This window comes from Coenobita brevimanus, chromosome 27 (genome assembly GCF_032717465.1).
Source record: "Coenobita brevimanus isolate Jiangsu-jjx chromosome 27, ASM3271746v2, whole genome shotgun sequence".
Classification (NCBI taxonomy): Eukaryota; Metazoa; Arthropoda; class Malacostraca; order Decapoda; family Coenobitidae; genus Coenobita; species Coenobita brevimanus.
Genome location: NC_136980.1, coordinates 24,122,399 through 24,266,577, shown reverse-complemented (window position 1 = coordinate 24,266,577; position 144,179 = coordinate 24,122,399). Strand labels below are relative to the sequence as shown.

The 144,179-nt window shown below is 40.8% G+C and overlaps 1 protein-coding gene across 1 annotated transcript; it reads left to right on the top strand.

Annotated features, from left to right (window-relative positions):
- The first annotated feature begins 29,723 nt into the window (after positions 1 to 29,723).
- On the top strand, positions 29,724 to 106,918 carry LOC145394509 ((3R)-3-hydroxyacyl-CoA dehydrogenase-like). Its single transcript, XM_080268353.1, has 7 exons — positions 29,724 to 29,775; positions 35,107 to 35,181; positions 44,749 to 44,865; positions 67,261 to 67,454; positions 67,598 to 67,782; positions 68,043 to 68,170; positions 106,755 to 106,918. The coding sequence occupies exons 1-7, from the start codon at positions 29,724 to 29,726 to the stop codon at positions 106,844 to 106,846; spliced, it is 843 nt and encodes a 280-aa protein (XP_080124479.1). The 3' UTR covers positions 106,847 to 106,918.
- Positions 106,919 to 144,179: the final 37,261 nt, after the last annotated feature.

The following is a 144,179-nucleotide window of genomic DNA, read 5'->3' as shown; positions in this document are numbered from 1 at the left end:
TCTTAACGTCTCTTGCCAGGTGGTTTCTGATGTCTCTTGGTTCATTTACTTCTAGTCATATTGGAGTTGTCGGAGAGTGATTCACATTGCTCTGAAGCAACACCTGTCTACAATACTTGTCAGTGACCAGCATATTCCTATTCATAAAAACTTATTTTCCCCTTACATGTTGCATTGCCGAATTTATTAATAATTTAAGCGTATCATACATGATTCCATAATTCATACAATTCACAAAGGTTTCGAAGCTGTCCCACAGCGACATCCATGAGATAGATTTAACAACGAAGATTTCATCTGTAAAGGTGTAATGAGGGCGGCTTATATATATATATATATATATATATATATATATATATATATATATATATATATATATATATATATATATATATATATATATATATATATATAATTTTTGTCTGCATTTATATTCCTATTGATATTCTGTATGAACTACTCGTAATGAATGTTATTTCTGGTGATGTTTTAATCACTCCCCTATCTACATAATACTGCCAGGCATTATGACGTCTGGCATGGATATCCACCACTCACATCCGTCGTTACAGTACGAATGACCGTTCATTCATAGATATTTACACTTCAACTGCAACAGTGCCACATTTTGACAGGAGGTAACACAGGTGGTATGGGAACTCCTTGAGGCAACTGCACATGCACATCTACCACAATATATCATGGCTGTGTGTTCTTTCTGAATGGTTATGTTAATATTAGTATTACATACTCTATTCAATGGTTCCAAGAGGACTTGCATAGCGTTGTACTAATACCCACATTAGCGTGTGGGTGTGAACCATGCAAATACAGTAAGTAACCCCCCCAAACACACACACAAATGGATATGGTAGTAAAAGACATTAAGTTTTAAGGTTAAGAAGTCTGTAGAGGAAAAGGCTACGATCGACTGAGCTTCCAATAAATGTTATGGTCACATAAAGAAAAGGGCTATATATAAAGGGATGAAAAGGATATGACTAAGTGAGTCTGAGAAGAGGAGGGGGCGAGAAAGACCAAGAATTTCGTCAGGCTATTGGGGAGCATCAATCCATCTATTATGGAAGTTCTCTATTATCCTAACCAGGAGAGTACTAGCCCCAGGATAGGCTATTCGGTTCATAAATTTAAGGTCAACGTGCCCAGTCATCCTTTCCCTGAGGGGCATTATTTGAGTAATAAAACCCAAAATATTCTTTAGAAAATAACTTTGACAAGCAACATGCAACCGGGGTTCTTCACCCCCGCTATACAAATAATAAAAATAAGATGATGAATTATGTCTGCAAACAAGATAGGTTTTGATCCCTTTCGAACCTGACAGGTGAAAGAATCGTCTGTCCTACATGCACAGTGACCCAAAAGTTTGTATGGCTCTTTTGTCCAGGGGAGTGGAGCATTGGATTTTGTAGCCTCCCACGAAACTTTATAAACGACGGTATTCTCTGGCTGTCCGATTTGTTGTATTGTAATTTTTTAATCTTATTTGTAATTCCTTTCTACCCTAACTGTTAGTGGAAAAAATGGCTATTGGTGATTGACGAAAGGGATGGTGAGTTCTATGTGTTTTTCTGAGTAAGGGTGCATTTCACTTGTGTGTGTGTGTGTGTGTGTGTGTGTGTGTGTGTGTGTGTGTGTGTGTGTGTGTGTGTGTGTGTGTGTGTGTGTGTGTGTGTGTGTGTGTGTGGAGAGAGAGAGAGAGAGTACGTGTATCTCTCGATGCGTGTCGGTGTGCTTTCGCGTGTATGGTAATCCTATATTACTGCCAATCATGCCTCCTTCCGTTTCTGCCTCTCCATTTGCACACGCCACCTCTTATCACGTACCGAATGCATTCCTCTCACGCCAGTATATCTCATGAAGCTCACGTTTTTTTCCGCTTTATCCTAACCTACTCAAATCTAGTCTAACTGAACATGATATCTTTACATATTCTTACTTAATTTACCTAATTCTAATTTCGTTACCTCATTTGTACTAGCATACTCATCTCACGTAACCAAATCTAAAACAGCTAACCTCACCTAACCTGTGCAAACTAAACGATCTCATGGCTTAAACTAATCTGACAGAACAAAAACTCTCCTGACTTATCCACACCTTTACTGCCATATTAACCAAATTTGACCTAGCCTAACCAAAACTACCTCAGGTAACCTGAACTGATCTCACTAAACCCAGCCTAACCAAACCAAGAACTACCTGACTTTGTTCAGTCTAACTGAACCTTATCCAAACTGAAGTAGCATAACCTAACTCAATCTAACCCAGCTCAACTTACACCAGAGTAGGCGAATCTAACCAAATGCTACATAACATATTCTCACCAAAACCTAACAAACGTAATTTAGTATCACTTAATCTAGTCCAAACGAAGTCATCCAGATAACCACACTTAACCTATCTCAGATTTACCTAACCTGGTATACGCTAATTTGATTTATCATAAATTAACCCAACCCCATTTAACCTAGAATAGCCTAAGTTAAGCTAACTTAAATTCATCTAAGTTACATATCTAACCAACTCAACCTAACCTAATATAAACTTATTTATTCAACTCAAATGTGTTATAATCAAGCCTAACTCAACCTAACCCGACCCAACCCAGCCCAACTAAACCTAACTTAATCAAACCCACCTTACCTTACGCTCCCACTCACCTGCAATTCCCCATTCTTCACCAGCACCTCAGTTCCCAGACAAACCCTCAATTGACAGCGGTAACTCGACAGGAATCAGAGACATAGGGAGGGAAAGCGAGAAAGATGATGAATGTGGAATCGAAGGAGTGAAGTAGAAGAAATGCAAAAAAAAAAAAAAAGGGTGGTGGGGGTGATGGAAATTGCCGTTTAGGAATGAACGAGAGGATTGAGAAAGGATGGGTTAAAAGTAGACGGGAGAGAGAGAGAGAGAGAGAGAGAGAGAGAGAGAGAGAGAGAGAGAGAGAGAGAGAAATTAAATTTACGAAATTAGTACAATTATGAAAAATAAGGAAGTGAAAAGGGTTAAGTACAGCTGACGTCAATGTGTAGGAAGGAAGAAACAAAAGGAATAAGCTGAAGAAAGAAGGAATCCAAGAAATCCTGCAGACGAAAGAACGATGAAGCAAAGGGATGGAACGAAGTGTAAAGAAGGAAGAGAATAGTGAGAATGGATTGGAAATGAGGAAATAAAAGTAATAGTGAAGATAAGAAAAGAATGGTGGAGGAGGAAGGAGAGACTCGGGAAAATGGGTGAACTGACGAAAGGGAGAAGACATGGAATGGTGACCGAGAGGAGTCTGTGAGAAGCGAAGAGAGAAACCAGGGACGATTTTCTCGTTGGTTTAGGAGGGTTATTGGCAATTTTGATTCGACTCATTTTGCATCTACGGCGGTAATAATGTCTAGCGTATACGAGTGAGGTGGAGGGGGAGGGGGAGGACAAAACCGAAGATGAGATGGAGGGATGGGGCGTAAGAGGCACAGTATATGAGTGAAGATGGTATGAGATGGAAAGAGGAAGGCCTGATGACGGATGACAGGGTGACAAGGACGCGACTCGACTGTGGCCACTTCGCCCGGGAGAGAGGCATCTGGCTATAGATAGGCAGATAAATAGACAGCCAGGTAGGTAGATACATAGACAGTCTAGATAGGTAGACAGATAGATAGATAGATCAGTATACAGAGTATTTATTTACAAATTTCTTATGTAGATATTATTTGTATAATATCTTCAGTTATTATTTGGTCCGCCACTTGATTCCACATCGTCTCTCAGGAAAGAGTCACAGCCAACACTGTAGGAATAGTGATTCATGTAAGAATCAAAGCATTGTACTGAATATGCTTGTATATTTTGGATTTGTATAAGTCACTGGTAGAATCGAGAAGACGCGAATATATACAAGCATATGAATTAATACACGACCATCACCCATTTCAAGTGTCTGGCACGACTGAGGTGCAATAGGGTGGATAAGGTGGTGTAAATGAAGTGCTGTGGGTAAGGTGTACGGTATGAGTGAGGTGTGAGTGAGGTGTGAGTGATTTGCACGGGGGTGATTTAATTCAGGTTGTTTTCGAACAGACGAATTAGTGAAGTGTTCTAAATCTGTCACATACTGAAGGAATTACCGAATGATGAAAATACACATCCACCTTGAAAAGTCTCTCACAACTTAGACAAAAGCGTCTAAATGTAGGATAAATACCTGGCAATGAAGACGATATCATTGCAGTGACGGGGTGAGGATGAGATGGTGTGAGTGATGTCGTGTGAATGATGTGGTGTGGGTGATATGGTATAAGTAAGGTGGTGTGAATGGTGTGGTATGGGTGAGATAGTGTAGGTGAGGTGGTGTGAGTGATGTGGTGTGGTTGAGATAGTGTAGGTGAGGTGGTGTGAATGGTGTGGTGTGTGAGTAATGTGGTGTGGGTGAGATAATGTAGGTGAGGTGGTGTGAGTGATGTGGTGTGGGTGACATGGTGCTGGTGAGGTGGTGTCAATTAGGTGGTGTGAGATGGCATAAGTGAGGTGGTATAACTGAGTGAGTGAGTGAGGTATTGTGAATAACGTGGTGTGAGTAATTTGGCATCGGTGAGGTGGTGTAAGAGAGTGAGTTGGTGTTTGTGAGCTGGTATTAGATGGTGTCAATGAGACAGTGTGCGTGAGTGAGTCTATTACTAACAGAAGAGGTGTTAACGAGTTGGTGTGTGTGTATGTGTGTGTGTGTGTGTGTGTGTGTGTGTGTGTGTGTGTGTGTGTGTGTGTGTGTGTGTGTGTGTGTGTTAGTGAGGTGGTATCAGTGAGATGGAGTTAGTGAGGTGGTGTGGGTGAGTTAGGAGTTGTAACTGAGGTGGTGAGTGGCTGGGGTGGTGTTAATGAGGTGATGTTGATAAGGTGGTGTAGATGAGTGTGGTGGTGCTAGTGAGGTGGTGTTAATGAGGCGATGTGTGTTAGTCAGGTGGTGTTAGTGACTGAGATGGTATTAGTAAGGTGGTGCTAATGAAGTGGTGTGGAAGAGTACGGTGTATTAATGAGGTGGTGAGTGAATGAGCTGGTGTTAATAAGATGTGGGTAAGTGCGGTGGTGCGAGTGAGATGGTGTTAATAAGATGGAGTGACTGAGGGAGGTGGTATTAGTGACACCCATGGAACAAGTAGGGTTCAGCAGTCATGTATTATTATATAAGGTTTTGGCATATCATTTTAATAGTTGGACCACCACGAACAATATCCCGGTGCACAACCTTGGAAACCAACTGCTGTACTGTAGGCTGGGAATCCAAGATGGCATGCAAGATGGCTGCCATATGCATAAGTGTTTATAAGCGGGCCATAATTTGCAGTCATTTCAAGCGTAGTACAGGTTTTCCAGGGTTATGAGGAACACACTGAGGTGGTTTGGTCATGTGGAGAGGATGGAGGGTGAAAGACTGACGAAGAGAGTGTATGTGAGTGAGGTGGAGGGAAGAGGGAGGGGAAGGCCGAGGATGAGATGGAGGGATGGGGTGGAAAGGTATATGAGAGAGAGGGGTGTGAGTTGAGAGCAGGGCAGTGAAATGGCGGGGGGACAGGACGACGTGGAGGCGATTTGTTTGTGGTCACCTCAAACGGGATTGAGGCGTCTGGCAATAGATAGATAGATAGAATAGAATTCATTTTTGATAATGTCAAAGTAATTTGATATACCTTTACCTGTAAAATGAACTACTCTAAGTTTGAAGTCCAAGATGACGTCCAAGACGGCTGCCATAATTATAAATATTCATAAGCTGGTCATACTTTACACTAATTTCAATAGACCGGTAATAAGAGTTTTCTTGGTTTATTAGGGACAAGGAATTCATTTATGATAAATTCTAAGTAATTCGACATACCTTTAACTGTATATACCCTCTATCCTTATTCAACGAGGATGGCACAATGGCAGCATGTCGAGCAAAATCAAGTCTTGTGAAAGCAATAAAGGAGGATACAGGCATAAGCAGCTGTGAAAAGTTGCCACCGTTCAACAAAGCATGTGTATTAGTGATCGATGTCATGCACTGGGTTCATCGTTTGTCAACTGTAAGATGAAATGTTCTCTGCCATTGCACTTAGATACAAACAAGTAATTCTCAGTGAAGTCCCAGCTAATGCAGTGGTTGTTTACCTATGTTTTGATCGCTACTGAAGTCTAAGTATGAACGAAACAAGACGACAGATGAAGACTGGTAAGCCAAAAAGAGTAAAAATATTTGATGGGCAGACCAGCACAAAGCACCAGATCCTTCACAAAGCTTTGCTTGTTACACAAAGCACAGATACTTTCTTGTGTGATAAATGGTGTCAACTCCAGTCTTCATGATCTGGTAGCACCAAACATTTATCTGAGTGGTGGTTTCAGTGAAGAAACAAAGTCATTAATGTTGCAAAGTGGAAATATAACTGCAGTCCCTGCCCTTGAACCAACACATGAAGAGGCAGGCGCTCGTATAACAAGTAGAGGTGGAGGAATGCATGCAGACAGTTCAGAGGAGCAGTGACCATTGAAGTAGCGATAGAAAAGAGATAAAGATGCAACAGTGTGGCGAAGAGACAGAGGATGAAGGGAGCCTGTAAGAGAAGAAAAGTTGATGAGACAAAAGGCCTTTGACTCCACCCTACTGACAAAAGCCGTATGTGGGGAGCTCTCCCACACATGAGAGTTGTACTGTAAAGAGGGGTAGACAAAACCCCTGTATAGGGTCAACAATTGTGAAGTGGTAAAGCAGGAACGGAGTCGGCTTAGCACACCTAATCTCTAGGAAGCAGATTTTACAAGAGATGTAATATGATCTTTCCAAGAAAAGTCACGAGTGAATGAAACCCCAGGCCTGTTGAAGGATGAAGCAGGATTGAGCTGGATATTATTAACCATTAGCGATACTCCTGTGGATGATTGTGTCGGGTTGATAGGTGTAAAAACCGAATTTTCAATGCACTTACAAACAAGAAGATTATTTTTACCCCAGTCAGAGATACGAGCCAAGTCAGACATTAGGTTTGCCATAGCTTCATCCCTTGTCTGTTGAAGCAACTGCTGAGATATACGTTGCGGGAACCGAATGGGAACGTGAAGGGTGGAATCATCAGTGTACGAGTGGATTGGGTTAGATGTACAGCTTAGGTCATTGATGAATAAAACGAAGTGAGTTGGTGATATGACAGACCCCTGAGGAACATCAACGGTGATAGATCTAGGAGAAGAACAATGGCCGTCTACAACAGTGGCAATAGAACGACCAGAAAGGAAGCTATAGATGAAGGCGTGGATAGAAGGATAGAAGCCATAAGAGGGCAGGTTGGAAATTAAAGATTTATGCCAAACTCGATCGAAAGCCTTTGAGATGTCAAGTGCGTTGGCGAAGCTTTCACCAAAGTCTCGAAAGGAGGATCACCAGGAATCTGAAAGGTAGGTGAGAAGATCACCAGTGGAGCGTCCCTGACGGAACCCATACTGACGGTCAGAAAGAAGGTTGTGATAGGAAAGATGCTTTAAAATTATTCTGTTAAGAATAGACTCGAAAACTTTTGAGATACAGGATGTTAAAGCAATTGGATGATAGTTAGAGAGTTGGGAATGGTCAACCTTCTTTGGGACTGGCTAAAAGAAAGCAATCTTTCAGCAAAAAGAAAAGGTACAAGTTGACAGACAAAGGCAAGAGAGTTTACCTAGGCAGGGTGTATGCACGGAAGCACAGTTCTTGAGGACAACAGGACGGACTCCATCAGGCCCATATGCCTTGTTAGTATTAAGGCCAGTGATGGCAGAAAATACATCAGCTTAAGACATTTTAATGTCAGCCGTGAGGAAATCAGAGGGGGAAAGTGATGGAGGAACAGCACCGGAATCGTCTAAGGTGGAATTGAAGGAGGAACTCTGAGGGAAGAGATCTGCTTTATCAGTAGAAGAAACAGCTACGGAGCCATCAGAGTAGAAAAAAGGAGAGAAGGATGATGAGGTAAAGTTGTTAGAAAGGTTTTTGGCAAGGTGCCAGAAGGAGTGGGAAGAATTCGAGTTGGAGAGTTGAGAGCAATTAGTACGGCTGAAATTATTTTTAGCATAGCGAAGAACAGACTTAGCACGATTCCGGGCAGAAACGTGTAAAAGATGTGATTAAGGGATGGGTTGGTTCCGGTACCTTTTCTAGGCCCTCTCCTTGTTGCTGACAGCATGAGAACAAGCGTGATTAAACCAACGCTTTCTTGAATTAGTCAAAGGATATGAGAAAGGAATGTATGCTGCCATGCCGGAGAGAATAACCTCCATAATGCGCAAGGCACACTCAGATGGCTCCCGGCCATAGAAGCAATAATCGTTCCAGGGAAAATCAATGAAGTACTGCCTGAGGGCCACCCAATCTGCAGCTCCAAAGTGCCATGGACGACGTTTCTTTGGAGGGTCCACAGGCTGTACTGGAGTGATAGGACAGGTTAAGGTGATAAGGTTGTGACAGGAGGAGCCCAGTGGAGAGAAAAGATTAACAGTGTAAGCAGAAGGATTAGTAGTATGGAAGAGGTCAAGTATGTTGGGGCTCTCTCCAAAGCGGTCAGGCATACGGGTAGGGTGCTGTACAAGCTGCTCTAGATCATTAAGGATAGAAAAGGTGTGGGCTAGTTCACCAGGTCGATCAGTGAAAGGAGAGGAGAGGCAAAGGTGGTGGTGAACATTGAAATCTCCTAGAATGGAGATTTCAGAGAAAGGAGAAATGGATAGCATGTGTTCCATCGTAGAGGTAAGATAGTCAAAGAATTTTTGATAGTCAGTAGAATTAGGAGATACGTAAACAGCGCAGATATTTTTAGTCAGAGAATGACAGGAAAGCCGAAGCCAGAGTGTAAAGAGTTCAGAAGAATCAAGTTCAGAACACGAGAACAAGATAGGTCGTTGCGTACATATACGCATCATCCACCTTCGGCTTTGAAATGAGTATAGAGAAAGTAGGAGGATACAGAAAAGGGTTTGCTGTCAGTTGCCTCAGACAGCTGAGTCTCAGTTAGAAAAAGAAGGTGTGGTTTAGAGAAGGAGAGGTGGTGCTCAACAGAGCGAAAGTTAGAGGAAAGGCCGCGAATGTTGCAGAAATGAAGAAGAGAGTCAGACAGTGGGTCCAGGCAGCTCTAGTCGTCACCGGGAGAGGGGCGGAAGGTGGGGGCATTGATCCCTCCCCCCCCCGAGGACTCCGAGGCCACGTGTAGGGCTGCCATGATTTTTTAAATTTTGGGAAAGGAAATGAAGTGTGTACTGTGCATGTAGTTTGGTGTAGATAGTTAGAGAAACTTGTATTGGAGAGCATGCTGGCCTACACTCAGTGTTACTGAGACAGTGAAAATGTTCAGCAAAGGGGTATGGTCGGGACCTAGTCCCTAGGGGAGCTCCAGCTCTCCCTGTCATCAGCTTTCCACCCACCTTGGGAGTATTGCCCTGCTCGACTGGTGCTACAGTTTACTCATCTCACACACACACACACACACACACACACACACACACATATATATATATATATATATATATATATATATATATATTGTGCATTGTTCCATTCATTACCACGGGACTCTCCTAAGTTGAAGAAATCATCTGGAACAGAATGAATTGAAAATAACCTCCTCGACATGAAATGGTCGATGTATTACTGTAGTCATCATGGCAGGGTTCTCAGTACCATTTGGTCCAGTAAGATGCCATGGCTTGGGGGAAAACAATGGGGTTCGGCCATCATTGTACTCTAACTATCATTGTACTTTATTGCCCAATACTTCACAATAGTGCACAGAGTTAATGTCGTAGTTTATGTATAGTATTGTCAACCATATTACCACGGAAAGCAACGTTTTAGTCCCTTCTGTGTGTGTGTGTGTGTGTGTGTGTGTGTGTGTGTGTGTGTGTGTGTGTGTGTGTGTGTGTGTGTGTGTGTGAGTGTGTGTGTGTGAGTGTGTGTGTGTGTGTGTGTGTGTGTGTGTGTGTGTGTGTGTGTGTGTGTGTGTGTGTGTGTGTGTGTTTGTACCTTTCTATCTATATGACACCAGTCCTCCACATCTGACTTCCTCTCCATTAGTTGACATCATTCAACCACATCGTTAAATGAATTGGAGCAACATTTTCTATCCACGACTAACACAATCCTCATTCCAGTACTGACAGCTTTTCTTGAAAATCATTTTTTTTTCCTCCATATCCTGACATCTATCAAAACTCTGATGTAGTTCTCCGTTTTCTGACATCATTTATAAATCTTACTTCAATCCCCCTCATCCTAATATCATACCCAGCATCATTTTCCTTTCGCTCATAACATCACCTATAAACCACATCATTTCTGTAACAGTTACGTGTGTTCCATAAATGGCTGTCAATAATGAAAGGCTTGCCTACACCTTTGCACACATAGTTTTAATGATATGGGTCTTATAACTATCGCACCTAGGTGCACCCTTCTCCCTGAACTGTGGCGTTCCACAGGGAAGCGAATTCTCCCCTACTCTCTTCCTTACATACACAAGTGATCTCCCTCCAACACGACAAGGACTAAATATGACTCACGCTGATGACATTACTCAGGTCATAGGATACGCACGAAATCAAAACACATGATTAAACTAAGAAGTGAAAGAAAAATAAAGAACATAAATGACTATGAAGAAAATTGGAAAATTAAAACCAACATTACTAAATTCACCTCCCTGGCATTAGGTAGCCGCAGAAATCCACCACTCAGTATTAACGACAATGAAACTGAATTCCAGTCACAAGGAAAGTCCCTCGGACTAGTAATCACCCCTCATGGCTGCTGCAAACACGTCCAGGAGAGAAAAAACCAAGGAGAGCAAACTTTATGAAAACTATACAGATTCAGACACTTGCCCATCCACATGAAAATACACTTAGTCAAAGTCATGTCACTTCCCACGCTCGACTACCCACCCATTCCCACTCACACACTCAGGTACACAGGAATAAAAAACTACAAAACACACAAAACAAAGCTCTAGGATGGGCTACATAACAGATTCCCTTACACATACACAGCAAGACAGATACACGAGCTCACTAACACAGAATCACAAAACATACGACTACACAAACAAGAAGTTAAAATATGGGAAACACTACACCGACAACAAAACGAAACATACAGGTCACTTAGAAAACATCACAAGATACCATACAAATTTCCCAAATAGTCTAGAAAAAAAATCGAAAACCCCTGACTCTCTTTACGCATGAAAAAAATAGCTAGCTAGCTAAAAAGACATTACATAATGCTACATCAATAAAAAGACAACACACAATACTATATCAACGACAAAACTGCACACCCAACCCAGAAATATGGAACAAACAATAAAACTCAGATACACTCCTCATCATGGTGGTTGGACCACCAGCTTTCCCTCTCCTACTTACTTCCTTTTCCTCCTTCTTTCTCCTTCTCCACACCCCTTCTTCTTACTTTATATATATATATATATATATATATATATATATATATATATATATATATATATATATATATATATATATATATATATATATATATTGCTGTTACAGACAGACAGACAGACAGACAGACAGACAGACAGACACACACACACACACACACACACCGCCTCTTCACAGTATCACTAATAACACACACACACACGCACACACACACACACACACACACACACACACACACACCGCCTCTTCACAGTATCACTAATAACACACACACACACACACACACACACACACACACACACACACACACACACACACACACACACACACACACCGCCTATTCACATTATCACTAATAACACACACACACACACACACACACACACACACACACACACACACACACACATACACAGATTAGCCTTACGCCAGTGTGATACTGCCAGTGCAGTAGCGTGTCAACAGCCGCAATGGCAACGTCAGCAGACACAACCACCACCACCACATCGTCATGCACACTCACAGGCAGAATCGCTCTTGTCACAGGTAACACTGTATGCATTTTATCATATACAGCAGCTTGACTTCCTCTACTGAATGAAGGATTTGTTAATATGTTTTTGCAATTTATCCAAGGTACAGGAGATGATGCCTTCAAGTGCTACTCTTACAATAACTATGTGAGCTTCTTGTCGTATGTATTGTAGATCAGTTATACATATATTAGACTCGTGGACGAGCGGTTGTTATACGTGAGTAGTTTTGTAAGTAGATAATCTTGGTTCCCACACTGGTAGCTGTGGTGAGTGAATAAGTAGCGATCAGTACCTTGAGTGAAGATGAGTAAGATGAGTTGTGAATATGGGCTTGGTATTTGCTTCGTCGTCTTGACCTTCTCGCACTCCTGCGTCAACGGTGGAGGTTGGGTGGAGGTAGGAGAGAGAGAGGAGGGTGAGGTCAGATGGTTGTGAGTTGTGAGTCGTGTCTCACTCTCCGTTTGTTTGTTTTGTTTTTCTTTCTCGATGTATTCTCGGTCCCTTTTTCTTGTGATTTACTCGTTGTGGGATGAAGACTGCCGCTACTTGTAGGTGCGTGTAGAAGATTATACAAACGACTCGTAGAGTTGTTACTTGTAGTTGATCATAAATGGTTGTAGTTCGTTGGTTCGTCGTAGAAATTGCAAGATTGTTTGTATCAATATTTTGTTAAACTACATCAATGTGATGATCGGGTAAACGGAGAGGGGGTTGGAGAGAATACTGTCAGGAGCTGGTTGTAAGTTGTTGGTTGTAAGAGGTATTTTTTGTTTTCAATCTTGATAATGCAGAATCAACTGTACACTCGTAGACTCGTAGGCTATTAGGCTTGTAGGCTTGTAGACTCGTAGACTCGTAGGCTTGTAGGCTCGTAGGCTTGTAGACTCGTAGGCTTGTAGCTTGTATTTTGTAGGAATTCACTGTAGAACTGAAGCTAATCTTGGTTAGAGTCTCACCTGCTTTTGTAGAAACTCACTGTAGATTCGTAGACGAGGTTCGTACGTTCGCTGCCACCATATCTTACAATAACTTTGTAGAAACTTGTAGTGAAGTTTTGTAGATCAGTTATACATATATTAGACTCGTGGACGAGCGGTTGTTATACGTGAGTAGTTTTGTAAGTAGATAATCGTCGTTTCCTTTTGTCATGCAATGACAGAAGAGGTAAAGATTAGTATGGGACTATTTTTATTTCCCTTGGAAATATTAACAAAGTCTCTCACACACGAGTGAAGTATAGAGTCCCGCGAGCTACCTCCTGTCTTGCTCTCTCTCTCTCTCTCTTCCACCCTCTCACCCACGTTGCTAGCCTCCTTCTTCCTACTACCTGTCGGTTCTATGGCTAACCTCCTTCTGAGCTCTGCTTCCTAAATTCTGGTGTAGCAGGGGTCGTGTCACGTGTGTTACACTGTTGTTGAAATGTTCTAGAAGCCTGTGTGTGAGTATGTGTGTATGTGTGTGTATGGTCACGAGGCATTGTTCGTGTGCCTATCAAGCATTTCTTGAGTTAGAGTGTGTAAGCATGTTTACCATTGCTCGATTCTCGCTGACACACTACCTATCTCATCCCTGACTTGCTGCTTCTATCTGTCTATCTATCTATCTATCTATCTATTTATCATGTTATCTATTATGATTTGTAATTATAATATGGAGTCCTGACATTGCCCGGTCACATAGCTGGAGGTCCTCCGACAGCAATCATTATTGACATATGCTAATCTGTTAGTACATAATATTGATAATAATATTGTAGACATATAATATTCATGTTAATATGGTAATGGTTCAGTAATATTATGTGTTAAACAAGTTGTATACATAGTTGAACAAATACAGTATGATTAAATTGGTTATTGTATGACATTTTGTAAGATGTATATGTATAAGAGACATACACATATAATTGTACAATGATAATACTGATAGGTCATTACATTACATATGGAGTTGTCCCTTTAGTAATGTCTAATATTTCACCTAACTTGTATGATGATTCTGGAAATACAGAATTGTGGTAAAATTATATGACTTGTTACATAATATTGTAATAACATTGTAGTAATAATTATAACATTGTATGAAGTGTTTCATAATATTGGAGTAATGCATAATTGTCTTTGCCTTACAACTGTAGTTACATTTTGTTAATGCAACTGTTACATATTTGTGTTGGCCTTATAATTGTAGTTACATTTTGTTAATGCAACTGTTACATAATTGTGTTGGCCTTATAATTGTAGTTAAAGTTACATAAAAGTTACATCTTGTTAATGCAACTGTTACATAATTGTTACATATTGTTTGTAGTTACATATTTGTAGCAAGTGTAACATAATGCAATCGTTTGTCACAACATAATTGTTACATATTGTTTGTAGTTACATAATTGTAACAATTGCAATCCTGACATCGAATCCGATCATGCTGCGGTCGATGATAGTGATGATGTGCCATGCCACTAACTTGTGGAGACAACAATTTGCTTTTTTGTTTGTAGTTTATGTGGTATTTTGTCATTTGTAGTAACACTTACACCTACTTTCATTTGTTTCTTATGTGATCATACTCTTTTTTTTTTTTTTTTGTATGTATTGATTTTCTATAGTTTGTTTTTCTTCGTTTGTCTACGCTTTTTCGGTGTTGTCCGAGGTTGCATAATTGCTGGCTAATTCCCTTGGGACCCTTTTTTAAGGTTTAGTTTATATTGCACAGATATTACTGAAAATAATATTATATAGCCCCATATTTTGTTATTATATATATATATATATATATATATATATATATATATATATACACTGACTTGTTGTTCACTTGTACCTATCGTGGGCAATATATGTCAGCACTGTGTGGAAATCTTTGTCTTCACGATTGTGTTGAAGATGTTCATTCTTGCTAACGTCATTTGTGCTGCTCATTTTTTTTCTGGTTTTCCTTGTAACTTAATTTATCTGTTTCCACTAGGTAGCTTTAATTAATAAATGTTTAATACAGTTATTTAATCGCTCACTGAGTAACTGTGATGGTATAATTTCTTTATTACTTTGTAGATGTAATAATGTATAGTTGTATGTATGAAACACGTATTTTATGTAGGTATAAATGGTAACACTCGTTGGTAGTAAATAAATGCTATAGTAAATGAATGAATATATACAGTGTAGAATATTTATTGTTGGTGCAAGTATATTATGATTGAATTATGAAGATAATTGAGGTAGGTATATGTATTTAAATTGTAATTATATAGCACGTTTTATATGTTTGTGCAGTAGTTTTTTTGTCTATCACTGTGTATTGTATAAATGAAGTAACTATGTAACTCACTAATTTTTTACCGTGGTGGGAATGGTGTTAGTGATGTTGCACGTGGTGATAGCGTTGTCCTTCATGGGTTGATTGACGTGTTGTCGTCTCAGCAAACATGTATGGTGACGTCGACTTCCCACACTGGTAGCTGTAGTGAGTGAATGAGTAGCGATCAGTACCTTGAGTGAGGATGAGTAAGATGAGTTGTGAAAATGGGCTTGGTATTTGCTTCGTCGTCTTGACCTTCTCGCACTCCTGCGTCAACGGTGGAGGTTGGGTGGAGGTAGGAGAGAGAGGAGGGTGAGGTCAGATGGTTGTGAGTTGTGAGTCGTGTCTCACTCTCCGTTTGTTTGTTTTGTTTTTCTTTCTCGATGTATTCTCGGTCCTTTTTTCTTGTGATTTACTCGTTGTGGGATGAAGACTGCCGCTACTTGTAGGTGCGTGTAGAAGATTATACAGATGCCTCGTAGAGTTGTTACTTGTAGTTGATCATAAATGGTTGTAGTTCGTTGGTTCGTCGTAGAAATTGCAAGATTGTTTGTATCAATATTTTGTTAAACTACATCAACGTGATGATCGGATAGACGGAGAGGGGGTTGGAGAGAATATTGTCAGGAGCTGGTTGTAAGTTGTTTGTTGTAAGAGATATTGTTTGTTTTCAATCTTGATAATGCAGAATCAACTGTACACTCATAGACTCGTAGGCTCTTAGGCTTGTAGGCTTGTAGACTCGTAGACTCGTAGGCTTGTAGGCTCGTAGGCTTGTAGACTCGTAGGCTTGTAGCTTGTATTTTGTAGGAATTCACTGTAGAACTGAAGCTAATCTTGGTTAGTCTCACCTGCTTTTGTAGAAACTCACTGTAGATTCGTAGACGAGGTTCGTACGTTCGCTGCCGCCATAGCTTACAATAACTTTGTAGAAACTTGTAGTGAAGTTTTGTAGATCAGTTATACATATATTAGACTCGTGGACAAGCGGTTCTTATACGTGAGTAGTAATGTAAGTAGATAATCTTCGTTCCCTTTTGTCATGCAATGACAGAAGAGGTATAGATTAGTATGGGACTATTTTTACTTCTCTTGGAAATATTAACAAAGTCTCTCACACACGAGTGAAGTATAGAGTCCCGCGAGCTACCTCCTGTCTTGCTCTCTCTCTCTATCTCTCTTCCACCCTCTCACCCATGTTGCTAGCCTCCTTGTTCCTACTACCTGTCGGTTCTATGGCCTGTCTCCTTCTGAGCTCTGCTTCCTAAATTCTGGTGTAGCAGGGGTCGTGTCACGTGTGTTACACTGTTGTTGAAATGTTCTAGAAGCCTGTGTGTGAGTATGTGTGTATGTGTGTGTATGGTCACGAGGCATTGTTCGTGTGCCTATCAAGCATTTCTTGAGTTAGAGTGTGTAAGCATGTTTACCATTGCTCGATTCTCGCTGACACACTACCTATCTCATCCCCTGACTTGCTGCTTTTATCTGTCTATCTATCTATCTATCTATCTATTTATCATGTTATCTATTATGATTTGTAATTATAATACGGAGTCCTGACACTGCCACAAGATGATTATTGTTAATGTTGGGAGAGACTCCCTGTAGTGATAGATAGTGGATGTGATATCTGACTCCACCATCTCGAAAAGTCTGCTAAACTACATAGGAAGGTCTGTAAGTAGTGAGAATATAAGGGAAAAACACGTTATTGGTGTGGACGGAGTAATCCTTCTGGATCAAACTAAATAGATTAAGTAAGATTTTTTTAAGTTAATAAATACCTTTCGCTGTAAATGGAGTGAAAGCTTACGGTAAGCTCTTCATTGCGAGAAATCTTCCCTTAAGTGAATATAATCGTCCGTCAGCTGCAAGAAGTTACAGAAGATCTAATAACGATAGGGTTAATGGCAGTGACTAAAAATTTGTTCATTTACAGTTACTTCTGCAAGCAGTGACAATATTTAAAAGGCACAGAAAACATACATCTTAATATTAATCCCTTCACTATGATGACGTACTATATTTACTCTTGCTAACTCTGGTGAATTTAATGCACTTAGGAAAGACCTTTTGACATTAACAGATTAGTGAAGGTTTATTTCATCCATATGGTTCGAAAGACCTCGCCTAAGAATTTCATTTACCAAGAACAATAATATACTGAAAATTTTGTATAAAGTATGATAAGGTGTAACAGGAAAAATAAATTAGTAAGGACGATGGGGTAGAGAGCGGTGATGTCAAATCCAAAGCTACAAATGCTGCTAAACTTGCTCTAGCATAGAGCTACAATGACACCATATAATAAACAAGAAGCGGTGCCAAGGCACAGTAAACTCGTCCCCGAAAGTCATTTAGATCTAATGTATAACCACAACAGCATATCTAGTCAAAGATGTTACATATCAGATTTGGAGTGAATCGGGTTAAAACTGACGATTTTATGTAAGCTACATTTGAAATTTTAGGGCCGACCCACCTAACATTAACTCCCCTACAGCTAACTAGGGGGTCACCCCCATGATGTAATGAATCATGTTACAGGATGCAGATCTGAGAGATGGACCTTGACGAAAATTAATGTAGTTACGGTGAAAAGCCGATTTTTTTTTTATATTATATTTCTTGGGCCTAGAGGATGGGCCTTGGCCCAATTTGGTCCAAAATTGAATGAGATGGTCAGAAGGTCATATCCCATTATCCCTGTAATTTTAGTCAAATTCGCACCAGTAATTTTCGGGTAGAGTTGTTAACTAACAGACAGTCGGACTGACCGACAAAGAAAAAACAACCAAACAGACCGAGATCAAACAATTTCCAAATCTAGAAAATAGTTTGACAGGACCCTAAAATCATTGGAATATTGCTAACATTTTGTAGAAGTGTTTGATGATATAGCTGGATTTCGTTAATATCTGTACAGTAGATCTAGAATAAATTCACTAAATTAGCATAAGTATTAGACATTGCTCGCAGCTTACGATAATACAAGCACTTAACTCTAACCAACTTGCCAGTCACAATGATGATTTATTACCGCCGCTTGGCAACTGACTTATCTGAGTGGCATACCCTACGGCAAAACTCAGGTCCCGTATTCTCGTCGGCTGAGGAGGCTTCCCAGTGCCCTCTCCTAATCGATTTATTTTGTTTATTACACCTTACTGTCCTTTTCTGTATCATACAAATCCTTCTAATATCGCAATACTATTCATAAATAACGTACAAATAGATATTAACCATCCATATTCAAAACTAAATCGCTAAGGGACGTGTCAGGAAGCTGCCTTAACCGATGAGAATAAGAGCCAAGGTCAGTAGACTTACAGATGATAACACACGACTCTTATCCCCCACTGCATGACATGTTGTTTGCTGTATATTCTTGCTGTTGCCTTACAATTTCATTCCCCCTGGCAGAGCGCCCTAACATTGAAGGAGTTAATGAATGATATAGCACACTCTCCGAATCGACAACTCCCTAATTAGCTGAGTACAGTTTTGAGATAGCCACAGTGTAACAAATTCCTTGCTCGGATTGAAGGGCCTAATGATGATGTTCGTTTGATATTTTATTCCAGCTACCGCCAGACGATTTAATATAGCGTAGGATGATTGATGGTGATGAATATTCAAGCAATGTGCTGATGCTCTTCTAAGTTTTCTTGTAGATGTTATTTTTTATAGTAATTATTTCAGATAATTTTAATAAGAAACTACCAGCACAAGAAGTAAATAAAGTAGCTTAGTAATCAACGTTTTCAAATATTGGACATTTAAGATCTTAAGCCCTTAGGATGACTCGTAAATCCTTATAAGTGTCCCTAAACGCAGAAGAAATCTCAAGAGTTACAGTATTTATAAAAACATGTTAGCGCTGTGACTTCCCACATCTCGGGGCCCAGTTAGGAATGGTGGGCAGCTGATACAAGGACTTAAAAGCTTCTCAAAAGCGATAAGGCAGGCAAGATGGCCGATCAACAACAAATGCGAATTCGTCGCCAACAACATTATCGCCCTTGCAGACAATTGTGATGTATAGAATGATGGTACACACACACACACACACACACACACACACACACACACACACACACACACACACACTAAATTTCCAGGTGGTCTACTGTCTTGAGGCAAAGGTGTTAAATTCCTTGTGAATATCTTGTTTATAGTTTTAAGCACTCCTCATTCAAAGGCAGCAGCTAGTTGACATCCACACAGCCAATGAAGTCAGCAAAGGTATTGGTGCGTATACCTTACCTATTCGTTTGATCTCGGGTAAACCACAGTGTTGCCTGAAGAACACAAATATATCTGAACAACCCAGGTTTATCAGCCATAATTGTCTAGGTACTGTATGGCACCTACGATTGGTATATATTTCTTTAGAATCTGCAAACCATTTTTATTACTAGTTAGATATTCTGATGGAAATTTTGATGATGCCAGTGTAATGCAATGATGGTTACAGGACACTGAATTAATACTTGAGATAAAACAGTTAGTCACAGTGATGACAACAAAAGCCGTCTAGTTCAAGGTTACACGTTCACTTGGTGATAACACTTCACAGATAACTATGATTACCCGGCTCCGACACAGCAGTCATCGATACATGTATTGTTGCAGGTGCTGAAGTAATAACTTCAGGACGCAATTATTGGGCTAAGTATGAGGAAAAATGATTTAGCAGCACGAGCCCACCTTCAGCTGTTATGGAGCTACAATTACTGTGTGCCTTATGTGTGAAAAGTTCCTATCATAATATATCCACAGACTTATAAATAACTGTATCTCCGATACGGTTTAGAATTGGACTCATGATAAAGTAACATATCATTTTCCTCAAAATCATCCCAGCAATTTTTTGAAGTCGTTACCAAAGTTCTGAGGCACTATAAGTATATGCTTTTGTTAAAACATTCGTAAACATAGAATCATTGATACGTATCTACCTGCCCATGTATTCATCTCTCTCTCTCTCTGTATGTGTTACAGGGAAATCGTGTAGCCACTGATCTCATGAAATCCCTAGGGAATTCGTTAAATGAGATTAAATTACCATGGTTTGATTAAGGTTAGGTTAATTTACAGAGAGAGAGAGAGAGAGAGAGAGAGAGAGAGAGACAGACAGACAGACAGACAGACAGACAGGCAGACAGACAGAGACAGAGACAGAGAGACAGAGACAGAGACAGACAGACAGACAGACAGACAGAAACATTTTATATTATATACATACTGATTATTTTAATGGTCACTTAGGCTTCATCATGTTTTCGGAGCCCAACCCTCAGATTTACATGTGACGACTCATCATTTCGTTTTCTTAGGCTTCGACCAACTGTCGAATTTCCACTGCAGATACATTTGTAGCATTCAAAAATCATATTACTGCACAGAAGCATTCTTTGTACCACCGCTCCAGCATGGTGACTATTATTTCTTGGCCGCCATCTCCATGTGGGTATTGTACAGTGCTGCCAACTAACAGACTTGCCAACTGTAAGTAGCAGTACTTCTTTAAATCAAATCTGATCAGTCTAGTCTCAGTTTTATCAATGCTTTGTGTCTTGAATACTTACTCTTGGACTGCACCACAAACACACATAAATACATACCTAATGGTGATGTTCCTGTCTCTCTTCCCTTCACCACCACTGATATTCTAAACTACCTGCTTGACGGATGTATTCTTGTAAGACAGGCTTTGTAGCACATCTCTTACCAGTATGTTGTGGGCAAAACACAATATTTTTTAGTTATTGAGAATGTCTTTTATGGAGTCTCGTAAATAATTCCATCTGAAGTCATTAGGGATTCTACCTCACATAATGTCACTGAGGGATCCGTAAGGCTAGTCACACTTGCAGTAAATGTCATGATTGTAGCCCAGCTCCAAGTTCCCATTTATATGGAGCAAAATGGGATTGGTCAATGGCTGGATAGAAAAACAAGATATTTCTGCCGCGGATAATACTAGTAGAGATAAAATACAAGTGAACATCTACCTGGCATGTCGAAAAAACAACAAGGAAGGGGACGCTTTAACCCGTTCCATGCTGGGCAAAAGTAAAGATTGATACCTCTCTATGCCGGTCGATTTTGGATTTTTTTTTTCTGGGTAAATGGGTTTCATACATCAATATAAGATCCCTGGCACTAATAAAAGTAGACACTAAAGCCAGATACTTGGTTGAATCGAGTCAGGTTGGTGCCACTCTACTTCTGAAATCTTCGAGGTTACTGAGAGAGCAGTGCGGCTGTGGGCTTGTGAATCATTTTTGGACTATTTTTTTGTTTGTTGGTAAATGGCCTTAATACATCAATATAAGATCCCTGGCACTAATAAATGTAATCACCAAAGCCAGAAAGTAGGTTGAATTGACTCAAGTTGGTGAAATTCGACCTCTGAAATTTTCAAGGTTATGGACAAAGCAGAGCGTCTGTGAGCCTGTGGAGACTCACTCGTCTTTTTTGCACCTAAATCAGTGTCACACGTGTAGCGGAGAAATGTCTGAAGTTAGCGAGATACGATATAACCTTATATTTTTCCTTGGTTGCTTGCAGTGACTTCTCAGTGCTGCAGGACGTAGATCTAAATCACCGTCATTTTTTAAGGAGACACAGATCTACATCACTAGCATGGTACAGATTAAAAAATATATTGAAGAGACTTCTCCAGGAAGACTGTTGATGACCTTCCTTTTCCCGGCAACTGAGTAACCCCTACAAAATTCTCAAAATGATGTGACCTTTCAGTGTAATAGGAACTAAAATAATGAATGTTTTGGCAAGAGAGATGACGGATATGATAACATTAGAGTAACTGTTGACGTAGCCATTAGTGACCAGATGGAACTCTCAGTTCAGAGTAAAATAGAATATACAAGAACATTCATGTGAGGGCAGTCACTGCCTTTAACCCCTTAACCGCGGGGCATCACTTTCGTGACGCTCGGCCACAATGGATCATACCGCGGGGCGTTACTTTTGTGATTCTGTGTTATTTTGAATTATCCCGGGCTCTCAAGTGGTGGCTTGTATCATCTATCAGTACTGCCAATGTCCAACACTAGTCAGCACTCCAAATCTCATCTGTACTCCCATCCATTGTTGACAATTTAGCGATTTTACCCCCTTTGTGACTCCCCTCCCTACCTGCCCTCCATTACCCTGTCCTCTCACCTCCCACGCCGCGCTGCGCTATGCAAATTTCCCCCGGATTTTTCCACAGATTTCACCCATTGAAATAAGCCCTATGCCCTATACTTATACAAAATAATATATATTCCAAAAAAAAACAGGTAAGTGATAGTGTTATACACCAGAAATTGGCTAATTATCACCTGACAAAACCTCACGTGCATTCATTCGCTACATTACCACGGTAATTTCCCCTTTGATTTATGCCTTGTAATCGATGTCTGTAATAAAAATATATATCAGAAAGGAAGGGAGAATCCTAATTGACATTTACATTCACCTGGAACTACCTATTTCTTTATGTATTGCCGAGATTTTCTACCTATAAAAAATTAGCCTGTAAGTTAGCAGCAGTCAGCCTAAAGTGTCATTGTCAACCCTTCCTTTCTCAGATAAGCCGCGGCATTTAGTTCCTTTTCCTCCGCTGTAGAGAAACGATGTCGCACTCGTGCCCCGCCATTCCTGCCGCTTCTGCGCCCATTGCAAAGGGCCCCGTGACCTCTACTCCTAAGAAAAGTAGTGAGGCAAGCAGGAAAGGCCTTAGTGACTCTGCAGTGGCACGTGAACTGGCAGAATTGTCCATGATTATGATGGACAGTGACTATGACGATTTGGGTGAATCTTGTGATGAGCCGGGTGAGGTTATCGTGCCAGAAACAGCAACAACGAGTGCTACAGTGTGTGAATCAGTGTCTAGCTCCAAGGGAAAGGAGCCTTTAGTGCAGCAAGGACAGGAATTTGGGAAGGGAGTGAAAAGGCGGCGTGTTAGCCCCAGAACAATGCCCCCACGTGACCCAGCCCGCCATGAGTCACGAGTGCATTCACCTCCCCGTTCCCCAAGCCCCACTTCACTCATTTCTTCATTATCGTTGGCTGAGTTATCTCTGGAGTCTTCGTCGTCAGAGTCACCACCAGCATCAACAGTGAAGGCAGGCCGTAGAGATAGAGGTAAATCAAGGAGAGTGAAAAGTAGTGTAGCTAGTAGGGTAAGGGCTGCTAGTGCTGTACGGCAACCTAGGGTCAGTGCGAGTGACCTTGACCGAGATAAACCTCCCTCACATCCAACCTCCACCACCACCACCACCACCCGCCCTACACCGCCACGACAGGGAATCCTGGACGCCTTCGCGTGGACGGAAGGGTCAGATTTTGTGCCAGAAAATCTAGTTTTTGATGAGAGCTCCTCAGGAGTTCAGCCTGCCTTCACTATGGACGAAAATGCTGAGTGTGTCGACTACCTTTTGGCCTTCCTAGATGACGAAGTCATGCAGCACATATGTGATGAGACCAACAGGTATGAATCACAACGTGCTGCAAGTGGCACAGGTGCAGCCAAGATGCAACAGTGGTCCATGCTGGGAGTGCAGGAGCTGTATGTGTTCTTTGCCCTCATGCTTCTCATGCCACACTCCAAGAAGCATGGGTTGGAAGAATACTGGTCCATGGACCCCTTACTACCCTCACCCACCTTCAATAAGTACATGGCCAGAGATCGCTTCCGGAACATCATGGGAAACCTGCACTTTGCCGACAATGATGTACCTTCCCAAACCGACCCACTCTGGAAGATCCGGGAGTTTCTGAGCAGAATGAAGGATAAGTTTATGTCATTCTTCCACCCCTTTCAGAAGGTTGTCATTGACGAATCCTTGGTTTTGTTCAGAGGACGTCTTCGGTTTGTTCAGTACATTCCAAGCAAACGCCATCGCTTTGGAATTAAGTTCTTTGTACTGTGCGACTGTAAGACAGGGTACATCCTTGACTTCGTCATATATCCAGCCAGCACTGTCGATCTGGATAAAACACATCCCCTTGGCTTCTCAGGCTGTGTAGTGGAAGTGCTCCTAGAAAAGTATTTCGGTGGGAATCATGTGCTGTATACAGACTACTACTATACAGCACCGAAACTTGCCAAATACCTTTCTGAGCACGGCATTGGCTCCTGCGGCACTGTGAAAAGTAATCGTGCCCACTTCCCCAAATTCCCAGAGGCGGAAACCTCGCAGCGAGGAGACGTGCACCTACGCAAGTGTGAGAAGATGCTGGCAATAAGGTGGCATGACAAGAGGGTCGTGCACATGCTCACCACCGTACATAAGGGGGAGATGAGAGACAGTGGGAAGGTCGACAGTAGGACAGGCGAACCTGTGATGAAACCTGATGCTGTGTTGGACTATAATATCAACATGCGGCTGGTGGACAAGTCCGACATGATGATTGGTGAGATCGACTGCCTCAGGAAGAATACTAGGTGGTACAGGAAAGTTTTTCTGCATCTGATAGATATGACGATGCTGAACGCCTTCATCCTGTACAAGATGAAGGTCAAGCCACCCAAGTCCTTCTCCCTGAGCTTGTTCGCCAGGACTTGTGTCCAGCAGCTGCTGGAACGATATGGTAGGGTGACAGCAGCAACTCCAAGGCGTCATCCAGTAACACTTCCCGACCGACTTGAGCAGAGGCCGTATATGGATCGGCACAGACTTGAGCTTATGCCTGCCACAGGGAAAAGGAAGGCTGCGATTTGCAGGTGTCAGGTATGTGCGCATACCACCTGCCGCACACCTGAGCATAAACGCACCTCTTGGCAGTGCACTGAGTGCCAGGTTCCCCTCTGTGTTACCTGCTTCTTCGATTACCACAGCCAGAAGCAGTTCTAAGAGTGCAAGTGTGGAAGCAGAATTATTTGGAAATAATGTGTAAATAATGTGTAAATAGCAGGTGAAAGCAATGGATGTTCAGTTCATATGATTGAACAGTGTATTATAGTTTTATCTTACTGAAAGTGACAGTGAATAACATAGTGTAAGTAAAATAGAAGGGTAAATATTGAAAATAGAATAGAAAATGTAAATAGTAATGTAAGTAATTAGTAATATAAGAATATGAGTACAAATAATTTATGTTATAACAGTGAAAGTGAATCCGTGGCTCTCTACATATTTTACTGAATGAAAAATTGAATGACTTCAGTGACAATAAACTAATACGACTGAAGGAAACTTATGGAGAAAGACTCCAGATATATATAAGTGTGATACAGTAATAGAAATATAAAGTGTGAGGGGTTTTATGAATAATAAATGACAGAGTACCTAGAGCGAACTAGCGCAAGTGCGACGATCAGACGCGCTCGTAATTTCCATTGCTTTCACAGTGTTTTTTTTTTGGAGTATGGATCCCAAACTACTTGAAAATTATAGAATAGTGTTTATAGTGTTTGTATCTGGCTGTGGTAATCATATTACGGGTTGTCGGGAAGTGTAAAGTGGAGACTTCGTTACCCTACTTCAGAGGTCTCCACAAGTCCTACGGTAACCGACGAAGGCTCAACAAACATTCCAGGAGAAAGCTGATGGTATGTGCCATAAGCATATGTAATTTTATTATTCTAGGACTAATAACTGATTTTTGGCAAATATTTTTTGAGAGTCTGTCGGAGCCCGAATAACCCCGCAGGACACGCAAAACATTGGTAAACAAGCCCGCGGTGTAGGGGTTAAGAGTGGTTGCACCACAATCTCAGTGTGAGAACCGCATCTGCATCACAACCGCACAATCTTAGCTGCCTTGGACCCACACTTGCATCGCACCAGCAAGACATTGTCTGCTCCTGTACCAAACCCACAGCACATGGAACCACATCCACACCACACCCACAACACATGAAACCACACCCACACCACACCCGCAAAACATGGAACCACACCCGCACCACACCCAGAACATGTGGAACCACACCAGCAACACATGGAACCACACCCGCAACACATGGAACCATACCCACACCACACCTGCAAAAATGGAACCACACCCACACCGGCCCCACAACACCTGGAACCACATCTGCACCGCACCCACAAAACATTGAACCATACCCGCACCACACCAGCAACACATGGAACCACACCCACACCACACCCGCAATACATGGAGCCACATCCGCACCACACCCTCATAACATGGAACCACAGCCACAGAGCACCCGCAACACATGGAACCAAACCCGCACCACACCAGCAGAATAGAATAGCACAAGTTGCTTTTCAGTCATATATCCACATACTAGACCGCTGGACTTAAGTAAACAAGATCATGCATTTACAGTCAACACCATTTTACATGCTTCTAAATTAGACTATGATGTAGAGTGGACAAACTTACACATAAAACGATTCCAGTGAGTTTATTGCAATACGGTTGTAATATTTTTTAGGCTTTCATTTAGCAATTTTGACACGATTGTGGAAGTTTGCAACCCATGTTCATATAGCTTTTCTTACTTGCATTCCTAATTTTCTTTATTCTTAGCTTTTAAGCTTGAATTCATGAAAAAAATATCATCGACACAGGATGGTTTGAGGCACGTCATCCTACCTGACACTACGTGTCCAGTGAGACTTAAATTTCTTTCACTAGGTGCACTGGTGGCCAGCAAACACAAAACATTACGTGCAGTCCCAGAAAGTGCCGAGAGTTGGATCTCCCTTTCTGCAGAATGGGAATGGAACACGTCTGAGTATAAAACTTCTGATACGCTTCTAATTCACTGACGTGTACTCAGAATCACCTGGGAAGTCATCGTATTCATAAGCAGACATGAAGATGCGTTTAGCAGGGGGTGAGAAATTTGGTGCATAATGTTGCTCAATGTTCAGGGGGGCTCAGTCTGTTGGGAAAGGTGATGGATTTGGCATCTTACATAGACTGTTGATGAGAGGACTCTCATATCTCTCTGTCTGAGGAAACATTGCGGACTCACAGACCTTATGCGATATTCTCCTTGCAATACTGTGGTTCCCTAATTTCCCATACACTTAGAGTGGTAAGATACAGTGACTAATATCTATTCCACCATTTCTAAATGCGATAAATATCAAGACCATCACTTACCTTGGCGTACCACGAACGCAGCTCTACTGATTCTTACACGTAGGACAACATAAACACTCAGTACTGGAACTGTAGTCTTAGTATTAATGATAAGTTACAACAAGCGGTATGGTACGAGGGTATGGACGACTGTGAGAGGAGTGGGTGCCAGTGAACATGTGTGAAACTCACTGTGAAATGTTATGTGCTTATAAAGGGCTTAACTGCCCAGAGGTATGTCCAGTCACCAGAGTTAGCTGGTGAGTTTAAGACGGCCTAATCATTTTCTTAGTAAGGCTTTAATGTACGGCTAATCCCTCCTTGCTGGCGAGTTTAATCTGGCTTAACCATCCTTGGTAGGAATCTAATGGACAGTTAACCCTGCCTGCTTCTGGGGAAGAAATCCCAGGAGCACTGACAGGTGTGGCAAGGTTGCATGGTGACTGCCACTGAGTAGAGGAATAGATAAAGACTGATTGAATACATATAATGGTATGCAACACCAGCACACATTAGTTTACAGTTTTCTGTGGCATGACTAAACACCCTTTTTCATTCATACTAACTCTACAAATTCCGCGCATGTACCACAGTGGAGAAAATACAACTGCACCCGCAGCACGCTCGCAGAGAATGGAACTGCATCGGCAAGGATTTCCCTGCTATACTGCACAATCGCACCCCGGTGCGGGATACTGTGACACCTTGCAGTGCCATGGTTCCTGTACAGAGCTCTGGTGCCTTTAGCAACTGTTAAGCAAGGAAGTACCGGTATGGGCATTTACACTCAAAGGGTAACATTTGTCAAACAAGTTACCGTGCTTTAGCTAATATACCTACCAGTATATATTATCTAATCTATACTAGATGCCATCTCACGTGTGTGTGTGTGTGTGTGTGTGTGTGTGTGTGTGTGTGTGTGTGTGTGTGTGAACTTACATGTCGTCCTGCTGGTGAACCTTGATTAAGTGAATGAGTTGGTTGGTGGATAGATGAGTGGTGTGGAATTGTGGACGGATAGATGAGTGGGTGTTGTGGGCATGGTGGGAGAGTGGGTGTTGTGGGCATGGTGGGAGGGGTTGGTGGGTGGGTGAGCAATTGGCAGGGCCGATGGTGGATTTTGTGAGTGGATGGAAGGATGGGTGGCAGGAGATCGGTTATGTTGCTGATCACCATAACAATACAGAGGACTCACACAAAATCACACCACCTCCACCCTGCTCTTGTTACCAACCCTTTCCAGCATTATCTCCCCTCACCTCTCCCTTCCACACTTTCCCAGCCCGGTTGTTGTTGTTGCCGTGTCTCTGCCCAAACAGACCCATCAACCAGGGGGAAGCAACTGCCTCGCTACAGCAAGGCGCGGGGATGAATGTAAAGTTTTGGTTCCTGGATGGACTGTGCATATGCGTTTCTCCACCCAGTTAACAGGGATGCCACAATAGGCTCTACAGCACTGTAAATGGTTTCCTGGTTTGCAAGAAACCATTAGGCTTGTCATTCAACATAGAGCCAGCCGAAGTGAAATGATGAATAATAATATATAAGAGGAAGACTTGAAAAAATAGGAAAAAGAGAAGGCAGATACAGAAATAGAATGATAATGGTCAAGGAAGAAGTAGACAACACTTCAGCAAATGAATGAATGACTATCGTCACCACCTACTTCACTGGTATATAAAGCTCACATTCGAAGAGGCTGGGGAGAATTCATAAGGTGCTTTCCTTAGCAATTCATTTTGCACATTTTATCTCCGTATTCTGTTGTTTGTTACTTATATGGGTTGATATTAAAACTTTGTAATTAACACACAAGGGAAAGTAAATGGTTATTATAAAAAATAAATCGCCGTTGAATAAATGCTACAAAACCTGCCACGTCACTTAGAATATGGAGTTAAATCTCAGGATCGATGAACAGTTTGCCTGAACTACACCGCCTTTGTTGACTGTATGGCAGCCTAAGTCTATGGTGACCGAGTAAAATTTCCTAAGACCACATCGTCATACTGTTAGTCTCCCTGGCAGTATCTCTCCTGTTGCAGGACTGTTGCTAATGAGTTTGGTACCCATACGCGGTGAAGAAAGCATCAGCCTTTTCCACCATTTAGCTGGCATCCTTTACATGACAAATCTTTATCTTAGATATATGCTCAGCAGGCCATGACTTTTTTAACTACATACGCAGCATAAAGTCAATTATCCCCTCTCGAGTGCGAGGGATCTCGTCTGTCTCTATAACTTGTCTAAGTAAGTGGCGTGACGGTCAAGGAACTGGACAGCAGTCTCCTTTTCTTGGAGACGCGCCCTCGTGAACTGACTCCTGGCATCATGAACAGTGAGACTGCACGCTTTGATGAGTGTGGCCTTCATCACTTCATAGGTGAGATCGTCTCCACAAATTCTGTGGAAGATATCGAGGGCAGGGCCCTCAAACAAGCTAAGAAATTGGGGCCGCTTGGCTGCATTGTCCAGCTGGTACAGCTGTGCCATGTCCTTGAAACGAGCTATGAATGCCTCGGTTCACTCGAATTCCTTGTACGAAGGAAGCCTGAGGGGCGGGGTTGCCAAAACAAATGCTGGGAGAGCTCTCGTGGAGATCGGATCAACCACGCCAAATGTGCCCTAAACCAAGGAGTCTTGCTTGAGCTTCAACACCTCAAGCCCATGTTTCTCAAGTGCCTTGCACTCAGAACACTCGTGTTCACGTTCTCTCTCACCTTTCTCGCGCTGAGTTTTACGCTCTTCACGGTATCACTCTCGAGTGCTATTCATAAGTGTACCACGAGAGCATATAGTCTTTAATTTTCTGTGGATTTGTAAGCCCTATATTCTTGGCTTCCTGTAAGTATGAACTAGTTGCTATGGTGCTAACTCAACATGAGACTGAAAGAACTAAAAACTGATATACTGATTGCTGTTTCGCAGTCGAATGCTAATAATCGAGAATCAAGAATAAAGGCATAGGCTGATGGAGACCAGTTTTATCAATGTAAATTGATAAGGAAAGAGAAATAAAAAAAATACAACTGGCTAGGAAAAGACTTTTACATAAAATTAATACAGCACAATCAATAAGCTCCAGTAAGCTAGTGCCTATAAACTGTAATGATTATAAATAATAACTAGCCATGAGTGAGTGATTTTATTATTTCTTTAATAACTTTAATGCTAGGAGTTCATATCCTGGAATGAGGTCGCCAGATGTCAAGGGGGGATGTGAAATATGAATTAAATTACAAATACATCGTCAGTTGTCACGGAGGAATCGACTATGGAAGCAAGTAGTAAGTTCTTACTTTATGTTGGCTTACTTTGTTCATTCTCTAAAGACGAGAGTTTCATAAACTTTCTCGACAGTATATACCGGAAACTAATCACTCACGAATGCTGAACTGTTAACACTGTTGGCCTCTGAGAAATGTTCCTAACCCTGACAATGGATAATTAATACAAATAAAGACAAATTCTTGATGGTGCTAACTCCTGGCTGGGACTACAGATTTATGAATTAATATGAAAGCACTGGTAGTAAGCACAATAAGTAAGAATAAGGAGAAATGAAACGCGATTATTATATTTAATCGAGCTCAAGGAAGAGAACTGTAAATTTAGTAGTTACAACAAAATAAATTCATGTTACGAGGGAACTTAAGCAAGTAGATTCAGTCTCAAGCAAAGTAACTTCACTCACTCACGCACTCAGACAAGTTGCTAACAATCTTAAGCCTAAAAAACACAGAAAGAAAATATTGGTCAGTGGAGCAAATGGAGTTGTGGCTGTGAAGAGACTGGGCGGCTCAGCTACTCAAGGCACTGCAATTTGCACTGTTGACGTCCATTATTGCCGATCACCAACTCGGTGGGGAGATGTGGGGGTCATGGAACTGCTAAAGACTGTAGCCGCTAAGACGGGGTCTTGCTTCTCTTCACTGTTCGTGACGTCCTCTTCCCGTGGCAGCACTACACCAACTGACTAACTAATGTTCTCACGCCAGCCACAAAGTAAAATACATGATCACCGGAAGTAGGCGTGGCCTGCTGGATGGCCTGGGTAAAACTGCAGTACCTGGAACTGAGTTCAGACTTTTAGATGAGCCAGGCCCAGCAGGGAGCTGTGCTGGGGGACAGGAAAGAGCCACCGCACTCAGTGAAAGTGGTAATGATTGTTTTCTAGCGTGACCCAAGCCTCGCCACAGAAATACATTCGGTGATTTGCTTCCATGTGCGTGTTGTCAGCTATACAGTGTACTTTAATTTGGACTAAAACTGCCATCATTAAATCGTCAATGGTCAGCTGCAGCAAGAGATTAACATTTTGAACCTATGCTGTGACAAGAGCTTAGCACAAGTAAAACTGTTGTCTCTTCACTGTGAATGCTCAGCTGTAACAAGAGATAAACACTACTTAACAGCTACCCCGCCATCTGGAACCTTAACGATAGCGGTGGATTAGTATGACTAAAACTGCTATCTCCCCATCCTGAACCTTTACTGTAGGAAGAGGTTAGCATCACTAAAAAATGTGATCCCTCCATCCTAGACGCTCAGCTGTGGCAAGAGACTAGCGCGACTAAAACTGCCGTCTCCTCATTCTGAACCTAACCCATAGCAAGATATTAGGACGACTAAATGGCTATCTCTCCATCCTGAACGATCAGCTGTAGCAAAGAATATGGAAAGGATATGGAGAGAGTCACAAGTGTGATGGAATGAATCGGGAGCCGAAGTATTCCCTTTTCGTGTCAACAGGGTAAGGAATTTAAGCTGAAAAAAGGCAAGGAAAATCTCCGTAAAGTTGCACAGTCAGTATTACTCACGAAATTTTGCCAAACATTCCTACAGCCAAAAATTTGGTGCTTAAGTTTTGCAGCATACTTCCCATTAAGAATACACAACTAATGCATGATGTACGTGTAAATCACCAGCAAATGAATGCGAGTTTCACCACAGTTATATTAATCAGAGCTTGAAGTATAAAGGATAGAAATTAAGAACATTTCTTTGGGAAGGGAATAAAGTATGGACCGCGAATGAGCATGACGATATAACCATTGAAATACCAATGAAAGACTGGCATAAACAGTGGATATATTAGAATATGTCAAATTACGATTTAATAATATCGAAACTATGACTACCAATGAGGAATGAAATGTTCAGAAACTACTAATATAGGTAAACATATGTTCACTTTGTTATCTAAATATGGGAAGCTATTCAACAAAATCATGCATCGCCAAAGTATGGAAAAGGCGTCTGTAAAAATTATTACGTGTTAATGATAATAAGCCTGATCTCCCTCTCTGGAAAGAATCTGAATTGACACAGGGAGTTTAGTGTGATAGTCGAAATACAATAGAAAGCATTAAGTGGGCGGTACTACCGAGGTGGATGGCAAGCTGGTGGCAGGGAGAGATGGAGCTCCCATTTTCCCAGCCTTCAGGACATGTTCCTGACCGTCTCCTTTGCCGGACTTTTTCACTGTTTTCATTAACACAGAGTGTAAGCCAGCATACTCTCATAAACCTCTGCCTCCAAGTCTCAACACCACACTACATGCAAATAAATATACCACGTTCTTTTCCATTCTCCCTTATTTTGATGAATAGAGGACATCTGTAATCTGGGGTATGGATTATTTTTATATTTTTATTTCCATCCTCTTTTCATCTTGTTGATGCCAAATAATGTGGGCCACGGCCTATGGAAAGTCTTTAGCCCATTTCGTTTGCCACAGAACACCAAGAATTGGGATCAGGATGCCAACATGAGTTTATTCGACGTTTTCTGGGAGTATGTTTGGCTGGTTTGCTTATCAGTTAATCTTGTGTCTACATAGGCTATGATATTATTCTATGGGTAAAAAACTGCCCGGCCTTGGAGGGTTACATTCCGTTACTTATTTCTTCTGAAATCCGCATCCTTGGCGCTTTCTCTCGTCTGTACCCTCTCTCCCTGCATGCTTTACTTTTAAGGTGCTTTCCTTGTCAGTTATACTGAGGGCAGGAAGATGTTTGGGGTGAGAACTATTTAGCCGTTGACTTGGACAGGTAACGGAGTAACCTTACTTTAAGCAAAATATTTATAATATACATAGGAAAATTTACGCAAAGGAAAAAAGGGTAGTATTGGTTGCAGAGTATACTTTGTACTTTTTATAGCTTACAGGCTGCATACAAAATTATCCGAACTGCTGAAGGCAAATATAAAATATAAAATAATAACAGGTTATATATCAACACATGACATTAAAGGCATTATGATAGTAGCTGCAATAAACCAGATGCTTTATAGGGAATTTACTGTACGACTCAGATCATAACAATCATCGTAGTAACTAAAGGCTGGATGTGAAGAAGACCAGGGGCTGGCTGATCCAGCATTAAGTAAAATGAGAGCAGGGATAAACAAAGAAATAAAAGGCAAACTTGCGGTTTTTTTACAGCTTCGCAGTGTTGTTGATTGTCTGAGTTGTCTGTGTTTTTTTTTTTTTTTAGCCTGAATAATAATTGAGGAAGTTAAAAACTGCCGACTCATCTGCTTCCACCACTGAAGACTTACGTATCGAGTCTAGATGGGATTCTTTATAAAGGCACTGTAAGTGAAGCTATGACCAAAGACCAGAAGGTTAAGTAAAACCTCACTTTCGTCAATACAAAAATCCATGTCACACTGGAACCTCTGACAACGTTAACACATTCAGTACGATAACGCCTTCTTCATAATTCTGTTCTTACTACCACGAGACGACTTTATTTGTTTAAAGGATTTTCGAAATGTTGTGGATTTATGTAAACAGTTAAATCGGTTGATACATATACATAAAAACAGATATATATATTGTGCAATGTTCCATTCCTTACCACGGGATCATCTGGAAGCAGAATGAATTGAAAACAACCTCCTCGACATGAAATGGTCGATGCATTAGTCATCATGGCAGGGTTGTCAGTATCATTTGGTTCAGTAAGATGCCATGCCTTGGGGGAAAATAGCGGGGTTCGGCCATCATTGTACTTTACTGCCCAATACTTGACATTAGTGCAGTGTTAACGTCGTAGTTTATGTATAGCCTTGGCAACCATATTACCACAGAAGGCAACGTTTTTGTCCCTTGTGTGTGTGTGTGTGTGTGTGTGTGTGTGTGTGTGTGTGTGTGTGTGTGTGTGTGTGTATACCTTTCTATCTATATGACACCAGTCCTCCACATCTGACTTCCTCTCCATTAGTTGGCATCATTCAACCACATCTTGAAATGAACTGAAGCAACATTTTCTATCCACGCCTAACACAATCTTCCTTCCAGTCCTGACAGCTTTCCTTCAAAATCCTTTTTTTTTTTTCCTCCATATCCTGACATCTGTCAAAACTCTGATTAAGCTGTCCAACTTTCGACATCATCTAAAAATCTTACCTCATTCCGATGCATCCTAACATCACACCCAACACCACTTTCCCTCCGCGCCGGACATCATCTACAAACCACATCTTCACCTCTGTAATAATTACATGTGTTCCATAAATGGCTGTCAGAAATGATAGGCTTGCTCACATCTTTGCACACACAGTTTTAATGATACGGGTCTGATAACTATCGCAGTTACACACACACACACACACACACACACACACACACACACACACAGATTGACCTTATGCTATTGCAAGGCTGTCAGTGCGGTAGCGTGAGTGGGACCAGTCGTACTGGCAGCGTCAGCAGACACCACCACCACCACCACCACCACACCGTCATGTACACTCACAGGCAGAATCGCTTTCGTCACAGGTAACACTGAATGCACTTTATCATGTACAGGAGCTTGACTTCCTCTGCTGAATGAAGGATTTGTTAATAAGTTTTTGTAATTTTTTTGAGGTACTGGAGAGTGATGCCTCCATGTGGTGGCACTGATATAACCTGTCTGCTAAACTGCCTGGTTACACAAACGTCCCTCAGGTATTTCCCTATCCCCCGAGAGTAGGATGGTGGACTGTGTGAGAAGGACAACTTCAGCCTTCAGTCCACCAGGTTCACGTTATAGATGAACCTGGGGCTACAAGAACTACTACTGGTACTGTTGCTACCACAAGATGATTATTGTTAATGTGGGAGAGCGTTCCTGTAGTGATGGAGAGTGAAGGTGTTTTCTAACTCACCATCTCGAAAAGTCTCCTAAACTACACAGGAAGGTCTGTAAGTAGAGAGACTATATGGGAAAAATAGGTTATCGGTGTGGACGGAGTAATTCTTCTGGCTCAAATTAAATAGATTTAAGTAAGATTTTTAAGTTATTAAGTTCCTTACGCTGGAAATGAAGCGAAATCTTCCCTTAAGTGAATAAAATCGTACGTCAGCTGGAAGGAGTGTACAGAAAACATCAGATAACGAACGAGTTAATGACAGCGACTAAAATTTTGTTCATTTACACAGTTATATCTGCATGCAATGTCAATATTTAAAAGGCACAGATAACATACAACATAATATTAATCCCTTCACTATGATGACGTATCAGCACATTTACTCTCGCAATCTCTGGATAATTGAATGTATTTAGGAAAAACCTATTGGCATGAAGGGATTAATGCAGGTTTATTTCATCCATATGGTTCGAGAGACCTCACCTAAGAATTCGTTTAGAAAGAACAATAACGTATGGAAAAAATAGTAAAAAGTATGTTAAGGTTTAACACGTAAAATACTTTAGTAAGGAAGATGGCGCAGAGAGTGATGTCAAATCCAAAGCTACAAATGCTGTTAAACTTGCTCTCACATACAGGTAGAATGACACCAAATATTGAACAAGAAGCGGTGCAAAGACACAGCAAACCCGTCCCCGGCAGTCATTTTAGAGCTGACGTATAAACAAACAAGATATCTAGTCAAAGATGTCACATATCAAATTTGGAGTGAATCGGGTTAAAACTGACGATTTCATGTACATTTGAATTTTCAGGCCTGACCCACCTGACCCTGACCCCCTACTGCTATCTGGGGGGTGACCAGCCTGATGTAATGAAGCATGTTAGAGGATACAGATCTGAATGATGTACCTTTAGGTTTTGGTTTCATGTCGATATGACGAATTTGAAAGAAGTTATGGTGAAAAAAACGGTTTTTTTTTTACTTCTATGTTATTACATTTTTGGGACCTAGAGGCTAGGCCTTGATCCAGTTTCGTCCAAAATTTAACGAGATGATCAGAAGATCATAGCCCATCATCCCTGTAATTTTAGTCAAAATCGCACCAGTAGTTTTCGCGTAAAGTTGTTGACTAACAGACAGACTGGCCGATAAACAAAACAGACAGACACACCGAGTTAAAACACTACCCGAATCTAGAAAATCGTTTGACAGGGCCCTACAACCATGGGAATATTGCTAACATTTTGTAGAAGTGTTTTATGATATAACTGGATTTCATTACTATCTCTCGATCTAGAATAAAAACACTAAATTGGCATTAGGATTAGCGATTCTCCGCAGCTGACGATAATGCAAGCACTTATCTCTAACCAACTTGCCAGTCACCATGATGGCTTATTACCGCCTCTTGGCGACTAAACCGACTGAGTGGCGTACCCTATGGCAGAACTTTAGGTGGATATTTATTAAAGCCCTTAAGTCCTTAGGATGACTCGTAAATCCTTATGAGTGCCCCTAAACACAGATCTCAAGAGCTACAGTATTTATAAAAACTCTTTCCACATCTCAGGGACCTGTTAGGAATGGTAGGCAGCTGTCAAAAGGACTTAAAAGTTTCTCACAAGTGATAGAGGAGGCAAGATGGCCGACCAACAACAAATCCGAATTCGTCGCCCACGCAGACAATTGTGATGTGTAGAATGATGCGCGCACACACACACACACACACACACACACACACACACACACACACACACCAGTCTCTTCAGAGGCATGGGTTCGAATCCCACCTTTGCAACCAAATATAATATATCGTAATTGTAGATGTGTCATAGTCGTCGCCGAGTTATTGTAACAGTGTGTTGATTTGTAGGGATTTTACGAAAGAAGAGAATGTTCATTGTACTTGTCATAGACGGCAGGAGGAAGACAAAGATGAGTCTGGGGTTTGATTGCATTTTTTTTTTCTTCAAAGGGAATATCTCAAGAGTAATAATGAGTATGTCTCCCAGGAGCGTATTCAGGTGAGAGCTGTTACTGGCTAACCCGCGCGCTCCTTCCTAGTCTCCGCGCCATCTCTCTTCTCTTCTAAAACCCCTTCTGTTGTGTCTCTAGCATTTCCTCTGTCTATGACTGGTTGTGTCACGTGTAAGACACGGTTGTGTGGACCTTCCCTAGCCTGGGGACTTTCTTATCAGGCGTCACACCTTGCGGTGTGTGACATTCCTAACTGAGAATGTGCAAACGCCACTTCCTCTAGCCTAAGCATGACTTTCATCTAACCTCTATATTTCATATATATGTTACTAGCTATTATGTAGTGTGTTATGATATTTTAAGAATCCTGACACAGACGCCTTCTTTGTACCATTGCTCCAGCATGGTGACCATTATTTCTTGGTGGCCATTTCCATGTGGGTACTGTACAGTGCTGCCAACTGATGATGTTGCTAACTCTTAGTAGCAATATTTCTTTTAATCAAATCCAGTCATGCTAGTCTCAGTTTTGGCAATGCTTTGTGCCTTGAATGCTTACTTATGGATTGTGCCACATACTGTACATATATAAACACATACATACATAATGATGTTCCTGTCTCTCTTCCTTTCACCACCACTGATGTTCCAAACTACCTGCTTAATGGATGTATTCTCGAATAACAAAGGCTTCGTAGCACATCTCTTACCAGTTTGTTGTGGACAAAACACAATAGTTTTTGCTTGTTAAGAATTTCTTTTATGGTGTCTCTAAGTGTTTCTATCTGAAGAGTCATTAGGAATTCGTCCTCACATAATGCCACTAAGGGATCCGTGAGGCTAGTCACACTTGCAGTAAATGTCCAGACTGTGTAGCCTAGCTCCAAGTTCCCCTTTGTATGGAGCAAAATGGGATTGGTCAATGGCTGAATAGAAAAAAAAAAGTTTTTGCAGCGGCTGTGACTAGCATAGATAAAATACAAATGAAGATCTACCTGACATGTCGACAAACAAGGGGAAGCTTTAAAAAAAGTTAAGACTTCTCTCGGAAGATTGTTGATGACTTTTCTTTTCCCGACAGCTGAGTAACCAATACAAAATTCTCAAAATGATGCGACCTTTCCGTGTAATTGGAACTAGAGCAATGAATGTTTCGGCAAGAGAGATGACGGATATGATAACATCAGAGTAATCGTTGTAATGACGCAGCCAATAGTGACCGAAGGGAACTCTCAGTTCAGAGTAAAATAGAATATAATATAAGAACATTCATGTGAGGGCAATCACTGCCTTTCAGAGAGGCTGCACTACAATCGGAGTGTTAGAATCACATGTGCACCACAACAGCACAATTTTTGCTATCTTGGACCCGCACTTACACCACACCAGCAAGTCATTGTCTGCTGCCGTACCACACCCACAACACATGAAACCACACCCGCACCACACCCACTACACATGGAACCACACTGGCACTGCACCAGCAACACAGGGAACCACACCCGCACCACACCCACAACATATGGAACCACATCCACAGCACACCCGCAACGCATGGAACCACACTCGCACCGCACTGGCAGAATAGAATAGCACAATTTGCTTTTCAGTCTTATATTCACATACTAGACTGCTGGTCTTTAAGTAATCAAGATCATGCATTTACAGTACACTTAACACCATTTTACATGCTTCTAAATAAGAGTATGATATACAAAGGACAAACTTAAACAGAAAACGATTGAAATGAGTTTATTACAGTATGGTTATGTAATATGTTTTAGGGTTTCATTTATCAATTTTGACATGATTGTGGAAGTATGCAACCCATGCTGATATAGCTTTTCTTGCTTGCATTGCTACTTCTCTTTTCCCTTAGCATTTAAGCTTGAATTCATGAATAAAATATCAGCGACACAGGATGGCTTGAGGCTTGTCATCCTAACTGACACTACGTGTCCAGTTATAGTAAAATTTCTTTCACTAAGTGCGCTGGTGGCCATCATTCTAAGAACATCACATACGGTCCCAGAAAGTACCGAGAGTTGGATCTCGTGTTCTGGAGAACGGGAATGGAACACGTCTGAATATAAAATTTCTGATTCACTGATGTGTACTCAGCATCATCAGGGAAGTCATCAAATTCATAAGTAGTCATGCAGATGCTTTTACACGGAGCGATAAATTTGGTGCATAATGTTGCTCAATCTTCAAGGGGGCTCAAACTGTTGGGAAAGGTGATGGATTTGGCAACTCACATAGTCAAGGACTAGCTGCCTGCCTGTTGATGTGAGGACTGTCATATAATTCTCTTTTGGGGGACACTGCAGACCCACAGACTTTATTCGATATTCTCCTTGTCATCCTGTGGTTCCCAAAAATTCTCATACACTGAGAATGGTAAGGTACAAACTCTATGCCACCATTTCTAAATGCGAAAATTATGTAGACCATCACCCACCTTGGCATAATACGAAAGCAGCTCTACTGATTCTGAAAATAGGACGACATAAACACTCAGTACTGGAACTGTAGTTTCAGCATTAACGATGAGTTACAACAAGCAGAATGGTACGAGGGTAAGCGCCACTGAGAAAGGGGCGGGTACCAGTGAACATGTGTGTGGCTGACTGGAAGTGAAGTTGCATTGCTTATATTGGGCTTATCTGCCCAGAGGTATGTCCGGTCACCAGAGTCAGCAGGTGAGTTTAACCCGCGGCGTCCCAGGGACGTACTTCCATGTCCTCACGTTTTGTCACAGCTAATCCCGGGGACGTACTTTAACGTCCTGCAATTGCAAGGTTCATAATTTCCACAATTTTCAATTTTCGCGAGTCATTTTTGGTACGTATACACGTGACACCTTCCTCAACAAGATGCCAGGCAGTGACAGTGCCTTACCCAGCATGACCTCCTCCCCCCCCCCTGCATGCCATTGTCTCAGCAATTCACCTGTTATCAGTGACCTGGCCAGTATAGCCATGTCATGCCATGGTACGAAATTCAGGGCCAGAGTGATTCCCCAATCAATGACAATGTGGAGGACAAACTTTACATAGCATTAGAGGAAGAAACAGTTAGAAATGATGATCAGGTAATGTGGCAAAAAAAGGTCAGGTATTAGTGAGTGAAACAATGCTTATAATGCCTATATTACTGCTTGAAAACCAATATACTCTTGTACTACATATAAATTCGTAACAGTAAATAAATAAATACTGTTTATGAGTGGTGTGAAATAGTTATCCTCCCATAGAACTCATTTTCTTTGGTGCCAGCCTGATAGAAAACCCAGTAAGGTAAGGAGGCTCTCCTACCTGTAATGAGTATTTAAAACCTCAGGTGAGCGATTTCTCTATGAATTTTCGATGTTTCTCACCAAAAGCGAAAGTTTTAGCAAAAAAAAAAAAGGGTCGAAAAATGGTCGGGATTGGGGGGTACCAGTGGTCAAAAAGTGGTCGGGACGGGGCGGGTTAAGCCGACCTAATCATTTTCCTAGTAAGGATTTAAAGGCCCTCTCCCACTTCGGCGAAAGTGGGGAAGATAAAGTCACTATGTGTCAAAACTCCCTAATCGTGGGTATTCGTGATCAAAATCTTGTCCATACGTGGCATGTCGCTGATACGTCGCACGAGGTAGAAATTTGTCGTGGGGGGCCACGACGTTTTCATGCTGCATGAAAACGTCATGGCCCTCCACGATTTTGTAAAATTTCGCAGATTAGTCGTCGACAACAAGGCGACGCCTCAGCGACGTCGGCGATTACCCAGCGTATAAACTGCGTATGATCGCCGACATCGGCGAGGCGTCGGCGGTGAAAAAAAACGTTGAGATGTCATGCGGTCATACGGCGAAGCGTCGGCAATGTATCACCAATGCATCAGTGAGGTTAATACGACATAGCCTACATAAACTGTACGATACGTACCGGGTTGTGCGACAGTAATATTTCTTCTTATGAATGTCTGTGATATATCGCCGACATTTCGTGGATGAACTGTCAATTAATCTCCTTAAATACGCCGATGACGGCGAGGCACCTGAGATGGCCTCGGCGTTTTGTCTGTGAGGTGCATGCGATGCATTCGCCTACTCATCGACGATACATCGTCGACAGCACGCCGCCGTTGTACCTTTATCGCCGTTGAATCGCCATTAAAAAAAATTTAAAATTTGAATTTAAAATAACGCTTGCGCATTGCGCCGACATATCGGCGATATGTCAGCTACTAGTTGCCGGTTATATCGTATACTCCGCCGAGGTGTCGGGGTTTTGTTGTACTGGTGTCGCCTGTATTACGCCAACACCACGATTCTTGGTCAGAGTCGTCAACACATCACCGACTTCGGCCACGCTTTTCATCGTGGCTTCATCATGCCTATTTACGCCGAAGTGGGAGAGGGCCTTAATGTACGGCTAACCCCTCCTACCTGGCGAGTTTAATCCGGTTTAACCATTCGCAGTAGGAATCTAAGGGACAATTAACCCTGCCTGCTTCTGGGGAAAAAATTCCAGGAGCACTGACAGGTGTGGCGAGGCTGCATGGTGACTGCCACTGAATAAAGGAATAAGTAAAGATTGAGTGAATACACATAATCGTACACAACACCGGCTCACATTCGTTTACCGTTTTCTGTGGTGTGCCTAAACACTCTTTTTCTTCCATACTATCGCGACAAATTCCACAATGTACTTCAGTTAAGAATATACAACTGCACCCGCAGTGTACTGGCAGAGAATGGATCTACGTCCCCTAGGATTTCTCTGCTGTATCCCACAACTGCTCCATGGTGTGGGATACTGCAACACCTTGCGGTGCCATGGTTCCGCCACAGAGCCCTGCTGCCTTTAGCAACTGTTTAGCATGGAAGTATGAGCATTTAAAGTGTAACATTCTTCAAACAAGTTACCGTGCTTTAACTAATAGGCCTACCAGTATATATTACCTCTTCTATACATAATGACATCTGTAACTTGCAATACTTTGGTGATAGAAACTCCGTGTACAGACAGCTATCTAAGGAGTTTATTACGAGCTCACAACAAAATAGTCTGCCCGTCTTAGCTGTCTGCTATGAACTGACGCAATAACGCCTTCGCCCAGGCTTGGGCTCTGGGAAAGCGTGCTAGGTCAGCAAGTTTAGTGGGGGGGCATGTATGCATTGGGGGGGACATATATACATCGGGGGTAGACATATGATGGAGGGGGTACACATCTGACTTGTGTGTGTGTGTGTGTGTGTGTGTGTGTGTGTGTGTGTGTGTGAACTTACATATCGTCCTGCTGGTGAACCTTGAATAAGCAAATGGGTTGGTTGGTGGACAGATGTGTGGTGTGGATTTGTCGATGGATAGGTGATGGATGTTGTGGGCATGGTGGGAGGGGTTGGTGAATGGATGGGATGGGTTGATGGGTGGGTGGACAATAGGCAGAGGAGATGGTGGATTTTGTGGGTGGATGAGAGGATGGGTGGCAGGAGACCGGTCATGTTGCTGGTCATCATTATAATACAGAGGACTTACATGGAGGCGTTTTGTCTGTGGCCACCCTTTGCGGGATTAGGGCGTCGGGCTATAGATAGATAGATAGATAGACTTACACCAAATCACAGCACCTCCAGCTTGGTGTTGTTACCAATCCTTTCCATCATTACCTCCCCAGCCTCTCCCTCCCACACTCTGCCAGTCCGGTTGTTGTTGTTGCAGTGTAGCACCAGTCTCTCTGCCCGAATAGACCCATGAAGCACAAGAAAGCAACTCCCCCTTCACAGCAAGGCGCGCAGGGAAAATGTAAAGTTTTGGTTCCTGGATGGACTGCGCATATGCGTCTCTCCATCTAGTTAACAGGGACACCATAATAGGCTCCACAGCACTGTAAATGGTTTCCTAGGTTACAAGAAACCATTAATTAGGCTTATTCAACGCAGAGGCAGCTGAAGTGAAATGAAGAATAATAAGATGTAAGAGGAGGGATGGGAAGAATAGGAGAAGGGGAAGGCAGATACAGAAATAAAATGACAAAGGTCAAGGAAGAAGTAGACAGCACTACAGCAAAAGAATGAATGACGGTCGCCACCACCTTCTTGACTGGCATATAAAGGCCATATTCAAATTAGCTGAGGAGAATTCTTAACACGTCTTCCTTAGTAATTCACTCTGCACATTATATCCCGGTATCCTGTTGCTTGTTATTGATATATGTCGATATTGAAACGGTACAATTAACACACAAGAGAAAGTAAATGGTCATATCGCTATGGAGGATGTGCTACAAAACCTACCACGTCATTAGAATATGGCATTAAATCTTAGGGTACATGAACAATCTGCCGAGACGACACCACCTTTGTTGACTGTACGGCAGCCTAAGTCTTTGGTAACCGAGCAGTGTGTCGTAGTGTACAATTATGCTGGTCAGTAAGATTCCTCAAGAACACACTGTCATACTGTTAGTCTCCCTGTTGTCATTAGATTGCCGGAGTGCTCACCAGTTTTATATTATCACTAATCCCTTCAGTCCGATGAAGTGTTGATAATCTTATATTTGCTACCTCCAGGAGATATCATTCAGCATAGATGAATTGGTGAGGTTAGATACGGCACTGATTAATCCATTGATACAAAAGGTCTCCCCTAATTTGACCAAATTCGTTTGAAGGTAGAAAGAAATAGAAAGACTAGTCAGACTGCATGGATTAAATTGTGTTCTAGTGCCCGATCCTGCAGTATCAGGTGGTCTCGTGGAATTTGTATTCAGAGCAGTGATACATTGATGCTTGTACAACTGCAGAAATAAATATCAATTCAAGTTATTATGATTAATACTGGGACTGTGAGCAATGACTCTCAGAACTCAGTGATGCGGTGGCTGGAACTCAACAGTCTTTTTAGAATACTGTGTGAGAGTTTGATAACTGTTCAGTTAAAAAAAAAAAAAGCAGTGATAAGACTGTCCGACATAATAACTGTAGTATGAAAACTATATATACAACTCAAGAAGGAGCACTGAGTACTGACTGGCAGCACTGTGCAGCAAGGGGAGGTAGAGAGAGAGAGAGAGAGAGAGAGAGAGAGAGAGAGAGAGAGAGAGACAGACAGACAGACAGACAGACAGAGCCTGGTATTGCTGAGAAAATAGTTCAGTAAGATAGCAGTGCACTCACTACAGGTAATGCTATATATTTAAAGACTAAAGTTTACTGTGAACTTATTACTGCCTGTCGCTTCAGGCGGCGGGAGCGGCATTGGGCGTGCATGCTGTCAGGTGCTGGCCAGGGAGGGCGCCCGACTGGTGGTCACTGATATCAACCTTCAGGCGGCCAAACACACCCTCGCCCTTCTGCCTGGTGAGTCACTCTCCTGCCTGGTGAGGTACCCTCCTGCCTGGTGAGTCACTCTCCTGCCTGGTAAGTCACCCTCCTGCCTGGTGAGTCGCTTTCCCGCCTGGTGAGTCACTCGCGTGCCTAGTAAGTCACTTTTATGCCTGGTGAGTCACCCTCAGGCCTGATGAGCCATCTCCTGTCCTTTGCGTTACAGATTAGCCAGAGGCAAAGTTATGTTTGCATGATGTGCCGTTGTGTTAAGTGCAGTAAGTTGGAAAAAAAATGGTCAACGTAAGGAACGTCTGCTGACAGTTCTCTCTCTCTTCCTCCATCCCCCCCACTCTCTCTCTCTCTCTCTCTCTCTCTCTCTCTCTCTCTCTCTCTCTTTCTCTCCATCAAAACAGCCTGATTTAAGCAAACCTAATAAACCTTAATAAAAACAAGGTTCTCACATCACAATGCCATATCACTTTCTTTAACTAAGGGCACTTTGAAAATAACATGATTGTAAATAATAATTTACTTACTGCCTGTTGAAGTGGCATAAGATGGCAGTTCAACACCAGTAAAGTAGTCTGTTATTTTCATGGGCCATCTTTACATGTCCTCTATGGCTCATTTACCTTAACTCTGCCCAGATTTTCGACACTTTGCGACCTATTTTATACAACCCAGTGGCAGAAAATGACAATGTACATCTCCATGTCCTTTCCATAGCGATACTTGGTGACTAGCAACATACTCCGGTGTTAATCATCCTACAGTATTTCTACAGCTCAGCATTCAAGAGGGGCAGTGATTATATTTGACCAAGTTTGAGTAAAATGAGTATAGTTTCCCCCGCAGTATCTCTCTGCCTAAATCATGGCTAGATATGTCAACTGCTGATTTAAACACGAACAATCCGAGATTACGAACATCCGCCAAGAGTGAAGTGCAAGCATTGTAGGAATTATTTATCGAGTTAGCAGCAAAAATATAGAAATTGCCACTTTCCCACACTGGTAAAGAATACCTTTAAAAATTCCTGGATCCGGATGATGATCCGGATCACTACTAAAATCTAATGAATTGTTCCTTGGGCCATACCCTACCCCTCCAAAAACTTTCAGCAAAATCTGTTCATAACTTTGAGTACTCCTGCTAACAGAGAGAAAAACAAACAAACCAACGCGATCAAAAATGTAACCTCCTTGGCAGAGGAAATGAAAGTTCATTAAATACTCACATTCATAGACATATTATGTATGTTGTTGTTTTTGTTTTCATAAGTTTGATAAATAAAGCTGTTACATACTATCTTAAACAATGTTAGCCCCACATCCCATATCAAGAAATGCTTCAGGAATATTCCATGGTGCCGCTTGCCAGATCATCAAGTTCTTATAATTATGCATTCCAACACCACACACTAAATCTATCTCTCTATCTATCTATCTATCTGACTATCTGTAAATAATATAAATTAGTCCTTCATAATCGTATGAAATATTTTACAAAATATTTACAGTCTTAAAACCAACAGTACAGTGTCAGGTGCAGTATCATTAAAGTTCATGAGTTCATTAGACAGTCATTTGTCACAAATAAACACTTGTTTCTCAGGTTTTACAATGTGCACGAGATGTTAACCTTTGATCTGAGACACGTCCCTGCACTTACAACAGTGACAATATGTATACTCGACTCAGCACAAAAAAAAAAAAAAAAAAAAAAAAGTACAGTAAACACCGGCCGTCTGTTCGTCGCATCACACATTGTATGCAGTACGTATAGATGATGCACAATACAAATTGCATTGCATTTTAATTTATATTGTATGTTTGTACTTAATATTCCCACCCACGACTTTTAGGACAGCTATTTAGTTATTTTGCATGGTATCAGATAGATTTTTTTCCCTTTTCCCCATAATAGGCAAAGTGTGCATTGGTGGTGTTCTTGATTAAGGACTGTTTGTTGGCTTACAGTGGTATTTTTCTTGCAATTCTACAGTTTTTGAGTCACTGACAGACGAAGCTTATTACATCAATCTTTTCTTTCATCTACAGTAGAGTCCAGAAAACCCCCAGTATGACAAATTACAAATTCTTAGCCTGTTTGATATGCAACAGTGAGTATTTGGTGGAAAGTAATATCAATGATTCTCCAAACGATTAAACATAAACACTACGTCATTACTTTTAATAACACGTGTCGGATGATAGCTGTGTAAAGACAATATTAAAGCGATTGTTTCATCAACCCACAACTCTTCACCTTAAAACTTGTCAAACTAAAATTCAACATGACTCCCATAAATGTGGTTCATGATGTCTTTTGTTATTTGTGAATAAAATTACCATAACCATTGATATTACTCCCATTCATATTTGTAAAGCATCAGATTCATCTTCAATAACACAAACTGCCTAACTACCAGATATCCTGCTTAACACCTCACATTTCCCTTTTCGTCAGTTTGCGTTTATACGAGTGAATAATTTCCTCCCTCCCTTTGCCTGCTTCTGACTGTCCTGTCCTCAGTGTATTAGGCGTCACACGTTTTTATTGTATCCACATGACCATAAATATTTCCTAACTATACCGCATACCAATTAATCTGGCCAGGCATGTATGGCAACACTGTTCCGGCAGAGATTCTGATTGGCTGGAGGTGTTTGTTCGATTTCGTTTTTGCTAAAACTGATACTCTTTTAATTATCAGATGTGATACTGAGTTTGTCGACAATACAATCATCAAAAGCAATAAGAAATCCGTTATATACTTACCAGCAATGAAATTTTCGTAGGAAGATAGAGATATTGCGTCAACAAAGTATTATAACAGTCCAAGTCAAGGTCAGCAATCGATCCTTTAAATCTCTGACACTCCGTAATATAACAGAAAATTAAGGAAACTTGCATAACCTAAGCGTTGGTATAACATTTAAATTTTTGAGATCAGTCCGTACTGTGATAATAGAGGATATTATGATGAAATAGTTTTCCTTTAGCCAACTTTAATTTTTTGCGATTTTTTCAAACCTCCCTCCCCGCAGAACTAGTCTTTTCTTTAGAATTTTTAATTATTCAGAGTTGTGGCACGATTTAAGGGTGCAAACTGATCTTAAAATTTAAATGTGTGTTACACCAACGCTTAGGTTAAGCAAGTTTCCTTAAGTTTCTGTTATATTACGGAGTGTCGGAGATTTAAAGGAATTGGTCGAATGCTGACCTTGACTTGGACTGTTATAATACTTTGTTGACGCAATATCTATATCTTCCTACGAAAATTTCATTGTTGATAAGTATATAACGGATTTCTTATTGCTTTTGACCATTGTATTGTCGACAAACTCAGTATCACATCTGATAATAAAAAGAGTATCAGTTTTAGCAACAACGAAATCGAACAAACACCTCCAGCCAATCAGAATCTCTGCCGGAACAGTGTTGCCATACATGCCTGGCCAGATTAATTGGTATGAGGTATAGTGTGCCTGTTTGTTCTATCTTCATGGATCAGTAAGGTGAAAAAACGTCAAGGAGATAATACTTTCATTATCATTTGTTTTTTGCACAATGGAAAAACACAATAGCAACTGCTATTTCATAACATCTTACAACAATGTTAGTCACTCACACCACTCGCACATCAGCACTCTTCTACATTCATCACTGGTAATCTTTGTCATGATTACTCTTCCTTTCACCTTTCACCAGGACGACTTCTTTAAACTCTGACTCACAGTTTCTTATCATTAACGCTTGCTTATAAATCCATGATAAATAGTTTACATAAATAATAAATAATTATATAAAATCTATCATGGTTTGCTCCTTGTCTCAATAAGCAAGGATGCTGACCATTTATATTTTTATTTGTTTTGTGAAGAATACTTCAGTGTACGCACCATGCTAAATATCAGGGAAGGTATATATATATATATATATATATATATATATATATAGATATATATATATATATATATATATATATATATATAATGTGGTAGGTGGGTGCACTCACCATCCACTCACTCAATGTAGTGCTGCTCTCGGATGTCAGCCTTGTCCTCTTCTCCATCCTTCTTTCCTTCCATCTTCTATTTTTCTTTCTTTCATTCCTTCCTCGTCCTTCTGCCTACGGGTGACTTTACACTCCTTCTTCTGTCTTTCATTCCTTCATTCTTTCCTCTTCCTTCTGCCTATGGGTGACTCTACACTGAGTGACAAGCCAAATGGTTTCCTGTACAACAGGAAACCATTTACTATGCTGGGTGGTAACCATATAACCAAATTTTGGCTCCTGGTGGTTTAGTGGGTAATTATTGTGCTCCAATCGGATAAAGCCGGTGAAGGTTTATATCCAAGGGATGGTTGGGGTTTATTGCTCACGTAATGCTACTCAGGGATGAGTGAGGTTGGTCACTCTCATCTTAAATGTCAGGACCAACTCCCTAGCCCCGGGCTCCTACGCTCCTCATGGGCAACGTAGAGGAATGGATGATGGATGGATAGATGGTATATATATATATATATATATATATATATATATATATATATATATATATATATATATATATATATATATATCAATCCTTGCCAGTGTTAAGCATGTATCCTTAAAAATTCTTCATGTAGCATAAATAATATGAGTATGAAATAACAATACCTGTATTAACAAGAATGGAAAGCATGATGTTGGAATGAGTTTATGGTGAGTGTGAACTGAGGGAATGAAGGAGCAGACTTGTTGATGGTTAGGCAGTTGGAGTCACTAATGATGAATCTCATGCTTTACAAATATGAAGGGGAGTAATGTCAACGGATATGGTGATTCTGTTCTCCAGTAGCTAAATATCTCATGAACCACATGCATGAGAATCGTACCCTGAGTTTATTATAGTGAGACAAGTTTTAACGGTGCGGCCACACTTGCCCGAAACATGAATTGGCAACATGTTTCAAACTGTGCCTGGAACAATGTTACAGACATGTTTGAAACGCAAGTGTCTCGAACATGTTGACAAATCTGCTGGAATCATGTTGGTAGCACCGGTGTGGACGAGGCTTTGAGCTGTGGACATGAATCTAACACAGCAGTGGACCCTTAATGCAACCATGGCACCACTTCAAAATCTGTCTTTGACATCCTAATGAAATAACGAAATTCAGGAGTATCCTCCACTTGCACCGGTAGCAGTCCAATGCCATCTCTAACGAGGTCATTTACAAAATGACGTCCATCACCATAAGGGTTTGCCTTAAGCCCCTGTCACACATACGTGACTCAAGGCCCGACCGTGGCGGGACTCAAAGTCGTGTCCCAGTTGGCTTCCACGCCTCCCGACTGGCCCCGAATCTAAGCTGCTCATGACTGCCTCACGACTGGTTGTGACGTCCTCAAGAACGCGACAAGATCACAAGGCGACCGCGAGGCGACTGCAAGGCGACCATGGGGCGACGGAGCAACGAGTCTTCAAGTTTGAAATTTTACGGATTTTTGTCAGCCACGACCGCCCAATAATGCAACACGGCTGTGTGACACATTCGGGGAATGCACATAGACCCCCCCCCCCGAGCCTCCCCCGACCTCCCGCCGACCCCCCCATGATGGCAAGCACGGGTCTCTCACACTTGATACATCGCTCGCTCACCGTCACACAGTTGCCATGTGTGACCGGTGTTTCCACATCGCCAACCACACCTGGTTTCCAGCCAAAACTCTTTGTGCACCTTTGTGCAGTCTGGGATCGGTCCTAGCCTAGTCGTCGTTTGGTCTGCTTGTGGTCTGCTTGCAGTTGTCACATGGTCATGAGGCATGATTCCGAATCACTGACTGGACTGTCAAAATGCGTTGCATGGTCAGCTCGGGGTTTGGTTGCAGTCTGATCATGGTCTGGTCGTGGTTGGGGACTTGTTACGCAGTCGTAACGGTGTTTTTGTTGGTGACTGCACGCTGACACGCAACGAACGCATCACGATGCATGCAATTGAGCTAAGATTGCTTCAGGACTGACCAATGACAGTCCCGACTATGATGCAACTGTGACCTGACTTTTGGCAAGTCGTGAAGCGGCCACGATTTTGTAACACGCACGTTAAAAATTCATGAGGCTCGAGGAGTTGTCCCAGTGGTTCATGACCGCCCGCCAGAGTCTGGGCTTTGTTGGAGAATCAAGGAACGACTGATGACAGAAGCCGTTATGATCTTGAGTTGCGCCGCGGTCTGGTCTTGAGTCGCGTATGTGTGACAGGGGATTTATGTGATGGATGCACCCAAAATCATTGACGAACACATATTTTTTGTCCTTGCTGTGCACATAATACAACCGTTGTGGCTGTGACAAGTAAGGTGTCCTCCCTCATCGCCATGTTGCTGGGTACTGTCTCTCACAAGTCAAGACCACATGACTACTGCACCTTTGTTTCGAACATATCAGTGACTTTCTCGAAAACCATGCTTGTGACACTGCCCATAACATGTTTGTGACATGTTGCTAACATGTTCGAGACATGAATCTAACACGTCACGAGCATTGTTTCCGACAATGTTCGAGGGGAAGTGTGGCTGCACACTAAGGTGAAGGGTTGCGAGTTTATGACAGTCACTTAAGTTTTGTCATTACACACCTTTCATCTGACATTTCAGTAAAATTCATGACTTACTGTTTATATTTCATCGTTTGGAGAATCACTGCTTTTACTTTGCACCAAATATTCACTGTTGCAAAATTATGAAACAAGCTATAATTGTAATATTGCATGGAGATATGTCATTTTTATAGGAGACTCAAGCAGGGTTTCATCTGCTAGCCTTACACCTTACTGTAACATTCTCTGTATTCTGAGAGACATAATGAGGTCTCCAACTATACCCTATTTGACTGACCTGTGCACCTGAGATGCATGGGGTGAGTAAGGTGTGTTTGATTCGCGGCTGCTGATTGGCCGCCGATGATGTCATCGCAACAGACGGCAAAATATCGGTAATATTTATTTTAAATACTTTCCTCTCGTTTTCCTGGCAATAAAACAGCTATTCATCAAAAACACGAAGAAATCTGCTCTTTGATTAAACAAGATAACGGTCGGTATGCTTTAATAACTATAAATAATTAAAGAGAATTTGCCATAATGGATAAATGCACACATCCATATCGATGGCAGCACTCTCGCCTAGGAGCCTCCAAAACATGACTTTTTATATCTATCATTTTATAACGAAGTTTTTCTTAGTTTGCTTTATTCGTGTAGTAATGCAGGTATGAACTGCACGGACTGATATAACCTCACACTGACATATGGAGGTGCATGGACAAAGGAGGACTACTGGGCCATGGTAGCGGACTGTGTGAAACCTATACTCAAAGTCGGACACTCACACACAAAAACAAAACCGAAAACAAAAAAAATGACGAGCGAAATGAGTGGCTACCCCTTGTTCGAAAAAGTTTATTCAACAACAGAAATAACTCAGCATGTTAGCTTGGCAAAAACAGAGGTAGTTTGCAGGATTTTCTTTTTCATGGGAACAAACATAAACTATATCTTCAGTTTACTGTATGAAAGGCAATATGGTTGTAGTGGACAACAAATATTATAAGTACTGGACTCCAAGGAGACAAAACGGACAGCGTTGGCTACAGAAAAAAGTTATGGCAGAGGAACATCTTTTGACAACTTAACAGTGACAGTAAACACCAGCGATGAACTAATGCAATTATTATTATAACAGCTACAATAGTGGAAAGACTGATAATACCCACTTCTATATAGCCTACTCGTAACTTTGTGACGCTCTCTGCCAGGTAAAAAGAAAAATATGTTTCTTTGTTATTTGACCTGATCTCCTTTATACCTACGTGACTTCCCCTTGTTATAGTGATAAATTCATTCCATTGCGAGGAGTAGACTGTAGCACCAGTCGAGCAGGGCAGTACTGGTGGATGGAAAGCTGATGACAGGGAGAGCTGGAGCTCCCGTTTCATCAGCCCTCGGGACTAGGTCCCGACCATCCCCCATTGCTGAACTTTTTCAGTGTCTCAGTAACACAGAAAGTAGGCCACCATGCTCTCCAATACAAGTTTCTCTCACTATCTACACCAAACTACATGCACAGTACACACCACACTTCCTTTTCCAAAATTTAGAAAAAAAAAATGACGTCGAAGTACACAGCATCGGAAGCCCCTGGGCGGGGACCATAAATGCCCCCACCTTCTGACCCTCTCCCGGTGACGACTCAAGATGCCTGGAACCACTGTCTGACTCTCTTCTTCTTCATTTCCGCAACATTTGCGGCCTTTCCTCTAACTTTCGCTCTGTTGAGCACCACCTCTCATTCTCTAAACCTCACCTTCTTTTTCTAACTGAGACTCAGCTGTCTGAGGCAACTGACAGCAAACTCTTTTCTGTATGCTCCTACTTTCTCTATACTCATTCCAAAGCCAAAACTGGCTGTTGTGTATATATACACAACAACTTATCTTGCTCTCGTGTTCCTGAACTCGATTCTTCTGAATTCTCTACACTCTGGCTCCGGTTTTCCTGTCATTCTTTGACTAAATATATCTGTGCTGTTTACTTATCTCCTAATTCTACTATTAAAAATTCTTTGACTATCTTACTTCTATGATGGAACACATTCTATCCATTTCTCCTTTCTCTGAAATCTCCATTCTAGGAGATTTCAATGTTCACCACCTTTGGCTCTCCCCTCTTTTCACTGATCCACCTGGTGAACAAGCCTACACCTTTTGTATCCTTAATGACCTAGAGCAGCTTCTACAGCACCCTACCCATATCCCTGACTGCATTGGAGAGAGCTCCAACATACTTGACCTCTTCCTCACAACTAATCCTTCTGCTTACTCTATTAATCATTTCTCTCCGTTGGGCTCCTCCGATCACAACCTTATCGCCTTAACCTGTCTTATCGTTCCGGCACAGCCTGCGGACCCTCCAAAGGAACGTCGTCTGTGGCACTTTGGAACTGCGGATTGGGAAGCCCTCAGGCAGTACTTCTTTGATTTTTCCCTGGAATGATTATTGCTTCCATGGCCGTGAGTCATCTGGGTGTGTCCTGTGCATTACGGAGGTTAGTCTCTCAGGCATGGAAGTTTACATTCCTTTCTTGTTTCCTTTGACTAATGCACGAAAGCCTTGATTTAGTCACGCTTGTTCTAATGCTGTCCACAACAAGGAGATGGTCTAGAAAAGGTACTGGAGCCAACCCACCCCTGAATCACATCTTTTATATGTTTCTGCCCGGAATCGTGCTAACTCTGTTCTTTGCTCTGCTAAAAATAATTTCATCTGTACTAAATGCTGTCAACTCTCCAACTCGAATTCTTCCCGCTCCTTCTGGCACCTTGCCAAAAACCTTTCTAACAACTTTACTTCATCATCTTTCCCTCCTCTTTTCTACCCTGATGGCTCTGTGGCTATTTCTTCTACTGATTAACCCGCCCCATCCCGACCACTTTTCTACCACTGACTCCTCCCAATCCCGACCATTTTAGGAAGAAAATTGTTTTGGCTCAAACCTTCGCTTTTAATGAGAAACATCGAAAATTCATAGAGAAATCGCTCACCTGAGGTTTAAAATACTCATTACAGGTAGGAGTACCTCCTTACCTTACTGGGTTTTCTATCAGGCTGGCATCAAAGAAAACGAGTTCTATGGGAGGATAACTATTTCACACCACTCATAAACGGTATTTATTTATTTACTTGGTACAAATTTATATGTAGTACAAGAGAATATTGGTTTTCAAACAGTAATATAGGCATTATAAGCATTGTTTCACTCACTAATACCTGACCTTTTTTTGCCACATTACCTGATCATCATTTCTAACTGTTTCTTCCTCTAATGCTATGTAAAGTTTGTCCTCCACATTGTCATTGATTGGGGAATCACTCTGGTCCTAAATTTCGTACCGTGGCATGACATGGCTTTACTGGCCAGGTCACTGATAACAGGTGAATTGCTAAGACAATGGCATGTAGGGGGGTGTCACGAATCAAATTCGCGACATTTCCCTTTTGTGAGAAGCCACGAACTATTAGTGGAAAACTCACTGTTTATCGTTCAGTTAACCGCTCATTCGGATGGAAGCTTTGTCAAATCAATTTTTCATTGTCATGCGTGATCGTCTCTGTGTGAGACATTAGCGTTTCCGCTGAGCGATTTGTTTTGGGCGCGTTTCGCTCACTCGACCGTTAAAAAATGCATCCTACTGCTCCCTTTTTCTTTCCCACGACTCACTCAGTCCAGTGTTTGCTCTGACGGAGAGAGGTTCTGTGCTCCAGAAGTGTGAGAGAATAGGTTGCTAGCACCCTGACCCCACTGAGTATAGTTAATCCAAGCTCCCACCCTTGGTGATACACCGCATTCATCGACCAGTATTTCTTTTGTATTTTCCTAGTTTTAAGAGCTTAGTTAAGGTGTTTTTCCTAGGTGTAAGAATTTAGCTCGAGTGAGTGAGTGAGTGCGATCTCATTAATTTGATTTTGAATTGTAATGTTAAATTTATTTTGTAATCAATAAATTTAACAGTTCTTTTGCTTGAGCTTAATGTAATGTAAACTCTTGTTTCATTTCTCCATAATTAAGCTTATTTTCCATATAGCTCCTAGCTTGCATAAACGTTTTGCTATTCATAACTGGTACTTAGGCCAGTCTTGTGTATTAAACTTAAAATCCGTTGTGCCTCCTAGGAGTTAAGCATCAGCAAGAACCTGATGCTATTGTTAGTATTAGTTATTTATTGTCGGGGTGAAGTAACTTTCTCCAGAGGCTACAGTACTAATAAACAGCAATTGAGTGATTAGTCTCTGCTGTGTACTGTCGAGAAAGTTTATAAATTTTCGTTCTTAGAGAATCGTTGCTTGATTTAGCAAGACAATCATTGTCCCTGCTCTTTATTATATTGAATATTATTATCAATTAAATAACATTTAGCATTTATTTTAAAAACCCCGTGACAATTGGCGACCTCACCAGGATATTAACTCCTAGCTCTAAAGCTATTCATGAGATAGTACTCACTCATTCATATTTAGGTATTTATCATGAAAGTTTATAGGCACAAGCTTAATGGTGGTTACCGTTAATTTAGCAAGTGAATTTTTGCTTTATTAATCAATAGAGTACTTAACTCTAATTTATTCTTGGTTACGCCAGACAATTTTATTCGCTCCTGGGAAGTCGCCGTACCCATTGTGTTTATTATTGAGTCTTCCCAGTCATTTGCATTTTTGCTCTAATCTTTGCCAGTTAACTAGATAAGACTGGTCACCACTAGCTTGTGTCTGTACTCTTTACTTGTTTATTAGTATTCGTTTGCGAAGCAGTCAGTACTCAGTTTCGTTTGCTTAATAAGCTAGCATCATGGCAGCCAGTGCTTATGTACAGGAAGCCAAAGATATGGGTCTCACAGACCCAGAGAAAATACAGAGTTACGTTCTCTCACGGTTTAATTACGAGCAAGAACGTGAGAAAGATGCTCGTGAAGAGCTTAGAATTCAGCGCGAATATGAGCGGGAACAACAAAAACGTGAGCGAGAACAGCGCGAATACGAGCGCGAACAACATGAACGTGAGCGAGAACAGCGTGAACACAAGCTAGTACAAGAGCGAGAACAGCGCGAATACGAGCGTGAACAATGCGAGAGAGAACAAGAACACGAACGTGCCGAGCAAGAAGCACGTGAAAAACATGAACTTGAAGTGCTGAAGCTCAAGCGAGATTCCTTGGCTTCAGACACGTCTGGTGCAGTTGGTCCAAGCTCCACGAGCGTTCCCCCCTGCACATGTCCTGGCGACCCCACGCATCAAGCTTCCTTCATACAAGGAAAGCGAGCGAATCGAGCCGTACATAGCTCGTTTTGAGGACATGGCAGACGTGTATCAACTGGATGAGGAAGCTAAGTGGATCCAATTTCTTAGTTTATTTGAGGGCCCTGCCCTCGATATTCTCCACAGAATTCGTGGAGACAATCTCACCTATGAAATGATGAAAGCTGCACTCATTAAGGCGTATGGTCTCACAGTAGACGACGCCAAAGTTCAGTTCATGCGAGCTCGTCTCCAAGACAAGGAGACAGCTGTTCAGTTCCTCGACCGTCTCACAGCTTACTTAAATGAGTGGATGGAGAAAGATGAAACTCCTTCCACGCATGAGGGGATAATTGACCTTATGCTGCATACACAGCTAGAGAGGTCGTGGCCTGCTGAGCTCATAGCACAGCTTAAGATCTGCCAGGTGAAAGATGCCAGTCAAATGGCAGAAAAGGCTGACGCATTCTTTACTGCATACGGGTATCAAACTCGTAAGCAAAACACCTGGAGCAGAAAAGATACTGCCAAGTCTGGGAAGCCGTCTCAGACTGAATCCCAGCACCAAGGCCATTCTCAGAGTAATGGTCAAGGTCCAAGCAAACCGCAGTGGAAGGACCAGGGGCAAAACACTCAGAAACCTGAGTGGAAGCGGTACAACAAGTACCCTAACCAGCAGCAGTATCAGCCACGCAACCGACCTTCGGGACAAACTTTTTCACCACCAGCTCAAAAGAGGCAGGAAGCGAACGCAGCCTTCATTCCTCAGCAGCAGCACGGTGGTCACGTCCCTACCAGTATGGGTACTTCCCCACAGTTCACTAGTCCCACAGTGACAGTGAACACCCCTCCACAGATGGCCAATGTTCCATCTTCCCAATATAATTCACAAGGCACAATGTTTGCCGCATCAATTCAGCAGCCTCATGAGTGGCTAGCTGCTTCCTCCACAGGCCCTCCCACAGGTGACAGTACCTTCCTTGTTCAGCCAGGGTTTGTGGGAGGCATTCCTGTGAAGGTCCTGAGAGATAATGGTTCCTCAGGTTGCTCTGTTAAGCAGAGTCTAGTTCGGCCTGAGCAGTACACAGGTCGACAGATCCATGCAAACCTTATTGATGGATCAGTGAGATTGTTCCCTGAGGCATGTATCCAGGTGGCATCTCCATTTTATACTGGTACAACACTTGCAGTTGTCATGCCAGAACCTTTATTTGACCTCATCATTGGCAATATTCACAGAGTCAAGGATAGTTGCTCCGATGATGACGCTACTCGGACTTCGGCTGCTGTGGTAACACGAGCCATGGCTGAGGCTCCAGACTGTGTCACCCCAGTGATCATTGAATCGCTGCAAGATCTGATGTGTAGTCAACTTGTTGTACAAGAACAACATTCTGACCTGACACTTGCTGCCGTGCGGAACAAACAAAAGGGTCGAGTGATTAAGTATTCACGGGGAGGTCGAGCCAAGTTCCTTCGCAAACAAGGACGGCTCTAACGTGAGTCACGAACACCCGAGGGCGAGGTTCGACTGCAGTTTGTCGTTCCCGCCAAGTTCTGCCTAGCAGTGTTACAATGGGGTCATTGTTCAGCCTCAGGAGGTCACATGGGCAAAAGGAAGACCCAGGGCCGTATCCGAGCTGACTTTTTCTGGCCAGGGATGGGACGAGACATAGATAGGTTTGTCCGTTCCTGCAGTGTGTGTCAAAGTAACACCACTAATCAGGGACATGCCCTTCCTGTGCCATTTGTAACCACACCTGTAATCTCTGAGACAGTTGAGAGACAGGGTAGTGGTGAAGTGGGTGCAGACCTGACGTCTCGCCCATTGGCCCCACAGGACACAGTATGTCCGGGGCCTGTACATACATATTATGTACCGTAAGTTAAGGGGGAAGTTCGAGAGAGAACTCCGCAGAGGCGACTCTAGGCTATGGAAGACCCGAGTTTGTACAAGGATTCTCAGCTTCCCGGTACTAATATAAGTACTGTAGGTTAAGGGGGAAGTTTGAGAGAGAACTCCGCAGAGGTGACTCGAGGCTATGGAAGACCCGAGGTTGCACAAGGATTCTCAGCTCCCCGATAGTAATATAAGTACTGTAGGTTAAGGGGGGAAGTGAGAACTCCACAGAGGCGACTCGAGGCTATGGAAGACCCGAGTTTGCACAAGGATTCTCAACTTGCCGACACTAATCGTGTGCTATAATTAACGGCGACCTCGAATGTACTGATTGCTAGGCAGAGAGAGTAATTGTACGTAATAAGAATTTTGTCTCATTGACACTTTTGATGCTCCACCTTAATTGGTTTTGCAGGTACAGCAATGGGTGTAGCAGTTTTGCTGTGCGGGCCAGCTGATCATCTGCCGCACGCTGCCGCCTCTTCTCCTCTGCCCTCGTCGTCGCCATATTATTTACTGTGTCATTTTACACGTAGGTACAGTTACACTACAACTGTCACACCTACACCGTGTATTACATACACCACGCTACACAACAATTAGTTGTCAGTGTAAATGTAGCGAATTTTCGCTCAGTTTGACCTGAGTACAGGATTTTCACCGTCGTCACGGAGTTTTTCCCTCAAGCTTGCTTCTATTAACGTAAATACGAGTTTTTTTTCGCTCACTGGCGACTGCGACTATCTCCTGTAGCAGGATAGCACACACACCACAGTGTGAATCTTGTGTGAATGACTTAGGATGTGTACATATATATATATATATCCACAAATTTTTTCCCATAAGGAAAAAATTTAATTTTGTAGGGGCGTAATGTCACGAATCAAATTCGCGACATTTCCCTTTTGTGAGAAGCCACGAACTATTAGTGGAAAACTCACTGTTTATTGTTCAGTTAACCGCTCATTCGGATGGAAGCTTTGTCAAATCAATTTTTCATTGTCATGCGTGATCGTCTCTGTGTGAGACATTAGCGCTTCCGCTGAGCGATTTGTTTTGGGCGCATTTCGCTCACTCAAATGCGGCCTACTGCTCCCTTTTTCTTTCCTACGACTTACTCAGTCCAGTGTTTGCTCTGACAGAGAGAGGTTCTGTGCTCCAGAAGTGTGAGAGAAGACGTCGCTAGCACCCAGACTCCACTGAGTATAGTTAATCCAAGCTCCCACCCTTGGTGATACACAGCATTCATCGACCAGTATTTCTTTTGTATTTTTCTAGTTTTAAGAGCTTAGTTAAGGTGTTTTTCCTAGGCGTAAGAATTTAGCTCGAGTGAGTGAGTGAGTGCGATCTCATTAATTTGATTTTGAATTGTAACATTAAATTTGTTTTGTAATCAATAAATTTAACAGTTCTTTTGCTTGAGCTTAATGTAATGTAAACTCTTGTTTCATTTCTCCATAATTAAGCTTATTTTCCATATAGCTCCTAGCTTGCATAAACGTTTTGCTATTCATAACTGGTACTTAGGCCAGTCTTGTGTATTAAACTTAAAATCCGTTGTGCCTCCTAGGAGTTAAGCATCAGCAAGAACCTGATACTATTGTTAGTATTAGTTATTTAATGTCAGGGGTGAAGTAACTTTCTCCAGAGGCTACAGTACTAATAAAGAGCAATTGAGTGATTAGTCTCTGCTGTGTACTGTCGAGAAAGTTTATAAATTTTCGTTCTTAGAGAATCGTTGCTTGATTTAGCAAGACAATCATTGTTCCTGCTCTTTAATATTATTGAATATTATTATCAATTAAATAATATTTAGCATTTATTTTAAAATCCGCGTGACAGGGGTGGAGGAGGTCATGCTGGGTAAGGCATTGTCCCTGCCTGGCATCTTGTTGAGGAAGGTGCCACGTGTATACGTACCAAAAATGACTCGCGAAAATTGAAAATTGTGCAAATTAGGGACCTTGCATTTTTTTCGCGTATATGTACGTCGACGGGATTGGCAGTGACAAAACGTGTAGATGTTAAAGAACGTCGACGGGACGCCGCAGGTTAAGCAGATCTCTTCGCTCAGACTTTCCCTTCCAATTCCACATTAGACGATTCCGGTGCTGTTCCTCCATCACTTCCCCCCTCTGACTTCCTCATGGCTGACATTAAAATTTCTTCAGCTGCTGTATTTTCTGCCGTAACAGGCCTCAATACTAATAAGGCATATGGGCCTGATGGAGTCCCTCCTGTTGTTCTCAAGAACTGTGCTTCTGTGCTTACACCCTGCCTATGCAAACTCTTTCGCCTTTGTCTATCAACTTGTACCATTCCTTCATGCTGGAAGTTTGCTCTCATTCAGCCAGTCCCAAAGAAGGGTGACCATTCCTAACCCTCTAACTATCGTCCAATTGCTTTAACATCCTGTATCCCAAAAGTTTTCGAGTCTCTTACTAGAAAAATTTTAAAGGATCTTTCCTATCACACCCTTCTTTCTGATTGTCAGTATGGGTTCCGCCAGGGACGCTCCACAGGCGATCTTCTCACCTACCCTTCAGACTCCTGGTCATCCTCCTTTCGGGACTTTGGCGAAAGCTTTGCCATTGCACTTGACATCTCAAAGGCTTTGGATCGAGTCTGGCATAAATCTTTAATTTCCAAACTGCCCTCTTACAGTTTCTTTCCTTCTATCTGTGCCTTCATCTCTAGCTTCTTTACTGGTCGTTCTATAGCCACTCTTGTAGACGGCCATCGTTCTTCTCCTAGATCTATTAACAGTGGTGTTCCTCAGGGCTCTGTCCTATCACCAACCCTCTTCCCTTTATTCATCAATGACCTTCTAAGCTGTACATCTAACCCTATCCACTCATATGCTGATGACTCCACCCTTCACCTTTCCATTCGATTCACGCAACATCCATCTCAGCAGTTACTTCAACAAACAAGGGATGAGGCTATGGCACACCTAATGTCTGACTTGGCTCGTATCTCTGATTGGGGTAAAAATAATCTGGTTGTCTTTAATGCATCAAAGACTCAGTTTTTGCACCAATCAACCCAACAAAATCTTCCACAGGTATACCCCCTAATGTTTAATAATATTCAGCTTAATCCTGCCTGATCTTTGAACATGCTTGGGGTTTCATTTACTCAGGACTTATCTTGGAAAGATCATAATACATCTCTTGTAAAATCTGCTTCCAAGAGATTGGGTGTGCTAAGCTGACTCCGTTCCTTCTTTACCCCTGCACAATTGCTGACTCTATACAGGGGTTTTATTTGCCTCTGTGTGGAGTACAACTCTCATGTGTGGGGAGGCTTCCCACATACAACTCTTCTCAATAGGGTGGAGTCAAAGGCTTTTTGCCTCATTAACTTTCCTCCTCTTACTGACTCCCTTCAACCTCTGTTTCTTCGCCGCACTGTTGCATCTTTATCTCTTTTCTGTCGCTACTTAAAATGGTCACTGCTCCTCTGAACTGTCTGCATGCATTCCTCCACCTCTACGACGGGCGCTTAGCACCCGTCTAGCAGCAAACTCTCATCCCTTTTCTGTCCACCTCTCTAATGCAAGAGTTAACCGTTACTCCCAGTCCTTCATTTATGCAACAGGTCAACTCTGGAACTGTCTCCCTCTGTCTGTATTTCCTGCTTCCTATGATCTCCAGTCTTTCAAACGCAGGGTGTCCAGGCATCTCGAAATGATCGGATCTTGAATTTGGCTTTCTCTTGTATTTTGTTTTTCTATTGGAATGAACAGTTTAGCGGGCTCGTTGCCTTTGGTTCCTTCTTCCTCACATAAAAAAAAAAATGTTTCACACACTCTAGGCATCTTTCTTCCTTAATTATTTCCTTAATCTTCTAGCCGTACTATCAAATGCTTCTCAGGGAGAGAGAGAGAGAGAGAGAGAGAGAGAGAGAGAATTTGTTGTAAAGGTAGAGAGTCTTTGTACAACAAAAAACGGTGGTGGATCTTGCCACATATCTTTTTAGCAAACAATGTTATATACAGTCAGAGGTTCTAATTCACGGGTGTAGCCACCCGTCCTGCAGCAAATATTAGAGAGAGAGAGGAGGGGAGGGGAGGAGAGGAGGAGAGGAAGTAAACATGTAGCGTGAGATGAGTATCCTACGGTTTTGCCATTACTACATATATAATATGCATCACACTCAGTAATACGGGACCACTCACAACAACACGACCATCCTTTCATTTCACTTTACAGTTCTTGGTGGTAGCAGCAATGACACGAACCTTCCCGTTATGGAAGCTTTGTACCAATATCGTTTTAACCCTTCGATCAGTGACATGGCTTCCTGTGAACTGTTTTGTTTTCCACACTAGGTAAGTTTTTTACAGTATTGCACTTACTGTTTTACAGATACGTTTTGCTTCCTTACTCCTACCTCATTCATTTTAGATTTTATTACTTATTGGTTTACGAACGCGGTATTTTAACGGACTTCGTTTTTCTACTTTCATGTTTTTAGTCTTGTTTTGGTCGTTATGACATAAAAAAAATCTTAACTGTGTATATTTCTCGATTGTAGATTTTGCTCTGAAGATGGAATAAGTAATTTCCGAAACGTCAGCAAATAAAGACTCTAACTTCGCCACGATGTTTGTGTTCTGCCTGGTGATCCTTTTCCTGTATATATATATATATATATATATATATATATATATATATATATATATATATATATATATATATATATATATATATATATATATATATATATATATATATATAAGCAGAAAAAAGGAGAGAGAGAGAGAGAGAGAGAGAAAGGAGAGTTGCCATCGATATAAAGATGTATTTTATTTGCCATGGCAAACACTCTGCTTATTTATCGTAATAAAAGTATACAGACCCTTGTCTTGTTTAACAGACCAGATTAAATATATTCCTTGTGTTTTTGATGAACAGCTGAGTATTTTATTCCCAGGAACACATGAGGAAGGTATTCTGTCTATTGCGAGACGCCTTAATCCCTTAAGGGGTTGCCACAAACAAATCGCCTCTATTTCAACCTGTCTCCCATCATTTCACTGCCCTGCTCCCAGTAGACAACCACATCTCTCATATACCTCTCCACTGCATCCCTCCGTCTCATCCTTGGCCTCCCACTCTCCTCCACTCCCCCTCACTCACATACACTCTCCTCATTAGTCTCTCGCTCTCCACCCTCTCCACAAAGCCATACCACCTCACTGTATTTCTTCTAACGCTTTCTGTCACATCCAGACCCACACCACAACGGTCCTTCACTTCCTCATTTATCAGTCTGTCTCCGTGTGACTCCACATGCTCCTCTCAAATAACTCACTTCCACTGCTCTCGCTCTTGACTTGTGTCCCTCCAACAAGGTCCAAGCTTCACATCCATACATAAGAGTTGATATCACAGTACTGTCATGCACTGACTTTTTTACTTCTATGCTCACTCCCCTGTTTCTTGTCACTGCTTTCAAAGAACCAGCAACCCTTCCTCCCTATTGCACCCTTTCAAGCATTTCACCCTCTTAACTTCCATCCTTACTCATCACATTACCCAAATACTTAAAAGCACTCAAATATTCCATTTCCTCATCATCTAACCTCGCAGTACATTCAGTGACTTCATTTCTCCCGAAGACGGTAACTTTAGTATTCCATACATTCACGTTTAGATTCCGTTTCTTACTCTCCCAGATTCATTCACCAAACCTTGCAGTTCCCCTTCGTCTTCACTTTACACCACAGTTTCATATGCAATCAACAGTACAGGGATTTTCCAAACACTGCCCCCTCTCATTACTCACTCAGTTCACTGTGCACACTCACTGCAGCCTGAGAACCCTAATACATACTCTTTATGGTATTTAGCAACTACCTATTTACTCCACATATTCTTAATAGGAAAGTATTTTTAAAAATTATATATATATATATATATATATATATATATATATATATATATATATATATATATATATATATATATATATATATATATACAATTATCGATCATTTGGCGTTTACTGCGATGACGTCATCGGTGGCCAATCAGTAGCCGTGAGCCAAACACACCCTACTTGCCTCAAATACCTCAGTTGCAAAGGTCATTCCAGTAAGGTCGAATGAATTTAAATTTAATATAGAAGTGTATCGTATGTCTGGGTGACATGGGATGGAACAGTTGGTTACCCTGGCTTACTGGCCACCGACCTTCTGTGGGTGAAGGTGGTAAATCAGGATGGCAAACTGTTGTCATGTTTAATTTCAGTTAGCAACCTTAATTATATTGTGGTTGCTTTTGCTTTAACAATAACAATGTATGAATATACAAACTGTGAAGGATATTTCAGTAAGACCTCTCGAGTTTCTTTGACCAAATATTATATTATTGCTGGCCTTACTATATCGTTTGGTAAGCCTTGGAGTAAGATCCCGCCAAATCAGAAGTTTTCTTTCTAATAAAACTCTATCACACCTTTAAGTTTGTGTAGAACACTAGTACATATAATTATATAACATTAATGCGCATACATTTTTATCGGTGATTATTCTTTGTTTCCATAAGTACTAAACCATAAAATGGAGTATCCAATCAGGATCACCGTTACAAATGCCTAAGTTCATTCATAGAAATCTACGATTTACTAAGGCAGGTTGCCTGGGTGTATCAGCTGGTTGGAACCCCACAGCTGATCACCAATATTATAAATCAGCTTAGACGTGACTGCACTGTTCCAAGCAGGTTATCAAGATGCAATGTTTCACCTGGTTGAAGTTACTTCCAGCTGACACTCTCCACCTACGTTTTTCTCACACACAGGAGATGGTGGGAATCGGTGTAGATCCTATTGAAGGAATGGTAGGTAGCGTGTGCAGGTGACAGAAAACTGAGCAAATTTCTCTCTCTTTATTGGCCACAGAAAGATACAACTGCGACACAGAGAGAACTCAGAGTAATACGTCCCTCTCGTTTGAATGATAAGTGTGTTCTGCTATAGTTGGCTGGCTTCCCCACTGGGAGTGGCCCTGGGTCAGCATAATATAGAGGTGCCAAACTCCACAGACAACTGGGATTTATACATGAATAGAAGTAAATCACAACTCTACCATGCACATTATACACCTCAGTTAAGTAGTATTAGTTACATTAAAGTATACCAACAAGGTAGGACTAATGTGTTTCCCCGAGACTTAACATATATACAATTCATATTCTTCTATCGCCTTCCCTTACCCTCGTTGTTTATGATAGAAAATGCTGGGCTTTGCAATTCTGGAGGCTCATCTTTTCCCATGCCACACTTTACAGTAAGATGGTGTTTGGTTATCTTCACACTGTTCTACACATTCTTTATTTATGTCTAAACACCTTTGTATGTAATATGTAAAAATAGTGTGAGACTACAACTAATCATGGAAACAATGTCCAGCACCAGAACAAGGGATCGCCAACCAGCTTCTTGAAGTGTAGCAGGTTCATATGTCCGTGGGTGTATCCTCGATAATAAAAAGAAAAAAAATCGGCACCCTTTCAGTGCGAGATATTATGATACACAGCCGATGATTTAAGGGAAATGATACGATTATGTCGCTTTTGTATTATTCATTAATGTTGTTATATTCTACAGATACATAGCTGGATCCGTCATAGTAATATTGTACTACATGGCAACTCAATCATTTTTGTGAATTAAACAGGCATGCCAACACTACCGATCGAACCAGATATGAAGCATTTCAAATCCTTTCTGACCTCAAGGTGCTGATACTTTTTTTTTTTTTTTTTTTTTATCAAGGGTACATGGTCTTTTTGGAGTAGACTGTACTAGAACAAATAGGATTAGAGTGTTCGCGTTTTTGGCCCAGCAATGCCAGTTACACCTGCTAGGAGAGAGAGAGAGAGAGAGAATCTCTGGCAGCAGGCTAAATTGCTGAATAGTTGTAATGAAAACTGAATGGGAAAACCAAATACAAATTAACACAAACCGAAATGCATTTGTTTAATTCTCTTTTTATGCATAATATTTTGCAAGTATTGCTTTGTGCAGTGAACTGGCTGACAATGTTTACTATGCTGACTCGACATTTTTTTTTGTCAGTGTGTGTATTTAAAACCCACTAGAGATGTTTCTATATAGGCTCACGAGTGCTCAGAATAAAATGATAATTCTCTCTCTCTCTCTCTCTCTCTCTCTCTCTCTCAGGCTGTTTTCTCGGTACCTGAATCAGAATATTAAAACTGCATATCAGGATAGCCAACTAGTTTCACAAGAGATGGAGCACGCTCATTTGTTCTTTCATTGATGTTGGCATGTCCACACCTCCACTTGTAAGGTAGTATGGTAGAGTTACTGCCCGATGGGGAAGGTTGACATTTTCCCTCATGTTTATGATAGTAAGCAATCTAATGAAATGCTTATTGTACCCCATTCTTGCAGTCCTGAGGTAAACGTTTCAAATTTTGCATTTAGGTCCGTTCATATGATATCCATTTAACTTCTCAGTTGGAATCAAAAGGTCTATATTTATGTTTCTCAAATCACAAATCCCCTATATTTTTTATGTTGAAGACCACGAAACATTCATTATTGTTATTTGCAACTGAGAATTTCTGGTAAGCGGAATTTTGGTGTTATTTACAAAACATCTTGTAATATATCCTCATAAAGAACACTTGTATTATTCCCCTGTCTCCGGCAGGTGGGCAGCAGCACATTGCACTAGCCATGGACGTGAGAGACAGGAGGAGTGTGGAGGACGCAGTGAAGTCAGCCCAGGACCATTGTGGCGCCACACCCTCACTGCTAGTCAACTGTGCCGGCATTATGACCTCCGCTCCCATCTTAAAGACTGATGATGACACCTGGCAGAAAAATATTGATGTCAACCTGACGGTCAGTTCCAAGTTGTGACAACCATTTTAGTGAATAAAAGTACATGATGTAAGAAGTAAGAGATATGGCAAAACTAAAATGAAATTAATACTGATAAACTGGCAACAATGAATCTAATATATTTATCACCTTCAACTCCGCAGGGAAATTTCTTGGTAACCCAGGCATTCACAAGATCACTGCTTGAAAATGGGAAAGACTTCAAGGGTGCAATAGTGAATATTGCAAGTATTGTGGGGAAAACTGGCTATACCAATGTGAGTGGCTATAGCGCCAGCAAAGGAGGAATTATTTCACTCACCAAGACGTGTGCTGCGGAATTAGCGAGGTAACTAAACCACAAAGCCATGCAGACAGTGGATTGATCATGGCTTCCATGTACAGTATTTGCTTTAATGCTTGCAATAATTTCCTCATATATATATATATATATATATATATATATATATATATATATATATATATATTGGGACACTCAAATGGCTGATGATATATATATATATATATATATATATATATATATATATATATATATATATAATTCATCCATATTGAAGTGCAAATTACGGAAACTCCTTACCATTTCAGCAAAGCCATACGTGTAAACTGTGTGCTACCTGGAACGATTGACACACCAATGGTACCAAGCGGAAGTGAAGTGGTGCGACAGCACTTGACGCGGTTCACACCATTAGGTAGACTTGGCCGCCCTGAAGGTTAGTGGAGCCAATTAGATGGTTGGTAGGGCGATGTCGTGGAATGACTAGTGGCTGGATTTATGGGGTGATAGTACTTAATTAGCCGGGTGTAGACGTCTGACACCATGAGGAAGAGTTGTTGGCAGGGAGAGGTGTCATTTTAGCCCAAGGCCTCACGAGGAGATATGTACAGATTCTTTTCTCCATAGCTCTGCTATTGCACTGACAAAATAATTTCACTTTATACAAATGGACACAAAAATAGTTGGAGAACTGAAATGCACTTTCAAATATTTTATCTAACCAAAACTAAGTGATGTAAAGCGAATAAAGCCGAATGACTTAGAAATTCCTATGCAAATGTTCATGTTCTTATACATTTTTAACCCCTCCGTGGCCGAAGGCCTGAAATTTTCCGTGCACGCCAGGCCGACGCCGGAGCCATTTTTTGAAGTTTCGAAAATTGATTTTTTTTTTCTTGCAATATTGAAGAGAAAGTTCAGATGCACCTAATAGTGCAAATCCCAGCTTCCTAGACGCATTATGTGGCTTGCAAAGAAGCGTGGAAGTTGCAGAAATATCGGCAACCGATATCAGCCGCCCAGGGGCCCTGCCACAATGCAACTGGGCAGGTGTTATTTTTCTTTTTACCTCCCAGAACAATGCGAATGGTGCTGAAATGTTGTGCATATATGAAATATGATGATATCGAATGATTTCAGTACATTATCTGTTAGGAATGGCTGGAAAAAAAAAAAGTTATGAATACATTTTCACCTTTTTGATATAAAATATGTTTATGGTAGTTTCGAGTTATTTTTTTATGTTATCGTTGTGCCCATGCTTGGAAAAGGGAGCGAAAGAGTTGAATTTTCAGTCCTAATGAGAAAACTGCACGTCCTCCAAGGCTTGACTCTGCCACGGGAGAATAGAGTGGAGGGTCAGATCCGATTAGCAATACGGATGTTGAGTCGCAACTTTTAACTCCCACATCACGAGCATGGCTAAAAAGAGAATCGTAATGCAGTTTCAGAACCAAGAATAAGTCAAATTATTACGGATACAAAGCAGAAATAAATACGTTTACAGACGGGGAAAAACGTATTTTTTCTGTCATAACATGTTCATCTTCATCATTTTACGTTCATCTTTCTCATTTTACCTTCTTATTTTCGCAATATATATTGCTGTGCTGTAAACAGAGTGGTTGTATGTGTTTTGCAAGGGAGGAAAAAGATTGTATTTTCTGTCTGGGTCGAGATGATGGGTGTAACTGTGTTTTTAGGCTTGGCCACGAGCGAAAAAATCGTACATCCACTCGTCACGACAGCAGGTGGTGAACTGACAGATGATGTGTGAGAAGGTGAAGTCAAAGTCAGACTCATGTCCCAGATTTTCGTTCACCTCCCGAAGGTTTTCACAGTTTTCTACAAGTTCCACTGCATCAAATGATCCAAATCATTACAACAAACCTGAGCAAATAGGTAAAGATACCAAGACAAAAATGTATTTTTCACTTCTCATATCTTTTTTGTATGTGCCAGTATTACTTCATAATCTTAAACAGGTGTTTGTGTGTGTTTTGCGAGAGAGGACAAAGATGATATGTTCTGCCTGGGTCGAAATAATGGGTGTAGTTGTGCGTGTTTAGGCATGGCCAGGAGCAAAAAAATAAAAAATCCACTCATCACAGCAGCAGGCTCTGAACTCCTTGATGGGATGTATGGGAGTGTAGTGTAGGTCAGTGTGAAGACATTCAGAACGTTCACTCACTTCCCAAAAATTTTTGCAGTTTTTTATAGGCCGCGCTCAAATGATGCCAGCTGCCATTTATCGGCTAAACGTCATTCGACGCCGGCGGCCACAGAGGGGTTAATGAATGCTGAATCAGATTAATAAAGGCAGGAAGTCCGTGTAGAGAATTCGCTTGAATTCAACAACATTGCTAGATTTACAGTAAAATTTAATGAAACAAAATGTGGTACAGTTTTTTTTTTTTTCCTTCCAAGATGGAGGAGCCTGATGGCACCAAGTTAGTTGTGAAGAATCCAACAAGTGTTTCCTGTACATGACCCATATTTCCCCTGCAAATCTTTTGCATTTTATATTAATAAAAGCAGTGATAACATTGTCAAAAAGACAGTATCTATTAACAGGAAACTACTACTATAAGAATAATAATGTCAGTTGTGTAATTGAATGTCAATTGTGTGATTGAATGGAAGGTGTCATCGAGACTGACATGGGTGAAAGCAAAATTCAAACATGAGTTGTGGGTATCTGTGAGTGCAAGGGCCTGGTAGTGAAAGGGATAAAGAAGAGAGGAAGGCTTTCTGGAATGATGTTGATTAGTGTCTGCAGAGTTTTGGAGCGAATGTGAATGTGGTAATGATGGGAGATCTGAATGCTAGAGTGGGAAATGTAGCAGCTGAAGGTGTAGTTGGTATGCATGGTGTGCCTGGAAGAAATGAAAATGGGAAACAAATGATAGGGATGAGCGTTGAGCAGGAGATGGTGATTAGAAATACCTTGTTTGAGAAGAAAGAAATAAGTGTACATGGTTGAGACAGGAGGGTAGAAGGGTTGTTGATGGAGCATTGATGGACTATGTGGTTGTGACCAGGAATGTAATAGGAAGATTGTTGGATGTGAAAGTTCTGAGAGGGGAGGTTGGAGGTATGTCTGACCACTACCTGGTGGAGGGAAAGTTTAGAGTAGGTAAGGGATGGGTGAGAGCTAGGAGAGTTAGGTGTGGCAGGCAGGTTTTGAAAGAGAGTTGCATAAAAGAGAGAAAATGATAGAGTATCAGGAGGAACTGAAAGATGAGTGGAACGCAGTGAAAGATCAGGAAAATGGCAGTGTGGAGGAGGCATGGCAGATGTTTAAGAGTGCTGTGGTGGGGCATGTGGAAGAGGTGTGTGATGTGAAACGACTGGGTGGTGGTGTAAAAAAGGGAAGTGAATGGTGGTGCGAGGAAGTAAGTATGGCTGTGGCTGAAAAGAGATATGCATATGAAGTGTGGCTGCAGAGGAAGGATAAGGTGTCATATGAGAAATATAAGGAAAAGAGGAACTGGGCGAGAAGGGCTGTGCATGATGCTAATGTGGTAGCAGATGAGAGGTGGGGTAGGTGTTTGACTGAGAATTATCAACAGAATAAGAAAAATGTTTTGGATGGAGGTGAAAAGGGTGCAAAAGGGTGAGTCTGGGAAGGAAGAGCGAGTAAAAACAGAGGATGGAAGGATGTTAACTGACATGGATGCAGTAAGGAAGAGATGGGCAGAGTATTTTGAAAGATTTTTAAATGCAGACGAGGAAAGGGAGGCTGAGATTGTGGCGGACAGAAGGATGCAAGGGATAAATGTGTTGGAAGAATTGAATGATTCTTTGATCACGAAGGAGTAAGTGCAGCAGGCGGTAATGGAAATGAAACCAGGGAAAGCTGCAGATATGGATGGGTGTGCTGTGGAATGTCTGAAAGGTGGTGGAGTGACTATTGATGACTGGTTAGTAAGATTGCTGAATGTGTGCTTTGTGCAGGGAATGGTGCCAATTGACTGGGCAAGTGCTTGTGTGGTCCCGTTTTATAAAGGTAAGGGTGATAAGTATGAATGTACTAGTTTTAGGGGTATAAGTCTGTTGACTCTTGTAGGTAAGGTGAACGGTAGAGTGTTAATCATGATAATTAAAGAGCGTACAGAGGGAGTGACTGGTGATGAGCAGTATGGCTTTAGGAGAGGGAGGGGATGCGTGGATCAGGTGTTTGCTGTGAGACAGGTGAGTGAAAAGTATTTAGCAAAAGGTAAGGACGTGTTATGGGCGTTCATGGATTTAGAGAAAGCGTATGATAGAATTGATAGGGAGGCTTTGTGGACTGTTTTAAGACTATATGGACTTGATGACAGGTTACTAATAGGAGTGTAAAGTTTTTATGCAAATCGTAAAACATGTGTAAGAGTGGGAAATACTGTGAGTGATTGGTGTCCCGTGAGAGTGGGGCTGTGGCAGAGATGTGTGATGTCATCTTGGTTGTTTAATATCTATATGGATGGTGTTGTAAGGGAGGTGAATGCATGACTGTTAGGTAGAGGTCTGAGTCTGGTGAATGTTGATGGTAGAGAGTGGAATCTGAGGCAGCTGCTGTTTGCAGATGATACTGCACTGGTGGCTGATTCAGATGAGAGATTGAGGCGGTTGGCAGAGGAGTTTGGAAGGGTGTGTGAAAGGAGGAAAGTGAAAGTAAATGAGAATAAGAGTGAAATGATGAAATGTGCAAGGTTGGTAGATGGTAGGAGGATGAATATAGCTTTGAGCGGTGAGTTGTTTGAGGAGTTTGAGTGTTTTAAGTATATAGGGTCACATGCTGCTGTGGATGGAAGAATAGATGGAGAAGTTTAGAATGAATAAAGTCGAAAAGGTGCGGAGAGGAATGAAAAAAGGGTTTAGATGTCATTCGCTTAGAATGGATGTAAAGTGAAGGCTGTATGAAGGTGTTGTGGTACTGACTGCATTATATGGGACTGAAACATGGAATATGAGTGTAGCAGAGAGGAAAAGTTTGAATGTAAAGGAGATGAGGTGTCTGATGAGTATGTGTAGAGTGATGCGTTTGGATCTAGTGAGAAATGATGAAGTGCGAAGGAAAACTGGAGTTCTTCGCGAGATAGCTGATCGAGTTGAGCAGAGGGTGTTGCGATGGTTTGGGGATATGGAGAGAATGGATAGTGAGTGATTGGTGAAAAAGAAAACTAGATCTGATGTGAGAGGTGTAAGGCTGAAAGGAAGACCACGAATAGGATGGATGGACAGTGTGAAGAGAGCGTTGGATGCAAGAGGGATGTCTGTAGAACACGGAAGAGTGGCTGTGGATAACAGAAATGAATGGAGAGAAATTGTGAATGAATAAATGATGTTGCAGCCCTGAGGGGATATTCTCCTGCATTTAGTCTGATCAGCTGATCAGGTCAGGTGCAGGTAAGGGGATGGATCTTTTATGATGTGGCAGGGGGAAACCAGCTCTGTTGTCAGGCCCTGCTGTGGATGTCACTGATTGCACTGCACAGTTGCCCCTCGTGCGGTGTGGTGCAGTAAGAATCTGTCCTTCTCCCCTTTGGGGCTAAGATGCGAATGAATGTGTCTGAGTGGATGAATAAATTGGGAGTGTGTCATCCTGTCTCAGCTACCTCACTTTCCTTGGGGGAAGCAGCCTAGGTATATAGATAGATAGATAGTTCTGCAATAGATTTTTACATTTCTTTCAATCAGTATGACATCTCATTTATTTCTGCTCTACAATCTGTTTATTTGATCATTGATGTCCTATGCCTCCCTGGCATGGACTCCCATCCTATTTAACACCCACTGCAGCACCTTGCAGACCATACAGAACAACGTCCCATGCATCATTACTGGCTGCACTAAAACCACTACCACGGCACACTTACTCTGAAACTAAAGTTCTTCATATTAGAAAATATTTTTATATGAGATGCACACAGTTCTATGCAGCAGCCTACAGTAACACACAGTACCCATGTCATTATATAACAGGGCCACACAACACAGCCAGGCATATAAAACAGTTATGCACAGACATTACCAGACCCTCTTGAAGAACATCCTACCTTCATACATTACAACACGAGCAATGAAGACACAGCTACATAATTAATTCCTGCGCAGGACGATACAACACCTCAGTAACAACATGTGTTACAAGCCCCTCCTCTCAGAATTCACCAAAATCTGAGGTATCCTAAAATAGACCTGGTCGAGTACGACTAGTTAGATTTAGATTAGGACATAACCTAATCCTCTTCAATTACCAGCTTCGATTCAGATTGGGTGAAAATAATGACTACACATGCCCTGCTTCTAGAATGGACCCACGCAATATAACACAAGTAATGGAACATCGAACATCACATACTACACTAAGAAGCAGACACAGCATCAATGGGGTAGGGAATCTGTGCGACGAACCCAAAGGGCCAGTTGCTTACCTGTGGATGACGAGTCTGCTTGGCCAGGCAGACTGGGGTTATGCAGCAACAACAAAAACAATAAAGCATGAAATCTTATGTGCTAAGTATTCCCACAGAAGATTTTGTTATGAGATTTTGTATAATATGAGCAAAATGGAGTAAGGGGTAAAATAGTAAGGTCTGTGTCCTGGTAAGGCTTACTCCTGAATTACTGAGGAGACTGTGGCCAGGGATTAACAATCACATGGTATGACCTTCTATATTCAGTGGTTAATAAGAATGAGCACTTAGAGAGTGCAACACCGGTGCCTTACGAATGGTCTAAGGAAGTCATATTTGATTTGGTCCAGTGACGTAAACTCTTGACTTATTGATCTAAAAGTCGAATTTCTTCATTCTTGCCTGACTCTGCCCTTTCACTATCTTTGGTCTGAATTGAATCGAAATTGTTACAGTTGTTCTTATCTGTGACAAAGACTTTTTACATTTTTCTCCTTCATCCTTGGTTTACCCATAATTTCTTCCACTAACTTTGGTCGAAACTGTAATCTAAACTGTCTGAGTCACTGGGTGGAACATTTTACCTTGCTCTCTGGCCTTAACTGCTGACTGAATGTTCTTAGAACCGAACACTTTTGTCCTTGGCTTGCCTTCAACTCTTCCACCAAATCTGATCTAAATCAGATTAAAACCGTTTATGTTGACCTTGCTATCTGACCTTGACAATTGGTCTTTGTGGTGTTTGCATTTGGCTGATTGTTCTCAAAATCCAGTTCCTTCATCCTTGCCTTCTCTGGACCCTTGTTGAAAGTTTGATGTAACTTGGGCAAAAACATCATAAGTAGATCTTACAATGAGATAATTATATTCGTTCTATTGATATTTTAAAAAAATGGATCAACCTACTGACTGATCCTCATACGTTCCTCAAAGCAAGGTCTAAATCAAAAGATTTTTATTTTTTCCTCATGGAGATACACAAGGGCAGAACCATGACAGTCGTCAGTGAATCTGAGCTTTGAATGATTGTTCTAAAACTAATCCTTCCTTCCGTGGCTTACTCTCAACCCTTCCACCAAGTCTGTTCTAAATCAAACAAAATCTATTGAGATTAGCCTTGCCATGTGTCCTTGACCATTCACACTTTGGTCTAAAGGAATTGGTCAACCACCTGATTCATCATCAGCCCTTCCAAAGAGTTGTTTAAGATTAAATCTAATCCTTGTTACTGTATTTTCTTCACACAGACAAACACAGAGACAGATGCACACTTACATATACACATGTGTCACGAAAAGCATTGCATCTGCTGAACAATCACCCGTGATGGTGTAAAAATCTCTAATGCCATGATCTTATAGAATATATATTTATCATCCAATCCTTCTCTGTTTCACAGGAATCATAGGGGTTCGGCTGTAGAGTGTTCATTCCCATCATGTAAGGCAAGGGTGGCCAGCATTACTGGTCCCTTAGTGCCATAAAGTAAGCAGTGAAACCCTACCACCCATCAGATGGTAATCCTTATGAGCATCATCGTACTGGTGAGCCTTAACCTACTAGACCACCACACGTCCATTTCGTTATATGGTTACCACGTAATTTTTTTAAGTGCAAGAAAGAAGGAACCAAAGGCCAGGAGCCCACAAACCGTTCCTTCCAAGAAAAAACAAAATACAAAAGAGAGCCAAATTCAAGATCCGTTCATTTCGACAAGCCTGGACACACTGTGTTTGAAAGCTGGAGATCATAGGAAGTAGGAAATACGAACAGAGGGAGACAGTTCCAGAACTGAACTGTTGCATAAATGAAGAACTGGGAGTAACTGTTAACTCATGCATTAGAGAGCCGGACAGAAAAAGGATGAGAGTTAGTTGTTAGTCGAGTGCTACGCACCCGTCGTAGAAGTGGAGGGATGCAAGCAGACAGTTCAGAGAAGCAGTGACCATTGAAGTAGCGATGGAAAACAGATAAAGATGCAACAGTGCAGTGAAGAGACAGACGTTGAAGGGAGCCAGTAAAGGAGGAGAGTTAATCAGACAAAAAGCCTTTGACTTCACCCTATTGAGAAGAGCTGTATGTGGGGAGCCTCCCAACACATGAGACTTGTACTTTACACAGGGGTGAATAAAACCAGCGTATAAAGTCAACAACAGTACAGGGGTAAACAAGGTACGGAGTCGGCTTAGCACACCTAATCTCTTGGCAGCAGATTTTACAAGAGATGTAAAATGATCTTTCCAAGATAAGTCCTGAGTGAATGAAGCCCCAAGCATGTTCAAGGATGATGCAGGATTGAGCTGGGTATTATTAACCCCTACACCGCGGGGATGTTTTTGCGCTCCTTGTGCGTCCCGCGAGGATATTCGCGGTCCAACTGGCTTTTTTAAAATCTTTGCCAAAAATCAGTTATTAGTCCTAGAATATTATAATTATATATGCATATGGCACATACCTTCAGCTTTCTCCTGGGATGTTTGTTGAGCCTTCGTCGACTAACGCAGGATTTGTGGAGACTTCTGAAGTTGGGTAACGAAGTCTCCACTTTACACTTCCCGACACCCCGTAATATTACCACAGCCTGATATTATCACTAGAAACACCATTCTATGATTTTCAAGTAGTTTGGAATCCATACATCAAAAAAAAAAAAAAAAACTGTGAAAGCAATAAAAATTACCAGCATATACGAGCTTCCCACTTGCGCTCGTTCCCCGGTCATATTCTGTCATTTATTATTCATGAACACACTCACACTTTATATTCCTATTACTTTTACTCTATTACACTTTATATATATATATATATATATATATATATATATATATATATATATATATATATATATATATATATATATGCAGTATTTATCCATAAGTTTCCTTCAGTAATAGTATTTTATTTTCACTCCAGGCATTAACTTTCTCGTTTAGTAAACTACCATAGAGAGCAAAGCTTTCTCTGTCATTACTCCAAGTATTTGTACTCATATTCTTATATTAGTAACTATTTAGATTTCTATTTTATTTACACTATGTTATACACTGTCACTTCCAGTAACTAAGGTCTCCTTTCCCTTGGAGCCAGGATGAACTTGGGACACTGAAGCACTCGTAGTTTATCACCATTTCCTCCACTGGCTCATCACACGATTCACCAGGAAGATTGTAGCCACTGTCCATCGTTATCATTGATAAATTAGCTAGTTCACGCTCCACAGCAGAGTCACTTAGTCCTTTACCCCTTCCCACACGAGGTTTAGTAGGGGGTAGAGGTCACAGGGCCCTCCAGAAGCGGTGGAAATGGAGGGGCGCGAGTGCTACGTGCTTTCATCTCAAGAGACAACACTGAACTGAATGATGATGCAGGTATGGGACCGCCAAGGGTTGACAACATCAGTGAGGTGACAGCTGCTATTTTATATGCTGTGAAATGATTGGCAGGAAATTAGGTAGTTCCAGATGAATGTAAATATCACTTAGGCTTCTCCCTTCTTTTCTTAAATAAATTTTTATTATGAAAACAGGTCATACAGCATATTTCAAGGGGGAATAAACGGAAAATTAGCGAACGAATGCACGTGGGGTGTTGCCAGGTGATAATTAGCCAATTCCAGGTGTATGGCATTATCAATTACCTTTTTTCTTTTTTATAAATATTATTTTGTATGAGAATAAGGCATAGGGCTCCTTCCAAAGGGTGAAATTAGTGGAAAAATCCGGGCAAGATCAGCCTAGCTCGGCGCAGCTGAGGCATGTGGAAGGATAGGGTAATGGAGGGGAGGTAGGGAGAGGAGTCAAGAACGGGGAGAAATGGCTAAATTGTCAACAATGGATGGGAGTACAGATGACAAAAGCAGCACTGACTATTATTAGACACTGGCAGTACTGACAGATGATACAAGGAACTACTTCAAAACCAGGGCGAATTCAAAATAACACAGAATCGCAAAAGTGATGCCCAGCGGTATGATCCATTGCACCCAAGAGTCACGAAAGTGACGCCCAGCAGTTAAGGGGTTAAACATTAGTGGGTACTCCTGTGGAAGATTGTGTCAAATTGATAGGTGTAAAAACTGAGTCTTTGATGCATTATGAAAAACAAGATTATTTTTACCCCAATAGGAGATATGGGCCAAGTCAGACATTAGGTGTCCATAGCCTCATCCCTTGTTTGTTGAAGTAACTGCTGAGATGGACATTGAGGGAACTGAATGGAAAGTGAAGGGTGGAATAATCAATGTACAAGCGGATAGGGTTAGATGTACTTAGAAGGTCATTGATGAATAAAAGGAAGAGAGTTGGTGATAGCACAGAGCCCTGAGGAACACTACTGTTGATAGATCTAGGAGAAGAACGATGGCCGTCTACAACAGCAGCTATAGAACGACCAGAAAGGAAGCTATAGATGAAGGAACAGATAGAAGGATAGAAACCATACGAGGGTAGTTTGGAAATTAAAGATTTATAACAGACTCGATGAAAAACCTTTGAGATGTCATGTGCAATGGCAAAGCTTTTGCCAAAGTCCCGAAAGGAGGAGGACCAGGAGTCTGAAACATAGGTGAGAAGATCGCCAGTGGAGTGTCCCTGATGGAACCCATACTGACGATAAGAAAGAAAGTTGTGATTGGAATGATGCTTTAAAATTTTTGTTATGAAATGACTCGCAAACTTTTGAGACACAGGATATTAAAGCAATTTGACGATAGTTAGAGGTTGGGAATGGTCACCCTTCTTTGGGGTGGCTGAATGACAGCAAACTTCCAGCAAGAAGGGAAGATACAAGTTGAAAGACAGAGACGAAAGAGTTTACCTAGGCAGGATGTAAGCACAGAAGCACAGTTCTTGATGACAACAGGAGGGACTCCAGCAGGCCCATATACCTTTTTAGTATTGGGGTCAGTGATGGCAGAAAATACATCAGCTGAAGAAATTTTAATGTCAGCCATGAGGAAGTCAGAGGGGAGAAGTGATGGAAGAACAGCACCAAAATCAAATAAGGTGGAACTGGAGGAGAGAGTCTGAGCAAAGGGATCTGCTTTATCAGTAGAAGAAATAGCTACAGAGCCATCAGAATAGAACAGAGGAGGGAAGGATGATGAGGTAAAGTTGTTGGAAAGATTTCTGGCAAGGTGCCAGAAGGAGCAAGAAGAATTCGAGTTGGAGAGTTGAGAGCATTTAGTAAGGATGAAATTATTTTTAGGAGTGTGAAGAACAGACTTAGCACGATTCCAGACAGAAACATAAACAAGATGTGATTCAGGGATGGGTTGGCTCTGATACCTTTTATAGGCCCTCTCCTTGTTGCGGACAGCATTAGAACAAGCATGATTTTGCCAAGGCTTTCTTACATTAGTCAGTGGATATGAGAAGGGAATGTATGCTTCCATGCCCGAGAGAATAACCTCTGTAATGCGCAGGGCACACTCAGATGGCTCCCGGCCATGGAAGCAATAATCACTCCAGGGAAAAGCAAAGAAATATTTCCTCTCCCAATCCGCAGCTCTGAAGTGCCACGGGCAACGTTTCTTTGGAGGGTCCACAGGCCATACTGGAGTGATAGGACAGGTCAAGGTAATTAGGTTGTGATCGGAGGAGCCCAAAGGAGAGAAAAGATTAACAGTGTAAGCAGAAGGATTTGTTGTAAGGATGAGGTCAAGTACTGTATGTTGGAACTCTCTCCAAGGTGGTCAGGGATACGGGTAGGGTACTGTACAAGCTGCTCTAGGTCAATAAGGATAGAAAAAATGTAGGCTTGTTCACCAGGTGGATCAGTGAAGAAGAGGAGAGCCAAAGATGGTGGTTAACATTGAAATCTCCCAGAATGGAGATTTCAGAGAAAGGTTAAATGAATACAATGTGTTCCATCGTAGAAGTAAGATAGTCGAAGAATTTTTCATAGAGTTAGGGGATAAGAAAACAGCGCAGATATATTTAGTCAGAGAATGACAGAAAAGCCAAAGCCAAAGCCAGAGTGTAGAGAATTCAGAAGAATTAAGTTCAGGAACATGAGAGCAAGATAAGTCGTTGCATACATATACATAACAGCCTCCTTTGGCTTTGAAATAAATATAGAGTAAGTAGGAGGAAACAGAAAAGATATTAAGTTTCCTGACTCTTATACATAAATCACGTATTTACGGTGCTCAGAGCGCCATATCTAAATTCTGGTGCTGTTGCTTAATACTGTGATGTTGAGACGCTGGTTCCCTAGCATGGTTTCTCATAACCAGATATTTCTTTCCTACCCATCACCTTTTCCATAACCTCAGGCCTATCCTTTGGCAGCAAATGACACAACGTCTTCATTCAGTCAATCGCAGGCGCTGTCAGAAACGACTCTCAGGGATCAGCAGTTATTTACGATACGATGATAGCGCTACCATTAAGCAGTGGCTTGGACTTCCATAGCTGAGTTAAGACACATTTTCCTGCAATAGATGTGTCTCTCCTCAGATATTTTATAAAGAAATACGTTAATAATAAACATATTGCAACCAAATAACGTGTACCAATAGAAATTTATAGTACGGTAAGAGGTATTCATCAAGGACTTCCAGAGGATGTAGTGAATCTCCGTATCTCAATTCATTCCTTCAGCACATTTGACCATAGAAATAAACTGTCACTAACTCAATTTTCTGCACTGAAACATGACTTGGGATATTTTTTTACCTTTAACGCCACTCGAATTGTTGATAATCTGCCGTTATTATTCATTCCATCATACTGTGGCAATTTTCTTCTGTAATATTTAACAGTTTCTCTCCAAATAGCAGTTGTGTGTTGTGCCAGACACACTTCTTTAAATTCTAACTGCTTCATATAGATAAGGAAACAGCCAAAGCAAGCTAAATAACCTAACTATTCTCGAATGACGCAAGCATATGAACTGTGCATGAAATATTTCTAGGTATCTTTCTTCCCATAATTACGACAATACCCCTATGTCAGAATACAGAGGTGGCTATGATATATTGACTGGTATTAACAGTTTATCACACAGCCAATGTGCGCTGAGATATTAATATGCATGTCGTGGGACAGCAGCCTTCAATCCTCTCACTTCTTTGCATTTTTGCACATACTGGTTCATAAGAGTACCGCTGTACAAGAACTGCAACCGATATTTCTTCCTTGCTTGATTGGACTGTGGTGAAGATATATAGTTATGTTTTATACAAGCAAAACGGGACCAGCCTCTGCACTGCCTTTTTAGTTGTAACATGTCTGCCGGATACCTTAGCTTCTTAATACATAATAGAAACCTTTATGAAGCTATGCTGTATGGTAGGCATGTAACTAAAATAAAAACGAAAGGCTGTCGATACAATCAAAACGAAAAGAGATAATGCCACTGATCAGTCAAACGATGACAACACAAGTCATGTATCTGTCCTCAACTCAGCCAAAGTTTCGACTATCAACAGGCACTTACTGAAGGTGGGCCTTATGATTGCTGCATTCTCAGAATGTAAAATAGGAGATATAGTCAAAACAGAAGTGAAAGGAAGTGAAAATGAGAACAGTGTAGTATGCAGTATACCTTGCAGTGTATGATCAAACACGTACAAGTATATAGGGGAAACAGGACGTGAAATAGATACAAGGATAGCAGAACACAAAGATAATGTGCAGTATCGCAGAATTTATAATTCCCAAAGGTTGCATATTCATCAGCACAATCATTTGCCCAAGCGGGAAGATGTTACTGATGTTGAGAAAGATCTGCATAAACAAGTGAGAAAAATGCGGGAAACATTTCATGTGTGTGTAAAAATTAAACTAACCATAGGGATGGATTTTCCAGCGTATGTAGGTGTACAGCAGGAATAACACTAATCATCCAATCAGGGATGAGGTAGGATAACGGAATTTTCCTTTAGGTTACCAATTAGGTTGTAACACTAGAAGGGGGAAGGAATTTCCGGGGGTAGAAATGTCTCGGGTCTGTCACGTCTTTAGAAGGACTTTGATGCATGGTTGTGGTGGGTACGAACATGCTTGTTTTGCTCCCCCCAGCTGTAGGGCTGCTCCATCAGCATTCGCGTTTATGTTCCCCTTTAGAATGGTGTCAAGTTAGGTTAGCTAGTACTTATTTTCCTCCCTTCCCTGTTTACCGATACAATACTTGTTTGTATCAGTTGCATGAGATTGCCTTTGCTTAACGCCTTAACCGCGGGGCGTCACTTTCGTGACGCTTGGGAGCAAGGGATCATACTGCGGGGCGTCGCTTTTGTGATTCTGTGTTATTTTGAATTCACCCGGGCTTGTATCATCTATCAGTACTGCCAATGTCCAACACTAGTCAGCACTCCTAATCTCATCTGTATTCCCATCCATTGTTGACAATTTAGCCATTTCTTCCCGTTCTTGACTCCCCTCCCTACCCCCCCTCCATTACCCTATCCTCTCGCCTGCCCGGCCATGCTACGCTAAGTAAATCTTCCCTGGAATTTTTCACTGATTTCATCCATTGAAATAAGCCCTATGTCCTATTCTTATACCAAATAATATATACAAGAAAGAAATAAGGTAAGTGAGAGTGCCATACACCTGGAATTGGCTAATTATCACCTGACAACACCTCACGTGCACTCGTTCGCTAATTTTCGCTGTTTTTTCCCCCTGAAATATGCCGTATAATCTATTTTCGTAATAAATATACATGTAAGGAGGGAAGGGAGAAGCCTAAGTGATATTTACATTCACCTGGAACTACCTAATTTATAATGTATTGTCTAGATTTCCTGCCAATCATATCAGTGCTAGACAAAGCTGTTTCAAGATATAACATTGGTAGCTCTGAATATATATCTCCTAAGTAGGCCTCTAATCTATTTGCGTAATAAATATACATGTAAGGAGGGAAGGGAGAAGCCTAAGTGATATTTACATTCACCTGGAACTACCAAATTTATAATGTATTGTCTAGATTTCCTGCCAATCATACCAGTGCTAGACTTAGCTGTTTCAAGAAGTATTATTGGTAACTCTGAATAACCCCTAGCAGGCCTCCACGCTGGTCCTCCGTTATCAGTTCACTCTCATCTTCCGAAGTGAGAGTACGTATGTTTCTTCTTGCTGACTTCAAGGCCTTTTTTCACTCCCATGCAAATGGCCCTGTGACCTTTACCCCCTACTAAACCTCGTGTGGAAAGAGGTAAAGGGCTGACAATTGATAAAAGAGTGACTACGATTTTTCTATTGAGTAAAACAGTGCAAGTGGAATTGTAAATAATGTGTAAATAATGTGTAAACAGCAAGTGAAAGTAATGAATGTAAATATACGTGAACAATGGAAAATAGTTTTATAAGTTATTTCAAGTGACAGTGCACAACACAGTGTAAATAAAATAGAAATGTAAATAACGTAAATAAAATAGAGAACGTAAATAGAAATGTAAATGAGTAGTATTATAAGAATACGAGTATATACCCTACGAGTAATGAAAGTGAAAGTTTCACTCTAGCATGTCTGAATGCTATGAGTTATGAGAGTGAAGATGAAAGTGACATTCACTCTCAATGCCAGTATACAGGACGAGAAAGTGAATGCTATGTATTTTACTGAAAGAAATTGAATCCCTACAGTGACAATAAACTAATACTACTGAAGGAAACTTATGGATAAAGACTGTAGATATATATAAGTGTTATATAGTAATAGAAATATAAAGTGTGAGGGGTTTTATGAATAATAAATGACAGACTACCAAGAGCGAACTAGTGCCAGTGCGACGATCAGACGCGCTCGTAATTTCCATTGCTTTCACAGTGTTTTATTTTTTTAGTATGGATCCCAAACTACTTGAAAATTGTAGAATAGTGTTTATAGTGTTTGTATCTGGCTGTGGTAATCATATTACGGGTTGTCGGGAAGAGTAAAGTGGAGACTTCGTTACCCTACTTCAGAGGTCTCCACAAGTCCTACGGTAACCGACGAAGGCTCAAAAATCTTTCCAGAAGAAAGCTGAAGGTATGTGCCATAAGCATATGTAATTTTATTATTCTAGGACTAATAACTGATTTTTGGCAAATATTTTTTGAGAGTCTGTCGGAACCCAAATAACCCCGCGACACACGCAAGTCATTGGTAAACAAGCCCGCGGTGTAGGGGTTAATCACTTCTGGAGTGATGCCTTCACCCATCAGTCTTAGTTGCCTTATTCTGGGGATCTTGTCCCTTACTCGTTTTTTCTCTTCTTTCTACATCATCCACGAAGGAGGGGTGGTTACTATGGCTGACTCCCATACTGCCTCTTACCCCCTCAGGGAGGTGATACTGACAGACCCCTGACTGTGTCACAAACTGACTGCCCCCAGAGTGATCAGCTCATATCCCCACTTGACAGTTCTGTAAGTAAAGCATCTTTGCTGTGCTGCGTGCCTTCATTCCACTCTACTGACTAATCATAACCCTTTCATTATTAAGAAGGCAAGTCACAGCTGCGCTGGTGATTTGGAGCAAGTAAAATAATTTACTATTGGAGACCCGGTTGGAGCTTTTACTTTCTTTCACGTAAAGGACTTGTTGAAGGCGCACAAGACTCATATGATGTCCAGCTGAGGATCACAGTTTCCATGAAGTCCTGCAAGAGTGTTATCACGTTTAGGGACCTCATGGTTATAGAAGAGGACAACATCATACGTTAAGTTGCTCAGCAGGATGTCATTGATATCAGATTTATAACTATAATCTCGGAGAGGAGAAGGACTAAAACTGCCTCCATTATCTTGACCTTTGGCAAAGGCTCTTTCCCTGTGCATGTCAAAGTTGAATAAGAAATCTTTTATGTAAGGCCATATATCTCTAAGCCTCTTTGTTTTTCAACATGACAACTACATGGACATAATGACAAGTATTGTCGGGCTTCTTGATCAGTGTGTGAGAGGTGTGCGTCTAAGGGTCATAATGCTGAACACTGCACATCCGAGACTGAAAGATGCTTTTATTGCAAGGGTCCTCACTCCACTTCCTCGAGGGACTGTCCCAATTGGAAGGAGGAGAAGAAAGTCTGCACAGTGAAGTAAACGGAGGGCACTTCCTATTACGGTGCTGGAAGGAGGTAAGGGAAGTGCATGCTACTCCCAAACATAATGTCTTCTCTGCATCGGTGGTTGTGAACCGTCCCATGATGTGCACAGAGGCGACACAAATTGATCCTGTCCTGAGCACTGTTGTTACTCATTCTCTCTCTTGGTGTCCTCCTGCACGTTCCAACTTTCTTACTGATATCTCTGTTGCACCTTCTTCTCAGGCTGCTGCTGCTGCTTCTCAGTCAGTACGGTCTTAATTGAAGTTTGACGAGTTGAATAAGTTTAATCTGACCACCCTAACCATGCAGTCACATCCTCATGTACTTCCTGCCCTGTTCCACCTATGGAAAAAACGGCTATCTCTTTCTTGGGGAAGTCTGTGGACCTCGTTATTGAGGATAATATGGAGGTTTCCTTTAGCAAGTACCGGGATAGGTCCTCCTGTATTTGCTCACCTGTTGGCAGATGACATAAAAAGACTAAGCACAATTGCCCACCTCGTAAACCTTAAACTGTCGCATTCACTGTGTTACAATGGACATGTAGGACTCTTGGGAATAAATTACGCCTTAAGCCAATCTTGCCATCTATGCACAGGCCAGACGTTATTTGTTTACAGGAGCTGCACTTGGAAGATCACCCTGATCCTCCACAGTTCATATGGATGACCTGATGGTCACAGAGTTGTCATACACACACAAAAATCACACCCACAAATAGAAGTGGTTCTAATTTCTGCTCTGAACGCTGTCTTGTGTATGGTGAAACTAACACATACCAGCCTATTAGTTCTCACTATTGACATTCACATGGCCCCAGTGAGAGTGATGCTTTAAATTAACATTTTGACGATCTTCCTGGAATTAAGATAGTGTTGGGTGACTTTAATGCCCATCATTATCAATCGGGTACGAGTAGCTTGAGGATCAATAGTCGTGGACAACCTGTAGCTGGCACAATACTACAGTCCAACAAGTTTTCTAAACGATGGTAGATTGATTTGAGTGTAGATGATTGTACTGGAGATTTTTCGGCCATTAACTTATCTCTGGTGTCCCCAGGTATATATAAAGATTTCAGGTGGGATCCTTATGACAACACCTTGGGAAATGATCATTTACCCATCTGTCTTTCTTTTTCATGCGACGATTTTTCAGATCCTTCACTTCCAAAATTTAACTTTCAGAAAGCAGATTGGGGAACCTACTCAAGGATCGCCAATTTCGATAAACTTCTGGGTTGACCATAGATGTAAAAGTCCAAAATTTAATTAATTCCATATTACAGACAGCTGAGGCTTTTATTACCAAGAAAAACTGAACTCATCCAAAGCATACGGCTCATTAATGGATGCCGGATTGTTAACAAACATTAAGGAAACGCAATAAGATATTTATTGTCAGCCATCTGGGAAATCTTTATTGCAAACAAACAAGCAAGGCCTGACGTAAGGAGAATAATTAGAAGGGCTAAACGTGACTCCTGGCGGTCTTTTGAGTCCATGGTGAAGCGATTCACCCCATAAACTAAAGTCTAGTTGACTACAAAAATACTAAATAACAAATGCCTTTATAACCTCATGATCACTCTCCAGTTGGACAGTAACATCTGTGACGATCCTTGCTAGGAGCTTTTCTCATGAAATCCGTCAGCTAACTATGACCAGTCTTTCCAAGACTATGAACATACGGCTGAGCTGTGGTCATTAGTCCTTGCCACAGAAGACGTAGACTCCTCGTACAACCAAGAGTTTATGGTGGATGAACTTCTCCTTCCTCTAAAATCCTGTAAAGACACCAGTCTCGAAGCAGATTCCATCACACACGGAATGCTCCAGCATCTTAATCAGGACAAACTGACTAAGCTGTTAACTTTGTACATTAAGCTTTGGGTGTCCTGAATGTTCCTAAACTCATGGCACTTCGTGCATATAATACGATTCCTAGATAGGCAGGTCGTCTTATGAATGCCACTTCATTCCATCCTATTGTATTGACTCCTTGGCTGTGCAAGGTCATGGAATGAATGGTTGATAACAGGCTTCGTCTTGTTTTAGAGTCAAAGAATTTGTTCAGTGATTGAGAATGTGGATTATGTAAATACAGATATTCACTAGATCATTTAATGTACAGTATTTGGAACATTGGCTTTCGGAGTCATATGCCAATAAAGTATCCATGATAATGATATTCGTGGATATCAGTAAATCCTATGACATGACATGGGAATACAGTATACTAATAAAACGCCATATTTATGGTTTAAGAGGTAATACGCCTATTTATAGTTCCAACTTTTTTTTTTTGGACGGACAGAACTTTCTGTGTCAAATTGCACAGTATGTTGACACTGGATGTTATTGTTCACGAAAACAGAGTGCTTAGAGAAATGTACTTCGCACCACTTTGTTATTCCATGTCGCTTCTCACGAAGTGGAATATTAGGTTAAGCCATGTCCGTCCGTTCGTCCATTCCACGCTGTATCTCAGAAACCATACATTGGAAATTACTCACATTTTATATGATAGTTGGGTTATATAGGAGGTTGATGCCTGTCTTTTTGACATTTTGAAAAAATATAAAATGGAAGACATGACCAATTTTCTATTTTCTTTTAATCCATTACATTATCTCCTTTACTTTAACAGGTAGGTTTACCGGTTGTAACGAAACAGGTAGGTTTACCGGTTGTAACGAAACAGGTAGGTTTATCGTTGTAACGAAGTGGAATACAGTCTCTTTGGGACTTGTTTAATATTATATTCAATGAAATTCTTCATCAGCTCCCATTTCAAGAGATATTAAGTACTCTATGACGACGATGGTGCAATATGGCACTCTTCCCATAATGCACAATTTTCGACTGGGCGGATACAGGCAGCCTTTGATTCTGTCCATCAGTGTGCCTTGCAATGAGGATTTAAGAGTTCCATCCCTGTGTGTGCCACTATTGTTTTCACTACTCGTAACATCCCTGATCTGAATTTGAATTTGGATAATCAGCCTGTACTACTTCAAACTTCTGTCAGGTTTTGAGGCCTCCATTTTGATTGCAGTTTAAACTTTAAATTTCATGGTAATAATTTACATGCTCGTTATGATAAACCATTGAATGTCCTTAAGTAACCCCAGCTGGTACTACTTGGGGACCCAAAGGAAAACCTTTTTAATGGTGTATAAGTCCCTTACTAGATCTAAGCTGGACTCTATCGCACAGGTGTATGGGTCAACATCTGATGCCATATTGAAGAGGTTAGGCATGTCGTAGAATAAATGTTTGCAAATGTGTCTTGGAACCTTGATGTGTATATGTGTTTCTAGTATGTAAGTGGAGGCGAATGTTTCTCCCCTTTGTATTCGCCAAGACCATCTGTTTCCTTCACACGAAATGCGGACACATAAAAAAATGATATTGGCATCGTGGCTTGTACCCCCGTCCGTCAACAACACAGTCTTATGCAGGGGTTTCATTGGCCGTCTGCCATGCGCCTTCACTTATTGACTCAGGAGCTTGGTGTGGACCTCAGTGACTGTGACAAGTTGGTGCTTAAAAACATAGCACCCTGGGAGCCATCCAACTTCACTCTGCTGTTTCATGGCTCCCATCACCGTAGACCAACATGCTGGAGACGGAGGTCCACCATTTTTGTGGTAACATCATCAGGCGTCATTTGGGGTTATACCAGTTGTACACCAATGGCTCCAGATCGAGTGAATGTGTTGGTGCTAATGTGTGGTCAACTGAATGTGCCCACAGATTTCGATTGCCAGCTTATACATCTGTTCGTGCCTCTGTTATTATTGTTATTAACAAAGCCATAAGCTAAGAGCAGCTCTGCGGGAGAACGCTCCAAGTGCCCGTTAAAAAAAACAAAAACAAAAAAAAACGCAAAACGAAGCTGTAGAACAGTTTATAAAATCAATAATATCTCGGCAACCAACCATACGATATTTATAAAACACATATCTATACAATCCTCACACTATCAGCTTTAAGTACGAGTGAATATATATATATATATATATATATATATATATATATATATATATATATATATATATATATATAGATATATATATATATATATATATGATTTGACTGATCATCCGATTATTAATAATCAAAGTCAATCATGATCCACTCCATCCCGTTAATATCTGAATTTATTCAAGTTTGTATGGGTCTTAATAGTTCGGTAACATTAATCAAACGTTATACATGAAATTAAATGTGTCCTGGGATGATAATATCATCTCAGGATTTTTTACCCGCAAAATAAGTTATTAATTTTCACCACTGCACAATGACAAAGTAATAATGAAAAGGTAATAACATGTAAAAGAAAATAATAGCACACTATCAATAACAATATGATTATTATTAAAATTAATAATAATCATAATAATGGTCCTGATAATAATAATAATAATGATAATAATAATAATAATGATAATAATAATAATAATAATAATAATAATGAAAAGTTAAGAGAAATACGGGTACTTTCGTCGTCATTGTGGTGTTCGTTGCATGATGATTCCCCCTTTTCCCGTCCCTCCCCTCCCCCAACCAGCCCCTGGCTTAGTTGCAATATTCCAGCAATTCTTCATTCTCATCCTTCTCGGATGTGGTGACGTCATCAGCCCGGCCTGCCTCAAGCCTGTCATAAAACTGGCGCTTGTCTAAGGGCATGAGAGGCAGTAAACTCTGCAGGTCACTGATCTTCTCAACAGAGAGGCGGAGGGGGGTAGCGTACATGGATGGGAGATGGACAGTACTAAGGTCGAATTTGGCATGGGACCAGGCTCCTCTACCCTTCATGGGTCGCAGCTCGGTGATGTCATCATGGTACTCATAGTCCGACTTTATGAGTACACTTTCCGGGAATCTAAGCCGGAACAGGAGCTTCCGGGAGCCCTGGAAGGTTCGACCTTGTGCCTGGCGTTTGGTGATGGAGGCTTGCAACACAAAAAAGTTTAGAAACAAGTCCTGGTTCATGCACACATCTTTGTACTTTTTAGCCACAGACCGTGCAATGTGCCCAGCATAATTGTCAGGTGTATAAAGTACAGGCCATGTAACTATGGCCAGGCACAAAGTAGACATGATCGATAGACAATACACGCCTCACGCAAGTAAAACAGCACCAGGTTGATGTTTTTGTTCTGGCCGGCACAGTTATCTGAGACGACCTCTAACCCAGTAAAGTCATCAATGGGACTTTCCTTGTCTCTCCAGTGTTTTATGCAACTTGCAACTTCACTTCACGCACGCTTTGCTTGTACACGTACATAGTGCTGGTGTTGGTTTTCAGGTTGTGGGTGCAAAGATTGTAGATCCATAGTTTTCTCTTGTAGTATGCAACATTAGCAGTGACTTTTGGCATGGGCAGTGTCTGTTGCAAGTCGACACAAATAGCATGAAGTTCTGGGTTGCTGTCCGACTCCATGGCCTTCATGAAGTCGTGTGCCTGCTGTGCCATATGCAAGTGTGCCTCCTTCTTCCGGGTGAAGTCATCCTAAGTGGTCTGCCGAATTCTTGATGGACACCTCGAATATGTCACAGGTGGTGCAGGTATCGGTGCGCGGTGGCTTAGAGGAGATGTTGAGCCACGAGTGAAAACATCAGAGTAATGGTGCAGACTGGCATGCTGCTCATGTGGATAATTTTGACTGAGCCATTCCAGGTATATCAAGTACAGCTTCTCCGTGGTCAGTTGTGACTCAAGGTATTTCCGGTTCGGTGCTTCTGCCCTGCTATAACGGCAATGCATAGCAGGTAATAGCTTGATGTGCTCCCTCACACGTAGAACCTTGTTACCAACGATTTTGTTGGCAGGTTCATGACGTCCACGCTGAGCAGGAATAGCTGTGCCTTTGCTAGTTACCTTGCACAGTGCCGTTGTCAAGCATGTAATGCTAATGGCATGTATAGGTAAGAAACCTTCCTTGCACACCCGGGTCTTGATGTTATTCACTATTGCACTATACTGACGGGTACTTACTATGTGCTTCCTTGGTACGCTTGCTCTTCACTGGCAGCACTTCAACCACTTTCTGTATGTACGCATTCTGGGAATCATACGATCTTAATGTCCAGAATTCACTGAACACTTTTTTCACACCTTCCTGCGTAACCTTTCCAAAGCAACCATCACGACAGGGATTGCTGAAGGCACGTGAACGAACCTCTTTTTTCGTCTTGTAGCTCACGTATGCCTGGCCTAGGTTACACTTTTTTTTTTTTTGCCACTGTGCTCCCCCACTTCTCCACTTAACGAGGGTGTTTTCTGTCCCTCCCACTGTCACTTGAGCTTTCACTTGCACTCGGTGCATGGGGAACAGCGATAGCGTGCGGGCTATCAGAGTCACTAGATGAAGCATTGTAATCCATGGCATGAGAAAGCACAAATACACAGGAGTAATCCAATCAGCAGCTGCGAATCAAACACATCCTACTCCTCTCCATAAATCTCAGGTCCACAGGACAGTCAAATAGGGTATAGCACGTCTAAGTACGAACAACGTTCTTCTTACCCACAAGTTTGTCTTTTACAAAAACAAAGATATCCATCAAAGTGTGATATTTATGTTGCAGTGTTATTTATCAGTCATATCATCTTGCAATGTCGGTGATTTATACATGAACGTGCTTCTGTATAAGTCACTGCGGCACATGAGATGTCCTCTTGACCACTGCACCATCTTGGGTGATGGGAATCTTGTTATGGCTGATAAACTGATGGCTTTCTTGAGGAAGACTTGATTGGTCAGAGTGATGTGACCTTATTACTGTTTGTCTGTGACGTTACTACTTGCATATATGTGCATTTTTTTTTTTAAGTAGGATGGCGTATTTGAAATAAATACTGACTATTCTATTTGTTGTATTGATAACCCTATAATAAACCACGTTCCTCGCCTGACTTTCACCAGTTGAGTGCATATGTGCAATATTGAAAGGTATTGGACGATTCCAGTTGATGGTGTTCTGTTGGGCTATGTATTTCACTTTATGTACATATCTAAATGTTTTGTATCTGTTTAAGCCTTCTTAATTAGGTTCGACAGTTGACATGTCTGGAACAGTTCCTAACTCATCTGGCTCTCTTTCGTATATTGAGGTTCCCTACGCTGATACGTGTTCCTTGCCTGACAGTCAGTAGGTGATGAGTGCAGGTGCGTAATGTAAACAGGCATTACACACTTGCAGTCGATGGTGTTCTGTTTGTCTAGGAATTTTAATTATGAGTATAAACAGTGTGAATATGTAGTTAGGTTTAGTTTTTTTTGTCTTTAGGTGTTAGTGTAGAGCAGGGCTATTCAACTACTGTGAAAGTATTAAACTCCAATTAACAAAAGGCCTTGCAGTATTTTACCTCAATTTTTTTCCCCCTCTGTCTTGACACTTATATACAGAAAGAAGTGAGAAATTCATATATTATTTTCATTTACATTTTCCGCTATATACATCCATAAAAAGAAAAAAAAAAAAATCTTTCTGTTTTATGCTCGTTTACTTATTTGTTTTCGTTCTTCTGAGTGGGCAAATGGCCAAACAAAAACGGCACAAGGATGGGGTTTGGCCCGCGGGCCCCCAGCTGAACAGCCCTGGTGTAGAACAGCATTTTTGTTTTTGTTTTTTAGGTTTTATACGATTTTTGTCTGGTTTTAAAGTTAGTACTAAAATATTCAAGAAAATCAAAATAAAGATAACAAAAATTTAAAAATAAAATGTAACAATATATTTAAATGAATAATAAATTGGCTTAATGACCTGGGTACTCGGCACAATGGTCGATAAGTAAAAAAAAAAAAAAAAAAAAAATCAAATTATCTGAACATGGGTTCTGTGTGACCCAAAATGTTAGAGAAAATAAAGAACCCAAGCTGTAACCTGTCTCTCTCTTCCACTGAACGTAATCTGAAATATCAAATAGGGGCCAGTGAGGGGGTGGGGGGACGCAAGAGTTTTATATGGGAGTTCGGGCACACTAGGCCCCCTGTAGGTAATCACTGATCCACTACACAATAACTAAGTCTGAAATGTCTTATTTGGAGGCAATATCAATATTGCACTAGTGTCTCACTTTGAAAAATCTGAAGCAAGACTCGTTAAGCTTCACCTGGTTGTAGGTAAACACGCTGTATTTCGACTGTGGTACCCTCTCATCCTGCCTTATTTCGGAGCCAGATGATTGCACTGACGTTGTGTATAGGTTAGTTGGCAGACTCAGTGCATTAATTACTTCTGCACAACCGGACCCTGGATTACATAACACTGTTTGTCTTTTCACTTATGATAAGCACGTGCAGGTTGCACTACATGCAGTGACTGGATGGTGGGCACCCCACCTCCCACTAGGAATTCTTTTGAATAATAACTGAGTGAAAATGACCGAAATGAAAAGCCAGTTATAAGTATCCTGCAAAAACCTCACCTACCGGCGTATACAAATACTGGGTATGTGGTTCATCAGGGAAAGCTCAATGGTAATCGTAAATATAGCCAGGAAAATCAGACTGCTGTGCTAATCCTGCAGGGTCCTCCTTGATATTTTGTCTGTTGCTCTGCCATTCCACATCATACAGTACAGCATGTTCGCTATGAGAAGGTAAATGCCAGGTCATATACCACCCTCATCATGCAACATTTGATCAAAAACCCATGACTGTGACCATATATTATTTCATTCAAGTGATATACAAAGGCATGTTATGAACATGCCCATCCTGGAATATTTTGCCCCCAACTCACTCAGCTACTGTCTGTTATCACCCACCCCAGAATCAGTGGGTGTTGTAGTCCTTTTACCATAACTTGGCCTAGATTTTCGTCCTTTTGCGACTTACTTCACGTACGTCAGTGTAAGAATTTAAGATACTACGACTTTGCATCCTGTATATAGCACTTCTTCGTGACTAGTATCACGTCCTGTTGTTAATCTAATGTTACTCAGTATTCAAGATGGATAGATGGAAATGTTGGGACAAGTTACTATAGAGTATAAAGGGTGTGAGTGTAGTGAGTGTGGGTTTAGGTGGAAGTGAATTTAAATGTGTGTGTGTGTGTGTGTGTGTGTGTGTGTGTGTGTGTGTGTGTGTGTGTCTGTTCTTACTTAATTGTTTGTACTTAATTGTATCTTTACAGGAATCAGTCAAGCTCATACTGTCCCGTGTTTTAAACCATTTTCATCATACATCTCCTTAAATTTATGAATTGTTTTGGCATACACTGTTTCATTCGGTAGTGCATTCCATTGATCAGTTGCCCTATTTGGGAAACTAGACTTCCTTACGTCTTTATCGCCTCTCTTTTTATGCAGTTTTTTGCAATGTCCTCTTGATGATGTTTCCCCAGAGGTTATATATTCATTTATGTCTATTTTCTCCTTCCCTGATATGCATTCACATAGCATAATCATGTCTCCTCTTCTCCTTCGCCCCTGTAGAGTTGGCAGATTCAGTTTTTTCTAGTCTTTCTTCATAGCTTAGATCCCTTAAGCTTGGTACCCATCTTGTAATGGTCATTTGAACTTTTTCAATCTTATCTGTGTTTCTTGAGATGAGGACTCCAGACTATTGATGCATACTCCAGGGTTGGTCTGATGAAAGATGTTATTATCTTTCTCAGCATGTCTTCATTTATGTATGTGAATGCTGTTCTCATATCTGCAAGCAGGATGCACATATTCCATACCTTGTCACTTATGTGGTCAGCCAGAGATAGTCTATTATTGGTAATCACACCTAAGTCCTTCTCTCTTTCTGATATGTGTAGGGTTTTACTTCCTAACTTGTAATCCCAGGCTGATCTTTTCCTACTTTTACCAAACTTGATTACATGACACTTGTCCACATTGAAATCCATTTGTCATGTATTACTTCATTCATGAAGTTTATTTAATTCTTCTTGTAGCTCTTTACAAAAGTCAGTGTTAGTAATTCTCCTTTGTATTTTTGCATCATCAGCAAACATATTTAAATAGCTTTCATTTCCAATACCACTCTTTATGTCATTTATATACACTAAAATATAATTGGTGCCAGCACTGATCCCTGTGTAACTCCACTAGTCACTTCCCTCCTTGATGAGTAATTTCCCCTTAGTACTGTTCTCATTTCCCTTTTTCTGAGAAAAACATGCATCAGCAGTACAGTTTGCCTCAGATTCCTCCATGATGGTACAGTTTCCATAAAAGTCTTGGGTGCGGTACTCTGTCAATTGCTTTCTTGAAATCTAGATAGATTCTGTCCATCCATCTTTCTCTTTTCTGTAATGTTTCTGCAACTCTGTAATAGTAGCGTACCCCTTCATTTGTCAGGTGGGGTGTTTTGACACCCCAATTTTGTTTAAAAGCTCATATTTCCTAGACGGTAATTCGAATATACTGTATCTCTCCATTCCAGTACTTTCCCGATTCAGTGGGGGGAGGGAGCATGTGGATTGGTTTAGTCCTGCCTCTGCTGGAGTGAGAGAGAGGGGCACTTCCCCTCCCCCCCCACGGGGTGTCCAGTTACGCCATCAAACTAACTATTTAGATGATATTGTGATATACATTTTTTTAAATCTTGTTTTTGCATATTGTTTATCATCATACTGATTTTAAAAACGACAAAATGTATTTTCCTGTGCATGTTTACCTGACAAATGACGAGTCCATTTGTTATTTGTTTACTGATATAATAATTTATTGTATTTTATTATTATAAGTTAATAAACACTACCTACATGGCATTCAATCTTTTCATTAGTGATTGTGGAGATATGTGGAAGCGGCAGCATGAATATATTTTACATGTTAGTAACATTACATGTATTTTTGTATTGAGGTGATGTAACCCCACCGGACTAACCACGCTTGAATACCCCACAGGACTAACGAAGGGTTAATAGATTAGTAACACATGATTTTCCCTTTCTGAAACCAAATTGCCTTTCAGTTATCATATTGTGTTCTTCTAGATGGTTTACCCAAACTTTTCTTATCACCTTTTCCAGTACCTTACAATACTTGTTAGTGATACTGGTTGGTAGTTAAGTGGATTTTGTTTATTCCCTTTCTTGAATAAGGGAGGAATGTTTGCTGTCTTCCAAATATCAGATAGTTTACCTTGACCTAAGGATTCCTTGAATATTAAAAATAATGGTCTACTTAACTCCTTTGCACATTCTTGTAAAACCCAGCATGAAGTTTCGTAAGGAACATTTGCTTTTCCTTTGTCTGATTTGCTTAACTCCTCCTGTATTTCTTTTTCTGATATTTGTATATCTGGTAATATATTTGAGCATACATGTTCCATATCATCCCTCTCAAAATTATTTTCTTCTGTAAACACTGATTGGAAATTCTTATTTAGTGCTTCACAAATGTCTTTCTTTTGTGTATAGATGATCCCTTCATCCGTAATGGATTGTATTTTATCTTTTCCTTTGGTTTTGCTACGGATATAGCTGTAAAATAGCTTCTGTTTATCAATACTTTTATCTGTGACGTCCTTCTCAAACTTTTTGGGCATCTCTCCTTATTCTTGTGTATTTTTTTTTTTTTTCTTTGCCTGTTTATAGTTGTTATATACCCTCTCATTATTGTATCTTCTGTTTCTGTTCCACAACAAGTCTCTTTTTTTCTTTTGGATTTTTTACATTCTTTAATAAACCATTTCATTATTTAAATTTCTGGTTCTTTGTGCTGAGGGATGTAATTTTGGACTCGTATTTCTTAAAGTTCACAGAATTCTCTCTCTCTCTCTCTCTCTCTCTCTGTATATATATATATATATATATATATATATATATATATATATATATATATATATATATATATATATATATAAAACATTTAAATCTTGTCCTCAAAGCTCTTTTTCCCAATCTATTTCTAAGAAGTATATCTTTAGGTCATGACAGTTGCCCTTTTTGTAGTTAAGGCTCTTTTTGTAACTTCCGTTACTGTTAACTATGTCATATGCAATCCTGAAGTTGCAATTTAAAACTGCATGGTTGCTTTTGCCAAATGGAGGGTGAAACATAATATTGTCAATATCATTTTCTTGCCTAGTGAATATAAGATCAAGTACCGATGGTACATCAAGTCCTCTTTTTTTTTTTGGTGCCTTCCTTTACAAGTTGTGTTAGGAATAACTCCTGCACAAGGTCCAGGAGCTTTTGGTCCCAACAGTTTTCCTAGCTTTTCATATCTACTGTACAGTATTCCAGTTTATATTTGTACTGATATATTCAGTTAGTATAATTCTTTCATATTTCTCCTCCAGTCCATGTAGTAATGCTCTTAAACTTTGAATTGTTCTCTCTGCAAGCTCTTCATATTTGCCTGTTTCCAAATTGTTAGATTCGGGTGGCACGTATAAATCTGCCACAGTTACTATTCCTTCAGATATATTAATCTCTCCTGCAATCATTTCTGCTTGTGAGGGTATATCTAGTTTTATTCCTTTAACTTGCAGATTTTTCTTTGTTAATATTATAATTCCTTCTCCTTTTTTTAAGTTCCTATCTCTTCTCCATATACTGTATTCCTTTAGGTTCAGGTATCATTTGATATCCTTGGTGTTAATTTTGTTTCAGTTAGACAAAAAAAATATGTGGTTCCTTTTCTTTGGTATAGTCATTCATTTCTAATAATTTAGATACCATTCCATCTACTTTAGGGTACATCAACTTAATAATCTTGTTTACATACTTGTCATGATTTGAGTTTACTACATTCCTCCTTTTTATTTCCTCCTGTTTATGTACCACTTTCGTACCTGCAATCCAATTACTTTTTTTTTAATGTGTTCTTCTCTTCCTCTGATCTCTCCTCGTTCTTTGCTTTTGTCTCCTCCCTCTTCTCTTTTAATAATCCCAGTTCCTCTTGAGTTAGGCATCTTTTTATCCAATCATTTTTTAATCCTCTTTTTCCATAGGTCTGTTTGCATTTTTTAGTATCTCCTCCACAGTGTTTACACTCTGGAATGTTACTTTAAGGGGCCTTGACTTATTTTTCTCATATTTCCCTAGCCTTTTGTGTTCCTCTATGTCTTTCCCACAGATTTCCTCTGATATTTCCTTCAATACACTCATTACATTTTGTCTCTCGAAATCTAGTTTTTTTATATCTTCCTCCTCTATGTCAGTGATTACTACAGTTTTATTGATATCTGCCGAATCTTTGACCAATTTTGGATTGTTTTGGATTATTTTCTTCACTTCTTTTTTGATGCTCTGTTCTTCGACTCTTGTGTCTAAGTCTTTCCTTACTTTCACCATTTCAACATACGTGGTTGCTTTGCTTCATTCACCTGGGTTAGCTTTTCCTCAATATTACTGCTATGATCTATCAGAGTGCTTGCTTGCCTTATTGTTTCTGTATCGTTTCTGAACTCTTCCATAATGCTCTCGTGATTGATAACTATGCTTGCCGTTTCACTGATCTTCCTTCTAAGTAAACCCACCTAAACTGACAGCTCATCTGTTGTTGTGTCTTTCTTTTTAACCTCCTTTACTAATTTTTAATTTTCTCCCTTCTGCACGTACCAGTGCTTCTTAATTTCATCCATTTCACTCTAAAATGCCTTCTCTAAACTGTCTACCCGTTCTTCCAGCTTATTGTACGTCTCCATTTCAACCAATTCCTGGTAGAAATCATCATCCTGCTTTCTACCTTTATCCCCTTTCTTTTCCAAATTTGCTTTACTAAAGATGATGATGATGGTGTGTGTGTGTGTGTGTGTGTGTGTGTGTGTGTGTGTGTGTGTGTTCTTACCTTACCTAATTGTTCTTACCTAATTGTATCTTTACAGGAATGAGTCAAGCTCGTACTGTCCCGTGTCTTAAACCATATTTATCGTACATATCCTTAAATTTGTGAATTGTTTTGGCACACACTATTTCATTCGGTAGTGCATTCCATTGATCAATTGCTCTGTTTGGGAAACTGAATTTCCTTACGTCTTTATCACCTCTCTTCTTATGCAGTTTTTTGCAGTGTCCTCTTGCTGATGCTTCTCCATATGTTAAGTAATCATTTATGTCTATTTTCTCCTTCCCTGATATGCACTTATATAGCATTATCATGTCACCTCTTTTCCTTCTCTCCTGTAGTGTTGGTAGATTCAGTTTATTTAGTCTTTCTTCGTAACTTAGGTCCCTTAAGCTTGGTATCCATCTTGTAGCGGCCCTTTGAACTTTTTCAATCTTGTCTATATGCTTTTTGAGATGAGGACTCCAGACTATTGATGCATATTCCAGGGTTGGTCTAATGAAAGATGTTATTATCCTTCTTAGCATGTCTTCATTTATGTATGTGAATGCTATTCTCATATTTGCAAGCAGTGTATACATGTTCCGTACCTTCTCGCTGATGTGGTCAGCCGGAGATAGTCTGTTATTGATAATCACACCTAGGTCTTTCTCTCTTTCTGATGTGTATAGGGTTTTATTTCCTAACTTATAATCCCAATCAGGTCTTTTTCCACTTTTACCAAACTTGATTACATGACACTTGACCACATTGAATTCCATTTGCCATGTACTACTCCATTCATGAAGTTTATTTAATTCTTCTTGTAGCTCCCTACAAGAGTCTGTGCTAGTAATTCTCCTTTGTATTTTTGCATCATCTGCAAACATATTCAGATAGCTCTCATTTCCAGTGTTACTGTTTATATCATTTATGTTCACTAAAAACATGATTGGTGCCAGCACCGAACCCTGTGGTACTCCACTGGTCACTTCTTTCCATGATGAGTAGTTTCCTCTTAGTACTGTCCTCATTTCTCTTTTTATGAGAAAGTCTTGCATCCAACAAAACAGTTTGCCTCGAATTCCTCCTTGATGGTACAGCTTCCATAAAAGTCTTTGGTGTGGTACTGTGTCAAAAGCTTTCTTGAAATCTAAATAGATACTGTCCACCCATCCTTCCCTTTCCTGTATTGTGTTTGTTACTCTGTCATAGTAGCTCAACAGATTAGTAACACATGATTTTCCTTTTCTGAAACCAAACTGTCTTTCTGTTATCATACTGTATTCTTCTAGATGATTTACCCAAGCTATTCTTATAAGTTTTTCTAATACCTTGCTTACAACACTGGTCAGTGATACTGGTCGGTAGTTGAGAGGATTTTGTCTATTTACTTTCTTGAATAAGGGAACTATATTTGCTTTTTTCCAAATATCAGGTAGTTTCCCTTGACTCAAGGATTTCTTGAAAATTAAAAATAATGGTTTACTTAACTCCTTTGCACATTCTCGTAACACCCAACATGAAATTTCATCAGGACCACTTGCTTTTCCTCTGTCTAATCTACTTAACTCCTCCTGTATTACTTTTTCTGCTATTTGTATATCTGGTAGTATGTGTGGACATGCGTGTTCCGCATAGTCCCTCTCAAATTTTTTTTCTTTTGTAAAAACTAATTGGAAATTCTTATTTAGTGCTTCACAAATATCTTTCTCTTGTGTATAAGTGATTCCCTCGTCCGTAATGGATTGTATTATATCTTTTACTTTGGTTTTGCTTCTGATATAGCTGTAAAACAGCTTTGGTTGATCACTACTTTTATTTATTATATCCTCCTCAAACTGTTTTTGGGCTTCCCTCCTTATTCTTGTACAGTCGTTTCTTGCCTGTTTGTAATTATTATACGCCCTTTCACTATTGTGTCTTCTGTATCTATTCCACAACAAATCTCTTCTTTCTTTTGATTTTTTACATTCTGTATTGAACCATTTCTGTATTTTCTTATCTGCTTCTTTGTGCTGTGGGATGTACTTCTGGACTCCTATTTCATAAAATTCACAAAAATTTTTATATACAGCATTTAAATCTTGTGTGTGTGTGGAGAAGAAATGTCCCATGTACCTTATTTTTACTTGCAATATCTATAATAATATGCACACTCCTAAGTTGGCCTTTGTCTTCCTTCAAAAAACTTCAGTGACCCAGTAAATGAGTGACATAGCTACGACACTCAGTGAATTTGGGTTCTAGTGTGTGCGTGTGTGTGTGTGTGTGTGTGTGTGTTCTTACCTAATTGTTCGTACCTAATTGTATCTTTACAGGAATGAATCAAGCTCGTATTGTTCCGTGTATTAAACCATTGTTATCATACATATCCTTGAATTTATGAATTGTTTTGGCACACACTATTTCTTTCGCTAGTGCATTCCGATGATCAGTTGCCCTATTTGGGAAAGTGAATTTCCTTACGTCTTTATCACCTCTCTTTTTTTGGAGTTTTTTTGCAATGTCCTCTTGCTGATGCTTCACAAAATGATATACAGTCATTTACGTCTATTTTCTCTTTCCCTGAGATGCATTTATATAGCATAATCATGTCTCCCCTTCTCCTTCTCTCCCGCAGCGTTGGTAATAATATTTCATTCTTTCTAGTGTTTCTCCATAGCTTAGATCCCTTAAGTTTGGTACCCATCTTGTAGCGGCCCTTTGTACTTTTTCAATCTTATCTCTGTGTTTTTTGAGATGAGGATTCCAGACTACTGATGCATACTCCAGGGTTGGTCTGATGAATGATGTTATTATCTTCCTCAGCATATCTTGATTTATATATGTGAATGCTAGTCTCATATTAGCAAGTAGTGTATACATGTTTCGTACCTTCTCACGGATGTGATCATATGGAGATAGTCTGTTATTGATAATTACCCCTAGATCCTTCTCCTTTTCTGATATGTGCAGGGTTGATCTTCCTAACTTATAATCCCAGTCTAGTCTTTTCTCACTTTTACCAAATTAAATTACATGACACTTAACCACATGAAATGTGTGTGTGTGTGTGTACTTACTTAATTGTTCTTACCTAATTGTATCTTTACAGGAATGAGTCAAGCTCGTACTGTCCCGTGTCTTAAAACCATATTTATCGTACATATCCTTAAATTTGTGAATTGTTTTGGCACACACTGTTTCATTCGGTAGTGCGTTCCACTGATCAATTGCTCTATTTGGGAAACTAAATTTCCTTACGTCTTTATCACCTCTCTTTTTGTGCAGTTTTTTGCAGTGTCCTCTTGCTGATGCTTCCCCATACTTTAAGTAATCATTTATGTTTATTTTCTCCTTCCCTGATATGCATTTATATAGCATAATCATGTCACCTCTTTTCCTTCTCTACTGTAGTGTTGGTAGATTCAGTTTATTTAGTCTTTCTTCGTAGCTTAGATCCCTTAAGCTTTGTACCCATCTTGTAGCGGCCCTTTGAACTTTTTCAATCTTGTCTATGTGTTTTTTGAAATGAGGAATCCAGACTACTAATGCATACTCCAGGGTTGGTCTGATGAATGATGTTATTATCTTTCTTACCATGTCTTAATTTTTGTATGTAAACGCTATTCTCATATTGGCAAGCAGTATATACATGTTCCGTACCTTCTCACTGATGTGGTAAGCCGGAGATAGTCTGTTACTGACAATCATACCTAGGTCCTTCTCCCTTTCTGATGTGTGTAGGGTTTTATTTCCTAATGTATAATCTCAGTCAGGTCTTTTTCCACTTTTACCAAACTTGATTGCACGACACTTGTCCACATTGAATTCCATTTGCCATTATTACTCTATTCATGAAGTTTATTTAATTCTTCTTGTAGCTCTTTACAAGAGTATGTGTTAGTAATTCTCCTTTGTATTTTTGCATCACCTGGAAACATATTTAGATAGCTTTCATTTCCAGTGTTACTGTCTATATCATTTATATACACTAAAAACATGATTGGTGCCAGCACTGAGCCCTGTGGTACTTCACTATTCACTTCTTTCGAGGATGAGTAATTTCCCCTTAGTACTGTTCTCATTTTTCTTTTTATGAGAAAATCTTGCATCCAACAGTAGAGTCTGCCTCGAGTTCCTCCTTGATGGTACAGTTTCCATAAAAGTCTTTGGTGTGGTACTGTGTCAAATACTTTCTTGAAATCTAAATAGATACTGTCCACCCATCCTTCTCTTTCCTGTAATGTGTCTGTTACTCTGTCATAGTAGCTCAACAGATTAGTAACACATGATTTTCCTTTTCTGAAACCAAACTGTCTTTCTGTTATCATACTGTGTTTTTCTAGGTGATTTACCCAAGCTTTTCTTATAAGCTTTTCTAATACCTTGCTTACAATACTGGTTAGTGATACTGGTTGGTAGTTATGTAGATTTTGTCTATTCCCTTTCTTGAGTAAGGGAACAATGTTTGCTTTCTTCCTAATATCAGGTAGTTTACCTTGACTCAAGGAATTCTTGAAAATTAAAAATAATGGTTTACTTAACTCCTTTTGCACATTCACGTTGCACCCAACATGAAATTTCATCAGGACTATTTGCTTTCCCTTTGTTAAAATTACTTAGCTCCTCCTGTATTTCTTTTTCTGATGTTTGTATATCTGGTAGTATGTGTAGGCATGCATGTCCCACTGATTGGAAATTCTTGTTTAGAGCTTCACAAATATCCTTCTCTCATGTATAGGTAATTCCATCGTCCGTAATGGATTGTATATTTCTTTTACTTTGGTTTTACTTCTGATGTAGCTGTAAATAGTTTTGACTGATCACTACTTTTATTTATGATATCCTCCTCAAACTGTTTTGGGGCTTCCCTCCTTATTCTTGTATAATCGTTTCCTGCCGTTTGAAATTAGTATATGCCCTTTCACTATTGTGTCTTCTGTAACTATTTCACAACAAATCTCTTTTTTCTTTTGAATTTTTACATTCTGTATTGAACCATTTCTTTATTTTCTTTTCTGCTTCTTTGTGCTGCGGGATGTACTTCTGGACTCCTATTTCATAAAGTTCACAGAATTTTTCATATATAGCATTAAAATCTTGTCCTCTAAGCTCCTTTTCCTAAGCAATTTCTAAGAAATACTTCTTTAGGTCATGATACTTTCCTTTTTTATAGTTTAGGCTCTTATTGTAACTTTCATTGCTGTTAGCTGTGTCATATGCAATCCTGAAATTGCAATTTAGTACTGCATGGTCGCTTTTGCCGAATGGACGGTGATATATTACATTGTCAATATCATTTTCTTGCCTAGTAAATATGAGATCTAGCATTGAGGGCACATCAAGTCCTCTTTTTCTGGTGCTTTCCCTTACATGTTGCATTAGGAAAAACTCTTGCACACGATCCAGGAGCTTTTGGTCCCAGCAGCTTTCTTGGCTTATTATATCTAGAGTATTCCAATTTATATTTGTATTAAAATCTCCAGTTAGTATAATTCTTTTCGATTTCTCTTCCATTTTATGTAGTAATGCTCTTAAACTCTGAATTTTACTCTCCTCCAGGTCCTCATATTCGTTTCTTTCCCATGTGTTTGATCTGGGTGGCATGTACAAATTGTCTACAATTACTTTCCCTTCAGATGTATTTATCTCTACTGCAATCAGTTCTACTTGTGAGGGTATATCTAATTCTATTTCTTTGACTTTTAGATTTTTCTTAGTTAATATTATAATTTCTCCTCCTTTTTTTAAGTTTCTATCTCTTCTCCATATATTATATTCCTCTAAGTTTAGGATGTCATTCGATATCCTTGGTGTTAATTTTGATTCAGTTAGGCATATTATATGTGGTTCCTTTTCTCTAACATAATCATTCATCTCTATTAATTTAGATACCATTCCATCCACAATTGAGCACATCAACTTAATCATCTTGTTTATACAGTATACTTGTCATGATTTGGTTCTACTACCTTCCTCCTTTTTATTCCCTCCTGTTTATGTACCACTTTCGTACCTGCAATCCAATTACTTTGTAAAAAAAAAATGTATTCTTCTCCTCCTCTGATCTTCCCTCATTTTTTGTTTTTGCTTCCTCCCTCTTCTCTCTCAGTAATTCCAGTTCCTCTTGTGTTAGGCATCTTTTTATCCATACATTTTTGAACTCCTCTTTTTCATTAAGATTCTTTGCATTTTTTAGTATCTCCTCCACGGTGTTTACACTCTGGAAGGTTCCCTTTAGGGGTCTTGACTTGCTTTTCTCGTATTTCTCTAACCTTTTGTGTTCCTATATGTCTGTACCACAGATTTCCACTGATACTTCTTTCAATATGTCCATTACATTTGCCATCTCCTTTTTGTCTCTTAAGATCTTGTTTTTTATTTCTTCCTCTTCTATACCAGTGATTAGATTTGTTAATATCTACTGAATCTCTGACTAACTTAGGATTGTTTTGGATTATTCTTTTCACTTCCTTTTTAATGCTTTTTTTCTTCCACCCTTGTTTCCAAGTCTCTCTTTCACCATTTCAGCATAAGTGTTTTCCACATCATTTTTGTAACTTTGCACAGCTTCATGCACCTGTGTTATCTCCTCAATATCACTGCTCTGATCTATCAGACTGCTTATTTGCCTAATTGTCTCTTTATCATTTTTATACTCGTCCATAATACTCTCGTGGTTGACTACTGCACTTGCCATTTTACTAATTTTCCTCTTAAGTGTACCCTCTTCCACTGTTAGCTCATCTATGGTTGTGTCTTTCTTGTTGACTTCCTTTACTAATTTTTCTATTTCTTCCTGTTGCAAGTGCATCTGTTTCTTAATTTCATCAATCTCATTTTGAAAAGCCGTCTCTAACCTGTGTACTCGTTCAACCAGTTTGTTGTGAGTCTCCATTTCAACCAGTTCTTGGTAGAAATCATCATCTTGCTTTCTACCTTTTTCCCTTCTCTTTTCCAAATTTGCTTTACTAAAGTATGTGGTCATTTTGAGTGTGTGTGTGTGTGTGTGTGTGTGTGTGTGTGTGTGTGTGTGTGTGGAGAAAAAAGGTCCCATCTGCCTTGTTTTTGCTTGTAATAACTCTAATAATATGTACACTCCTAAGCTGGCCTTTAACTTGTAACGAATGTATCTCATAAGGTAACAGACTGAATGCCTGATAATGCATTTCTGTACTACAACCTTTCTAGTGTTCATTTCTGGTAACTGTGGTTATGTTTTCTGTGCAAAAGCAGGGCTACATAAGTTATTTTGAAGGTTAGAGTGAGGTTAATAATGATACAACCGGTATACAATAGACAGAAGGTATAAGATGATACTGAATGTACGATGAGAGGCATTTGGGGAGGCTGGTTTGAGGGAAAAAAAAAAAAAAGGAAGCAAAGCGAATTACACTACACGACTGATAAATCATGGGTTTAATGATAAATCATGGATTTAATTACAAAGCTCCATCGTTATCATACTTATCATTTTCTGTCTAAATTTTCAGGCCAGCCCTCTAACGATGAAACAGCATGTGTGACGGAACGGAAAGAACCAACACCAAGTTGGTAGAAGGGAGGGGGAAGAATAAGTTGATAAGGAAGTGAATTTCAGTTGAAGGAACAAGTGTCGGGGCTCAACACAACATGTTTGGGCAGTATTTAGTGGCAAGGGACAATCACAAACACAAATCAGCGTGACTTTGAAGGAAAGCATTAAAACATTCCCCCAGAATAGCCTACCACACACAACCTTCGATTTACTTTCAGCTGTAACACAAAAGTAACGAACTTAACAAACTTGTTTAGTTTTGGAAATGTCTATATTATTTTGTTTTATACGTTTTTCTCCTCAACTACAGAAGTGGCTGAAGTGGTGGCTTTTCTGTTGAGCGAACGGAGCAGCTACATGGTGGGAGCCTGTGTTGAGGTGACGGGAGGATACGCCATGTGATCACCATACACATCTTTCTCTTCCCAAGTCAAAGGCCTTGAGGAAAGATTAAAGATGACCTTATGTACATTACCTGAACGATTGATGTCAAATCGATGTTTCGTCGTTAGGCCTGGATTTTGCTCTCCTTTTTGTTTGCTTAAATTATGTTTAGTTCTTTTTACCTTTGGAGAGATCATGCTCAGGTTGAAAGAAGTACATCATCTATAAGGAAGAGTGGAGATTTTTGAGACATAATGTATCTGCTTTAGATAAAAATCTTATTAAACGGCACTATAAATACGAGAAAGAAAAGGAGGATTATGGATATCGTAAGACTTTGATATCACTCAAAAATTATGACAATTACTTCTCTCGATAGTGGAAGGGGCGTAATTATCTTGAACAAGGATGATAATGAATTCAAGCTTAATCACATTCTCAGTTACACGTCTAAGTTTAAGGTCATTAATTCTGATATTTCTTTTACCATCCTTAACCATGAAGATAAATTAAACAGTTTACTACGAAGTATGAAAGATATAGTTGATGACTGTTAGTCGGAGCTACTTTAAAGTGTGGTCTACCAGGACATTTACACTATAGCGAAATGTCTATTGCGACATTGTGGATTAGCATAGGATAAATTAGGTAAGGTTAGGTTAGATTAGGATAGGTTAGGATTGGATAGGTTAGGTTAGGCAAGGTTAGGCCAGGACAGGATAGGATAGTTTAGGTTAGGTTAGGATAGGATAGGTAAGTTTAGGTTGGGCTAGGTTACAACAGGATAGGATAGTTTAGGTTACGTTTGAATAGGACAGAGCCTAAGCTAACTTAGCCATGCCTATTCTGTTCTATCCTGTCCTGTTTTGTCCAATCCTATCCCAACTAAACCTAACCTAAACTAGCCTAACCTAACCTATCCAAACCTGACCTAACTTATCCTAACCTATCATTTTCTGACCAAACCTATCCTAATATAATCTAACCTAGGCCAACCTGTCCTATCCTATTCTAGCCGAATGCTATAATATAAATGTCTCGGTAGACCGAACACAAAAGTGCCACCTTTAGTCTGTATGCTTCTGGTTCTATTCCTGGTTATATTCAAGGCTTACAAATTTCATAAGCCTAACATAGCTTTGAGACTCATCATTTCATCTGTAGGAAATTTCAGTTATATTAGAACAAAAGTTTTGATTTACCTGATCAGTTTCCTATGCAGAAATAAATATAGGGTTCATAATTTCTGCATAGTTTGTGAGGGTTACTTTTCTTAATTATGACCACTCAGTCATCCTGACTAACTCTGATGAAGAATCCCTGTTCACGAATGTTCCCCTGCATGAAAGGACTCGGCCCATCACAGATAACACCAGTACTTCTACTTTCACATCAGTAGGCTTGAACAGAAAATCATTGCACAGGGTGAAGATAGCTGCCACAACAATCTCTGTTCATATTTTATGGAAAACTTTTTACTCAGACAGGTGGAGTGGTGGAGTAAACACTAGATCCTTTTTATGCGAAAGATTTTCTTTGCCACAATGAATGGCTTGATAACTGTCCCCAGTGATTTTATGACCCCCTCCTTTTTTTTTTCTTACTTTACCGAAGGTACATGGACGACACTTTTCTTAAATTTAACAACCCTGCTCACGTTTAAAAATTTTTCAAATATGTTAACTCCCAACATCCCAACCTATTTCTTTCACGAACTTGAAGAATATGAAAGCCTTCCATTCCCCTACATTTTAGTTGCCAGTCATTGCTCACTTATCCACAAGCATTTACTGCAATCCTACTGTACTTTCACTGGCCTAAGCACAAACTTCTTCAGTTACATCGTGTAGAGTTTTAAGATTAACAGAATAACTACCTTGCTCAAAATGACGTACAGTATGTGTTCCATATAGATCACTTTCCACTCCAAAATTTTTTTCTTAAGAGCCTGTTTTGCCCGTAATGAGTACCCCCCCTTTTTTTTTTTTTTTTTTTTCCGAGAAACTTCTGAGCAAGTTTCAAAATTCAAAGCTTTCCCCCAACTAGCCTGTTCACACTGTCGATAAGGAGTATATATAAACACTGTTCACATATTTGGTTTCTTTAACCTACGAAATTAGGAAAATACTAAACAAAATTATCCTTAATTGCTATTAATTTTAAGATCATTTTTACCAACAAGATCACTATTGCCTGCTTTTTTAAACATTCGCCTTGTCTTCCCACAAACTTTCAGTCCAATATGTTTATTTGTTTTCATGATCTAGCTGACTTCCTAGACAAGTGGGGTCGACCTCACATTGGCTGGTCCACTGAATTCTTCAGCACCAAGTTAAATCCACTCGAACTGTAAGGCTCCTTTCTAAACCCTCTTATTCTTCTGTCAGAGAGCATCCCCACTTTTATGATCACCGCTTTTCCCCCATTGATTTTCAGATACTAACTAAATTCTAGTCCTACTCTGAGCTCATCATTGCCAATTCAATCTTGATGCATAGATTTCGACTCATTCTTAATAGTTCGACTAGCGCCACCCCACTATTCACGAACTAGCTACTTTAACGGGTCAACTCCTACTTTGCCTTTTGTATTTTTTAATTTCTACTCTAGTTAGCCTAAGGTCAATTATTCTGATTTTGTAGAGAGTAAGCGTGCTGCGTTTTTACTTTCCCTCTTTAACCCGCGGCGCCCCGTCAATGTGAATTAACGTCCACACGTTTTGTCACTGCCAATCCCATTGACGTTCATAAATGCGAATCAATTGCAAAGTCCCTAATTTGCACAATGTTCAATTTTCGCGAGTGATTTTTGGTACATATACACGGGACACCTTCCTCTACAAGATGCCAGGCAGGGACAATTGCCTTACCCAGCATGACCTCTCCACCCCCCACCACGCCACTGTCTCAGCAATTCACCTGTTACCAGTGACTTAGCCAGTAAAGCCATGTCATGCCATGGTACAAAATTCAGGGCCAGAGTGATTCCCCAATTGATGACAATGTGGAGGACAAACTTTACATAGCATCAGAGGAAGAAACAGTCAGAAATGATGATCAGGTAATGTTGCCAAAAAAGGTCAGGTATGTTGATGTGTTTCATGAGTGAAACAATGCTTATATTGCCTATATTACTGTGTGAAAACCAATATTCTCTGGTACTACATATAAATTCGTACCAAATAAATAAATACCGTTTATGAGTGGTGTGGAATGGTTACACTCCCATAGAACTCGTTTTCTTTTGAGCCAGCCTGATAGAAAACACAGTAAAGTGAGGAGGTACTGCTACCTGTTTCGAGTATTTTAAACCTCAGGTGAGCGATTTCTCTATGAATTTGCGATGTTTCTCACCAAAAGCGGAGGTTTGAGCAAAAAAAACAAAAAAAATTCCAAAAATGGTTGGGATTGGGGGAAAAGTGGTCGGGATGAGGCGGGTTAATATCATTTCTGTTTATGTTTTCTTATGTTATGTAATGTATCATAGAATAAAGTGTTTTATATTTTTTTCTGACACTGATTGTTGTCTTTTAAACGTTTAGCGTTACTGATGATGGAGATTGTGTTTTTGAAATGCATGGTATAATAAAGCTGTTGTTCATCACAACATTGGTATTACTTTTCCTGACAAGATTAAGTTTCCAAGAGGAAGCTCCAGTGTGCAGACTATGCATATATATATATATATATATATACACAGCCTCCATACTGACTCACCTGCTTGGTTTTGTCAATAAACAGTGAATAAACTGCAATACCTCATCACTAGACCACATGGAAATTTACAATGTTGTGCAATGTTAAGAAATTAGAAATCGTAGTGCAAAGGATTAAGTGGAGAGTGGAAATTGGTGTGTTACAACTGGCGTTGCGCAAGTAAGATTAAACAATTATAATCATACACATAGCCCCTGGGGGTTGGCAGGGGGGGGGATTTTGCCCCCCCTGGGAAAATTTGGGGGAAATTCTGAAAGGGATTTTTGGCATAGTTCTTGTATGACAATACAGTTTTCCTAACTTTTCCACTTGTATATTAAACAGTATTATCTATTTCCTAAAATATTTATGTGGGTGCAATAATTTCCTTTGAAACTGAAATCTAGAATATATATAATAAAACCCTTGAGAAAAAATGACTTCATAACTTAACAGTTTCCCCTCTCACCTTAGATTACGTGGTTAATATTTGAGTACTAATGATGTTTTGCAACTTGAATGCTGATGAGATGTAAAAATGGCCTTCCTATCCCCTCAGCCACATCCTCTCACCCTGCAGCCATATCCTCTCACCCTGTAGCCAGTTGCAACCAAACACTTCACAATTATTGTTACAAACAGCTGAAACAAGAAGAATTTTTGAAGATTGCATGACGCCATTTGCCATGTTTTTTTTTTTTTGGTTACCTCAGGCCACATTTTAGAAGGTAGGCAGATATAAATATGTGTGCCAGGGGCCTCGTTTGAGTGGGGCACAGGGTTACATGGCCCCCCCTCCCCCCACTTTTTGGAGCCTTGGGGAGAGAGTATCTTTTTCTCCCCCGCACTTTTCTAGGTGAGAATTTTCGGGATGAATAGCTTTACGCTATTTTTCTTTTTTTCCCTAAGGGAAAAATCCTTTCTATGTAGTACAATACAGTTCAGGTGATATGAAAATCATTCCCTGCTGAGCAGAGCAGTTCGAATGGTCACCTGAGTCAAGGAATAAGAGAGGTTAATCCCACCAGATGTATTTACTGAACTCAGTCCTGACGTGTGCACCACCCCTGATGCCTGAGGCAGTGAGAATCAAACTAAAAGAATAAGTAGTGGAAAACAGAATATCTATTGCCTACCACCACAGCAGTAGTACAAAACAGAATACCATACTGGGGATGGCTGCAGCAGCGAATTTTAATTTATGCATATGTAATAGGTGGGGAGAGAGAGAGAGAGAGAGAGAGAGAGAGAAAGAGAGACGCAAAAGAAAATAGAAATAAACGGTACGAATGTGGGAAAGTGTGTATGTTAGGGACACTCACAACAGAATTCGAGTTTTTATTTGCTCATTCAATCTGCCATTTTTCTTCCAGCAGCCAATCAAAATACAGCGTTTATTTCCGAATATAAGCATAGGATGGACGCCATTGCCTCTCGTATGGTAGGTGCTGTGCCGATGTGTGGTATATTTCATCGTAATTTCGTAGGTTATTACGCAAAATAGCTGTACTTCTTTATATGTACAGAGAGATAAAGACAGCAGGTAAATGATGCACTGAGAGTATAGTGTTGACATTGCTTTATTCAGTACTCAAATTGCACAAGAATTTTGTGGTACCGAGAAAAAAAAATTGTTTTGAGGTAGAACGGACGGAAGTCAGCATGCATGAATCGATAATAATACCATCTACGAGTGACTATGATGACCAGTGATACTAGTGACAAGGAGATGTCTTTGCAATGGAAACTCCAGTCCCTTCTAATTTATTGCTGGTGTTTCCTTTTTCTCTTTAATGAAAGTGTAGGCCTCTGGTAACACTGTGTACTGAGTGTTTTTACATACCTCTCCTCTGAAAGGATTATTAGCTATTAACCTGCCACATGCCAGTGCCGTTTTAAAAAGGTCTGACATAATGCCGCGGCCAGTGCCAGTGCCGTTTTATAACAGTTTAAAATAAAAAAAATTCACAGTGACCGCATTCTTCAAGATTCGTAGGTAAAAATTGGCAGGCATGTAACGTAACTGTTCCTCTACCATCCCCCAGGCTGTCAAAGCCATACACTCACTCGCTATCCCCCTCACGCTCGCTCTGCCTCACTCTGCCTCTGTGCCTCACCAAGTGCTATACATAGTGAAGTCATTTTGTAAATATTTTCATGTAAGTGTAAGTTGTAAATATTTTCTTGTAAGTGTAAGGACTATATATTGAAGTCAAGTTGTAAATACCTTCATGTAAGTGCCAGGACTGTACGTAATGAAATCAGATTGTACCTATCTTCAAGTAAGTGTAAGATAATGCATTCACAGTGAGAAAGACATGCAAATTGTGATAGTTGCTGAAGTAATAAGTAATTAGAAAAGTGTACTGAACATTGCTATACCTTCCCAGCATAAATACCTGAGTATACCTTACACTGAAAACGGCTTTCTCTCACATACATGGTGAGCATGAGAGAGTGGCTATACCTGTAAATAAGTATGCAGGACTCAATAAAACTCATTTCTGAGCCTCACTGAGCATTTTAATGGCGAAATTTGTTTCCACATCAAAATCTATCATTTTAGCCCCCCCAAAAAAGGTCGAAAAATGGCCGACACTGGGGTGACCCATAGGGCTAATAATAGGCGGCATGCGGCAGGTTAAAGTTACTTCAAGAAAGCTGTGAATATGTGGTTAAAAGATAGTTTTTCTTTATGACATTGGAACAAATGCAACAGTAATGATGTAAATTTGTTTCTGATGAAATAAAGCATCAAATCTAGGAAAATCTGTGGTGACAGATATTTTGTGGAAATATTCCAAGTGTTTGCCCCCCCCCCCTGGCAAAAATCCTGGATACACCACTGATTATAATTCATAGTGCAAAGGATTAAGTGCAGCACAACACTGGATTATTGTGCTTGCTTCAAGAGCATTTTCACCACTGTCAAAGCCTTAGAGGAAGCAGGTTAACCCACCCCATCCCGACGTTTTCTGGGCAGTGGTACGCCCCAGTCCCAACATTTTTGGACCTTTTTATTTTTTGGCTCAAACATCCGCTTTTCGTGAGAAACATCGAAAATTCATAGAGAAATTGCTCACCTGAGGTTTAAAATACTCGATCCAGGTAGGAGTACCTCCTTACCTTACAGGGTTTTCTATCAGGCTGGCTGCAAAGAGAACGAGTTCTATGGGAGGATAACTATTCTACACCACTCATAAACGGTATTTATTTATTTATTTGGTACGAATTTATATGTAATACGAGAGTATATTGGTTTTCAAACGGTAATATAGGCATTATAAGCATTGTTTCACTCACTAACTCATCATCATTCCTGCCTATTTTTGCCACATTACCTGAACATCATTTCTGACTGTTTCTTCCTCTAATGTTTGTCCTCCACATTGTCATCGATTGAGGAATCACTCTGGCCCCTGTGGCATGACATGGCTTTACTGGTCAGGTCACTGATAACAGGTGAATTGCCGAGAAAAGGTCATGCAGGGGGGGGGGAAAGGAGGTCATGCTGGGTAAGGCATTGTCCCTACCTGGCATCTTGTAGAGGAAGGTGTCCCGTGTATACGTGCCAAAAATCACTCGCAAAAATTGAAAATTTTGCAAATTAGGGACCTTGTAATGTCTTTGCAATGTTGCCGCATTAATTTACGTCTCCGGGATATGAGTGCACATCATGTGAGGACGTGAATTCACGTCTCCGGGATGGGGCGGGTTAATCTTTGTAACGGCCACGGACGTGTTGTAAGTACCCTGTACACTGCTAAGTATATTCCATACTCACTTCTAATTCCTCATTCTCTGGTTTCTCTTCATTTATATCGTGCTTTCTGTCCCTTGTTTGTGTGAAAAGGGTCTTAAATAGGTGCTGTGCATGTCAGGGAGGGAGTTATTTAGGTGGCTTTCAAAGTTTGGTTGGGTTAGGGTCCAAAAGTACCTGTCCAGGGAGCATTTTCCCAAATCCCAGACAAACCTAAGTAACCGACTTGCCTTTCGCTCAATTACGTCGGATCTTGGAGAGATGACTGTATTTTATATATATATATATATTGACTACTTAGATATATCCAGCATGTACTGTCAAATTCAGTGAAAAACAAGAGTGTGTGCATGTATTGTATTGTAGGCAAAGAATGAAGCTGGTATAGAGTAAGATTGTGGCTTGGGTGAGGCAGTTGGTACATCTACAGCCAGTGATGTATTCACAGATTTGTTGTGTCTAAGAGGATGAATGAATGGGTTCCCAATCGCTGTTTAAAACTGTCACGTAGCTACAGATCATATATTTTGAAGACCCTAGTAATAGTGACCATACGTACAAATGTTTTTCATTATTATCATTGCTCATTTCGTTGATAGACAAACTTCAACTGCGGTGATGACCAATGATATAAGAGATCTCCGTATCATAGACTGATCTAATCAGTGGTCACACACCTTAATCCATCGCATCTGGGTGTCATGTATACATGTCATCCTGGGTCTGTCCGGGTGTCATGTATACATGATCTAGTAATCTGCAATGTTGTTTGAATATTTAGCTGTTTTTTCACTACATGCAGCCACTAGCAACCCTCCAGCATGCATCCCAGTCACACTCCAGTTGCCTGTGTACCTCCGTCATGGATAGACCTATGCAAAATTTTTCCCTGTGTCTGAACCCTCTCTTGAGCACCCACAGCCACCGATTTCAACACCAATGAAGTTTAAAGGCCCAAAAAGGAAAGACCTTAGTGAGAGTATGATAGGGACAGAACTGGATCTGCCATTATCTCCAACAGTGAGTGGGGAATATGACTCTTCCTCTGAAGAAAGTGACCTCACCATGCCGACTCTGGAAATGTACACATCAGATGAGGAGGGTGACCGTGAGTTCTCCACTGTGCAACAATCTTTTCCCTCTGCATGATCATCAGTCTTTTCTAATGATGGAAATGGGTCAGATAATGTTGATGATCCTGCAGAGTGGGATATTCGCACAATGGAGAAGATGGAAGAGCAGGCAGGAAGTGAAGAAAGAGAGGAGGTGGAGGATGACAGGAGGAGGAAATGCTGCAGGATGAGCCTCACACCAGTGTTTGACTCCAGGCCTATGGTGGAAATTTCCACACATCTTCCCTCATCACTAGCCTCTCCCACTCATCCAGCATCTTTAGCTGCCTCACCACTTGCCTCGCCATGCCGGCCTGCCTCTCTATGTGCCTCACCACACTGGCCTGCCTCACGAAGTGCCATGCTTCACTGGACAGCCTCACCACATGCCTCACAACGGCGGCCTACCTCACCACGTGCCTTGCCATGCCAGCCTGCCTCACCACATGCCTCACCGTGCCAGCCTGCCTCACCACGTGCCTCATCACGTTGGTCTGCCTCACCATATTCCTCACCATGCCAGCCTGCATCATCTCTTGCCTCGCCACATTGGCCTGCCTCGCCACCTGCCTTGCTACATGACCCTGCTCATCATCACAGCCAAGCATGATGGGGTATGCAGGTGCAGCTGCACCTCGACGATCACTTTATGGACAGCAGGCACATGCCCATTTCGCCATCACCACCACGATCACCTTCACCAGTATCATCACCATCACCATCACCATCACCATCACCTGCCTCATCTAGTGAGTATATGGCGGACTCACCACCACGGTGCCATGCTAGGGGCTGGGCCATGGCATGGGGCAGGCAAGACAGGGACCAAGGGTGGGTATGTTAGAAACAATTGCCTGGGAGGAAGGGACGGGGTTTCAACCCAATATACCTGTGTTTGATGACACAAATGCAAGTGTTCAGACAGAATTCCCATGCAATGCATGATCCACCCCTGTTAATTTTCTTTTTTTTTTTTTTACAACAGTATTGGAATTCATTGTCAAGGAAGTAGATGCATTCAGGGAATTCTGCTGCAATTGAGGTGAACCCTCACACATAAGAGAGAGTGCAAATATGAAAAAATGGACAGTGATGAATGTTGGCGAGATGTATGTTTGGCTAGCATTGATCATATTGATGCCTCACATAACAAAAAAATCATATTCATGATTACTGGCTAGCGGATGACTGCTGCGACGCCAATGTTTGGTAAGTATATGCCATGGGACAGGTACCTCAACATCCTCAGGCACCTGCATTTCTCCACCAATATGGGCCTACATCCGAATGATAGCCTATTGAATATTCCCTTGATTCTGGAAATGATGAAGGAGAAATTTAGATCTTATTTCAGACCATTCCAGAAAGTTGTTATTGACACGTCACTTGTTCTGTTCAGGGGACATCATGCCTTCATACAGTACATTCCCTCAAAGACACATCGTTTTGGAACTAACTTTTATATTTTGTGTGATTGGAAGACTGGCTACATGATGCATTTTATTGTGTATACAGCAAGTGATGCAGAGTTATTGAAGGACAACCCCCTCTTACAGTTTCTATCCATATGTCTGTGCCTTCATTTATAGCTTCCTTTCTGGTCGTTCTATAGCTGCTGTTGTACACGGCCACCATTCTTCTCCTAGATCTATCAAGAATGATGTTCCATAGGGCTCTGTCCCAACACCAACTTTCATCTTTTTATTCATCAATGACCTTCTAAGTGGTACATCTTATCCTATCCACTCATACACTGATGACTCCACCCTTCATCTTTCCATTCGGTTCCTGCATCATCCATCTCAGCAGTTACTTCAACAAACATGGAATGAGGCTATGGCACACCTAATGTCTGACTTGGTTTGTATCTCTGACTAGGGTAAAAGGAATCTTGTTTTTAATGCATCAAAGACTCAGTTCTTACACCTGTCAACCCAACAAAATCTTCAACAGGAGTACCTACTAATGTTTGATAATGTTCAGCTTAATCCTGCATCATCCTTAAACATACTTGGGGTTTCATTCTCTCAGAATTTATCTTGGAAAGATCATATTACATCTCGTGTAAAATCTGCTTCCAAGGGATTGTGTGTGCTGAACCAACTCCATACCTTCTTTACCCCTGCACAGTTGTTGACTGTATACATGGGTTTTATTCGCTCGTGTGTAGAGTACAACTCTCATGTGTGGGGAGGCTCTCCACATGCAGCTTTTCTCATTAGAGTGGAGTCAAAAGCTTTTCATCTCATTAACTCTCCTCCTCTTATTGGCTCCCTTCAACCTGTGTCTCTTCGCTGCATTGTTGCATCTTTATCTCTTTTCTATCGCTACTTAAAATGGTCACTGCTCCTCTGAACTGTCTGCTTGGATCCCTTCACTTCAATGATGGGTGCATAGCGCCCATCTAGCAACAAACTCTCATCCCTTTTCTGTGCAGCTCTCTAATGCAAGAGTTAACGGGTACTCCCGCTCCTTCATTTATGCAACAGGTCAACTCTGGAACTGTCTCCCTCTATCTGTATTTCCTACTTCCTATGATCTCCAGTCTTTCAAATGCAGTGTGTCCAGGCCTCTCAAAATGAACAGATCTTGAATTTGGGTCTCTTTTGTATTGTTTTTGTTTTTTTTCTTAGAAAGAACAGTTTGTGGGCTCCTGGCCTTTGGTTCCTTCTTCCTTGCATGAAGAAAAAATGTTCATGTGTCCCATACCAATGCCCAATGTATCCTTTATCATGTGCATAAAGAAGCATAGCAATCCGTACAGATTTCTATCTCAGGCATATATGCTGAAGCTTAGTTTCAGGAGTTGTGACTTCTTAATTTGCACCTGCATTTATGATCGTAGCATTTTTTTTTTTTTTTTATGTGACCGACTCTGGGCATAGGCTTCACAGCCTGTTTTCAAGGCCCAGTAGTCCTCCTACGTACCGTACACCTCTACATGTCACCACTTCAGCGCTAACACCCACCGTCCATACTGAATACATGCTAGGGCTGTCTCATACAGGACTGGTGTATTGGTATTAGCGGGGGTATTTTTATGACATGTCGGCGGGTCTTCTGGTAAATGAGTAAAGTCTGATTTTCCTGAATTCAAATCCTTAAACTGTTCCTTGCCCCCAGCGAGATTTTAACCTGGGTCTGTTAGGACTGTAGGCCAACTCTCGACCAACTGAGCTACCGCCTCCCCCTAAAAACAAAGTATACTTGTTTATGCATAATAGTTTGTCACATCCGTTTTATGCACCCCATTTTGTCCTTTGAGAAGAAATGAAATGTTAAGCTAGTTCCAAACTTCCAGTTCATTATATCCACAAACAGCAAGCGGTGTCCAGAGTTTGGAGCCATGTTTGTTGGAGCCATTTGTACTGGCATGCCTTTTCACATCCCGCCTGTCAACTTATGTAACAAACAGACGACACACCGGCGACCATAGTGCCATCTGTTGACCAAGCCAGTCCTTTACACTGGTCTCGTGTTTGCCCATAAGAATTAATACTCCAAGTCTTTTCTCCTCCATATGTTAGACTAAACAGTGTTCCTTAACACATCCAACAGAAGAGGAATTTCTTAACCCACCGTGTCCCGGCAGATTATCCACCACTGACCCCCCTCAGTCCCGGCAGATTTGGGAATTGTTTGTTTGTTTGTTTGTTTTTGGCTCAAACCTCTGCTTTTGGTGAGAATCAATGGAAAATCACCACAAAAGTGATCACCGGGGTTTATTACTGGCCTACACAGGTATACCTTCCACGCACCTGGTACCATGTTCTATGGAGGTGCTCTGCGGCTGTCACATTTTCTATGGTAGGGATTAATATGGGAAACCATTCACAATAGGTAGATATTTATTTATTACAAACAAAAAAACATGTAGTACAAGAGTATATTGGTTTTTATACAAAAATAAAGGTGAAATAAGCGTTGTTCCAGTGGGTGAACCTAGCGAAATCATCACAATTGGTCAGTGATGATTTGCTAACATTGTTGTTTCATCATACATTAAATTTTTTCAACTTGCATAATTGTTTTCCAATAACATTATATCTGTTTCCACTTTATATAACTGTTATCACATAATTACAGCCCTTACAATTGTATTCAGCATAATGTTAACATATATTAATATAGTGAACGCACTCACTATGACTGTTGTTTCAACATATTTAATTTTTTCAACTTACATAATACTTTTCCACTAACATTATACCCGTTTCCACTTTAAATAGCTGATATCGCATATTTACAGGCCTTACAATTATATGTAGTGTAATGTTAGCTGCATATTTATATACCAGCTATACCTGTTGTTTCAACTTACATTCTATTTTTCCACTTACATTATACTTTTCCACTAACATGACACCCATTTCCACTTTACATAATTGTTATCACATATTTACAGGCCTTACTGTTATAATGAGCACCAGATTATTGCATATTTACATAGTGAGCAAACTCGCGATGGCTACTGCTTCAACTTACATTTTAATTTTTCACTTGTATTATACTTCTCCACTTACACTACACCAGTTTTCACCTAATATTACTGTTATCACTTACAGACCTTACTAATATAGTGTCAGATTATCGTATATTTACAGCACTTAGAGCTTCATATCGCAAGCACACACAGTATCAGTAATGCACTAACGTGTGGTATTCTTTGAAGCAAGGCTCAACGCACAAGCCAATGTTGCAGTCCACACACTCGTACCTCATGTCTTTTCTTTGAGTGGTTTCTCTCACTCGGGAACTACTACAGACGTGACACCGCCACTGGGGTCTAGGGCGGTTTGGTTGAGGAGGTTTGGCGCTGGGGAAGTTGCGTGTGCTGAGGCGTAGGGGAGTCTGTGCTGCAGTGGCGAGGCAGTGGCAGTGGTGGGGCCTGTCCTCTGCATATTTCACGATGATTTCGCAGGACAGCTCCCTCACAAACCCCTCGAAGGTCTCTGAGGTTACTATTGTCAAGGAACTGAAGTAATGGCTGTCAAGGCATTGAGATAATGGCAATTCAGGAACGTGATATCAAGGAAGTGGAAGAGCTTTTTGTACCAATTCATCATGGTCCTGGCACACTCCACACTGGAAATCATGGAGTCGGATTGATCCATTTGCCTCATGTTGATATTGTAGTCCAACACTGACTCAGGTTTCCAGAGGTGGCACCTCCTCTCGCTGCGGTTATCCATGGAGTCTGTGCAGTGCATGAGGGGTGGTGTACCATCGATAAGAGGGAAACTTCCCTGTTGTGGTTCCACGGGGTGGCTATGATGTTATGTGCCTTGAAAAAAAACACCTCATTCTTGTCAAGTTTCCTCCCAACCTTGACCGTATGCCAACGGTTTGTCTTTACTGTACCACAGACTCCAGTGTCATGCAGGTGAGAAGGGGGCTAGTGTACCAGTTGTCCAGGTACAGCACGTGACCACGATGAAGGTACTCCTCTATCATTGTCCTTACCACGGCCCCTGAGAGTCCAATACTTCGATCTTCTATTACATCTGTCAGTCCGCCCGTGTACAAGACTATGTCTTGCACATAACCAGTCTTACAGTCACACATAACAAAGATCTTGAACCCAAAACGATGTCTCTTGCTGGGTATGTACTGGCAAAAAGAAATATTGCCACACCACAACATGAGACTCTCGTCTATGACAAGGTCTCGATAAGGATAGAAGGATGAGCGGAACTTTTCCCGCAGGTGACCAGATAGTAGCCTTATTCTCCTCATTCTAGCTGTATTATTAGCATTAGCAGGATCGTCGACATCATAAAAGTGGAGGCAGCCCATTACTTTCCCAAAGAAAGGTGTGCTGGTTATAGGGTCCGTAGACCAGTATGCTGGAATTTGTCTTTTCCGTACAATACCCACCAAAACAACCAGAGCTAGAAAGATAAACATCTCACTTATGGTAACTGGGTAATCATACTGGAGGGAGTGCCTGCTTCTCCTACATTCACGCTCGCTTGCATGGTGCTGGCTGCTTGCAAAGGTGTTACTCTGTTCCACAATCCGCTCCACAAACTCCTCCCCAAAGAACAGGTGGAAGAAATCCACCCTGGTGGAGCCGGCGTGGATTCTTGGAGCCATGCAGCCAGACCGCCATTCCTCAGTGAAGGGGTGAATGATGGGAGTGAAATTACTCCCATCTTCCCAGTCCCACGACACATTACCGTCTCAAGCCTCGTCCCCATCGTCGGGGTGGGAAGGAGAGGGTGGTGGGGAAGGTTGGGGAGGTGGGGAGTGGCGCCCTTCCCCATTCATGCTTCTATTCCCTCTCCCTTTTCCCTTCCCTTTCCTTCCTTTCCCCACATCATGGGGCTGTGGGGAGGAAGAGTGGGAATATTGTGGGGTGAAAGATGTGCTAGGGAGTGGCTCCTCCACGCCTCCCTGCTGCCTCACACCACGTGCTCGTGCTGCCTCCCTCACACCATGACTTTCACTTTCATCGCTCACTCCTGCCACATCACTTTCGTTTTCACCACTCACTACTGCCGCACCACTCCCACCTTCCCCATACAAAACATTAGGCCCAAACATGATTCTCCTCACTGTCCCTTCAGCTCCCCACAATGAAATCTTTTCTCTCCCAAGCCACGAGGTAGCACCACGTCCCATGACTCTGTCCTCATCCTCGTCCTCGCTCTCCCTTTCCTTTCGGGGCTGGAGAGAGGTGTGTGCATGTGGCTGGGGTCCAGGCAGGCCTTCTCTAGCCTCACGATACGTCACATAACGCCACTTCCTTGGAGACGGTACTTCCTCGTCACTGCTGCTTGTTTCATCTTTGGGAAGCATGTAATCCTTATCCACCTCATCGTCATCAAGTGGGGAATTGCTGTTGCCTATGAAGGCATCCAGGGCAGCTTGAATTTCAGTGTCAGAGAGACCTCGGCGTGCCATGTCTATTCAGGGTCACTGCTAACAGGTGAGTGACCGAGACAAAGGAGCACACGGGTCACGCGGAGCCAGGGAGTGTCTCACCCTGGTGGCGGGTTGTGGAAGATGTCCCGCGCCTACCTACCAAAAATCATGCACGAGATTTGAAAAATGTGCAAATGACAGACCTTGCAATTGCAAAACGTATGGGTATGTCATCAGGTGTCAGCGTGACAAAACGTGGTGACATATATCCATATGTCGTCGGAACACGGAGATTTAAGCTAGATTCACTTGCATGGAAATCGAATGGATAGACAAATCGTCTGCAGTTCGATATTTGCCTCGCAAAGTGTGACTTTGTGGCAAAAAGCACAAGTAGACACCAATGTATGAATATATGTCTCCCCCCGTTATATAATATAGTATCCATATGAGGGCTGTGTGCATGTCACGCATATAATAATGGGGACAGTTAGACAAAACACATCAGAGAACGAAAGCTTACTTATTTTGTAAGTCGTTGGGTCTGGTTAGTACTTGGATGGGTGACCACCTGGGAACACCAGATGCTGTTGGCATCCCTACGTGTCAAGTGGGGTTGGTGGAGAATTAGTGCCCCTCCCTGTAAAACAATTAACTCTAAGCCCTTGACCACCCCGTTTGGGATACATGGCGTCTGGCAATGGATGGATGGATTTTTTTTTTATATATTAATCTCCTGAATAGCACTTACTTCTAGATTATTAATGGTTCTGTCATATGTGGTACCTTTTCATGGATGTACTGGCCCACAAAAAATTATGATTATTGAAGAAAATGTAGTCATCAATAAACTGAATTTGCAATCAATATCTTGGTGCCATCAGGTGCCTTCATCTCAGCAGAGCTTTCAAAACTGAATCCACCCAGACCGTATCCAGCACCACGACACATCCCAACACATATTTTGTCTTTGGACAAACCCCTCAGATACACTCCAGACACACCCAAGATGCAAAACTCCCGATCTCAGATACACCCAAGACACCATAAATACTCCCACTTTCAACACTGTCCATATGTGAAACTCAGAATTCAACGGTTGTAACTTGCCAGTGTTCATCCTAGAAACATCAGTGACCTTGTAAATGAGTGACACAGTTACGGACACTCGGTGAATTTGGGTTCCAGTGTGTGTGTGTGTGTGTGTGATTGGAGATGAAAGGTCCCATCTGCTTTTTTTTACCTGTAATAACTCTGATAGTATGTACTATTGTGGACACCCGATCCTGATCCACTTAGTATTTGGCTGGTGCTGTCTGGGAACCGAACTGTAGTAGGCTGTTGCGTTTTATGAATGAAGTCTGGCACTGTTGATAACCCTGACTATGTTTGGGGTGGGTAACACACGTTTGGTTGCATTTATGTTGGTTAATAGAGGATATGTGTAAATTATATTTCACCTATAACCTTTAAATATTGATTGTATAATGTTGGATCCCATTTCATATCCCCACATATAAAAGTGTGATTGTGTTTGGTTGCATTTATGTTGGTTAATAGAGGATATGTGTAAATTATATTTCACCTACAACCTTTAAATATTTATTGTATAATGTTGGATCCTATTTCATATCCCCACATATAAAAGTGTGATTGTATTATGAATACGTTAAAACAGTAGCCCTGGCAACATACAAATGTCAGGCTTACCAAACGTTGGTAAGTGGCCACAGTGAAAAAGTGAAACAGAACAGAAATATACGGGGAAATATTTGGTAAGTGAGTGATGTTAATCACAAATTATATCTGTAACACCCTTAAAGTATATAAATAGAAATTAAAAAAAATGCAGGATATTAAACGTGGTATGGATACGTAGACGTAAGGAATTGGAAAGGTTGGCCACCGTTCACCACCAACCAGCCACACCTCCATCCACCCACCGACTCAGACTTTCTTTGACTAAGATATTGTTCCCTTCCATAAATATACAGTTCATCAGTTGTAATTTCAAGAACCAAGTCACTGTAATACCATGTATTTTGAACCCCTATCATACTATGGTCAAATTTAGTGATGACAGCCGAACACCTTTGTATTGTAACATAATTATATAGAACACAAGAAAAATACTCTCGTAACTGTTATTGTGATATCATAATGGTTATGGTTATGTAATAGGTGTAACAAAAGAGTGCTGGCAGTCATTACGAATATAGTTGATATGGCAATGTGCACAGATGTCAGTCCATAGTTGTAGCTGTAATCTAGAGCATCAACTCATATGAGCTAGTGCATTCTTCCAGTCATCCTCTTATGCAACATACTTTCTACCAAAGGTCCGCTGCTACAGAGCCAAGACCCCCTTTATGAAATATTGTCGATGCACTGGCTCTTGTAAGTAACAGGTCCCGTAACATATCGCACATCATGGCTAATGTGATATTCAATATATGAACGCCAATCCCAAGTGTGTGGCTGCAACCTCCACAAGTTATGCAGTATTGGCGTATTCCTCAGTAAGGACAGATACAAAAATCCACACACCCATACTTGTTAATCAAATGTGCCTTACCACTCTATCTATCTATCTATTGCCAGACGCCTCAATCCCGTAAGGGGTGACCACAAACAAATCGCCTCCATGTCGCCCTGTCCAGTGCCATTCACTGCCTTGCTCCCAGCTCACACCCCCTCTCTCATCCCTTCCACTCCATCCCTCCATCTCATCCTCGGCCTTCTCCTCCCTCTCCCCCCTACACCTCACGCGCATACACTCTCCTCGTTAGTGTCTCCCTCTCCCTCTCCACATGGCCACACCACCTCAATGCATTTCTCCTAATGCTTTCTATCACATCCATATCCACACGACAGCGCTCCTTCATTTCCTCTTTTGTTAGTCAGTCTATCCATGTAACACCACATGCTCCTCTCCAGTATACTGTATAACTCATTTCCATTGCTCTCACTCATTATATATATATATATATATATATATATATATATATATATATATATATGTCTCTCTCTCCCTCTCTCTCTCTCTCTATCTATCTACATATATATATATATATATATATATATATATATATATATATATATATATATATATATATATATATATATATATATATATATATATATATATATATATATATATATATATTCTCAAAAGCGAAAATATTCTAGTTAACGTTGAAATCCCAAGCGAATATGGCGCCAAGTCAGCTTTTCTAAGCTTTGATGCTGAGTTGTTGCAATTCCAGGCTACTTTCACCCCACCTCATTCTACTTTGTCTTCCTTCTTCCCTACCTCTTTACTAACTTTCCTTCAGCTACATAAGCCCCTCCTCCTCCTCACTAACTTCCTGTCTATCTCTAACTCAATCGTAATTACCTGCCTGCATTGAAAGCCTGCTTGCCTTCTTTGCCTACCCACCTTCCTTACCTGTCTGTCTTCCTACCTTGCCCTTCTGCCTGCCTGATATAACATTAGCCTGTCTCTTGTGTGTACTAGCCAGGCCTGCCTGCTGTCTGTGATAGCCTGGTCTGCCCGCTGTCTGTGAAATCCTGGTCTGCCTGCTGCCTGTGATAGCCGGGCCTGCCTGCTGCCTGTGATGGCTGGGCCTGCCTGCTGCCTGCGATGACCGGGCCTGCCTGCTGCCTGTGATGGCCAGGCCTGCCTGTGTTAGGACTCCATATTATAATTACAAATCATAATAGATAAATAGATAAATAGATAGATAGAGAGACAGATAGAAACAGCAAGACCGATGATGAGAAGGTATTGTGTCTGCGAGAATCGAGCAATGCTAAACATGCTTACACACTCTTTACTCAAGGAATGCTTTATTGGCACACGACAGCGCCTCATGACCATACACACACATACACACATACTCACACACACACACATACTCACACACAGGCTTCTAGAACTTTCCAACCACAGTGTAACACACGTGACACGACCCCTGTTTCACCAGAATTTAGGAAGCAGAGAGGCAGAAGGAGACAGGCCATAGAATCAAATGTCATAAAAGACTTTGTAGTTACTTGTAGAGAAGTTATATATATATATTAGACTTGTGGATGAGTGGTTGTTATACGGGAGTAGTTTGTAAGTAGATAATCTTCGTTCCCATTTGTCATGCAATGACAGGAGAGGTAAAGATGAGTATGGGACTGTTTTTATTTGTCTTGGAAATATTAACAAAGTCTCTCACACACGAGTGAAGTTAAGTAGAGTCCTGCGAGCTACCTCCTGTCTCTCTCTCTCTCTTCCATGTTGCTAAGCCCTTCTCCCTACTACCTGCCGATTCTATGACCTGTCTCCTTCTGCCTCTCTGCTTCCTAAATTCTGGTGAAACAGGGGTCGTGTCACGTGTGTTACACTGTGGTTGGAAAGTTCTTGAAGCCTGTGTGTGAGTATGTGTGTATGTGTGTGTATGGTCACGAGGCGCTGTTGTGTGCCTATAAAGCAGTCCTTGAGTTAGGAGTGTGTAAGCATGTTTAGCATTGCTCAATTCTCGCAGACACAATACCTTCTCATCATCTGACTTGCTGCTTCTATCTGTCTCTCTGTCTATCTATTTATCTATTATGATTTGTAATTATAATATGGAGTTCTAACATCACAACGCGAGTTTGCCACGCCAAGCAAATGTCATAAAAGACTTTGTAGTTACTTGTAGAGAAGTTATATATGTAATAGACTTGTGGACGAGCGGTTGTTATACAGGAATAGTTTGTAAGTAGATAATCTTCATTCCCATTTGTCATGCAATGACAGGAGAGGTAACGATGAGTATGGGACTATTTTTATTTGTCTTGGAAATATTAACAAAGTCTCTCACACACGAGTGAAGTTAAGTAGAATCCCGCGAGCTACCTCCTGTCTCGCTCTCTCTCTCTCTCTCTCTCTTCCATGTTGCTAAGCCCTTCTCCCTACTACCTGCCAATTCTATGGCCTGTCTCCTTCTGCCTCTCTGCTTCCTAAATTCTGGTGAAACAGGGGTCGTGTCACATGTGTTACACTGTGGTTGGAAAGTTCTAGAAGCTTGTGTGTGAGTATGTGTGTATGTGTGTGTATGGTCACGAGGCGCTGTCGTGTGCCTATAAAGCATTCCTTGAGTTAAGAGTGTGTAAGCATGTTTAGCATTGCTCGATTCTCACAGACACAATACCTTCTCATCATCTGACTTGCTGCTTCTATCTGTCTCTCTATCTATCTATTTATCTTTTTATTTATTATGATTTGTAATTATAATATGAAGTCCTAACATATGCTCAGCCACGCCACTGAAGGTCCTCCGACAGCAATCATCATTGACATATTCAAATCTATTAATACATAATATTGATTATAATATTGTATACATATAATATTCATAGGAAATTGCAATGATCTAGTAATATTACATTTTAACTAGTTTTATACATAATTGAATAAATGCAATGGTTGTTGTATGACATTTTGTAAGATGTGTATGTATAACAGATATACACATATAATGCGCAATGTAAATACTGCTAGGTTATACATTACATATTGAGTTATCCCTTTAGTAATGGCTAATATTTCACCTAACTTGTACGATGATACTGGGAGTACAGAGTTGTGGTATAATTGTATGACTTTACATAATATTGTAGTAACATTGTGGTAATACATAATTGTAACATTGTGAATTGTTACATAATTATATTGTAATTGTTACATTGTAGTAACTTTGTAGTAATATATAATTGTAACATTTTATGAATTGTTAGATAATATTGTGGTAATGCATAATTGTGTTGGCCTTATAATTGTAGTTACATTTTGTTAATGCAACTGTGACATACTTGTTTTGGCCTTATAATTGTAGTTAAAGTTACATAAAAGTTACATCTTGTTAATGCAACTGTTACATAATTGTTACATATTGTTTGTAGTAACATAATTGTAGTTAAAGTTACATAAAAGTTACATCTTGTTAATGCAACTGTTACATAATTGTTACATATTGTTTGTAGTTACATATTTGTAGTTAAAATTACATAAAAGTTACATCTTGTTAATGTAACTGTTACATAATTGTTACATATTGTTTGTAGTTACATAATTGTAGTTAAAGTTACATAAAAGTTACATCTTGTTAATGCAACTGTTACATAATTGTTACATATTGTTTGTAGATACATAATTGTAGTTAAAGTTACATAAAAGTTACATCTTGTTAATGCAACTGTAACATAATTGTTACATATTGTATGTGGTTACATAATTGTAATAATTGCAGTCCTGACATTGAATCCGGTCATGCTGCGGTCGATGATAGTCATGATGTGACATGCCACTGGCTCGTGGAGACAACAATTTGCTTTTTTATTTCACTTATAGAAGGAGTTTATGCGATGATGTGCCATTCCACTTGCTTGTGAAGACAACAATTTGTTTTTTGTTTCACATAGGAGTTTATGTGGTATTTTGGCATTTGTAGTAACATTTACACTTATTTTTATTTGTTTGTTATGTGACCTTACTCTATTTCTTTTTCTTTCTTTCTTTTTTTTTTGTATGTATTGATTTTCTATAGTTTGTTTTTCTTCGTTTGTCTACGCTTTTTCTGTGTTGTTCATGGTTGCATAATTGCTGGCTAATTTCCTAGGGACCATTTTTTAAGGTTTAGTTTATATTGCACAGATATTACTGAAAGTGATATTATATAGTCCCATATTTTGTTATTTTATATGAAAAATATATATACACTATATACAATATTACCTATATACACTGACTTGTTGTTCACTTGTACCTATCGTGGGCAATTTATGTGTCAGCACTGTGTGGAAATCTTTGTCTTCATGATCGTGTGGAAGATGTTCATTCTTGCTAACGTCATCTGTGTTGGCCATTTTTTTTCTTTTTTTTCTGGTTTTCCTTGTAGTTTAATTTATCTGTTTCCACTAGGTAGCTTTAAAAAGTGTTTAATACAGTTCTTTTAATCTCTCACTGAGTAACTGTGATGGCATACTTTCTTTATTACTTTGTAGATGTAATAATATATAGCTGTATGTATGCAACACGTATTTTATGTAGGTATAAATGGTAACACTCGTTGGTAGTAAATAAATGCTATTATAAATGAATGAATATATACAGTGTAGAATATTTATTGTTGGTGATTATTTAGTGGTTGAGTTATGGAGATAACTGAAGTTTGTGTATGTAAGTTGTAACTATACAGCACGTTTCATATGTTTGTGCAGAAGTTTTTTGTCTCTCACTGTGTATTGTATAAATGAAATAACTCACTAATTTTTACCATGGCGGAAATGATGTGAGTGGTGTTGCACGTGGTGATAGCGTTGTTCTTCTCGGGTTGATTGACGTGTTGTGGGGTGTCAGACACATGGCTTGGCGTCGTCTCAGCACACGTATGGTGACGTCGACTTCCCACACTGGTGGCTGTGGTGAGTAAATGAGTAGCGATGAGTAACTTGAGCGAAGATGAGTGAGTAAGATGGGTTGTGAATATGGACTTGGTATTTGCTTCGTCGTCTTGACCTCTTGACTCCTGCGTCAGCTGTGGAGGTTAGGTGGATGTAGCAGAGAGAGGAGGGTGAGGTCTGTTGGTTGTGAGTTGTGAGTCGTATCTCACTCTTCGTTTGTTTGTTTTGTTTTTCTTTCTCGAGGTTTTCTCGTTCCTTTTCTCTTGTGATTTACTCGTTGTGGGATGAAGACTGCCGCTACTTGTGGGAGCGTGTAGAAGATTATACAGACGACTCGTAGAGTTGTTACTTGTAGTTCATTGTAGATGGTTGTAGTTCGTTGGTTCGTCGTAGAAATTGCAAGATTGTTTGTATCAGCATTTAGTTAAACTACTGGCAAGGCGTCCTGTGACCTCTTCACCTCTACATCGGCATGCTGGTCGGGAAGACGGAGGGAGGGTTGGAGAGAACTGTCAGGAGCTGGTTGTGAGTTGTTGGTTGTGAGAGGTATTCTTGTTTTCAATCTTGATATTTTGTAGGAATTCACTGTTGATTCGTAGACGAGGTTCGTATACGTTCGCTGCTACCAAATGCCATAAAAGACTTTGTAGTTACTTGTTGAGAAGTTATATATATATATTAGACTTGTGGACGAGCGGTTGTTATACGGGAGTAGTTTGTAAGTAGATAATCTTCATTCCCATTTGTCATGCAATGACAGGAGAGGTAAAGATGAGTATGGGGCTATTTTTATTTGTCTTGGAAATATTAACAAAGTCTCTCACACACGAGTGAAGTTAAGTAGAGTCCCGCGAGCTACCTCCTATCTCGCTCTCTCTCTCTCTTCCATGTTGCTAAACCCTTCTCCCTACTACCTGCCGATTCTATGGCCTGTTTCCTTCTGCCTCTCTGCTTCCTAAATTCTGGTGAAACAGGGGTCGTGTCACGTATGTTACACTGTGGTTGAAAAGTTCTAGAAGCCTGTGTGTGAGTATGTGTGTATGTGTGTGTATGGTCACGAGGCGCTGTCGTGTGCCTATAAAGCATTCCTTGAGTAAAGAGTGTGTAAGCATGTTTAGCATTGCTCGATTCTCGCAGACACAATACCTTCTCACCATCTGACTTGCTGCTTCTATCTGTCTCTCTATCTATCTATTTATCTTTTTATTTATTATGATTTGTAATTATAATATGGAGTCCTAACATATGCTCAGCCACGCCACTGAAGGTCCTCCGACAGCAATCATCATTGACATATTCAAATCTATTAATACATAATATTGATTATAATACTGTATACATATAATATTCATAGGAAATTGCAATGATCTAGTAATATTACATTTTAACTAGTTGTATACATAATTGAATAAATGCAATGGTTGTTGTATGACATTTTGTAAGATGTGTATGTATAACAGATATACACATATAATGCGCAATGTAAATACTGCTAGGTTATACATTACATATTGAGTTATCCCTTTAGTAATGGCTAATATTTCACCTAACTTGTACGATGATACTGGGAGTACAGAGTTGTGGTATAATTGTATGACTTTACATAATATTGTAGTAACATTGTGGTAATACATAATTGTAACATTGTGAATTGTTACATAATTATATTGTAATTGTTACATTGTAGTAACATTGTAGTAATATATAATTGTAACATTTTATGAATTGTTACATGATATTGTGGTAATGCATAATTGTGTTGGCCTTATAATTGTAGTTACATTTTGTTAATGCAACTGTTACATACTTGTGTTGGCCTTATAATTGTAGTTAAAGTTACATAAAAGTTACATCTTGTTAATGCAACTGTTACATAATTGTTACATATTGTTTGTAGTAACATAATTGTAGTTAAAGTTACATAAAAGTTACATCTTGTTAATGCAACTGTTACATAATTGTTACATATTGTTTGTAGTTACATAATTGTAGTTAAAATTACATAAAAGTTACATCTTGTTAATGTAACTGTTACATAATTGTTACATATTGTTTGTAGTTACATAATTGTAGTTAAAGTTACATAAAAGTTACATCTTGTTAATGCAACTGTTACATAATTGTTACATATTGTTTGTAGTTACATAATTGTAGTTAAAGTTACATAAAAGTTACATCTTGTTAATGCAACTGTAACATAATTGTTACATATTGTATGTGGTTACATAATTGTAATAATTGCAGTCCTGACATTGAATCCGGTCATGCTGCGGTCGATGATAGTCATGATGTGACATGCCACTGGCTCGTGGAGACAACAATTTGCTTTTTTATTTCACTTATAGAAGGAGTTTATGCGATGATGTGCCATTCCACTTGCTTGTGAAGACAACAATTTGTTTTTTGTTTCACATAGGAGTTTATGTGGTATTTTGGCATTTGTAGTAACATTTACACTTATTTTTATTTGTTTGTTATGTGACCTTACTCTATTTCTTTTTCTTTCTTTCTTTTTTTTTGTATGTATTGATTTTCTATAGTTTGTTTTTCTTCGTTTGTCTACGCTTTTTCTGTGTTGTTCATGGTTGCATAATTGCTGGCTAATTTCCTAGGGACCATTTTTTAAGGTTTAGTTTATATTGCACAGATATTACTGAAAGTGATATTATATAGTCCCATATTTTGTTATTTTATATGAAAAATATATATACACTATATACAATATTACCTATATACACTGACTTGTTGTTCACTTGTACCTATCGTGGGCAATTTATGTGTCAGCACTTTGTGGAAATCTTTGTCTTCATGATCGTGTGGAAGATGTTCATTCTTGCTAACGTCATCTGTGTTGGCCATTTTTTTTTTTCTTTTTTTTCTGGTTTTCCTTGTAGTTTAATTTATCTGTTTCCACTAGGTAGCTTTAAAAAGTGTTTAATACAGTTCTTTTAATCTCTCACTGAGTAACTGTGATGGCATACTTTCTTTATTACTTTGTAGATGTAATAATATATAGCTGTATGTATGCAACACGTATTTTATGTAGTGTTACATAGCCTATGATTTCATCATCCTTTGTGTAATTTTAACGCACAGTATGCTGCATGTTTGATCACGAGCGTGTTCTGCCTCAGTCCCCCCCTTCTACCGTTATAGTAGAGTAAGTCATTCTCTCTGTTGTCCAGAGCGGGATTGTCAACTCTATGTCCCCATGGCTTCATTTGCGCGTCCTTATTACAAGTTGTATCAAGCTCTCCTGGCTCCTATATAATGAGCTCAATCTCTGCATCATTGCCACTTAGATCTGCTCCTCATTTTGTTCACATCTCTGTCCTCCCCTGTATAGATATTATTATTGTGAGTGCTCAAGAAATCTCCAACCATCTAGCAGCTGTGTGTAATTTGAGTATAACTGTTGTTGTATTTTTTCTTGTACTGTATAGCATAAGTTTAATTTGTAGGCCTAGTGAAGTTTTTGTAATTCATGTAGGGTTCTTTATGTCAGTCATTTTTGATAATAGTTTGTATATGTAATTATTTATCTGGCATTCACTGAGTATTATCTGGTATCTCATTTTATCAGGGCTGACTTAGATAAATTTACACTTGCTAATTTCGTGTTAATAGAGGCTATTGCAGTTAACCATATATTTAACCTGTTTATTTGCCATTACATTATCCTTATGAGTCCTGAATGTTTTGTTGTTAATTTAAGCATTAAACTTTAACTTGTAATTTTACCTAACTCTTTTGTTTTGAACCTGGAACTTTACGGGACAGTAGTGATTTTTAGCATTCTCACTGAAAGTGTACGTTATCTTTCTCTGTTCCGTAACATAAATTTGGCGACCTCATATCAGGATATTCAGGATATTATCATAAGGATATTGTTTGATATTTTGTGACTGTGATATATTCATGATGGCTACTATTTCTACACTTGATGAAGCCAGGGATTTTTTGTCAAATGTGCAAACAGTGTGTGATATAGAAAACAGAACAAAGAATGAACTTAAGCTCGTTGCTCAACAATTGGGAATTGCAGTTCACTCTCATCATTCTAAAGATCAATTTGTTGGCATGATTAATAAAAGCTTGTTTAATGTAACTCCTCCAAATGAGCAAACGCAGATTGAATTAGCTAAGTTACAGCTAGCCCTGCAGGAGGCTAAGGCTAAGGAGGCTGAATTTCAGGCAAAAGCTAAGGAGGCTGAGGCACAAGTTGAAATTGCTAGGATTCAGGCAGACCATGAGTATCGCATGAAACAAGGTGGAACTGGATCATCTTGCTCTGATGATTTTGATGTGGCTAAAAATGTTAAACTTGTCCCTCCTTTTAATTAATCTGATTTAACAAAGTATTTTCAGTTGTTTGAGAGGGTAGCTACAGGTTTTAATTGGCCTAAGGAGTATTGGCCAGTACTCCTTCAAACTGTTCTCACCGGTAAAGCTCAAGTGACTTATGCATCTTTGCCTCAGGATCAGTCTGATAATTATGATGTAGTTAAGAGCTTGATTCTTAAGGCCTATGAGCTTGTTCCTGAAGCCTATAGAGTAAAATTTAGGACAACTTACAAGCAAGATAAGCAATCCCATGTTGAGTATGCAAAAATCAAAGAAGATTTGTTAGAGCAGTGGTTAAATTCTAAGAATGTGGATTCTGATTTTGACAAATTTAAGCAGATGATTTTGCTGGAGGACTTCAAAAGGTGTATTTATAAAGATGTAAGCCTATATCTTGATGAGAAAAGAATAGATAATTTGTCTGATGCTGCAGTTTTAGCTGATGAGTATGTTCTCACTCACAAGAGATATTCTAGAGAAAAAGGGAAAGCTGAGAGTAAGTACGTTGCCTCTACTCAGAGTACAGGTAACAGGAAAGAGAATAAGGATGATGTTTCTCAGGAAGTAAATACCAGCTTCACCTCTAGATTTCAGAAAAGTAAATGTACTTATTGTACTTATTGGCAAAAATCCTGGATACACCACTGATTATAATTCATAGTGCAAAGGATTAAGTGCAGCACAACACTGGATTATTGTGCTTGCTTCAAGAGCATTTTCACCACTGTCAAAGCCTTAGAGGAAGCAGGTTAACCCACCCCATCCCGACGTTTTCTGGGCAGTGGTACGCCCCAGTCCCGACATTTTTGGACCTTTTTATTTTTTGGCTCAAACATCCGCTTTTCGTGAGAAACATCGAAAATTCATAGAGAAATTGCTCACCTGAGGTTTAAAATACTCGATCCAGGTAGGAGTACCTCCTTACCTTACAGGGTTTTCTATCAGGCTGGCTGCAAGGAGAACGAGTTCTATGGGAGGATAACTATTCTACACCACTCATAAACGGTATTTATTTATTTATTTGGTACGAATTTATATGTAATACGAGAGTATATTGGTTTTCAAACGGTAATATAGGCATTATAAGCATTGTTTCACTCACTAACTCATCATCATTCCTGCCTTTTTTTTGCCACATTACCTGAACATCATTTCTGACTGTTTCTTCCTCTAATGTTTGTCCTCCACATTGTCATCGATTGAGGAATCACTCTGGCCCCTGTGGCATGACATGGCTTTACTGGTCAGGTCACTGATAACAGGTGAATTGCCGAGAAAAGGTCATGCAGGGGGGGGGAAAGGAGGTCATGCTGGGTAAGGCATTGTCCCTACCTGGCATCTTGTAGAGGAAGGTGTCCCGTGTATACGTGCCAAAAATCACTCGCAAAAATTGAAAATTTTGCAAATTAGGGACCTTGTAATGTCTTTGCAATGTTGCCGCATTAATTTACGTCTCCGGGATATGAGTGCACATCATGTGAGGACGTGAATTCACGTCTCCGGGATGGGGCGGGTTAATCTTTGTAACGGCCACGGACGTGTTGTAAGTACCCTGTACACTGCTAAGTATATTCCATACTCACTTCTAATTCCTCATTCTCTGGTTTCTCTTCATTTATATCGTGCTTTCTGTCCCTTGTTTGTGTGAAAAGGGTCTTAAATAGGTGCTGTGCATGTCAGGGAGGGAGTTATTTAGGTGGCTTTCAAAGTTTGGTTGGGTTAGGGTCCAAAAGTACCTGTCCAGGGAGCATTTTCCCAAATCCCAGACAAACCTAAGTAACCGACTTGCCTTTCGCTCAATTACGTCGGATCTTGGAGAGATGACTGTATTTTATATATATATATATATTGACTACTTAGATATATCCAGCATGTACTGTCAAATTCAGTGAAAAACAAGAGTGTGTGCATGTATTGTATTGTAGGCAAAGAATGAAGCTGGTATAGAGTAAGATTGTGGCTTGGGTGAGGCAGTTGGTACATCTACAGCCAGTGATGTATTCACAGATTTGTTGTGTCTAAGAGGATGAATGAATGGGTTCCCAATCGCTGTTTAAAACTGTCACGTAGCTACAGATCATATATTTTGAAGACCCTAGTAATAGTGACCATACGTACAAATGTTTTTCATTATTATCATTGCTCATTTCGTTGATAGACAAACTTCAACTGCAGTGATGACCAATGATATAAGAGATCTCCATATCATAGACTGATCTAATCAGTGGTCACACACCTTAATCCATCGCATCTGGGTGTCATGTATACATGTCATCCTGGGTCTGTCCGGGTGTCATGTATACATGATCTAGTAATCTGCAATGTTGTTTGAATATTTAGCTGTTTTTTCACTACATGCAGCCACTAGCAACCCTCCAGCATGCATCCCAGTCACACTCCAGTTGCCTGTGTACCTCCGTCATGGATAGACCTATGCAAAATTTTTCCCTGTGTCTGAACCCTCTCTTGAGCACCCACAGCCACCGATTTCAACACCAATGAAGTTTAAAGGCCCAAAAAGGAAAGACCTTAGTGAGAGTATGATAGGGACAGAACTGGATCTGCCATTATCTCCAACAGTGAGTGGGGAATATGACTCTTCCTCTGAAGAAAGTGACCTCACCATGCCGACTCTGGAAATGTACACATCAGATGAGGAGGGTGACCGTGAGTTCTCCACTGTGCAACAATCTTTTCCCTCTGCATGATCATCAGTCTTTTCTAATGATGGAAATGGGTCAGATAATGTTGATGATCCTGCAGAGTGGGATATTCGCACAATGGAGAAGATGGAAGAGCAGGCAGGAAGTGAAGAAAGAGAGGAGGTGGAGGATGACAGGAGGAGGAAATGCTGCAGGATGAGCCTCACACCAGTGTTTGACTCCAGGCCTATGGTGGAAATTTCCACACATCTTCCCTCATCACTAGCCTCTCCCACTCATCCAGCATCTTTAGCTGCCTCACCACTTGCCTCGCCATGCCGGCCTGCCTCTCTATGTGCCTCACCACACTGGCCTGCCTCACGAAGTGCCATGCTTCACTGGACAGCCTCACCACATGCCTCACAACGGCGGCCTACCTCACCACGTGCCTTGCCATGCCAGCCTGCCTCACCACATGCCTCACCGTGCCAGCCTGCCTCACCACGTGCCTCATCACGTTGGTCTGCCTCACCATATTCCTCACCATGCCAGCCTGCATCATCGCATGCCTCGCCACATTGGCCTGCCTCGCCACCTGCCTTGCTACATGACCCTGCTCATCATCACAGCCAAGCATGATGGGGTATGCAGGTGCAGCTGCACCTCGACGATCACTTTATGGACAGCAGGCACATGCCCATTTCGCCATCACCACCACGATCACCTTCACCAGTATCATCACCATCACCATCACCATCACCATCACCTGCCTCATCTAGTGAGTATATGGCGGACTCACCACCACGGTGCCATGCTAGGGGCTGGGCCATGGCATGGGGCAGGCAAGACAGGGACCAAGGGTGGGTATGTTAGAAACAATTGCCTGGGAGGAAGGGACGGGGTTTCAACCCAATATACCTGTGTTTGATGACACAAATGCAAGTGTTCAGACAGAATTCCCATGCAATGCATGATCCACCCCTGTTAATTTTCTTTTTTTTTTTTTTACAACAGTATTGGAATTCATTGTCAAGGAAGTAGATGCATTCAGGGAATTCTGCTGCAATTGAGGTGAACCCTCACACATAAGAGAGAGTGCAAATATGAAAAAATGGACAGTGATGAATGTTGGCGAGATGTATGTTTGGCTAGCATTGATCATATTGATGCCTCACATAACAAAAAAAATCATATTCATGATTACTGGCTAGCGGATGACTGCTGCGACGCCAATGTTTGGTAAGTATATGCCATGGGACAGGTACCTCAACATCCTCAGGCACCTGCATTTCTCCACCAATATGGGCCTACATCCGAATGATAGCCTATTGAATATTCCCTTGATTCTGGAAATGATGAAGGAGAAATTTAGATCTTATTTCAGACCATTCCAGAAAGTTGTTATTGACACGTCACTTGTTCTGTTCAGGGGACATCATGCCTTCATACAGTACATTCCCTCAAAGACACATCGTTTTGGAACTAACTTTTATATTTTGTGTGATTGGAAGACTGGCTACATGATGCATTTTATTGTGTATACAGCAAGTGATGCAGAGTTATTGAAGGACAACCCCCTCTTACAGTTTCTATCCATATGTCTGTGCCTTCATTTATAGCTTCCTTTTTGGTCGTTCTATAGCTGCTGTTGTACACGGCCACCATTCTTCTCCTAGATCTATCAAGAATGATGTTCCATAGGGCTCTGTCCCAACACCAACTTTCATCTTTTTATTCATCAATGACCTTCTAAGTGGTACATCTTATCCTATCCACTCATACACTGATGACTCCACCCTTCATCTTTCCATTCGGTTCCTGCATCATCCATCTCAGCAGTTACTTCAACAAACATGGAATGAGGCTATGGCACACCTAATGTCTGACTTGGTTTGTATCTCTGACTAGGGTAAAAGGAATCTTGTTTTTAATGCATCAAAGACTCAGTTCTTACACCTGTCAACCCAACAAAATCTTCAACAGGAGTACCTACTAATGTTTGATAATGTTCAGCTTAATCCTGCATCATCCTTAAACATACTTGGGGTTTCATTCTCTCAGAATTTATCTTGGAAAGATCATATTACATCTCGTGTAAAATCTGCTTCCAAGGGATTGTGTGTGCTGAACCAACTCCATACCTTCTTTACCCCTGCACAGTTGTTGACTGTATACATGGGTTTTATTCGCTCGTGTGTAGAGTACAACTCTCATGTGTGGGGAGGCTCTCCACATGCAGCTTTTCTCATTAGAGTGGAGTCAAAAGCTTTTCATCTCATTAACTCTCCTCCTCTTATTGGCTCCCTTCAACCTGTGTCTCTTCGCTGCATTGTTGCATCTTTATCTCTTTTCTATCGCTACTTAACCCGCCCAGTCCCGGCCCCTTTTTGACCACTGGTACCCCCCAATCCCGGGCAATTTTTGACCTTTTTTTTTTTTGCTAAAACTTTCGCTTTTGGTGAGAAACATCGAAAATTCATAGAGAAATCGCTCACCTGAGGTTTAAAATACTCATTACAGGTAGGAGAGCCTCCTTACTTTACTGGGTTTTCTATCAGGCTGGCGCCAAAGAAAACGAGTTCTATGGGAGGATAACTATTTCACACCACTCATAAACGGTATTTATTTATTTACTGTTACGAATTTATATGTAGTACAAAAGTATATTGGTTTTCAAGCAGTAATATAGGCATTATAAGCATTGTTTCACTCGCTAATACCTGACCTTTTTTGCCACATTACCTGATCATCATTTCTAACTGTTTCTTCCTCTAATGCTATGTAAAGTTTGTCCTCCACATTGTCATTGATTGGGGAATCACTCTGGCCCTGAATTTCGTACCGTGGCATGACATGGCTATACTGGTCAGGTCACTGATAACAGGTGAATTGCTGAGAAAAGGGCATGCAGGGGGGGGGAGGAGGTCATGCTGGGTAAGGCATTGTCTCTGCCTGGCATCTTGTTGAGGCAGGTGTCCCGTGTATACGTACCAAAAATGACTCGCGAAAATTGAAAATTGTGGAAATTATGAACCTTGCAATTGCAGGACGTTGAAGTACGTCCTCGGGATTAGCTGTGACAAAACGTGAGGACGTGGAAGTACGTCCTCGGGACGGCACGGGTTAAAATGGTCACTGCTCCTCTGAACTGTCTGCTTGGATCCCTTCACTTCAATGATGGGTGCATAGCGCCCATCTAGCAACAAACTCTCATCCCTTTTCTGTGCAGCTCTCTAATGCAAGAGTTAACGGGTACTCCCGCTCCTTCATTTATGCAACAGGTCAACTCTGGAACTGTCTCCCTCTATCTGTATTTCCTACTTCCTATGATCTCCAGTCTTTCAAATGCAGTGTGTCCAGGCCTCTCAAAATGAACAGATCTTGAATTTGGGTCTCTTTTGTATTGTTTTTGTTTTTTTTCTTAGAAAGAACAGTTTGTGGGCTCCTGGCCTTTGGTTCCTTCTTCCTTGCATGAAGAAAAAATGTTCATGTGTCCCATACCAATGCCCAATGTATCCTTTATCATGTGCATAAAGAAGCATAGCAATCCGTACAGATTTCTATCTCAGGCATATATGCTGAAGCTTAGTTTCAGGAGTTGTGACTTCTTAATTTGCACCTGCATTTATGATCGTAGCATTTTTTTTTTTTTTTTATGTGACCGACTCTGGGCATAGGCTTCACAGCCTGTTTTCAAGGCCCAGTAGTCCTCCTACGTACCGTACACCTCTACATGTCACCACTTCAGCGCTAACACCCACCGTCCATACTGAATACATGCTAGGGCTGTCTCATACAGGACTGGTGTATTGGTATTAGCGGGGGTATTTTTATGACATGTCGGCGGGTCTTCTGGTAAATGAGTAAAGTCTGATTTTCCTGAATTCAAATCCTTAAACTGTTCCTTGCCCCCAGCGAGATTTTAACCTGGGTCTGTTAGGACTGTAGGCCAACTCTCGACCAACTGAGCTACCGCCTCCCCCTAAAAACAAAGTATACTTGTTTATGCATAATAGTTTGTCACATCCGTTTTATGCACCCCATTTTGTCCTTTGAGAAGAAATGAAATGTTAAGCTAGTTCCAAACTTCCAGTTCATTATATCCACAAACAGCAAGCGGTGTCCAGAGTTTGGAGCCATGTTTGTTGGAGCCATTTGTACTGGCATGCCTTTTCACATCCCGCCTGTCAACTTATGTAACAAACAGACGACACACCGGCGACCATAGTGCCATCTGTTGACCAAGCCAGTCCTTTACACTGGTCTCGTGTTTGCCCATAAGAATTAATACTCCAAGTCTTTTCTCCTCCATATGTTAGACTAAACAGTGTTCCTTAACACATCCAACAGAAGAGGAATTTCTTAACCCACCGTGTCCCGGCAGATTATCCACCACTGACCCCCTCAGTCCCGGCAGATTTGGGAATTGTTTGTTTGTTTGTTTGTTTTTGGCTCAAACCTCTGCTTTTGGTGAGAATCAATGGAAAATCACCACAAAAGTGATCACCGGGGTTTATTACTGGCCTACACAGGTATACCTTCCACGCACCTGGTACCATGTTCTATGGAGGTGCTCTGCGGCTGTCACATTTTCTATGGTAGGGATTAATATGGGAAACCATTCACAATAGGTAGATATTTATTTATTACAAACAAAAAAACATGTAGTACAAGAGTATATTGGTTTTTATACAAAAATAAAGGTGAAATAAGCGTTGTTCCAGTGGGTGAACCTAGCGAAATCATCACAATTGGTCAGTGATGATTTGCTAACATTGTTGTTTCATCATACATTAAATTTTTCAACTTGCATAATTGTTTTCCAATAACATTATATCTGTTTCCACTTTATATAACTGTTATCACATAATTACAGCCCTTACAATTGTATTCAGCATAATGTTAACATATATTAATATAGTGAACGCACTCACTATGACTGTTGTTTCAACATATTTAATTTTTTCAACTTACATAATACTTTTCCACTAACATTATACCCGTTTCCACTTTAAATAGCTGATATCGCATATTTACAGGCCTTACAATTATATGTAGTGTAATGTTAGCTGCATATTTATATACCAGCTATACCTGTTGTTTCAACTTACATTCTATTTTTCCACTTACATTATACTTTTCCACTAACATGACACCCATTTCCACTTTACATAATTGTTATCACATATTTACAGGCCTTACTGTTATAATGAGCACCAGATTATTGCATATTTACATAGTGAGCAAACTCGCGATGGCTACTGCTTCAACTTACATTTTAATTTTTCACTTGTATTATACTTCTCCACTTACACTACACCAGTTTTCACCTAATATTACTGTTATCACTTACAGACCTTACTAATATAGTGTCAGATTATCGTATATTTACAGCACTTAGAGCATCATATCGCAAGCACACACAGTATCAGTAATGCACTAACGTGTGGTATTCTTTGAAGCAAGGCTCAACGCACAAGCCAATGTTGCAGTCCACACACTCGTACCTCATGTCTTTTCTTTGAGTGGTTTCTCTCACTCGGGAACTACTACAGACGTGACACCGCCACTGGGGTCTAGGGCGGTTTGGTTGAGGAGGTTTGGCGCTGGGGAAGTTGCGTGTGCTGAGGCGTAGGGGAGTCTGTGCTGCAGTGGCGAGGCAGTGGCAGTGGTGGGGCCTGTCCTCTGCATATTTCACGATGATTTCGCAGGACAGCTCCCTCACAAACCCCTCGAAGGTCTCTGAGGTTACTATTGTCAAGGAACTGAAGTAATGGCTGTCAAGGCATTGAGATAATGGCAATTCAGGAACGTGATATCAAGGAAGTGGAAGAGCTTTTTGTACCAATTCATCATGGTCCTGGCACACTCCACACTGGAAATCATGGAGTCGGATTGATCCATTTGCCTCATGTTGATATTGTAGTCCAACACTGACCCAGGTTTCCAGAGGTGGCACCTCCTCTCGCTGCGGTTATCCACGGAGTCTGTGCAGTGCATGAGGGGTGGTGTACCATCGATAAGAGGGAAACTTCCCTGTTGTGGTTCCACGGGGTGGCTATGATGTTATGTGCCTTGAAAAAAAACACCTCATTCTTGTCAAGTTTCCTCCCAACCTTGACCGTATGCCAACGGTTTGTCTTTACTGTACCACAGACTCCAGTGTCATGCAGGTGAGAAGGGGGCTAGTGTACCAGTTGTCCAGGTACAGCACGTGACCACGATGAAGGTACTCCTCTATCATTGTCCATACCACGGCCCCTGAGAGTCCAATACTTCGATCTTCTATTACATCTGTCAGTCCGCCCGTGTACAAGACTATGTCTTGCACATAACCAGTCTTACAGTCACACATAACAAAGATCTTGAACCCAAAACGATGTCTCTTGCTGGGTATGTACTGGCAAAAAGAAATATTGCCACACCACAACATGAGACTCTCGTCTATGACAAGGTCTCGATAAGGATAGAAGGATGAGCGGAACTTTTCCCGCAGGTGACCAGATAGTAGCCTTATTCTCCTCATTCTAGCTGTATTATTAGCATTAGCAGGATCGTCGACATCATAAAAGTGGAGGCAGCCCATTACTTTCCCAAAGAAAGGTGTGCTGGTTATAGGGTCCGTAGACCAGTATGCTGGAATTTGTCTTTTCCGTACAATACCCACCAAAACAACCAGAGCTAGAAAGATAAACATCTCACTTATGGTAACTGGGTAATCATACTGGAGGGAGTGCCTGCTTCTCCTACATTCACGCTCGCTTGCATGGTGCTGGCTGCTTGCAAAGGTGTTACTCTGTTCCACAATCCGCTCCACAAACTCCTCCCCAAAGAACAGGTGGAAGAAATCCACCCTGGTGGAGCCGGCGTGGATTCTTGGAGCCATGCAGCCAGACCGCCATTCCTCAGTGAAGGGGTGAATGATGGGAGTGAAATTACTCCCATCTTCCCAGTCCCACGACACATTACCGTCTCAAGCCTCGTCCCCATCGTCGGGGTGGGAAGGAGAGGGTGGTGGGGAAGGTTGGGGAGGTGGGGAGTGGCGCCCTTCCCCATTCATGCTTCTATTCCCTCTCCCTTTTCCCTTCCCTTTCCTTCCTTTCCCCACATCATGGGGCTGTGGGGAGGAAGAGTGGGAATATTGTGGGGTGAAAGATGTGCTAGGGAGTGGCTCCTCCACGCCTCCCTGCTGCCTCACACCACGTGCTCGTGCTGCCTCCCTCACACCATGACTTTCACTTTCATCGCTCACTCCTGCCACATCACTTTCGTTTTCACCACTCACTACTGCCGCACCACTCCCACCTTCCCCATACAAAACATTAGGCCCAAACATGATTCTCCTCACTGTCCCTTCAGCTCCCCACAATGAAATCTTTTCTCTCCCAAGCCACGAGGTAGCACCACGTCCCATGACTCTGTCCTCATCCTCGTCCTCGCTCTCCCTTTCCTTTCGGGGCTGGAGAGAGGTGTGTGCATGTGGTTGGGGTCCAG

Coding starts and splice junctions, on each gene's coding strand:
- LOC145394509 (XM_080268353.1), top strand. CDS start 29,724: ATGAACAGTGAGACTGCACGCTTTGATGAGTGTGGCCTTCATCACTTC. Junction 67,783..68,042: donor TGTGCTGCGGAATTAGCGAG/GTAACTAAACCA, acceptor TTACCATTTCAG/CAAAGCCATACGTGTAAACT. Junction 68,171..106,754: donor TAGACTTGGCCGCCCTGAAG/GTTAGTGGAGCC, acceptor CCTCAACTACAG/AAGTGGCTGAAGTGGTGGCT.